Raw genomic sequence first — 113431 nt, forward strand, 5'->3', positions numbered from 1 at the left:
TCAGGGTCTTGGGATAGAAGTGAAATACAATTCCTTACTGTGGTTTTCTCCCTTGCTTCTCCCATCAACCTTGCAGTTCCTTGAAGAAACCATGCTCCCCTCCTGCCACAGGGCCTTTGCACATGCTGTTCCCTCTAGCTGGAATGTTCTTCCTCTACCTTCTTGTCTGATTAAGTTCTTATTCTTCAGTGATTATATTAATAATACAGTGTCACTTCCTCAGAGAAGCCTTTCCTGACATTCATTTATTCCATTAACAGCAGTGCTAGCAGCCCAGGATGCAGGGGAGTTCCAGCCTTTGGTGGGGGTGGGGGGAGAAAACACTAAGCGTGTCCAGAGAATCCTGGTGATTCCTGGTGATAGATGCCAGCCAGGAAGCATCAAAGAGGACTGGAGTCAAAGGGGTGGAGGGAGGGCAGGGGGGAATGGGAGGGGCCAGACTGTGGAGGACCAGACCCTGGTGTTTGCATTTTACTCTCAAGTCCCTGAGAGGAGACCAGGTGAGAGTTCTAACAGAGATCTTGTTCTGATCTGTGTTGTTAAAAACATGGCTCTGAACTGCAACTCAATAATAAGAAAACAACCCAATTTTTAAAATGGCTAAAGATTGGAACAGACAACTCACCAGGGGAGATATATGAATGTTTGCTAAGCACATGGAAAGATGCCCAACATCATTAGACATCTAGGAATGCAAATTAAAACCACAATGAGGTATTACTACACACCTATTGAAACACCATTAAAAAAGGACATTGCCAGGTGCTGGTGAGGATATAGAGCAACTGGAACTTGCATATAAGGGGATTTCAAAAAATTTGTGGAAAAATGGTATTAAAAGATAAAAATTAAAAATAGAAACCTTATTTCTCAACATACGCTCCATCAAGGTCAAGACACTTTCGTGTAAGCAATGATACCGGCTGTTTAGTCCATCTCTAAAGAACTAAGGGTCCTGGGAATTTAACTGTATCAATGAGGTCTTTTATAGGGTATTAACTGAAGAAAAATGGGTGTCCTGTACAGATTTTTTAAGATTAGGAAAATAAAATTTAAAAAACTCAGAAAGAGCCAAATCAGGACTGTAAGGTGGATGCTTAATGATTTCCCACTGAAACTGTCACAAAATTGCCCTTGTTTGATGAGAGGGACGAGCAGGAGCATGTCCCAGCAGAGAGGGACTCTCCGGTGAAGCTTTCTGGGTGTTTTCTGCTAAAGCCTTGGCTAACTTTCTCAAAACACTCTCATAATAAGCAGATGTTATCATTTTTTGGCCCGTGAGAAAGTCAACAAGGGAAATACCTTCAGCATGCCATGTACCTTTTGCCAGAGGACCTTCCTTCTTGGTGGGTCGGCTTTTTGCTTCACCTGGGCCACTTCCACCTCTTGCTGGCAGCGGCTTTGATGGCGCTTTGTCTTAGGATCCTTCTGATATAGCCGCGTTCCATCTTCCATTACAGTTCTTCCACGAAATGCTTCAGGATCTTGATCTCACTTTTTAAAAATTTCCATTGAAAGCTCTGCTCGTCTGTCTGCAGCTGATCTGGGTGTAATAGTTTTGGCACCTGGGTGGAAAGTTCGCGCAACTTTAATTTTCAGTCAGAACTGTATCAGCTGAACCAATGGAGATGTCTGTGGTGTTGGCTATGGTTCGTGCTGTTAATCATCTGTTCTCTTCAATTAGGGCGTGACAGAGATCCCTTGCAAATCAACGTGGATGGTCTGCCACTGTGGGCTTTTTCTTCAATAGCATCTCATCCCTTCTTAAAGCGAGTTATCCATTGGTAAACCGCTGATTTCTTTGGGGAATTGTCCCCATAAACTTTTCATAAAGCATCAGTGATTTCATCATTCTCCCATCCATGCTTCTCCATAACATTTGATGTTTATTCTTGCTTTAATTTTAGCAGAATTCACGTTATTCTGATAAGGGTTCTTTTCAAAGTGATGTCTTATCCTTCTTAATTTCTCAAATTAGATCTTGTTCAGACATGTTGTAACTAGTTAGTACAAGTTTATTTTGGTGCAAAAAAAGTTTTGAAATCCATGCATAGTTTTTTCGTAATATGCATTTTCCATGAACTTTTTAAAAATCTCTCAGACAGTCCTGATTTGGCTCCTTCTGACTTCTTTTTGTTTCCTAATCTTAAAAAATCTGTAAAGGGCACCCATAGGTAATACCCTAGAAAAGACTGCATTGATACGATTAAATTCCCAGGACACTAGGTCATCTTTAATTTAAAAAAAAAAAGGAAAACAGTAAGTATTGGAGAGGATACGGAGAAATTGGAACCCTCATACATTGACAGTGGGAATGTAAAATGGTGCAGCCACTGTGAAAAATAGTTTGGCAGTTCCTCAGAAAACTAAACATAGAGTTACCATATTGACCCAGCAATTTTACTCCTGGGTAAATACCCAAAAGAACTGAAAACAGATGTTCAAACAAAAACTCATACACTACATTTCATAGCACCATTATCCATACTAGCCAAAAGATGGAAACAACCTAAATGCCATCAGCAGATGAATGGATAAACAAAATGTGGTGTAGGTATACAACAGAATATCATTCAGCCGTGGGAACAAAAGAAACTATGGAAATGTTTTGAAACCAGATAGAAGTGGTTGTTACACAACACTGTGGATGTACAAGATGCCACTGAATTGTTTACTTTAAAATGATTGATTTTATATTAATCAAAGGGGTAGTTGTGTGTGATTAATGATTAATTTCACTTCAATGAAAAGCTTTTAAATTGTTCTTATTAAAAGCAAAAGCAGTGAAGTGATGGCTTCATTGATACGTACTACAACATGGGTGAAACATGAAAACATGGCGAGTGAAAGAAGCTAGAAACAGAAGGCCACTCATGGTGACTCTATAGAGACAAAAAGCAGGTTAGTGGTTGCCAGGAGCTCGGGAAGGAAGAAATGAGGAATGATTCCTTCCTGGGCACAGAGTTCCTTTTTGGGCTCATGAAAATGTTCTGGAATTAGATAGTGGTGTTGGTTGCACAACACTGAATGTACTAAATGTCACTAATGGAAAACTTTATGTTTGTTTTACCATAATTTGTAAAAAGTTTATGTTGGAGCTAAGGTATTTTTTATTTTCTTCTCTTTGCCTTTTTTATAGCCAAATAAAGGATTTAACAACAAAAGCCATTCTGAAAGGATGGCACTGCTAATAAGCTATCTAATGGACAAAAACTATCTACCAAAAAAAAAAAAAAAGAGAGAGAAAGAGAGAGAGAAAAAGACACAGCTATCCATTTGTTTGATTAACTACCTGTGGCTTAAATTGTTTTATTTGAGAATCTATTTTCAGAGCACTTGAAAGGGACTGACAAGATAAAAGGAACATGACTCTCCCCCAGCTCTGGCTCTCACCAGACCACTTTCCAAGGACCCTGATAAACCAGGCTCACAGAAAAGAGAGAGTAAAAAAGGAAAAACAGACTCAGTCACTTCACAGCTGCCTTTTGCTATCAGCTGGCAACAATCACTTTTTTTCTTTTTCTTTATCCCCATGAAAACTTTATCCTCGGCACTCTTTCATGCTTACACTGTCATGCCAAGCTCTTTCCACTCTCTTTTGAGGAAAGTAAAATAAACTTTTTACTTCTTTCTATCCTAATCTTTGTGTTGAGAATTTTTTCTCATCCCATGCTATGAGTTCCGACCCAAACGTTTGGTGCTCTGTATGGGGACCTTACTTTTCTACCTCTGTCTTGGGGACATCACTTACCTGCCTCTGCTTCAAGACTGCTCCTTTGTCTGCTGCACAACTCCCAGAACATCCTTCTTGCCCTCAGTACCATTCAGAATTCGTCGAGTCTCTTAGGCTCTGAAAGTGGTCATGTGCTCGAGGTTAAGAGTGGTAGCTTTTGTCTAGGTTTGATCTAGACGGGCAATCCACTTACCTTATGCCCCTTTGTAATCAATCCCCAACCTCCACCTTCTAGGACAACCACTGTTTTAATTTCTTTTGCTATATTTTTGCCTGTTCTTCAACGTCTTAGAAATGCAATCATACGGTATGCCCTCCTTTGGTGTCTGGCTCCTTTCCCTCAACATGATGGGCAATTCGTCTGTGCGCGTGTATTGTTATCCCTGAGTAGGAGATTCCATTTTGTGAGCGTAGCATGGTTTTTCTCCTTTGGAACATTTGGCTCTTTCTAGTGTTTTTGGTTATTATGAACATTCTAGTATATCACTTCTCTGGGCTAAATGCCTAGGGGAGGAACTGTGGGTCATATGACAGGAGAATGTGCATCCTTAAGTTTATTCTCTACTGTTTAACTCCCTCTAGTTGCTCTCACACCTTGCGGTAGGTTTGCCTCCCACTGCCCAGCCTGCAGGGGGTGGTGTGGGGACCACAGAGCAGTGGACTTGAGGGGTACAAGAGCTGGGCTGGGGCCACCCCCAGTTCCAGGTCTGCACCACTAGACGCTGCCTATCCCCCCACCTGAAGGACAGGCAGCAGCCTCCTCCAACTGCACACTGCTTGCAGCAGCCCCCATGTGTGTGATCTTCTCCCCAGGGAAGGTGGAGCCTGCCACTTCCTCACCTTTGGTGATCCCCGTGGCGCGTAGCACAAAGGCTCAAGTCATTATCACGGCCCCCAAGGCTCAGCCACACTCCCAGCCTGTCTCCCCCCTGCAGACCTCCTCTCAGCTCCTCACGTTTCGGTCCAGGGCCTTGCTGTCCCCTTGTGAGGATGGCCCTTCTCCTGCTGGGATGGCTGGACTGTCTGGTGACAGTGGGGCTCTCCCCGGGGGAGGAGCCTGCGAGGCCTGCGTGTGGGGATGCCAGGGACAGGGCCCAGCTGGAACCTGGCTCAGGCTGATGCTCAGGTCCCAGAGGGCTGGCTGGCCAACTCTGAGGGAAACGTGGCCTCGGCTCCCCGCTGCCTGCCCTGCTCAGGCCCTGGGAGGCTCTGAGCTCTGAGGGGATGACACTCCAGCCTTGCCCTCCTCCTCAGTGAACTTCATGAACATCAATACTAAACTGCAAAGTAAGAGCAGGGAAGGCCAGCAAACTTATTTTCCTCATACCAATTGCTTCGATTTTTTTTTTTAAGTAATATGAAAATACTGATGTGAACAGAATGCATCGTTCTGCCCACGTTCCCTGGGCCCCTCTGGCTGGTCAGTGTTGGCGGCCGGTGTGACCCACACCTGTGTTCTCCCAGACCTCCAGACGGCCCTGCTCCCAGGCCCTGCTGCCCTCCGCACCCTGACTTTCAGTAACTTTTGTTGAATGAACAAAATAATGTTTACAGCAACTTTCACCTTTAAAATTGATTTAAAGAGACATTTCTTTTCCAAGCACAGATGGTTACTAAAATGGAAAAGAAAACCATTCTGGAAAGGAGACAGGGCAGGTAGCGGTTTGCTGGAAAATACGCTGCCATTTCTGATGATGGGAGCCTCCTCCAATCACGTCCCCTTTCCTTTGGCTGGGGCTGCTGGGGCTGGTGCTCCTGCGGGTGGCTTGGCTGCTTCTGGTGCCTTAGCTGCCTCAGGGGCCTTTTCCTTTGCTGAAGGAGGAAGGAACATATTCTTTTGGACCCTCTTGCCTCTGAAGTGGTTTCTTTGCAAGCATATATCAATTAAAGCAAAAAATCCAGCCACACTCATAAGGACCTGGAAAACAAAAAGGACCCTCATTAATTTTGCTGTTGATTGCAAAGGACTAGTGCTTCCTTCTGCCTTCCCACTGCACGGGCAGATGCTGCTTAAGACATCCCCTGGGACTACCAGCCCTGAGAGGCCCTGAGTTGGCCCCTCCCTCTGCCTGGGCTTTCTCCATTGCCACTGTCCCATTATCTCCTCTTTTTTTCTTTTCTCTCTTTAAGCCCAGCTGGAGTGGGGCCCTTTGCCCCGGAATCACCAGCTACAAGCAGGAAGCCGTTAACTTGGGCTGGCTCCCTGGACACCATCTGTACTTAAATGGCAGCTCCACTGGAAACATTAACCAACTTTACTTTTAAACTTTGCTTTGATCCCAAGATCTTTGTGGAAAGACGCCTTTTCCTTAAGCAGGGGAAACCACCCAGGTTCCAAAAGAGGTGAATTCAGAGCAAATGCACAGCCCGACAGGGAAAAGGCTCACCAGACCAATTAAATAGGGCATGGGCAGGGACGACTGGATTCTCACGGCAAACACCACGGCTCCCATGAGGAAGCAAAAGGAGAACACGTCGTTGAGGAGGTCCTGCAGGTGGGAGAGAGCTGTCAGCCTCAGGCAGGGCCAAGGCCCCCATCAACACCTGCCTCAGTGTGGCTTTCTCCGAAGGAATGATGTTCAAACTTCTGCCTAATTTTTAAATATGAGGATAAATACACACCAGGCTGGGTGAACGTACCTGTGCCCCCCAACCTGGGCTTTCTGAGTTGAGACCCAAAGTTGAGGATGCTTAACTGCCTTCAGGCTCGGGCACCCTCCCCTACCGTCTTGTCTGTGAAATCGCACATTTGGTGTCTAGTTATGTCTCCTACCGATACGTAAATAAATGTACAACTGTACAGCTTACTCATGTCCCTTTTGAGGAATCCCCCACCTCATCTTCCTGCTCCCAGGGCTAATCTAGGTGGGCTGCACTGCTGACAGGAGGCTCTGTTGGCCTCGGAGGCCTCTCTGGGAGGCTGGCAGTGGCCTCTCTTCACCCCTGCCCCCGGCCTTACTTCCTGGAGCCCCTACTCGTCTTGCAAGGCTGTACCACCTCTTCCTTCATCTCCCCTTTTCCCCATGCCTTGTGGCTTCGCTCTCGCCCTTACCACATACTTGTTTCCCGCACTCCCCTGGCAAGGCCATGGCCACAGCAGGCTGGCTTTCCCCCTCATCACTCCTGCGGGGAGGGGCTGGGGTGAGAGGCAGCGGATCCTGCAGCCTTTGAGCACACCCATCATTCCCCTTGGTTTCCATGATGGCATTTTCTGCTGGCTGTCCTACCCTGGCCACTTTGTCTCAGGCCCTTTCTTTTCCTTTTTAATGTGAATTTGGGTACATTTCAAACATACAGAAAATAATAGACCATCACACCTCCACCAGGCCACTGAGCCACTGAAATTCAACAGATGTTAATGTCTTGCAATATTAGCTTCAGGTCACTTAAAATAGAGGGAGCTTCAGTCCCACCCTTCCATCCATCTTCCTGTCCCCCATTTTTGTCCTCCCAGAGGCAGCCACACATTGGAAGTTGATGTGCAGTTTTCCTAATCTGTATTTGTATTTTCCTGCATATTATATATTTATAAACAATATATACTATTTTGTAGGTTTCAAAAATTTATATTGAAGGTATCATACCTTCTAATATGTCTTGCTTTCTAAACTGAATGTTTTTGAGATTCATCCACATTGAGAAATATAGATTTAATTTATTAATTTTAACTGATACAGTCTATTGTATGAATAAACTAAACTAGAGAAAAGTGGTCTCTACCTTTTAAAAAATTATTATTCTTACAAACTCTGCTGCAGTGAATGCCCTTGTCCGTGATTCCTGGACACATATTCTCCTTGGCTACATATTGCTAAGTTTCTCTCTAAAGTGCTCGTGCCAACTGACTCACACCGGCGATGAATAAGGTCCCATTTCCCTTGTCCTTGCCAACACCCAGGATTATCAGGTTTATTGATTTCTGCCAATGATCAGTTGAAATGGCACCTCACTGTTGTTTTAATTTTCATGTCACTGGTTACTAATGAAGATGAATATTTTCAAAAACATGCTTTAGGCATGTGGGCTATTCATACCCCTTGCCCATTTTTCTATTGGTTTGTTTTTAAAATTTTATGATGTTTCCTGTTGTAAAGTTTTGAGACAGAGTCTCACTCTGTTGCCCAGGGTAGAGTGCCCTGGCTTCAGCCTAGCTCACAGCAACCACAAACTCCTGGGCTTAAGTGATCCTCCTGCCTCAGCCTCCCAAGTACCTGGGACTACAGGTGCATGGCACCATGCCCAGCTAATTACTCTGTTTTTAGGAGAGACAGGGTCTTGCTCTTGCTTAGGCTGGTCTCAAACTCCTAAGCTCCAGTGTTTCTCCCACCTCAGCCTCCCAGAGTGCTTCTTGACAACTCCCAATGGATGTTCTTACTCCATATTCTATTCTCTCTCTTTCTTATTTTCTCTCTTATCTCTTAGTGCTATGTTCTGGGGAACTTCTCCATAAAGTTCATAAATTCTCTTAAGCGGTTTCTGATCTACTTTTGAATTCATCTATTGACATTTTCATTTCAATAACTATATTTTCTATTCTAGACATTATACTTTGTACTTTTAAAAAAAATCAGTCTATTCTGTCCTCATAGGTTCTTTTTTTCTTATGGATCTTATTTATGTTTATAATCATTTCAAATATATTTATTATTATTTTCAGACAGCTCTTCTATTATATTCTCAGGGTTCTAATCCTCCCATTAGTTACGTTAGCTGATTATTGATTCTTAGTCATGGGGATTTTTTTTTCTTTTTTAAAATCAAGTGTTTCATAATTTTGAGTTGTTAGTCTATTTTGATTTCGCATTTATTTTGGTTAGGAGTCCCAAGGATATCATCAGAATGCTATCAGATTGAGATCAATTTTTATGCTAATTCCCAGGCATGAAGGTTTCTAGGCTACAGCAAAAATTCAAACTCCCAATCTTTACAAAGGGAAGTCTCAAGGTTTCTATTTCTTAAGCAAGACCTCCCCTCTTGCTCCCACTCGAAGCTCAGGCAGAGATGAACATGCTTTCTTGTTCCGATGTGTTGGGGAAGGGTATATCTTTTCCCTAGCAGAGCAGTCTTTCCAGGGTGCCAGCTTTTTGTAGGGTTCTCAGTTCTAGACCCCCACTTTGCTTGGGATCAAGGCCTCATCTCGACGTGAGAGTACATGAAAACCCATACTGAGTTTCCTGAGACAATACCTCATAGGCCATTCCCACCCCATAATTTGCAGCTTATGTGATCACTACCTGTTTTCCATTTCTGGTACCTGTGTGCTTCCCTTTTTTTTTTTGCCAGCTCAGCCATTCTGTTAAAGGAATACTGCTTATATTTCCCTTCATATTTTTAGGTAAGTACAGCAGGAAGATTTCCAGGGTTCATTGGTTTTTCATCTTGCTGGAGCTACAAGTATCTTTTCAGGCTCCTTGACTGGGAACTTGTCCTTTACCTGTCATTTTACTTTGTCCTCTACTTGTTTCTTTTCCAAGAGTCCTTATTTGACCTTCTTCTCCTTTCTCTCTGTCCTGGAAGTTCTCACCCACCCCACCGAGACCTATGGATCCCTGGACCCTAATAAAGGAGGCAGGACAGAATGTACTGACAAAGCTGGGTTTGAGTCTTTTTTTCTGCCACTTACTAGCTCAGTGACCTGGGGGCAAGTTACGTGACCATTCTGAGCTCACTTCCTCACGTGTAACGTGAGTGAAACAGTGAGCAGAGAGCTTTAGAGGCAGGCTATAAATGTGCAGTGAACAAGGGGACTTGAGACTTGGGGTGCTCATAGACTGGCTGAGGGTTTGGTGGGTGTGCCTTGTTATTTCACAGACGATGAGCAGGATTCAAGCCCATGAATCCTCAGGCACAGCATCATGCAATTTACATTTAATCCTCAGGATTAAATGTTAATCTCACAAGAGATGATTACTGTCCCCATGTTACAGATGAGGAAACAGAAGCTGGGAGTGTTTCGGTAGCTGACCTAGCTCTGTCTCCTTCCACTGGACAATTGCTTTGAGCCGAACATTCTTTGGAACTAACCATCCTTTATAGGGATATTCACTGGAGACCTAAGGCTGCTGTAGAAGTGATTTAAAAAAAAAAAACAAAAAACCTCATTTTGTCTTATTGATTTTGGGGAGACTGATTTCCTTCTTTGAATTTGGGGGTTGAGGTGTCTCCTGGGATGATTGCCCCAATCAGGTGTGAGCCGGCACAGGGGTTAGGAGGCATAATTGGTTGCTACACCTCCCCTTCCCTCCCTCCAAGGAGAGCAAAGTCTCAGGCCCACCAGATAGGTAAGAGTTCCCTATTATCATCCCAACAGACAGGTAGACTTTTTTGGAGCATTTTCTGCCTAGCTACCCCTCCCCTGAGCAGCTGCCCCTGCTTGGGCCCCATTGGAAGTTGCTGAGCAAAACTATGGGAGGTGAGGTGTGTCTCTCTCTGTTCAGTCACTTCCAGGTGTCAAAATACTCACCTGAACAGCACAGGGGCTGAGGATACTCCCCACCACCCCTCACTTACAGAAATGGGCCACAGGATGAAGGGCATGTATCTATTGATGGCAAAGGTGTAGATGATAATGAAGAAGCTGAAGAGGCATATTTCCATGGTGATGATGAGCGGCAAGAAGGGGTGCACCGGCATTGAAGAGAACGATACCAGGGACGCTATCAGGCAGCCCTGCAGCGAGACAGACGCCTGAGCCAGCGGCAAAAAGGCTCTCACGGACTCTGGAGCCTCTCGGAGAACCCCTGGAGCCCGCTCCTCCTCTCCCCTACCCTTGTTCGTGGACCCCCCCACCCGGGGATACCAGTCTAGCTCACCAAACTCAGGATCTTGACCTCGGCGTGCCCCATGGTCCAGAACTCTTTATTACTGTCCTTGAACTGCCACCGGTAGCGACGACATCCCTTCCTTGTGCCTACTTCATCCTTGGGCTGCACTGACTTCGTTTTTTGTTTGGTGCCTTCATCACCCTCACCCGGCTGCTTTTCCGGGGGGTTGGCTCCGGCGGCTGGAGGTGGAGGCGGTGGAGCCGGAGCCGCAGCTGCAGGCGCAGGTGCAGCCTTGCCCTTGGGTTTTTCCACCATTGCTTCGTGGGAGTCCTGGGCGTCTCACAGCCTGGCCGACCTCTCTGGCTGTCTCTGAACAGCGCCGGCCAACAAGAGAGCTCCGTGTCCACCGGCCTGCTCGGAGGCTGCGCCCAGCCAACTGCCAGGACCAGCGAATGCCAACGCCGGCGCGTTCTTTGCGCGCGTCCGCCTCACCTCAAGGCCCAGCGCTGGTCTCGCCTACCCAGCTGGGAGCCAGATCCACCCACGCTCCGTGCAGAGGCCCCCGCCAGTTCCCAGCTACGTGCAGACCTCCCCTCCCGTCCTAGCGAGGCCTCGCGAGGGGGCCTCAGTTCTGTAGCCGCCGCTCCCGCCTTCAGGCCCCCTTGGCTGGAACCCGGGTTGTGGCCCTAACCACTCTGAGTTCCCGGGAGCAGCGTCGTGCACATGAAAACATAACGCGACGTTTACACAAGGCAACGCGGAACGTGCTTCCGATTTAGCAGCCCTGATTTTATGGTCACATGTAGGTTGGAATGGGTGACAGTGTGTGAGCTCAGGGTGGGCGCGGAGGGAGTGATTTCACACAGGCACGCACATCCGCAAGGGCGCAGGGGCTGGCTTCAGCGCGGATCAGCTGGGCACCTGGTCAGGGGAGCTCTTGGTTTCCATTCCCAGGACTCTTTTCATGTTATTCCTCATCCACTTGGTGACCACAAACGCATCGATGACACACGCGATTGCCGCTGTGAGACACAGGGACTGCCAGACACAAGACCACATGCGGGAAGGAAAGGTGGGGTTATTTTACAGCGCACCAGCAATATCTGGAACCTATCCCCATCCAAGGCGGGAGCTGCCGGCGGCCTCCTGCTCCCCTCTGACCCTCCACTACTCTCTTGATGTCTGCCCAGCTGGCTGCTGGGGGCCCATTCTGCCTCCCCAGAAAAAGGGATTTTGGAAAGGGTGGGTTTTGTTGCCAGTAGTGGCTTTGCCTGTGAGGCACCAGGGAAGGACCGGGGACGTGCACTGGCCCTAGAAGGCTCCAGGCAGGGGTGGGATCCCCAGAAGGCCTCTCAGAGGAAAGGACTCTTGGGCTATGTTTCAAAGGGCAGGAAGGAATTCCCAAGGGGACCGAATGGGAGGAGGAGAACTCTAGGCACTGGACTGGGGTCTCTAAGGAATCTCAGGTGGCCAATACCTCTGGAGCCACCAAGAGAGGGGGCAGAGTTGAAGCTGGGGCGGTGCAGGATCTGGGACTCTTATCACTTGAAGAGGTCAGGGATGAGACTCAGAAGGCCAGCTTGCTGTGGCCATGAGGGGAATGGAAAGAGAAGCAGGCTGGAAGCAGGGGGTGGGGCTGGGGCTGCTGCCATCCAGATAAGAATTGATAGAGATCTAGTGGTGGGAACCTCTGGCAGTAGAAGGCTGGGTTGCTGAATTAGCAGAGGGGGACCAGGGGCCCATGGCACCCAATATTCCCTGGTGCTCCGGGACTCTTGCCAGCCTTGGATGTTTCTCTTTGTGGTTAATTGATTTCTGGCTGTTTAATGAACTTTTCCTGGGCTGGTCTTGTCCCACCTGATCTGGGAGCTTAACTCTATCCTCAGCACTGAGCTCAGGCCTGGCACAATCCAATAGGATTGAGAGTTATTTACTGATTATGGAATGGATTAAAAGAACTTAAACTCTTTTGTTTTTCTGGATTAATTTCTGTCCCTATTGTTTAACTTCTTGAACCAAAGTCCTACCTCCCCACTCCCCCCATCTTCCAAGCATCTGATCTGCCATTTCTTGTGTTCTTCCATATGATGAGGGTTTGAGTCCCAGTTTGTCCCAGCCTTGTGACCCAGAGCAAGGGTTTTAACCTCAGTTCCTATATCTGTAAAAATGAGAATTTTGTAAAGATTAAGTTAAAATGTGCCTAACTTGGTACAGGGCATGTACTAGGCACTTCAACATGTGGTAGGTTTCTTTCTTCCTTCCTGGATAGGCTGGGTTACTCACTTTTGACAATGCACCTTTTTTTCCCCCTACAATCCCTCTTTTCATCTGTATTTTTTGGGGTTGGGGGACAGGGTCTTGCTGTGTTACCCAGGTTGGAGTGCAATGGCATGATCATAGCTCACTGCATCCTCAAACTTCTGGGCTCAAGCGATCCTCCTGCCTTAACCTCCCCGAGTAGCTGAGACTACGGGCACGCTTCACCACACCCGGCTAATTTTATTATTTTTTGTAGAGATGGGGTGTCTCTATGTTGCTCAGGTTGGTCTCAAACTCCTGGCCTCAAGCAATCCTCCTGCCTTGGCCTCCCGAAGTGCTGGGATTATAGGCATGAACCAGCGTGCCTGGCCTCATGTCTTTAAAATAGAATTCTCTAGTCTAGAAAAAAATCAATCTTATTTATAGGCAAAAATATCTTGTTTAACATTTCAAAATAGTACGGACAGTTCTCAAAAGGGGTTCAGCAGACTCTTGTTTTCATACCTATTTGGAAAGTACACATAAGAGTTAAGATTTTCATGTGCTTAGAGTTTGTGCAACTTCACATCATCTGAAGAAATCAGTGCATGGAGGAAAAGGGGTGGCAGTAGGTATTTTGTTTGGTTAATGACAAAATGATAGTGTGCCAGTTTCCTTTTTCAGAGACTTGGAATGTTGATCTTAAATGGAGTCATGAAGGCCTCTACTTACCCCTCCAACATAGAATAAATGCCTTCTTTCCTTTTCTTTCATAGTCAAGATGGCAACTACTAAAAGGAACACAGCTGAAATGATACTGTTGATAAGATCCTGTAATACAGAATTGAAAATTATCAATTTTACATGAAAATATAATTGCATAAAATATTTAAATTGGTCAGTTACCTATCTAAGGAGGGATGCCTTTTTAAAACTTCCCTTTGATTAAGAGGAACCCTCAGAGGCATAATTCTTACATCTTCCAGAGATATGAGTTGATGTGATTTTAAGGTCCTGGATAGGACTTGTCTGCAGAAAATGGGTTTATTTTCATTAAAGAACACCATAAGGCCTCGCGAGGTGGCTCATGCCTGTAATCCTAGCACTCTGGGAGGCTGAGGTGGGAGGATCGCTCAAGGTCAGGAGTTTGAGACCAGCCTGAGCAAGAGTGAGACCCCTGTCTCTACTAAAAATAGAAAGAAATGATTTGGATAGCTAAAAATATATATAGAAAAAAAATTATCCGGGCATGGTGGCACATGCCTGTAGTCTCAGCTACTCAGGAGGCTGAGGCAGAAGGATTGCTTAAGCCCAGGAGTTTGAGATTGCTGTGAGCTAGGCTGATGCCAGGGCACTCTAGCCAGGGCAAAAGAGCGAGACTCTGTCTCAAAAAAAAAAAAAAAGAACACTGTAAGGAAAAAAAAAGGTGGCAACTTTTCATCAGATTTTTCTTAAAGGGCATAGGAAAGTGAGTATGAAAAAACCTAGTGGTCTAGGGTCCTAGCCCAAATGGCCCCCTATAAATATGATTTTTTGGGAGAGTCTTATATTTTAATGTAAATTCTGCATTCTATTCTTTACCATATTTGTTTTAATATAACAATAAAATTTTAGATTATCACTTTACTGATTTAATTCTACTCCCAAATCTGCTGGTAAAACCAATGCTTTGAAAATTGGGTCACATTTATTCTGTGAGTTCATGTGTCCTAAGAACACACAAATCCATCTGAAGAGTAGGCCTGATATTCTGGAGTGAATGGCTGTGCTGTTGACTTTTGCTCTTTCCTGAGACATGGCCATGGAGTCTGGCCTGATGTCTGCAGGGTCCTTATGTCCTTCCTTCTGCATTTCAATTGGATTTAACTACTGGGTTCTTTAACTGCTAGCCTAACCTGCTTCTTTGTGTGCTGAAATAAAGGGTGAGGATGAGTGAGTGGGTGTGCCCCTCTAAGTAAGCAGAGGCTGAACTTCAGTGGCAGAGCAGTAATGGAAGAGAGAGTACTTAACATTTCACTGACACCAGTGTCTGCGGAGGGGCAAAAGCCCAGGGCGATGAAACCATAATATAGCCCAGATACCTAATTTGAACATTTAAGTCTTTAAGTCTTGATGGCCTGACTTGGAAGTGGTAAGCCTGTCTGGTGCACAGCAAGGAGCACTGCCATCCAGTGTACGGGACCATAATGCCTCTACTGGAGCTCCCCAACGTGTCAAGGATTTCCCAGTTATTATCTCATTTAACCCTCAAAAAGTAATCCTCTAAGTCAGTATTTTTATGATCCCCATTTTGCAGAGGATGTAATGGAAGCTTAGAGTGTTTTTTAAAGTCGCCTAATAGTGAATAGCTGGGAAGGAGTGGAATCAGAACTCCCTATTGCTTCCCATCAGGGACACCAAAATGAAGAAGTGAACTATCCCCCTATGCTGGAAGTGCAGCATCTAATCCATGTTTGGCATTTTCCAAGAAATGAGTCTGGAGGGTCAAAACAGTAGGGCACATATAATTTGAGAGTGATTTTTGTTGATGAACTCTTTTGGCCTGCCAATTCCTAGATGTGTGACCTGGGGCATGTTTTATCACCCCTCTGCCAGCTTGCTAATTTTTATTATGGGCATAATAACTGGGATGCATTGGGCTGATCCCAGGCATAGTGAATCTGAAAGCATCTGATAATGAGCCTAGCATCTAGTAGATAGTGGGAGTGCATCAAGGCACAGATTCATGATATCTGCCCTCAAAATGTGTATAAATAGTAAACTTCTGCAAACCCCAGGTGTTCCTCCTATTGAGGTTAGCCAACAGGGAGCCCTTTTATGGAATGTGACTTGACTCTTGGAAGGGCACAAATGCTGACTGTTTTTTGGCACCTGATGGGTTACACTGGTACAGGGGCATGGAGCAGGGCTGGTGAGGATAGGAAGTCAGTCCCAGCTGGGTTCTGCAGGCTGAGAGGTCTGCCCACAGTAGGCAGGCCTGACTGAGGCAGGTACAATGGTTTGCAGCTTTGCAGAAAGCTTAGCACCTGAGGATTGTGTAAACCAAGCTATTCAAAGATGTGAAAGAGGATTCTTACAACTAAGAAGCGGAGTGTACACTTTCAAAAATCAAAATTAACAAGCTGTGGTCCTAGATCATTGAGAATTTAAGTGAAGCAAATTAATAATTTAGTAATAATAGGCCAGCTACAGACTAGGCCCAGCCAATCTTTGACTCCTTGTCATAATTTTGTCTCTTCATTAGGCTACTGGATGTTATAGTTTTACTCTGGTTCTTACTTACAAAGAAGTGCTCTCTTGAACTGTCCCTGGGAGCTCAGGTTTGCCCCGTACCTAACATTTCTATTATAGCTCACATTTATTGAGCACTTACTATGTGTCATGCACTGTGCCAAGATGTTAACATGTGAACTCATTTGATTCTCACAACAAGCTCGCATTGTTTCTAATTTACAGATGGGTAAGCAACTTGCCGAGGGTTGCTCAGCCAGTAAGTAGCTATGACTCTTGCCAGTTTGACTTGAATGCCCAAGGGACTTCTTCCTGACTAACCCTCCTCTCTTTCGCCTTAGACACAGACCCTCTTATTGGCTTTACCTGGACAGGGAGACAGATATCCCTGATGGCTGGGTTAAAATTGCAGCTGAGCCTGGCCATGTGCAGGACTTCTGCTTTCCCCATAAATGCCATCCTTACTCATTATCTTTTTCTTTCTGCCTAGACTAAATACGCTATTGACTCAAGTAGCCTCCTCTGACTAAAATAAGAAATGTTTGTCACTTGACTATAATTTTTCCATAAAGCTCCCAAATTGTTCTTTGAGATGTACAAAATTGTGTAGAATTATAACTGGGAAAGAAAAAGATGCCTTAATGGTGAATGCTTATTATTTTTAAAAAACTCTGAATATTAGAAAGTTAAGCACTTATAATTTGTTTTACAAAATGTAGTATTTATAATAGGAATTTACAGACAATGAACATTATCTAGTACTCAACTAACTGCAACTTTCATTGGTTTCATTTGTCCCTGGAGTTCTTTTTACTTTATTTTATTTTATTTGTTTATTTATTTATTTTGAGATAGAGTCTTGCTCTGTCGCCCCTCCTAGAGTGCAGTGGCATCATCATAGCTCACCACAACTTTGAACTCCTGGGCTCAAGTAATCCTCCTGCCTCAGCCTCCTGAGTAGCTGGGACTACAGCTGTGTGCCACCAGGCCCAGCTAATTTTTCCCATTTTTAGTAGAGATGGGGTCTTGCTCTTGCTTAGGCTGGTCTCAAACTCCTGACCTAAAGTGATCCTCCCACCTCTGCCTCCCAGAGTGCTAGGATTACAGGTATAAGCCACCACACTCAGCCCTGGAGTTCTTTAAATGCATGGCAGAGTCTGCTTAGAAATCGCCAGGATTTCTGTTTTTCATTAATCTTATTTGAAGGGGACATTACTTGTTACTTATAAATGTAAAAACATTGCTGGTAGTTTTGGAATCATCACTTCTATAGAGTTTTACTTTACAATAAGTTTATTATATTCTTTTTAAAAAATTGCTTTCTATTGGCAAAAACATCTGCTTGACCAGAACTCAGGTTCTCTGACCATGCTGGATTATATTGTTTTACAATGTGGAAGTGTTAAAATATGGGCTATTCGGAATACAATAATTATAATTCATACTTTCTTGGGTATATTGGCAGATGACACTAGATTAGGGTAGATAAAGTTGATAACTCTAAATAGAAAGACAGTGTGGTGGGGTGAGCAAAGTTGTACTGTTGCTAGCTTTGATGTAGAGTCATGCTGATAAAAAAACGGCTTAAATTTTAAAATGTTAGATTAGCACTTTATTTGCTGATTTAATTCCAATCCCAAATTTGCAGGTAAAACCAATGCCCTGGAAGTTGGGTGACATTTATTCTGTGAGTTCACATGTTCCAAGAATGCATAAACCCATCCAAGGAGCAGGACTCACAGGCCCTAACATAGGTTAGCGGCTGAGAGCTGGACCTGCGCCCCCCCCAGAGTGTCAGGGTCCCTGGCACAGGGCAGCTGTAACTCAGAAACTTAGTGTGGGTCCCCAAGCCCTTGCTCCATCATCTGTTCAGAGAAGGCGGCCTTGACAAAATACGGTCCCAGGGCCCACAGATCTCAGCAGGTCACCTGTATCTGAGGCCAATACTCTTCTTGAGGCTTCCCTGCTGAAAGTCCAAAGCCTTGATGTATCAGACTTTCTATTTACCTCCCTGGTGGGGAACTGTACCCTTACCCCTTTGTCAAATAAGAATTGGAATGGGGAAATAAGGAAGTCTATCCTTGTAGGAGACTTTAAGTTAGAAATCACCACTTACCCTAATCCTAGACCTTTCCCTAATCAGTACTCCTTACCCTAATCCTATACGTCCCGGGAACCAAACCGTCTTGCACGAAGAAAAAGGCTGAAAGGAAATGGCAGCTGTGCATCTTGGACACATCTTGTCTGGGGGCAAGCCGTTGAGCCTATGCAGAGCTTGAAAAGAGTTCCAGTATGAAACAGGCTGTGTGTTCTGTGGCTTCCCACAATGACCTTGCGATAAGGTCCCAAGTGGTTCCTGTAGCTTGAGGCTAACAACATCTCCAAGTTCATCTACCCTCTGAAGTGCCAAGTCATCACCTTCTAGCACCAATACCCTCATTAAAGTAGCACATCTCCTGCTGTGCCAAGACCTCTCTATTAACACCCAGTGGTAGCTACTTGTCCCTCTGAGAAATCATTTACGTACATGTCTTTCATCTCATGGGATCTGAAAGGGCAGATTAGAAAGGAAGAGACTGGATGGGAGAAGAGAACACAATTTGGGTCTTGTTTTAATGGATTTTTCTCAAAAACTTCCAAATCAGTTAGATCACTCACCATCTGACCTACTGTGTGGTTGCTCAATATGTGTGCTGTTAGTTTATTGAACATCAGAATAACTGGGCAAAAGATGTAGCCTCACTGAGTTCCTTACCTTAAGGGAGAATGGACATAAAGAAGCCATCACAAGACAATAGTTTCGAAAGAGCTTGGACTTTAGAGTCAGATCTGGGCTCAAATTTGAGTTTCAATGCACCTACATATGACCATGGGCAATTTAATCTCTCCAATCCAACTTTCTCATCTGTTAAATGGGGGGTGAGGGATGCCTACAACCTCATTGGGTTGTTGTGAGGATTAAATAAGGTAATATATGAAGAAGTATCTGGCACATGGTATGTGCTCAAAAACCGTTACTTTACCTTCCCTTCTTGAAAATTTCCATGGACAGAGATTTTAGTTTCCCCTCAGAAACCTCTCCGTGGGTATAGCTGTCCATAACTAACAGGGTCTTCCATATGTCCAATTACAGTTGCTGGTATTTTGCTTTGTCTGCTTCCTGTCGCTTGGCACTCTGTGGGACAGAGAGAGCTCAGCAGCCTTTTCAGAAAATCCCTCACACATTTGAAGAAAGTATTTGAGTTTTAGCTCAAAAGCAACCAATACTACTTTAAGGTTAGAAAAACATGCTCTGAGGAAGGGGATGTGGAAGAGGCCTAAACTCTGAGTTGGGATTGTTCATATCGCACGACAGAATGGCAAAAGCCACCCAACTACCTTATGGGGTCTGACGGGTTGTTTTTCTTTTTGCACATTTTGTATTGAGTGTTCACTTTGTGCCAAGGACACACACATTTAAATGTTTCAGGAACCCTGAGGTAGTTATCATCACCACACTTTTCCTTCTCTGCATTTCTTAGGTGGGGAAACTGAGGCTAAAGTTTGCATAGCTAGTAAGGTGGCAGGGTCAGGAACTGGGCCCATGTCTGCCTCTGGACAAAACTGTACTGCCTCTCTAGTCTAAGACCTGAGAGATTAGCTTCAGGACTTTTTTCAGTTGGTAAACAGTGTACAAGGATGGAAAAAGCTATTGAAGGAGGCTGTGCAATGTCTTTCTGGATTGTCTGCCATATGGCACCCCTTTGAGTGTATGGACCCTTAACACACACCAAAAGGTTGACTCCGCAATCTTTCAGGGGATGCACAGTAATTTTCTACAACTCTGTCATGTCAACTCTTGCTTTGAGGGGGATGTTTGTAATCTGTTAGAGTGCTGTAGGAAAAGTGGAAGCATACACTGTTTTAGAAGCAATGGGTAAGATATGTGTTTAACTACTGAATGTATTAATTAAAATTTTCTTTAGGACAAGCTGAAAGTATTATGTTTTTAGGACCACATGAGGGATTTTACACTCAGAGCTGGAAGTGGGAATGTGTGTTGGCCCTCCTCTTGGGTGTCCCAGGAATCTTTCTGGGTATTGAGTTAGGTTTTCTCCCAGGACTAGGGCAACACCCTAACTGTCACAGTTCAGCTATGTCCTTGTCTAGAGAGATAGCTCTGTTGTTTTCACTTGAGGAGAGCCCTTACTCTGGGATTGAGGGCAAAGCTTATAGGCAAATCATGAAAATGAACACTTACAAGTAAGGGCCAATGTAAATAAGTCAGCAAGTGGTGAAGGGTTAGCATATATATTAGAATAAAAAAAAGGACAATGATGGTTTCCAGAACTGTGATTGCGATATATGACTCATTGGCTTGAATGATGATGAAACAGGCTAATGCTCCTATGGTAAACCCCTGCAATAAAAGAAATAGGATTTTGTTTAATGTACATGGCTATTAAAAAAATTAATTGTCAGAATGTAAATCTGATTATATTGCAGTTGCTTGTATTGTGTTGCACATACACTGTTAAAATTTCTTTCTTTTTTTTTTTTTGAGACAGAGTCTCACTCTGTTGCCCAGGGCTAGAGTGCCATGGTGTCAGTCTAGCTCATAGCAACCTCAAACTCTTGGGCTCCAGTGATCCTCCTGCCTCAGCCTCCCGAGTAGCTGACACTACAGGCATGTGCCACCATGCCCGGCTAATTTTTTCTATATATTTTTAGTTGTCTGGTTAATTTCTTTCTATTTTTTAGTAGAGACGGGGGGGGGGGGGGAGGGGGGGTGTCTCGCTCTTGCTCAGGCTGGTCTCGAACTCCTGACCACGAGCGATCCTCCTGCCTCAGCCTCCCAGAGTGCTAGGATTACAGGCGTGAGCCACAGCGCCCGGCCTAAAATTTCTTATATTTTTAAGAAATGAAACAATACATGCAAATAATAAAAATGCACACAGAAGGGTAAAAACATATCCATTTCTTTCTCTTACTCCAACCCAACCCTAGTCTCTGTTCTTAAAAGTAACCACTATTAACAGTTTATATTTCATACTGGAAAGAAGTATGTATACATACTGGTAAAGTAAAGTAAATAGATATCGATTTTTTTTTTTTTTTTGAGACAGAGTCTCTGTTGCCCAGGCTAGAGTGAGTGCCGTGGCATCAGCCTAGCTCACAGCAACCTCAAACTCCTGGGCTCAAGCGATCCTCCTGCCTCAGCCCCCCGAGTAGCTGGGACTACAGGCATGCGCCACCATGCCCGGCTAATTTTTTCTATATATATTTTTAGCTGTCCACATAATTTCTTTCTATTTTTAGTAGAGACGGGGTCTCGCTCTTGCTCAGGCTGGTCTCGAACTCCTGAGCTCCAACGATCCGCCCGCCTCGGCCTCCCAGAGTGCTAGGATTACAGGCGTGAGCCACCGCGCCCGGCCTAGATATCGATTTTGATAGAAAGAGTAAAGTAGAGCCTCAGTTTTCTTTCCAAACAGCTACTGATTATCTCAACATCATTTACTAGGAAATGCCGGTATTACCCCCATTGATCTGAAATCCAACCTTTATTGTATACTAAATCCTCAGATGTATTTAGGTCTCTTTTGAGAATATTCTTTCCCATTGAGTTGCCAATTTCTTCTCTAGTACTTTTAAAATTATAGACAATTCATTTTATATTGTGTTATTGTTTGACCTAGTTCTCCCTTTATTACTTATTCTCAGACTAGTGTTTTTTTAAAATATCTCTCGAGAGTTTTAAAGTTTTCTTCATACATGTGTTTCATACTTTATTTCATTTACTCTTAGATATTTGATCATTTTGATTGTTGCAAAAAGAAATATTTTCTTATATTTTAAGTGGTTGTCTTTTAGTTTTACTTCATTTAAAGCTTTTATTTATTAACTCAATAATGAGTCACCTAACCAAATTATCTTGCTCTAAATTGTTTACAGTTGATATGAGATTTTTTAGATATAATCATATCAGCTTAAAGAAATTATATATTTTGCCTCTTATTTTCAAATATTCTTACTTCTTTTTCCTAATTGGAATGACTAGTGTTTCCACAAAACCACTGAATAACAGTGTTGCTAGTAGGCATCCTTTTTTTCCTTCATTTTAGTGGGAATACTGCTGATGTTTTATTAAATATGAGGCTTTTAGTTTACAATGTTTATTTTTATAATGCCAATGAAATTTCTATGTATTTCCATTTTACTGGTCTCCCTTTTTTCTTCTTCTTGGAAATCAGGGATGAATGTTGAATTTTGTCACGTGTGTTTTGCCCTCTATTGGATATAATCTCATACTTTTTTCCTTTCACTTACAATATGGTAAATTATTTTAATAGAGTCCTAATATCGAATCATTTTTGTTTATTCCTTGTGGTATATTTTTCAGAAAGTACCGATGAATATTTTCTGCTAATATAATAATATTTTGCTTTGATACAAGTGAGATCTCTATTTCATTTTCTTTTTCTCAGCTTGGTCAGATTTTGCTATCAGTGTTATACTGTCTTTCTTCTTTCTCTATTCTTTGATAAAGTTTGAGTTGTGTCAGAATTACATCCAGTGAAAGTTTAACTTGTGAAGAAGTCTGGGCCTGATGCATTTTTGAAAGATCCTCATTTGATAAAGTTATTTTCTTCTGTGTTTATATTGGTCTGTTTAGATTTTTCTCTATTCTGGGATCAGTTTCGGTAATTTATATTTTCCCAGAAAAATCAACCAATTATTCACATCTATTTGTTTTGCAAAGTACTCCTGCAGATCCTTTCAGTTTTATCAGCGTTTGTGATTATTTTCCCATTCTGGTTTTTAACTTTAAATATATGTCCTCTCTTCTTCCTTTTTTCCTTGATTATATTGGTTAGGGGTTTATCAATTTAATAGGCCTTTCAAATGACTACTATTGTATTGATCGCATCTATTATTTTTGTTTGCTAATTTACTAATTTCTGCTGTTATCTTTATTGCTTCCCTAAATCCCTTTATTGGGGGAAACCTGAGAAATATAAAAGACATGGGGGGAAAAAAGCCAAATTTAGTAGTAAGAGTTGAGTGTGTGTGTGAGGGAAAGGGGGATGGGGAGGAAAGGTGTCCCAAAACAAAGGTGAATGGCAAAGCAAATTAAGGAAGTTTCTGGAGGTGACACCCCCTCGGCCTCACTCCAGGAGGCCACAGCCAGCCTACATCTGCCCAGCTAGGTCACCAGCTCTCTGCTCACCATTCTCAGGATCTTCAGCATTCCAGTGGGTGAGAAGAAAAAACGTTTGAGGCTGTCCCTGAACTTCTCAGGGACTTTGGCCCGGCCCTCAGCTCGCTTTTTGACCGCCTCCTCCTCAGCATACTTTTTGATCTCCTCAGCAAGCTTTTTGGTCAACTCCTCGTCGGCAGGCTTTTTGATCGTCCCCTCTTTAGTACGCTTTTTGACCATGCCCTCCTTTGAGCCCTTGGACAAACCCTGTGCAGAGGGCTTTGATTGTGCGCTTTGGACAGACTGCTTTGGCAGTGCGATGCGCACTGCACGAACCGAGCCTTTGGCTTGCGGCTTGGCTTGCGGCGGAGGTGCATTGGGACGCGCCAGGGGTGTGGGAGGCTCCGGTTGCAAGTTCGCTGAAGGTGCCTTGGCAAACTCACGTCTGGTGGCTTCAGGATCCATGGTGGGTCCCCAGGGCCTGGCCGTGTCAGGCTTGCCCTGCAGGTCGGAACCAGTGCCACGGCGGCGGCTGGTTCTCCCCTGGGAAACAGCTTCGCGCCACAACGGCTGCTGGCCACCTACCCGTCGCGCGCACACCCTTGCCGCCCCGCGGACAAGGTGTGCCTTCCAGCTCCTCTTGTCATCACCCCGGATGCAACGCCATTGCCTAACCCTGGGAACTGAAAGTCTCTGCAACTCCATCCCTCTGAGCTGCCAGCCAGCCAGGCAGGAAGGGAATTTGAAGAACATTTAAGGGCGGTCCCAGTGCATTCTTCCCTGCCACCCAGGCCCTCAGTGCTCTCAGTGCTGCCCTTGGAGGTTATAGTAAGGCTGAATGCCGGGCATAGAATTTGGAAATTCCTTCCTCCAGCTTCCTTATTGAGATTAAAATAAGAACAACTGCAGAAAATACATGGAAGAATAAAGAAATGTGCTTAATACTTAGTATCAAACTAAAAAGCAATATACAATTACAAAACAACTTTTTATTTACGAACAGTCTTTTTCTGATAAGGACCACTTGGATTGAACAGAAGCTTTCGGTAAATAAGGGCCCCATCGGCAAGACAGGCCACTGCTGCCAAGAATCCAAACGCCTGGGAAGAAAAGACACCTTTGTTACTGCCCCAGCCATGGTCCCAACTTCTGTTATTCACACAAGTTTCAAATGGTCCCCCCACCAGATTCCTCTTCTGCTAGGGTACTGGGATTGCTCCCTGTGCTGTACCTAATAATAAAATGGGAAGGACTTTAGAGATCATCTTAGTCTCCTCATTGCTAAGTTTCCCAGATACCTGTCTACAGAAAGGGAAAAGATAATTTAAATGAGCACAAATACTTTAGTGGTGTGGGCTCTGAAATAAAACCTGTCTGTGTTTACCTCTTGACTTGTTCCTGCATGTATTCTTTTAAGCCTTACTGATGATATTTAGTTATCAATCAACATACCTATCCCTCAGCATTCAACTATTTGATTTCCCTATTGCCAAACTCTGCTGAAAAAAGGGTCAAAGTTAACACTAGCTCAAGATTAAATCATGGGGATCATAGCTATGATAAAAGCTTCAGAGAACTGGAGTGTAAGATGATCCTAAGTGAATCCTCAAAGGGTGGGCTACATCTGCTTAAGGGGTGGGATTCTAAACAGGCCTTTGGAAAATAAGATTGAGGTAACGGCAATAAGCTAGCATATGAATGGGCCTTGAGATACTCTGATGGCTATTTGAGAGCTGGTGCCTGGGATGGAAAAGGAGGATGTCACTCTTTGCATGCCATTTAGTTAGCTTCATCTAGTGGCCAGGAAGTCTTGCTTGAGCCTGTAGTCCTAGATACTCTGAAAGTTGAGGTGGGAGGATTGCTAACTGAGTGTATGGAGGGCAAACGGAGGTGGGGAGGAAACGTGTGGCAAAACAAAGGTGAGTAGCAAAGTGAATTAAGGAAGCTTTCCGGAGGTGGCACCCCCTGGGCATCATTCTCAAGGCCACAGCCAGGCTGTATCCACCCAGCTAGGTCACCAGCTTTCCACTCACCATTTCCAGGATGCCACACACAGCTCTCACAGCTCCTTTCCCAGCTGGAGTCTTAAGCCACTGCCTCCTAGGTTCTAACCACACTGAATATCTCCCGTCATTCTTTTCATGACTCTGGCATTCTGCATATTCCTGGTTCCTACACCTGGAACCTTTTCCCTATTATTCCCTTTGTTCTTGGCAAACTGCAATTCCACTGCCAGAGAGAGATAGTTGTTCCCTCTTTTCTGTGACCTGTAGCACTCTGTCAACAGCTTATATACAGCTGTTTGCACTTCTGTGTTAGACTCTAACCAACTTGAGGATACGGCTCTCATTCTAGTTCAGTGCTATCCAAAAGAAACATAATGTGAGTCACCAATGTAAGCCACATAATTAAGATTTTCTTTTTTTTTTGAGACAGAGTCTCACTCTGTTGCCCAGGCTAGGGTGAGTGCCGTGGCATCAGCCCAGCTCATAGCAACCTCAAACTCCTGGGCTTAAGTGATCCTACTGCCTCAGCCTCCCGAGTAGCTGGGACTACAGACATGCGCCACCATGCCCAGCTAATTTTTTGTATGTATATTATTAATTGGCCATATAATTTATTTCTATTTTTAGTAGAGACGGGGGTCTCACTCTTGCTCAGGCTGGTGTCGGACTCCTGACCTCGAGCGATCCACCCGCCTCGGCCTCCCAGAGTGCTAGGATTACAGGTGTGAGCCACTGCACCCGGCCATAATTAAGATTTTCTAATAGCCACATTAAAAATGTAAGAAAAAAACAAGTGAAATGGATTTTAATAAATTTTATTTGGCCCAATATATCCAAAATATTATCATTTAACATGTCACCAGTATAATAAAGTTATTAATGAAATATTCTACATTCTTTTTTCAGGTAATAAGTCTTTGAAATTTAACGTATGTTTTATACTTCCAGCTCATCTCAGTTCAGACTAGCCACATTTCCAGTGCTCAGTAGCCACATGTGTCTAGTGGCCACCGTACTGAACAGCACTGCTCTATACTTTGTCAGCACCTGCCAAAGTGTACTTAAGGGAATGAATAAATGACTGAGCAAATAAGTGAATGAAAGTAAATCCTATGCCTGGTATCTTTGTCTTCATAGTAGAGGGATAAGATTATCTTTAAAAACTGGGAGAAACTGCTGATGTAGCACTGTCTCATTTCTAGAATAATTCTGATCCCTCATGAAGTCACTTAGAGCCCAAGGGAGATGAAAACCATGGGTTCTGACATATGTGGCTGTCCGAGAGTGGTAAGTTCTCCTAAGCAGCCCATACTACGAAAAAACAAGGAACTAGGAGGAAGATTTATTTAAGAAGAATTTCTAAGTCAATTCTCTAGATCAGAATCTATAGAAAAGCCCAATGATTTTGAATCTCCTATAAGAAATCTCAGAAGAATATCATATAGAACTGTAACTAAATCACATGACACATATTTTGGCTTGCCTTCTATGGTAAAAATCCAATGGAACTGAATTGCTTCTCTTCAAGCACTATTCAAAATCATCTTTTAGTTGCAAGGTTTCCTGCTAACATTCCCTTACCATAAAGATATGCTCCATTATAGTCTGTCTATAAGTCCATCCTAAGAAGGATCTGAACAGCTCAAAACAGTCTTTCTCATCTTAATGAGTGCTACGTATCCTTTTCTTTAAAAGGAAGAGATATGAAACTCATCCATCATGTTTTCCTTTTGCTTGACAACTGGTTTCTCAGAGCTAACTGTTATAACTGATTCTAGCAGATTTTCTCAGTCTAATCTAGTCTTATATACTGAAAAGAAGTATGTAGGAACCTCTTTCTTTGGTTAACTCCAGTTCTAGAACAAAATTCTATTCCTTCATGTTAATCATGGAAAGCATTTATACACTCAGAATATTAAGCCAGTCTGCATGGTTCCTAAGCCTAGGAACCCCAAGATTTCCATTCTTACATCTGTTTGTCAAAAATTTGCATTATGATCAAACCCAAAGAAACAAAACTCCACTTACCCCTCCAATGACTATCAATGTTGTCGTTTCTGGTATCAGTGCCAACACAGATACAATGACCAGGAATACTGTTGTTACCAGTGAGTTGATAATATCCTAAAAACACAGAATAGGGAGGTCAGCTTTACTAGACCATCAAGCAATGCTAAAAACACCCAAATGGGTCAGCTCCCGAAAGATTTTGAAAGTTTCCTTTTAATAAACAAATTTATTGAGTGTATGCCTTTCAGGAAACCAAAATGCCACAGTAAAATGACAACTATACAGTATTTGGTCTATAATGACATCTAGTGGTTCTCTTTTACCTTTAGTACACCAATCATTTACTTAACAAGCTTTTATTTCTTTTTTACTTAACATAAATGTAGTTGCAGAGAGAACTGATCTGGTTTGGAAAGAAAGCGGCTGATGTATTATGTAGAAGGTTTAAGGCAGAATGGGTACTCTGAGAAGTAAAAATGCTCATTTTTAATAATATAAGAAAATGTGGAATAGTTTACACTATATATCAAACTTCACGTTACTAAAACGCAATTAATAAAACTTAAAACAGCGTATATTTAAGAGAAAGTGGCAATTTTCAGGAAAACTCCTATATACACCTATATGCAATGGCCAGCCAATTATGTTATTATTTCTGATGATGTAGAAATAATAATTCTCGTTCCTATAGCAATTTTCCAAAAGGAAGCATATTCTTTATGAACTGTGGCATTAAGAAGTGCAATTTATATTTTTGAATGAATGTATAATGTGGGAAAGGTAAATACATCTTTATTTTAGAAATGGTTTATGTATGTTTGCAGATAACTGTAGGCAGGAAGGAATTGTTAGCACAGAAATACCAAACTTCAAAACTCTGGTAACTCAGATAAGTCATTATTAAAAAGAAAAGTATGAAGAGGTTCAATGGGGCAGGGAAAGATTAGATACACTTAGGAAGAAAAAATTTCTCATATGTAGGCAATATTGAGACCAGCTATCCCAGGTTAACTCTGGTCTGTGCAGGATATTTTGTCTGCTTCAAGGCAACAGATCACACCTCTACCTCAAGCAGGCAGCTCTGCCTCCTGTGAGCAATTTGGGAAAGAATTTATAGATGGCTTTGGATAAAAGTGGTGTTCTAGGGAGCATAGAGAATAGGAAAAAAAAATGATATGCCTGTCCTGGAACATCAACGATCCTTAATAGTAATTTAAAACACTGCCATGGAGTAGAATGTAAATTTAATTACAAAAATGGATATTTCAAAGAGACTTTGAGTCTGTACTTAGATACCACCTCAAAGCCCTGCGTTGGCTCATTTTGTGTGTTTTCTGTCATTTGGACACTTGAGGGAAACAGTTAGAGAAGACTTGCTCTACAGATTGTATCATGGACTGCAACTTTGGGACAATCTGAGTGCAGATGACCAAGCACTCTCCTGTCAGCAAAGGTAATAGCTATCAGACGGCAGTACTTACGACTTACCTTCTCTCCACCTACAGATTAAGTGGAACCCTTCAGCCATCTTTGTGTCCTTCATTTTAAAGAGTCCCAGGCAACTTCTCCAGCTGTGTTCTGGCTCCCATTCCACTCTGCAGGGACCTTCCTCTATTCATCACCTTTCTTTGTCCTTGGCCATATTTCTTCAACTCAGTGCTGCCCCCTCTAGTTGTATCCTTCCTTCCTTCCCTGCTCAGTTCCACAACTTCCTGTCACCTGACACAGGCAAACTACTCTGGAAAAGGTCACCAGAAGCCTCTCTATTAATACAGCCAGCAAATATATATATTTTAGTACTTATCTTTCTCTCTTTACATGTGACATTATTCACCACTCCTTTCTTCTTGAAATGCTCTCCTCCCTTGGGCCCTTTCTTTTTTTTCTTTGGCTACTCCTACTTCTCATCCCATATGTTGGTGTTGGCCAGTTTTGCCTTCAGCTCTCTCCATACTCTCTCTGAGCCATTTTGGCCAATCTGAGCTCAGATTCCATCACCAGGTGATGACTCCCAAAGCCGCAGCTCTGGCTCCTGTAAACTTCAGACTTGTTCTCAACATTTCCACCTGAATATCCCATAAGCATCTAAAACCTAATATTTCTCAAACTGAACTCATTACATACTGCTCTCCCCTACCTTCCTTAAACCTTTTCTTCCTATCTCAGTATCCTCTCAAGGTATGTAAACTGATCACTCTCCTACTTAAAAACTTTCAAAAGCTCTTAATAGCCTTTGGGTTAAAGCCCAGAGCACACAAACCTTGCATGTCCTGATCCCCCTGCTGCCTCAAGCCTCCACTTCTTCCCCCTTTCTCGTTCATAACTCAATACCCCAGCTGTTCAGAGCTACCTGCAGGTCCTGGAGAGTCATGCTCTTTCTCTACCTGGAACCTCCTATGTGCTACTGCTTCTACTGGGAAAGCCCTTTCTCTTCCCTGTATGAGACTACTGCTAACTACTTTCATCCTTCAGCCTTTGGTTCAGGTAGCTTTTCTTTACAAGCCTACTGTGACTTAGTCTCCTTCCCTGGCTGGGTACATCCATCCCATCCTGGGTATATGTCTATTACACCAGTAACAAAATCTGGGATTAGCAGATACTTAACATTTGTTGAATAAATAATTTCATTAGATCAAGATCAGGGAGGAATCTGGGTTTCATAATGGAGCAAAAACTTAGTTACCCATGTAGCACCATTTCTAAGAGATTAAAATTCAGTAAAGTTTGGTCCTCAGAGATTTGGAGACTACTCCTTTCAGTATGTTACGCATAAGCCACTCTCTCTCAGCATATTCTATCATATTAAACTTGGGGCTCCAAGTTTATTATTGGGTCATGTAAGAAGCTCCAGAGAATTATTATAGTTTGGAGAAAAAGAAAAGCTAAAACATGTTAGTTTTATTAAACCCTGCAGAAGCAGAGTGTGAAGAAATATACAAAATTTTTTTTAATCATCCAGACTCTCCTGATATACACCTTTTTGAGTACAAGATCAAGATATGGATCAGTTTTGTCATCTCCTTCAGGAAATCCTTAGAATAATTTAGTTTAGCCCTTTCTGCCACTAAGTGAGGGCCAACTAAGGGAGGTCTGTAATCTCTTTTCCTAGGCCTTCCTCTAATCAGGTCCAGTTCTAAAGTATAGATCAAGTAGAAGTTTTGAGAGGTGCTATGAAGACTCTATTTCACAGCTTTTCCCTTTTGGGACTTTTAAAGCTTGTATTAGCCTGAAATGCTCACCACTGGCCTCCAAAGGTGGTTCCAGAAGGTACTACTTTAAGGCATGCTTATGGTTTCAGAACAGCTCTAAAGTTCTCTTTCCTTAATAGGAGTTATCAGCTTGGATATCAGAACTTTGGGATCCAAGATGATAAGTCAAGTGTAGCAGAGGATGACATGGCAGCTATCAGTCCAGCCAAAGAGGGGAAGGGCAGCAGGGGGACTTAAGAGGGAGACCTATGGAGACAGGTTGCTGGGGATGAGACCTAAAAAAGGAGAAGTGAATCACTCAGTTTTTCCTAGAACCAGGTTCTAGTCCAGGCTGAAGGGTTATACAAACTTTAATTAGTATCTTCAACCTGCCTATTTTGACAGTTTTCAGAACCATTTTGGCATTCTATTGGGCAGTTATTTCTAATGCTATGCATACAGTAGGTTGAAGTTTATATGCTACAAAATATGAGTTAACATTATTTAGCATTAATGATTACAGACATTTTCAAGTGAGATAACATTATGCTTTATTCAGCCTCCCCAATTAGTTTGATTTTCCCTTTAGTGATCAGGGATGTGTGAGGATAGATACTTGTGTACCTGCCTCCATCTCCATCCCCTGATTTTGAGGCCATATCAATATGCATTTAAAAGGGAGGTAAAGATAAGAATGTGCTATAATTTTATTAATGTGGTCCTAAATTTAAATTTCTTTAGAAGATCTACACTTAAGTGAATTCTAACACAAGGATCAGCTATATCTTCTAATAGATGGAACACACAGAATTTATGCTCTGTGGCTACTGTGGATCCCTGAGAACCTACCCCAAGGACAATACAGAATACATTAGCAGTAGGTAGAGTTCCTCCTTCCTAAGTCTATCAGAGTTTTAGAGAAAAGGTTTAAGAGAACTGAAGAATACAGTTTATTAAAATGTCTCACTATGGTAGCAAAAAGTAGTTAAATTTTGAGGATGAGACTGAATACTTACAAGTAAAGGCCAAAATAACCACTTCATTAATCGATCAAGTCTGAGTATATATAAAATTATGAAAAAGAAAATAATGGCGACTTCAAATCCAGTGATAACAACGTATGGTTCTGGAGCTTGTGCGACGATAAAAAAGACCATAGATGTCACAGTTAGTGCCTAGAAGAAAAAAATCATAATTTATTCAATGACTGTGAAATACAAATTTAAGCTGTAGAAACAATTTCTAAAGTAACTAAATAAATGAGTTCCTGCCACATACACACACACATAAAAGAGGCATACTAAAATGTATTGACTTCTTAGTGTTTAAGAGGACTCGGTGTTCCTCCCTGTTTTAATCCTGACTAATTACTCCACTTGTACTTCTGATATCATCACTTCACAAAATAGTGCCCTTGATCTTTTCCCACCAAATATCTCCTTTCCTTCTTGTACCTTCCATCTGTCCTCCTCTGCTAGCTTCTTTCCTTGTCATCCTATGAACTTAAAACGCACATACACAACCCCCCCTTCCTTTCATCCTGCTCCCCATAGAAACTCTTCTGTTTTCTACTTCTTGTTACACTTCTCAAAAAAGTCTGTCTCAAAAAATCGCTGTCTAAAATTTCTTACCCATTCATCACTCAACTCTTAGCAATCTGGAATCTACTGTCAAACTTAAACTTACCATGTTGCCATAAAAATACTGAGGAAGAAAGTTTAAAACAAATTATTGGAGAAAAACAACTCTATGTTTAATAGCTTTATTACCAAAAAGTACCACTTTTTACATAATTCCTTTTACCTAAATGAAATGCAATCAGAATTTAAGATATTTTAAGTGAAAAAAAAAAAAAAAAACCCTGAAGATACCCAATCTGACCCAATTTCTTCATTTCCAAATGAAGATACGGATCATGGCAATGTTAAGTCAGTTGTTAAGGGAAAAAAATGAGCTTATGGGTCCCAGTCTCTTTGTGTTTTTGGTAAATGGTTTGACCAAGAGTCTTCCCTTGGCTACACTTTTATGATACCCTATCAGCTGGTAACATCTACATACTCATTTTAAATTTAAATTTATACAGGCTACTTATTCATAATTCTTTCAATTACTTTATTAGTGTAAGAATACCTTACTTTTAAATTTCTAAATGAGTTGGTTTGACTACCAATAACTAGGTACTCAATAACTTCATTCTTTATAATTAATACAATTACTAATAGCAACATGTCATCTCAAACTACTCCATTTACTCTACTGAATCAAAATCTTGAGTTCATGGATTATGAAATAAAAGGTCACCTTTTCAGTCCCCATCCTCTCTAACCTTTTTGTACCATGGTAATTGGCATTGGTGATTACTCCACTTTCTTAAAATTTCCCATGATTTCTGTCACATTGGGTTCTTCCCTGATCCATATTTACAGTTATTACATCTTTCCTAAGCTCTTGGCCTTTGTTTCCAGTTATCTTTTAAATGGCCCACTAATATCTCAAACATTTCTCCATCATTCCATGGAAACTGCTTTTGCTAACATCATTGATGATTTCGGAAGCACTAAATTTAACAAATGTTTTTCAGTCCTTATCCAAGTGGACTCCTATGATTTATTTGCCATTAGCTGTCCTTCCTCCTACTACTCGACTCTTTTGGCTTCCATGTCATCTTTTCTAATTCTTAAACCTCAACTGTTCTCTCTTGGTTGGTTCCTCTCCTTTCATCCACCCCTTAAAATCTGGCATTCCTCTGAATTCTGTTCACATTCCACTCAATGAATCTGGGTCTCTGTCTCTGGTCTGTCCTCTACATTTCACACATAAACAGCCATTTAGAATCCTCATCTGGATAATCTACAGAAATCTCAAATTCACAATGTCTAACACTGAACTCATCTTGCCCATTCCTCTCGTATTCACAACTTCAATAGGCAGTACCACATCTACCTTATCACCCACGCTAGGAACCCAAGAACACTGTTATGACTCATTCCCCACAACTGATGAATCATCAAGTACTGCTGACTTAATGCCTAAACATTTTGGGAGCTCCTTCCTCTTCATCCTTAGAACTACTTCAGGATCTTTTCCTGAAGTATCTTTTCCTTGAACTACCATGACAAAGATACTACAGTAAAATTCCTAAAGTGTAAATTTGTTAATGCATTTCTTCATCTATTTAAAATCCTTCAATGGCTTTTCATGGTCTTTAGAACATAGCCTACCTCTCACCAAGTATTTAAGGTCTTCCATGATTCAGCTCCTATCTACTTCTCTAGCAAAGACTTGCTTCACAATTTACCCAGAGGATAATTCCAATGTTTAATTTTCAGTCCTAATCTTACTTGAACTATCATCAATATCTGACACATCAATATCTGACACCATACTCTTGGTTTTCTCTACCTCTCCAAATGTTCCTTTCATTATTCTTTGCTGGTTCCTCCTCTACTCCCCAATCTCTTAATGTTGAAGTGTTCCAGGGCTCTCCTCTGCTCTAACTACACTCCTCTCTTTTTGACCTCATCAGTATGATGATGTTAAATTACCTCTATTTCTGAAGCCTGGCCTCTCTACCAAAATCCAGTCTTGTCTATTCCAACTCTCCATTCAATATTGACTTGGATGTCTAACAGATAACTTTAATTTAATATTGAAATCCAAAACTGAATTTCTGATCACCTCTCACACTTGCTTTATCCATCAGCTCTCCCATCTCAGCAGATGACAACTCCATTCTTCCAGATGCTTAGGCCAAAAACCTTGGCGTGATCTTGGATTCCTCTCTTTCTTTCACCCCACATCTGTTTCATCTGCAAATCTTACTGGTGCCACTTTCAAAATACTATATCCCAAATGTGATCACTTCTTTCATTACCTACTCTGCTCCTACCAGCCACCAAGTGGCTGGTCTGAGCTACCATCATCTCTTGCCCAGATTACTGCAATTGGTCTCCTTGGTTCTACTGTTGCCCCTGCAGCAATCCCTTTTTGTCCCTCCATACCAATCTATTGTCAACATATCAGCAAGTGTATTTTTTTGAAAGAATGTGAGTTAGATCATATACTCCTTTACTCAAAACCTTCCTCATCCCCATTGTGTTCCTCTTGCTCACTCTACTCCAGTTATACTGGTTTCCTTGCTCTTTCTTGATCCCTTCAGGCACATTCCTGACATAAGGCCATTACACTGGATACTCTCTGCTTTAAATATTCCTCCTCCTATAGACATTCTCCTAGCTGACTCCCTCACCTCACTCAACTCTTTGATCACCTGTCAACAAGGCCTAACCTGATCATTCTATTTATTATTGTAACCTGTAACCTTCCTCTCCAACTCCCTCTCCCCTTACCTGGCTTTACTTTTCTCTTGTTCTACAGCACTTACCACCTTCTAGAATATCATGTAATTTATTTACTGTGTTTGTTTGTCTTCCCTGCACTCCCACCCTAATATGTAAACTCTATGAGGGCAGGGATCTTTGTTTTGTTCACTGATATTTCTCAAGAGCCTGAAACAGTGGCATTCCATAAATATTTGTTGAATGAATAATTGAGGTGACACTCAACTTTTTAGAGTTCACTGCATAAATCATGTTGTGTTTTTTTTTTTTTTTTTTTTTTTGCCTTTGTTCAGGTAGCTTTCCCTTAGAGCCAATCCTGAAGAATTTTCTGACATCTCTCTTTATTTCTTTGGTTAGATGTCTCAATTCTGTGCCCTATCTCCACCTTATCACACATTATAGCTATCTGCTCATATGTCTGTCTCCTTGACTAAAGTGAAGAACTCCATGAGTCAGGGACTTTTGTTCTGGTTCATCTTTGTTGTTCAGGTCCTAGCCCAGAGTTTGGACCACGTTAAATACTCAAATGGTTTGGTGAAGCAATCGATATGTCAAAAATTAAGTCTTGGCCAGGCGAGGTGGCTCACGCCTGTAATCGTAGCACTCTGGGAGACCGAGGCGGGAGGATTGCTCAAGGTCAGGAGTTTGAGACCAGCCTGAGCAAGAGTGAGACCCCGTCTCTACTAAAAATAGAAAGAAATGATCTGGACAGCTAAAAATATATACAGAAAAAAAGTTAGCCGGGCATGGTGGCGCATGCCTGTAGTCCCAGCTACTCGGGAGGCTGAGGCAGTAGGATTGCTTGAGCCCAGGAGTTTGAGGTTGCTGTGAGCTAGGCTGATGCCACGGCACTCTAGCCTGGGCAACAGAGTGAGACTCTGTCTCAAAAAAAAAAAAAAACAAAAAAACAAAAACAAAAACTAAGTCTTTCTCACAAAACCCTGTTTCTCCTCCAGTGTTCCAGAGCTTTCAGTATACCTGACATCAAATTACAGACCTTCGGGTCCCTTTTTCCCTGATAAAATACTCCTAACCAAAAGTAATTTCTCCTTCCTTTGACTCCAAAGTGGTTTTCTAAACCTCTTTTATGTATTCTAACTTTTATCATACTATAGCTATCTCTCACAATCGCAGACACTCAGGGTGGGAAGGATCTTACACGCACCGTAAATCTGAGTCTCCTCTACAACATCCTCACCAAACGCTCATCTACGCCCCTTACCTTTACTGTCTGGGAAGGTTTACTGCCTTCCCAAGTGGCCATCTAATTTTGGGCCCTTTCCCAATATAAAATTCTTCCTCATACTAAGTGGAAATGTTTTCCTGTAACTTTTAACTATTTTATTTCCACCCCTCTCCTACATACCAATCGACTCCTTAAAATTTAAAACAACGCATGTCTTTCTGCCCCTGAAGTTTTCACTGTTTGAATTTCTGTGACAGACTCTTCCAGCTATGAAAGTCTCCACTTTTCTAAGGAGCCAGGTCACTTTCCTCTGAATGATGCTTCCCTTTCTCCAAACCTTTGTTCAGAACTGACCGCAATGCTCCCGAGAAGCCTGAAGCCCTAGAGAGCGGCAGTTTCCCTCTTGTCCTAGCTCTGGACCGTGTCAGCCTTGAGGTCGGTCACATCAAACGGCTGACTGATTTTAACAGTAAGTACTCACAGCACCCACTGAAACACCAAGCACTTTTTTTTTTTTAAAAAAAAAGTCTTTTGGGCTCAGTGGTACAGCTGCAGCTGCCTCGCCTGCTAACCCGGGTCCCTGACTCGGGGGTCCAAGCACAGGCCATTCGGGTGGACCTCCTGAGTTTGATTTATGAGCGTGGCCCTGAACGGTGCGAGGGGGAGGACAGTGCCTTATCTCCCTCCTTCCCCCAGGGGGCAGAGCGAAACGCCTTGCCCTGCGGAGGCGCCGAGGAAAGCCGGGTTTCCGGTTCACGCTTCACAGCCACACCTCACCGCCCTGGAGCACCTCGCCTCCCGCCTCCCGCCCCGCGACCCGGCCCTCACCAGCCGCAGCATCTTCACGTGGCCTTTCACGCTCAAGCAGAAGGGGCGATGCTGTGCTTTCCGCTGCGCGGCATCCATCGCGCCTGCATACCCAGCAGTCGCGCTTCCCCTTCAGCCCTTCCCCTCAGCGCACCGCCCAACCAGTCCTCGCGCGCCGCCGACAACCGCCGCCCCGGCTGCGCGCCGCCCTTCTCGGCTTCCCGCCCTCGCGTGCGCATGCGCACGGCGCCGCGCCCTCCACCCTTTTGCTCATGCGCCACAGGAGAGCGGCCCGCTAGTTGCTCTAGCTCGGCCCTTTCTTCCGGCTTGGTCCTAGTACATCTGCGGGAACAACTGCTAGTTAACCGGCCCAGGGCTGCCTGGCACTAATGACCACAGGTCTCCAGCTCTCCTGAGGAGCTTTCCTCCCGGGAAGCGCTCCCAGGTTTGGGGGAGGGAGCAGGGACGGAGGCGAAGGAGAGAGGTCCAGGAATGGCTGTCCTGCTTCCCTAGACCTAGGGCATCTCAAATGCCACCCAGAGGATTTCCCTTGGTCACCCCGTCTAGAGTAGCCACCATCACTCCTCACCATATCATAAGAATATAAATTTCACAAAAGCAGGGACTCATCTGCCTGTCTCCTTGCAGGGTTCCCAGGGTCTGGCACACAGGTGTAGAGTGTGTGTAGCCGTAACTAATGGCCTGGGCCTGTCCCTGCTGCCCTCAGAGCTTCACAGTCTATTGTGTATACTCTTACTTTTGCCTCCCACTGGTGCTAGTTCTTTTCAGCTACTTGAATTTAATTTGTGTTTTTCACAATTGCTCCCATGAAGCCAGAGCTCTGAGTTCCATCTTGGAGCATTTCTCTTCAGGGATGTGAAGTGTATATCGCTCGTTTTATGTGGTTTAAATTCTGTCTTGGATAATTTGGCCATCACCCAGTCTGATTCAGATTTCTCTGGATCCTGCCCATCTCAGCCTTAGTTCATTTCATTCTGTTAAATCCGATCAGCAATTAACTTCCAACTAACTTCCAACAGCCGCACCCCAAATCACTCACAAAAATGTTGACCTTTATCCTGAAGTTTATTTCTGGAGAGCGCGCTTGCCCTTGCTAGGCCTGTGGCAGATATTCAGGAAGCAGGAGATGGGGTGGTGGCTTTCAGATAACAGATCTAGAGGCTAAGTGAACTCTCTGGCAAATGATTTCTCCCTGCCTAAGAGGCGACTGCCAGCGACTCAGAGAGGTGGGAAACCCTTCCACCCAAGCACTGGAGCTCTCACATACTGTCCAGCTCTGTCCGGTTACTGGGCCTGGGCCTGGGCCTGGGCCTGGGCCTGTTGAATTATACCTGACTCCCCCACACAAGGGCTGAATTAAAAAAAAAATTATTTTATTTTATTTAGAGACCAAGGTCTTGCTGTATTGCCCAGGCTGATCTGGAACTCTTGGGTTCAAAGCAATCCTGCCACTTCAGCCTCCCTAGTAGCTGAGACTACACCGCCTGGCTCCCAGGCTGAATTTTTGCTACCTGACTATAGATGGACCTTACAGGTATCACGTTGCCCCTTTTTTTGTCCAATTGGGATATTGGTTGTGCCTTCCTGAAGGATCTAGTTAGTTTAGAGTCCAGACCCTGGAAACGTCAAAGTTCAGAGGAAAGAGCCTGGACTGCCAAGTAAGACAGATGGGCTTGAATTCCAGTTTCACCCTTTAATGAATGCTTCTGATCATTTTGAACAAATTACCTAATTCTCTGAGGACAAGCTTGAAGAATGGGAGTGACAGTATCTACTGGCAGGGTTGGTGGGAGGAATAAATGATATGAGTGAGTGTGTGCCAGGTGTCTGAAGAGCAGGTGCCCAATTAAGTAATCTGCAATCATTAATTAACCAATCAGTCGCTGGTATTAATTGCCTTCCATCCTCCCGAGTCTTGTCAGGTTATGGGTGCATTCTGCTAGTCCTAGCAGCGGGAAGACTTTCTGGCTGCAAGCGGCGAACTCTTCACCTTGGATTATTTCCCCTCTCACTGAGAGGATGAAATGCGACCCGGTCTCTTTAAGGGCCCGGCACCAACGGGCGCCCCGGCGGGGCGGGCGCGGGGACCGAGACCGTGCGCCGGGGTGGACTTGCGGCCGCTCGCACCGACTCGCGCAGGAAGGAAACTCGGGCCTCCGCATCCGCCCGGCCAGCCATGCTGCTGAGGCCGCTGCGGGGCTGGGCCGCCCGGGCGCTGCGCAGCGCTGGGCCGGGGAGCCCCGGCATCCCCGCGATCCCCGCCTCGGGCCCCGGTCTCCGGGGCACTCAGCGCCTGGCCTGGCCTCGGGGTAACTCGGGTCTTTCTTCCTTACTGTCGGCGCCGCTATGCGGGCCCCCCTCCCTACCCCTCGGCTTGCGGGACCCGCCGGAGCCCGAAACTCCTCCGAGGCGCGGGGTTTTCTCCCCGAGCTGTGGCGAGGAGGGGCAGGGGCGGGCACTGGGGGGTATCCGGGCGCGAGCCGGCAGGTAGCAGTGTGACCCCGGGCCGGTTGTCCTGCTGGGCTGGGGAGAGGAGCTCTAAATAGCATGAAGGAGCCCCACCCCGTGGAGCGGGGGCTGCTCCGAGCTTCCGACCCAGGCCGGGGTCTCTCCGCCCACTTCCTGGTCTGGTTCCTTAGGCCTTGGTGGGGCACTGCAAGCTGCACGTAACCAGTTTTCAGCGGACCCTGGCGCCACTGGCGGTGGAAGTTGGGTTTAGGCTCCCCTCCCGCCCTCCCTGGGAATGGGGACCCACTCAGAAGTGGGTCACCGTTGTCGCCAGGTTCTGGCTTGGGCTGTTGAGAGCCGCCCCAGAACCACCTACCTAATGGGCCTGGTGGGCAGCAATGTCAGCCCTGGGCCCGGAGGAGAACCTGCGTCCAAGGCCCAAACCCATGCCCACCGCCCACTCTTGGCGCATGCCCTGTGAGTGAAGGCCGCTGCTCTGCGGTTTCACTTGCTGGACACCCATCTGTGAAGATCTAAATATAAAATGTGTGGACCGTGGAAAGTATAACATGCTAACTGAAAGGCCCTGAGCGCAGAGGGCCAATGCCCATTGGACCCAGGCAGCCGCTGCACGGTGTCGCACATAGGTAGACGGTGGTGAGTGTGCCGCTGTTCACCCACGGAGGGTCCCCAAACTGGAAAACTTTTAGGCTAGGGAGCAAGCATAGAAACTGTTGCTTTTGTGGTCACTTAGCAAATTAGGGCAAAGAAGAGTGAGTTGCTTAAAACTGAGTTTAAAAATTGATTTTCTTTCTTTTGTAGATAAAGATAGAGAACAGGAAAAAGAGAAAAAATCAGTGGTAAGTTCCTCTTTTGTGTGCACTCTACGGTGTAGGATAATTTTTATTTATTTATTTATTTATTTGAGGAGGAAAGAGAAGGAGTGTATGCACATAGTGAAAAACAGAAATACAAGAGGATCTCCAGGGAGAAGGAAGTTTGTTGCCATCTTTGGGCCTCTGGCCCTTACCTCAGAATCCACCTCTCTTATCAGTTTCTTGCATGTCCTTTTGCATGTCCTTCCCCACAGTCTACACAGCTAGGAGTATATATATATGTATATATATATATATTCATATCTTTCAGGTAGATTTGGACTGTGAAAGCTTGAGGAATGATTGTAAAATGATTTGAAAAATGTTCATCCTGTGTGGGGACAGTTGGTTTCACCTTGGTTGGGCAGCCCAGATGTGAGGAAGGTCTCCTGACCACCACCCCCTGCCCTCTAGTGCTGAGACTGGTGCGGGGGTAGGGGGTCAGAGAGAATCCATGAGGTCCACAGATGTGGGTTCAGTCATGGAGGTGACTTTGAAATGCTGGCTATGAGGTGGGGGACTGTGGCTGGTATAAGCTTGAAAGTCAAAGGAGGGTCCAGTTGGACATGTCTGTGAGGATGTTGGATGCTTTAGCTGGCTGGGGTGAGGGGCAATATTTCGGTCACCATCCAAGGCTCAGTTTCTTAAGGGAGGTGGAAGTCAGTATCTCCTATGGCTGGAAAGGGGATGGCTTGGCTTGGCTGATGGTGGCAGGAATACCTTGGCTGGGATCCTCGGAAGGCAGAAGATGTGGGCAGGTCCTCAGGGTACTCAAGGGGTATGGCAGTGGGTGCCATAGAAGGAGAAGGGGCATGCAAAGTTGAGCTGGATGGGAATTAATGCATTATTGTATTTTTATTTGTTTATTTATTTTTTGGGGGGGGTCACTGTGTTGCTAAGGCTGGCCTCGAACTTCTGGGCTCAAGCAATCCTCCCTTCTCAGCCTCCTGAGTACCTGGAACTATAGGCAGGCACTACTGCTTATGGTTATTGTATTATTAATTATTGAGCTAACACTGATGTGAGCCAAGGGGCCTGTTTTCAATGCTTTCTGGGTGTGGTCTGTTGTGCCCCCAGACCCACAACAGGAAGTGGTATGGAGCAGGGTGCAATGGCGCATGCCTCTCAGCAGCTACGTGGGAGGCTGAGGCTGAGGCTGAATGCAGCCCCTGCTGTTAGGGAGCACATAGTTGGTCTGATGGAGGAGACAGCAGTAAATATGGTGGATCTAGAGCAGCAATGAGTCTGGGGGCTGTGAGTAGGGGGGCCGGTGACTGGGGAAAGCCATGGGAAGCCTTGAGGCCTCCTGGGAGATGGAGGAGAAGGAACTGTAGACACAAGTCACAGAAGGAAGAGGAACTGCAGGCCTGGGCTGTGGCCAGTCCCTAGAGTGGTGGCTGGGGAGGTTTTGGGGACAGGTCCTAACACCCAGAGCCACTGAAGGGCTTTGCCCTCACCCAACATGATCTGATTTGCCTCTCAGGAGGAGATCATGGCGGACCATGGGTGAAGGGCCTTGCTGGGCCAGACTGGAGGGGGCGAGGCCTTAACTAAACCAGGTGCCAAGGAGACAGGCACAGAGCCTGCTGCTGAGTAGAAAGCAGGGTCCAGAGGTGTTGCTGGTTGACTGGTATTGCTGGGTGGGGCGAGATGTCCAGGGTGTTGAGGGTGTTTGAGTGGATGGTGCAGTCATCACATGACACTATATATAATAGCAAAAATTGGGCATCACAGTGCAATTTTATAATAAAGTAATTGGACAGAACTTAACATCCAATAGTAGGGATTTCCTTTTTTAAAATTAATTTTTAATTTTTAATTATGGGTACATAGTAGTTATATCTTTATGGGGTACACGTGATGTTTTGATACAGGCATAAAATATGAATTGATCAAATCAGGGTAATTGGGGTATCCATCACCTCAGGCATTTATCATTTCTTTGTGTTAGGAACATTCCAGTTCCACTTTTTTAGTTATTTTACAGTATAGCTTAACTTATTGTTGATTATAGTCACTTTGTTGTGGTATCAAATATTATTCACTCTAACTATATTTTTGTACCCATTAACCGCTCCCACTTTATCTCTCCCTCCCTGCTATCCTTCCCAGCCTTTGGTAACCATCATTCTATTCTGTCTCCATGAGATCAATTGTTTTTAATAGTTAGCTCCCACATATGAGTATGAACATGCAAGATTTGTCTTTCTGTGCTTGGCTTATTTCACTTCACGTAATGTTCTCCAGTTCCATCCATGTTGTTGCAAATGGCAGGATTTCATTCTTTTTGTGGCTAAATGATATTCCATTGTGTATATGTACCACAATTTCTTTATCCATTCATTTGTTGATGGACACTTAGGTTGATTCTAGATCTTGGCTGTTGTGAATAGTGCTGCAATAAACATAGTAATGCAGAAATCTTTTCAATATACTAACTTCCCCTCCTTTGGATATATACCCAGCAGTGGGATTGCTGGGTCATACGGTAGTTCAATTTTCAGTTTTTTGAGGAACCTCCATACTGTTCTCCATAGTAGTGGTTGTGCTAATTTATATTCCCACCCACAGTGTATGATGGTTCCCCTTTCTCCACGTCCTCGCCAGCATTCATTACTGCCTGTCTTTTTGATAAAAGTCATTTTAACTGGGGTGAAATGACATCTCATTGTAGTCTTCTTCCCTCACTCTCTGTGCTAGGCTGCTGTAGTTGGAGAGGAGTGACATGAGCCCTCCCTCTTGGCCACTGCAGCTAGGACTATGCCAGGTCACACCTGAAGCCAGCCCGGTCTCACCCAAAGCTAGTGGTGACTGTTGCCTGGCTACCTCTGATGTTTATTCAAAACCCAAGGGCTCTTTAGTCAGTAGGTGGTGAATCCTGTCAGGACTGGGTCCTTCCCAGGGCAGCATGTTTCTGGCCCAGGGTGGGTCCAGAAAGACCTTCTAGGAGCTAAGGCCTAGACTCGGGCTTCAGCAGTCTGCTTGGTAATGTATTTTACTGAGGCTGAGCTGGTACTCAAGTTGCAAAACAAAGTCCTTTGAGCTCTTCCGTTTCCTTCCCCCAAGTGGAAGAAGACGCCCTGAGCTGCGCTGCCTGTAGTTGGGGGCGGGGGTGACACAGGCACTGGCTTGGCCGCAGCTTCTGGTGTCTCACTGGGTCATGTGCAGCCCAAGTCCACTGGCTCCGAGGCAGCACAGCTGCAGAAATTGCCCCAGGATTGTAGTTTTTGTGGCCTGACTGCCTTATGCATTTAGTCCAGGCCCCAGGCTGCTTTTCATCAGCCGGTGCTGGGGCTGGCCGGAAGTCAGGTTTCCGGGTGGAGGATTTCCCTCCGGCCCGGCTGCTCTAAATGCTCCTTTCGTGGTCACTGGCAGATTCTGCCCTGCGATGTGTTCCCCTGTGCCGGGGTGGCCCTAAATTTCAATGTAAAGTCCCATAATCACGTCACCCTCCCTCCCCCAGGCACACAGATTCTCTCTCCAGTCAGCATGCTTGTGGCACTGCTGGGGAGGTGGGGGAGGGGTGGCATTGACAATGCAAGATTGTTTTTCCCACCCTCTTTAGTGCCTCTTTCCTTGACATCATGTTAAACCAGGTAGTATGATTGCTCTCCTGACTTTGGTTCTTCCGAAGGTGCTTGCTTGCATGGATAAAGTTTGCATTTGGTGTTCATGCAGAGGGACGATCTCTTAGGCCATCTTGCTCCACCCCTGTCCCTCCGACAGTAGGGATTTCAATAAATCATGGTGTATCTCATGTGATGGAATATATAAAACCATTCATGATCATGTTTTTGAAAAATATTTAATGATGGGGAATGAAAAAAACCTCAAACCAACAACAGTAAAAGTATATGAAATATGATCTAAATGAAAAAAACAACTGCCCTTAGGGAAAAAAACAGGAAAAAAATATTATAAACTGTTAATAATGTAGGAATTCTCAGTTTAGTTAAGAGAAAGTTGTGGAGTTAATAATGGCTGTGTACGAGAGAAAGTTTGGGTGTGGGATGGGGGTGAAAGTGGGGTGTCTTCCCTTCATTCTTTGAATATTAAGTGAAATTGAACTGAGTTCCTTTTTTTAAAATAATCAGCTATATCGAGGTACAATTTGTATACCACAAGCTCACCCATTTTAAGTGTACAATTCAATGATTTTTAGTAGATTTTGTAGCATCACTGCAATCTAATTTTAGAATATTTCCATCACTCCAAAAAGAAACCTTGTGCCCATTTGCAGTCACTTCCAGTCTTAGGCGACCACTAATCTACTTCCTGTCTCTATGGATTTGCCTTTTCTGGACATTTCCTAGAAAATGGAATCATATAGCATGTGATGTTTTGTATCTGGCTTATTTCACTTAGCATAATATTTTGAGGTGCATCTGCCTCATAGCATGTAACAGTACTTCATTCCTTTTTATTGCCAAGTAGTATTCCACTGTATGGTTATACCACTTTGTTTATCTATTCACCAGTTGTTAGGCATCTGGGCAAGTTTCCTTTTTTGCTGCAGATTTCTCAGAGTCCATCATAGGACCATATATATTTTGATTCCTTTGGGGGTTTTGGAGCCCAAACCTGTCTGCCTCTGAAACCCTTGGTTCTTATTAAACATCCAAATGGCAGTTCTCTCTGGGATTATGAGTGATTTTTATTTTCGTCTTTTAGTTCTCTGTATTTTTTACAGTGAGAATGTTTAACTTCCATTTTTAGGAACGATTAAATGTTATTTAAAATTAGGGTACATGGCTCATCATAGTGTCAGTTAAAATCGTGGGAAATTGCACTCAAGACCTCATGGCAGAGGCTAGTGGAGGTAAATTGTGGCACATCTGCAGAACGCTGGGCTGGCTGGCCGTGTGCTCCCACGGCATGACAGCATCTCTTTTTCTCGTAGTTTCCTGTTCCCTTCCTCCCCACCCTTATTCTCGTTGTGAGCTCTTTGGTGCTGTGACTGGGTCCTGAGTACATGGCTCCTGGCACATCGAAGGCCTTCAGTGAGCACTTGGAAGACTCAAAGATGAGAAATGTGTATAGAAAATAATACTTGGCATGAAATATGCTAAAATGTCATGGTGTTCATCTCTTAGAATGGGGATTATGGGTGATATTTTCTACTCTTTGATTCTTTTCTTCAATGGCATGTACTCTTAAAATATTTGTAGACATCACTTTAGAAAGAAAGTAAAGACTTCCTTGGCTCCTTCTTTTCCCTTCTGTGACAGGGGGACTTTGTGGGATTTTTCATGCCTGCTCTCAGCCAGAGGGCAGATTGGCTGGGCTTATTCAAGGCCTTATGTTTACCAACTCTTCAGGATTTCATTGTGGGAATGGCGACAAGTGTTTCTGGAAGAAGGTCTCACCCGAACAACATGTTAAAGTCCCGGCAATGAACAGGAAAGAAAGTCTATGTAGAATGATGTCTAGATTGAGCTCTTTTTAAATATCTAGGAGAGGCAAAGTAGTTTTCTTTAAAGAACAACAACAAAAAGTGAACTCGATTAGTGCTCTGCTGGGGTCTTTTCGTGCCCTTTTGCACACTCCCTTGGATTCATTTTGTAGTTTGAGGTTCTAAAGGAGTGAGCTGGCAGAGACCCTGGATTGGAGGGTGGCCCGGCACCTATTGGAAGGGGGATTTTGTCCTGCTCTTTTGGGTACATACCCATCAGGATCAAGGCAGGAGGAAACCTTCACAGCCAGCTGACAGAGTTCTTTCTAGGTGCCGGGGAGAGTTTAGTGGGTCGGGTGAGGTGAGCTGGCCCACTGTGACCCGGTGTTTTGTGTAGGGTGTGATGAGAAGGGGACTCCCAGGCCTCGGTGTGAATTCTTTTTCTTCTGCCAAGTCTAGCACCTTGGGCAAGTGATTTTCCTAAGTGGCCCAGGTTTCTCTGGGTACCTCCAGCCTTGGTGTAAAGGGACAGGCCACTGTGCAGCGGATGGGTCCTCCTCTGACCATGTGTGCCCCTAGAGGATGTCTGCTGTGTGTTCTCAAGGGCCTGCTTGTCCTCTCACATGTTTAGACCTGCCTGCTCCCTCTGGTGATCTGCTGGAGCCAAAGCCACTGGGCCCATGTCACCAGCAGTGCCTGGCTGAGCAGAGCCTTGTCAGAATCTCTGGGCTGCAGGTTCGAGGGCTTCCACCCTGAGTCTGATTCATAGGGTCTGGGTGCCACTTGGTGCCACCTCATGTTTAACAAGCTACTCTGTGCTGCCGAAGCAGGTGTCTGTGGGCTACCCCTTCAGGAACCCTGCCGCAGATGAGCGGTGCTCACCCTGGCCTGTATGTTGCAATCACATAGCTTTAAAAGTTACTGAGGCCTGAGCCTCACTCTCAGGAACTGCGGTATAATTGGTCTGGGTTGTGCCTTCTGTTGGGGGTTGTGTGTGGCGGGGGGTTGAAAGCTTCCAGGTGATTCTCATGCATAGCCAAGGCTGAGAACCGCTGCCTTGCAGCCTCGAATGCCTTCTTTCCCTTGATGAGTTACTTGTACAGGGCTCCTTGGTCTTTGGTGTACAAGAACCCCAGATGGCTGTCTGTGGCCCCTCCCACCAGTGCCATGACCCCCCCGCCCAGGTGCAGTCAGTGAGAGAGCAGAGTGTCAGGTTCAAGCTGTCCTTTATTCTCTTCTGCTAGCTTCGTTTTTTTTTTTTTTTGGCTTCTGTGAAAAATGTTAGGACCTACCACCTCTCAGGTTCTGGGTTCTGGCGAGGTTAAATGTGCTAATGGTGTGTGTTACTGTTTTAGGGCCTGGCCTTTGACAAGATGCTCAATACAGTCCCTGCTCTTCCCAACCCCCCACCCCCTGCCACCCTTTCCTGATACTTTCCAGCCAGTGACAGAGTGCTTTTTTCCTGTACAAAGCAGTGAATTAGATTTTGTGTTTCCTAACCTCAAAGCCATTAATTAGGCTCTGGTTAAGGTGGCAGACACTTATGCCTCAAATCTAATAGTCTGAGGGGTGCAGTAGGGAAGGGCAGAGCTAGGGTGGGTGAATACACTGTGCACGGTCTGTCAAGGAGGGTCTGGTCTGGAGGTTGAAGTCTTGGACTGAACAAGTTAAGCTGTTCCCCTGAGCCCATTCTTAGACGTCATTCCCTGATGTTCCCCTGGGTGCCTGGTTTCTGGCTCTAATGTGCCTTTGTCTTTTGCCAGATCTGTGTTGAGGGGAATATTGCCAGTGGGAAGACGACATGCCTGGAATTCTTCTCCAACAATACAGACGTCGAGGTATGACTTCTACACTGGGTTTGAATTTGATGGAACCTGAAAAAGCTTGATGGAATAATTTATAGAGGGTATAGACCAGCCCTATCCAATAGAAATATGAAAGGCTCTTGCAACCTGGGACTGTCCCAGATCTGAGTGTCTAGACCACAGATGCAGGCTCTAGACACGCCCAGCAGAGATCCTGATCTGTGTCTCAGAGCATGGAGGATGCTGGAGAAGTTGGCAGTCATCTGAAAGGCACAAACAGGACCAGAGGGAAAGAATGCCTCCAAACCCTTGAGATGGGGCGCATAGTAAAGAAACATGGACTCTTCACAGCAGTGCATCCAGTGCAGTGTTCAGAGGTAGGAAATGGAGGCAAGTGACCTGCCAAGGTCACGGGCAAGCTCCCAATTGGGTAAGCTGGGCTTCAAGCCCTGCCCTATCTAGCTTCCCTTTCTTTGGCTTCTCCCACCCCCCTGCCCAGCCTGATGTGGTGGGCAGGAAGGGCTGGGAGAGAACACACAGAGGAGGGATGGAGGGGACCAGCCTTTCCCTTGGGGGCTCCCAGGGCAGTCAGAGAGGTGGGATATGCCTATACTTGGATACAAGGATGGAGAGAGTTGTTCTCAGGTCATTTCAGGAAGTTACGTGAGGAAGCCTTATCTGGATGGAGCTCTGGCCTCACAGATGGGGTTACTGGGCTATTTTGGCCCAGCCTGGGCACCCAAATCGTGATAGTGTCTTTATCTCTCTCTTTCCTTTCCCACCATCTCTCTATGCACTTTCACAAAGCTCAGAACTGAGGAACAGCTGCTCTCTGATGGTTTCTTTCCTTACAGGTATTAAAGGAGCCTGTGCTCAAGTGGAGAAATGTCCGTGGCCATAATCCTCTGGTGAGTGGTTGTTTCTTGCATGAACCCCAGCGTCCCCCTAAGTGCCTGGCACTGAGGCCTGAGCCTGAGCCTGCCCAGCTGTCCCCTCACCCTCGGCTGAGTCAGAGGGGAATGGGGAGGGAGAAGCAGAAACCGGAGGCATGCTGGTGTTCTGAGACCAAGGATGTCTGAGGCCGGGTGTGCACAGAGCCCAGGGGCCTCCCGTCGGCTATCCCAAACGGGCAGCCTCAGCCACCGGTTGTGTCCATCTCCTGCTGCTCCTTTTATCCCTGCCCTCAGAAGAAACCCATCAGAACCCAGGTCTTTTCACGCCTAGCCCCTCAGGACCTATCTAAGTAACCAGGTTCCTTGGTGAACCCCTATTTGAGTTTGCACTTGGCAATGTCCAGTAACAGGGTCCATGTCTGGCCTCTGGCTCACCCTGAAGCCACCTGTCTGCTTCCCCAAGGTAGACCTAGCAAGCAGGGGCTATAGTGTTTTCCTGCCCTCTTTTCCTTCCCACTCAGAAGGTTATGCTCTGGCTGCTTGAAAGAGATGGGTAGAACCTCAGTCCCACAAGAAAGAGCGTAAGAAAGGGATGTTGGTCACATTTTTTTCCGGTGAGGAAACTGCAGCTTAAATAAATTGCCCGAGGTCACACGGCTGGTAAATGACAGATTCGGGTTTGAGCCTTGTACTTGGAAGCTGCCCCCTCATTTTTAGTGATACAGGTGGCATCTCTCATGTGGTTCATTAGACTCTGAATTCCCCCAGGAGCAGTGACTGTGCCAATTTTGTTCACCACCGTTTGCTAGAACATAGGTGTACTGCCTAGCACTTAGTAGGTGCTTGTTCATTCATTTATTCATCCAACCAGAATTTATTACATACCTACCATGTGGCAGACACTTCTGGTTGCTGTGACAAGTCAAACTCAAAGCCCCTGTTCTCCTGGGCCTAACATTCCAGTGTGCGGAAGTAGAAGACAATTAAATGTGCAATGTGGTGGGAGGTGACAGCAGCAGGGAAGAAAGCGAAAGCAGGTGAAATGATGTTACTTGAATAAGGCAAAACCTCTCAGCGTCTTTGAAGAGAGAATCCCACAGAGACATGGAAAGAATTTCTTCTCTGTGCATGTGGGGGAAGATGGAATGCCAATCATGCATATTCGTATAACAAAGAAACCTGAGAAACATTCGCATTCTCTAGAGGCCAGGGAGGAACCAGGGCTTGATTATTAAGTAAGACAACTAGAGTTTTAGATGTTAGGGATTATAGGTGACATGTCGCAGGAGGAATCACAGTCTCAGAAGTCCGAGTACAAATAGCTTTTCCAATGAGAGTTTTATAATAAAAAATACAATAGAATTAGCTATTTTTACATGAGTTTTCACTCTGGACAGAAGAGCAAGATGGATCTCAATTCATCACTTCATCTAGATTGGTTTTCTGATGCAGAAAAGTGTGTGTTTCTGCAGCCGTCAGGCAAGACGGAATGTATCTCCTAACCTTTCTAAGATTTCCTTTCATCTGCAGTTAGGAGAGTCTGTAAGTTTCAGTGCGCAGGGCACTGAAGTTTCATTAGTTTGCACCAAGAGAAAAATGAAAAGCAAAAATGTGGAAAAGAGCAGAATGAGATTATAGCGAGTGGACTACGGAACATGAAGTGTTTGCATCTATGGTGATGGAGAGAGATTGGTGGGTGGGTGGGCTTCTATGTTAGACAGGATGGCTGGGGAACGTGTCTCTGATAAGGTGCCATTTGAGCAGAGATTTAACGTGAAAGGGTGATCGCTGTAGATACCTGGAGGAAGGGTGTTCAGGCAGAAGGAACAGCAGATGCAAAGGCTCTGAGGTGGGCCCATGCTTGGTTTGTTTGGGGAACACCAAGGGAGCTTGTGTGTTTAGAAGTGGACTGGGCTGGAGGGAGAATGGTAGGAGGTGGGAGAAGAGAGCAGTGATTCCATAGGGTCTCGTGGGCCATGCTAAGTGTTTAGATTTCATTCTGAATGCAATGGGAAGCCACTGGAAGGTTCTGAACAGGGAGTGACAAGAACTGATTTCGATTTACCAGGCTTGCTTAGGCTGCCGGATAGAGAACAGACTACAGGGGCTCAAAGAACATTTGTTGAATGACTGAATGCAAGTTCCCCAGGGACTTTATATGGGCTCCCGTTACCACTGTTACTGGGCTGTCCTAGAATTGTGTTGGTGTCCGTCTTTGTCCACCCTGTTCTGAGGGCCCTGAGGCCATGCTCACTTCATCTCTGGCCCCAGCCCCGGCCTGTGTGGGTTTCTTGAGAGGGCTTTCAGTGCCTCATGGGACCAGGGTCCTGCAGGTGCCACTGTGATGTAAAGTGCTGCGTTCCCCCTTCTGCAGGGTCTGATGTACAGCGATGCCAGTCGATGGGGCCTCACGCTGCAGACGTATGTGCAGCTCACCATGCTGGACCAACATACCCGTCCTCAGGTACGTTTCCGACGCTCAGTTTACACCTTAAACAAAATTTTCTTGATATTAGGGGTATGTGATTACCAGGAAGGGAAACCTCACAAGGGAGCCCAGCTAGGTCGTCGGTGCTGTGCAGGCTTCTCTGTCTGGGCCCAAGGTCTCCTGCTGCTGCAGCAATCTGAGGACCAGCCTCAGCCAGGTGGTCTCCCCATTGCCATTCGAAGCCCACGTCTTTATGACCTGACTGTTGCTGGGCCCAACACCATTTAATTCAGTTCTTCTTAAAGTGCAGTCACCGGACCGGCAGCAGCAGCAGCACCTGGGCACTCATTAGAAATGCACATTTTCTGACCCCATCCCAGACCTGCTCAACCAGGAATTCTGGGGATGAGGCGCAGCAATCTGCTACAAATCTGTACGAATCTGTGTCTTTTAAAATGGGAAGATGTGAGCAGAACCTTTTTGGTGCATATGAATTTCTATCTCCCCAAGCGTCTGTCTAAGTGACACAGATAGGAGGGTCTGAAGTGAGCATGTTTCCCCTTCGGTGACCCCACTTTTCCTGAGCAGGCACTCAATTGCAAACCCAAATTGCGTCTAATTATCTGGATATAAGGGGACATAGTGTGCTCCTCTACTTAAGGAAATCTACCGACAAGGCAGCAGAGATGGAAAGAGGGATGGACGGGCTAGGAAAGAGGAGCAGAAGGAGAGAGAGGGCTGGGTGAAGGGCTGGGAGGAGATGGGCAGCGGAGTCGCCAGGAAAGGGAGGATGGGAGAATGGAAAGGAAGACGGACGGGCAGACAGACAGGCAGGGTGAGAGAGGAAGTGCCCAGGTTATAGGTTTGAATTTGCCTCTCATTTCTCGGCCCGGGTCCCATGGGTGCCGTGGGCCACAGCCAAGGGAGAGCAGTGTTTAGCGGTGTTTGTCCACTTGGCATCAAGGGCCAGGGCCCCTCCTGCTTCCCGGAGGAACACTGGACAGGAGGGTCATCTGTGGAGGGTGTGAGCATCCTGGCAGAGAAGGGCCATGTCAGGTCCTCCTCCATCCGGTTTCCACAGGCAAAGCCCCCAGATTGTCACCTCCACCCCAGCCTTCTTGGGGCTCTACCTCAGGCCTACGATCTCTGTGCTTAACCAAATTCACCCTATTTAGGTCTGTGATAATCACCACACTTTGCCTCAAGCGGACAGCCATTGGCAGTCTCCCCGGCACTCACCCATGCTCTAAGGGGCTTCTCCTCTCCCGGCAGGGTGTAGGGTGGCTCGGGGCAGAGGGAAGAACACAGCTGATGTCAGACCTGGCTTCTCCCCAGGTGAGGAGAAGCCTCACTCTCCCCTCTCCTGTATCAGCAGAGACCCGAGGCAGGTAGAGTAGCAGGCATTTTTCAAGGCTTCCTGACCCCGTCCTCTTCTCCTGAGTCAGTGGATCACTTTTTGTTTCCTTTTAGATGTCACCAGTACGGTTGATGGAGAGGTCGATTCACAGCGCAAGATACATTTTTGTAGAAAACCTGTATAGAAGGTACTGTAGTTTTCACAATTTATAACTTATTCAACCATTAATTTTTCAAAATGAAACCACTCTATTCGATTGACAGATGTGGGTTGTATCTGTTATCCATCATCATGGTAACACTGTGTAACAAACAACCATAAAACCTCAGTGGCCTCAGCAAGGGTGACGGGGGTGGCTCCTCTCTCTTCCCCTTGCTTGTCACCCTCCTCTTGGGACCAGCAAGCTAGATGATTGAGCCCCTTGTTATTCATAATGACTACTTTCTCTTGGTTTTCTTTGTAGTATTTAAGACAACCATATGAAATTGTTAATATTTGAGCAATTTTGACCTACAAAATTGGCAGTTCCACGTGGTTCAACTTAGTGTACATCTAATTGTTTTGCACACACCCTTGCCCTAACTGGACCGTAAGCTCCTAAGGGCAGGTGCCGAGTTTGGTCTCCTCGCCTAGTTTGGACCAGCACAGAGTGGGTGCCCAGTCGGTACTTGTTAGCTATTGTTAAGCGATGGGACCTATAGCTGTTCTTTGCTCTCCAGCCCAACTTGTTCCTTGTTTAGGTCTTAATGATCCTTTAGTGGGTCCATGCCCACCTTGGCCTTCCTGAAATTTGTCATTTACCCAACACACACCACCTGTGGGCTGCCCAGCACCAGCTGGATTTCAGGAGCTGTTTGTGCTTGTCCCAGGTCCCAGTTCCTGCTGACGTCCGTGGGCTTTGGTAGCTCACACCTGTAATCCTGTGTCACTACACTTCTGGTGTGTTGGTTCTCTATTTCCCAATCTCTGTGGCTGTGGCATTGGTCCAGATAACTTGGGCCTTGTCCTGGGCTTTCTTGTGGGCAGTGTAGGAAAAGAATATCGTTTTAAATTTGTTTAGCTCTTTTCCTGCCCTGGTGTCTCCCCATGGCCTTCCCAGAGTGCATGACCTCTGTGGTTAGGACTTGTGTGGGACAAGGAACCACAGAAGAAATTTGCAGTGTCCTGGTTTCTATTCTTGGGATCTGGTTGTTCAAGTTCATACAGCCTCCAAGAGGGCACAGACTCCTCGGAAGACCACGTTGGAGCCTCGAGACCCGTCACGGGTATCACGTGGTGAAGCCCCAGGCTGCCAGCTGGCGCGTGGCCTCGGGTAGTGCAGAGGCTGCTGGGAGCACCGTGGCACCCTGGGGGCCCAGGCCACCCCCACCCCCACAGTCTGCAGGGAGGTGGGAGAGGGTGATGCTCCCCAGACCCTGTCACTGGAGCCCTCCGAAGGCAGAGGAAAGCCCCCACAGGTGCTGCCTTCTCAGCCTGGCCTTCTAGCCCCTGTGCCCAAAGCAGCCGCCACCTGGACATTTCTCGAAGTCTCCTCTTTTATCCTAGAATTCATGTGCATTTTGCATTCTACTCCATAATATGCTCTTCTGTGTGTATCTAAAAATAATAGTTTACACGAGAGCATTGAGAAAAATGGGTGGGCCTGTAGTAAACACTGTGTTTGGCATGTGGCTTGGAGTACCCCCTCCCTCACCACATGCCCCAGAGTCCCCAAGTTGGGGAGGCAGAGAACCAAGGGGCAGGGGCGTTAAAAACACCTTCCCAGGGTGGTGGTCCATTTGTGCACTGGACCAGCTTACCTGTTCTCTGGAAATTGGGGCATTTCCTACTCCGTCGAGGGACAGGGCAGGGACCCCCAGACAGGACCTGCATTACTGTCTGCTTGTTGACCCTGTTTGGCAGATGAGGAGCTGAGCAGGGATTACAAAGCCAGGGCTCCTTCCTGACTGGGCAGGAAACCAACTGCGGGAGGGGAAGCTGTTCTGCACCCGCCTGAGCGCGGGGCAAGCACTGAATGTGGACGTGGCAGGAGACATCTTCGATTTCCGTCATTAAGGCCAAAGGCTTTGGGGCCTGTTGGAGCCCCCAGAAGCTGTGAGTCCTGAGGTGCAGGCTCCAGGGGAAACACCGCCCTTTCCACACAGGCCTCGCTGTAGAGTCTCCCACGACCACCTGTGCATCTCAGATTCTGCTTGAGTAAGGCTGGGGCGGGCCCAGCCGTCTGTGTCTCTAGCGAGCACCCCGGCGAGGCCACGGCCCTGCCGGCCGAGAACCACACTTTGGGGAATGTGGCCTAGAGAAGCCAGCAGCCAGGTGGTCCACAGAGAGCCCCCTGTCCTGTGCCTTGGGGTTCTGCCCCAGTGGCTTCTTTGGCGCCTGCCTGGACCTTTGGGGGTCGTGAGAACAAGAACTCAGTCCTAAGGGTTGTCTTCAGGGCCAGGGAAAGTTCTGCACAGCCAGGGATTTCCTGTTTCCTGCCCCTGGCCTGAGGTTTCTCCATTTCACATTTTATCGCTTCAGGTTTGGGTTGTTGGGGATTTGGTTCCTGCCTGTGGGGAGTTCAGCAAGGTACTGGGAACTACACGATGGCATGTGGGGCACCAGCTCCCCACCTGGGAGCTTGTGTTTCCCGGGATGCTCAAGGATAAAGCTCCCTGACACGCCATGATGGGGAGACCTTTCACAAGGCGGAGGGCGCGTTGCTGCTGCCCCTTCAGGGCTGGGGTTGATCTTTTTCTCAGAAGCCCTTGCAGCCTTGCTTTGGGGTCTGCGGGGCCCTGGACAAAAGGGAGTATGGCAGTCACGGCCCTGCTGTTTAAGTTGCAGGCTCAGGTTCCAGAAAAGCCCACATACTCGAATTCTGCATCTCCCCAAAGCAAAATTTCTCAAAGGGCGTTCTTGCCTTTTGGGCCTTGAACAAGCAAAGAGCTCACCCGTGGAGAGACCCGCCTCTTCCAGCACCCCCGAACCCCAGCGAGGTTGGGGTGGGCAGAGTGTAAGTTGCCACCAAGGGTTAGAGAGGTTGTGTTGATTGCTGAAGAGGAAGATTCTGGTTACACAGTGTCCTTAAGGACAGGAACTTCTGAGGGGTGGGCACCCGGCTAACGTGGAAAGCTGCAGGTGGCGAGCAAGAATTGTGTAAAGAGGCCACGCAAGCGATTGTGTGGCCCAAGCCCCGTGGGCTGAGCAATTGAACGCAAAGGTTGTACAAGATTGCCTGGTCGCTCTCTCTAAGAACAGAATAAAGGAATTGAGTGGGGCCGGCTGGGGAGGTGGCATGCGGACTCACCTGCAGCTGGTGGTCGGGGACATTGATTGTGACCTAGTGTTTGGAACAACAGGCTGGTCCTCCTACCTCCCTGACTGGCCCTGGAACTGAGGCCCTCCCTGGCTCTGGTGTAGATGAGGACTCACAGCCTGTATCCTCGGCCTGAGGGCTGTGGCTTTCCTTGAGCTCAGGCCAAAGGCACCTGGAGTTGGTCCAGGACAGCCCCTGCCGTGGACAGACCAGAGAGGGCGGGTGCTGCGATGGCAAGCACATGCGTTTGAGGGCCACAGAGAGCCAGGCAGGAATCCATGTCCAGACAGACTTGGGCTTAACTTCTCCGAGCCTCAGTTTTCCTCATCTGTAAATTGGAACTAAAACCCACCTCACAAGGTCTTGTGAAAACAAAAGGAAATAAGATATACAAGGTAGCAGGTATTGAGCGTGAGACTTCTGTTCTAATCCATCCAGTGCAAACTGGGGGCTCTCTGGGCCTCAGGGGGAATGTTGTAGCAAATTGTGCCAAACAAAGCAGTCGGCAGGACTCATGTGGCCTCAAGACTTTAGTTTAGCCACCCCTGGGTCAGGGAGGGGACTGTGAAGCCCCCGCTGTCCACGGTTGGTGAGTCACGTGGTTGGATTTGCTATAGAGAGGCGCAGCCCTCTGTTCTGTGGAAACAAAGGCAGCGCTCGTTGGGGGTGTAGGGAGCCCCGTGCCTGAGGCCGACATGGGGGGAGCCAGGCAGAGTTCCTGTGCCAGCATCTCTCAGAATCTGGGAGACCCGGCTTCTGTTTCCGGGAGCGAGGTTGTCATTGGCTCTCTCAGGGGTTGGTTTAATTTGGTGGCTGTGGCCTTGTTTCTCTGTTTTCTCCTACTCTGTGTCTTTTTTGTGTCCTCAACATGATTCCCTCGGGGTGACAAAGCAGTTGTGGCAGTGTCAGGCTTCTCCCTTCCTGGTCAGAGTAAGGGCAGGTGCCTTGCCCCTGGCGTTTCCCTAAGTGCGAGGAAGTGTCTTCTCCACGGGCCCCTGCAAACCTCCCTCTCGCCTCTCTGGTCCAGATTGGGCCCCTGGCGGGGAACGCTCGGTGTGGCTTCCTGAACCCACCACTGGGACCAGGGGAGACACTTCCCTTAGACCGATGGGGCCCACCCTAAAGCTCGCGTGGGTTCAGGTTTCCCAGAAGCACTCGGGCCTGTGGGGTGGACCCTGAATGGGCCACTGTTAGGAAGGAGGTGAGAGGACAGGACAGCCGTCCTCACGCCATCCCGGCTTGTGGGCACAAAGTCGTTACTTTAACTTTAGTACCTGAACTTCGTTGGCCAGGATTCCCCGTGCGGTGCTGTAGGACTTCCTCCCGTGCGCGCCCTCGTCCCTCCCCCACAAAGCTTCCCCCAGTTTTTCTGGGAGTCATCCTTGGGTGGTCTGCTCTGGTCTGTGCCGAGGTCCCTCCCCCTGTGCTCTCTCCTGCTCTCTGTCAAGCTCTGCTGAGGGAATCGTGAGACTTGGGGATGAGGGCAGAATGTCCCTCTCCAGCTGGGGCCATGCCCCGCCATTTGGGTCCCAAGGCAGCACTACTCGTGCCCTTAGTCTCCCCCCAGAGCACCTCCCGCAGACACTTTCCAACCTCTTCCTTCCTTCCATCCTCATGCCCCCGCCCTGCGGGGCTGGTCAGTGTCGCTGTCCCCTGCCTGGGCCTGTGAGGGTCACCCGCCTCCTGACGGATTTGTGTCCTCCAGCTGCAGCCGTTCCCTCTGTCTCTTCCCTGTTCCTGTCATCTCAGCGCAAAGGAAACCCACAGGGATGCCAGCAAGACGCCTGGTTTCTCCTTCACTCTCTGGCTTGTTCTTCCTTTTCCTTTCCCTGCTTTCCTTTCTTCCTTTCAAAGTTAACATTTAAACTATGTAGGAATGCTCCCCACCCCCCACTCCTGATCTGAGAACTAATATGTTGTTAAAACTTGGAAAATACATAAAAGTATAAAGAAAAAAAAATAAAAGCCTCCCACAGTTCTGCAGCCCAGAGAAAAGCACTGTTAGCATTTTGATGTTTTCTTTCCAGTCTTTTCAAGACACGTAGATGAATACTTTTGGAAATGTGGTTGGGGTGATACTGTATACGCAGTTTTATATCCTGCTGTTTTCACTGAACATTAGATTATGAGCGTTTTCCATGCCATTACATATTATTTTACAATATCATTCAGTTACTGCATGATTTTCTGTTGTATGGACGTACAAAGATTTAGTTTTTCATTATTTTAAACAGCGCTGCAGTAAACACCCATGATTATTTTCACAAAATAAATTTCTAGAAGTGAAATTGGTTTGCTTGTCCGTTTCCCAACCTGAATGCTGTCTCCATTCTCAGGGGACAGGCTTTAAAGTCCCTTTCTCTGCTTGGACTTCAAATTCCAAATGGACTCCCCCCACCATTCAGTGCTGTGGCTCTCGCCGATCGTGTCACACCATAAACCGTCCCCGGGCAGCGGGAGGTCTGGAATGCCCAGGGCCCTTGTCGCCACTCTCTGTCCAATACTGCGTGGATTGCACTGTGCCACGTCCTCTCGGTGACTCCTTTCCGTGAAAGCCATCTCCAGGTCCTTTCTGGGGAACGGCGCGGCCCAGAAACGTTCTCTTGCGTGAGTAAAACCCGTCCTGCCCTCATCGCAGTGGGAAGATGCCTGAAGTGGACTATGTGGTTCTGTCCGAGTGGTTTGACTGGATCGTGCGGAACACCGATGTGTCTGTTGATCTGATAGGTAAGACGGCCCCTGCCCCACCTCCCTCCCTGGGCACCCCCACCCCCACCCCGGGCCCAGCCAGGATGTGCTTGGCTGGGCCCCCACCTCGCAGGGACAGACGGCATTTGGGGCTTCTGATTCCTCATGGAGAGGAACCCTGGCCTTTGTTCCTTAGGCTGCCCTCCCCTGGGTCAGCTACCCCCTGACCCAAATCCACTGTGACCTGATTGTTTTTCTAGTCTGTAAGTGAGGGGGACGGACAGAACCTGGACATTCACTGAGACCCACCTGGCATGAGGCCCAGTGCTAAGCTCTGTCTCCATATGGAATCTCATTTGGGCCCACAGGACCCCATGGGGCTGGCGACGTGAAGGATGAGGGTCAAGGTGCCTGTTTGGCCACGCAGCTGGCCAGCGGTCAAGCCGAGAGCTGGCCCGGTCTGTCTCTCCAGCTCAGCACGGTGTGGCAGATGGTGGCCCTGCCCTGTGCCCACGCGCCTGCCTTCCTTGCTGCTTGGCCTTGGCTTCCAAGCCTTGAGCAGAGTAACGAGAACCACTTGTTATTTTAACCTCAGTTTATCTCCGGACGACTCCTGAGACTTGTCACCAGAGGCTAAAGATGAGATGCAGGGACGAGGAGAAGGCCATTCCACTGGTAAGAGGCCTCTTTGACTTGGTTAAAGATGAAGCTGGAAACCACCCCCGCCCCAGCCTGGCTTCCTCTCCCGGGCCCCACCTGGTCTGAGATCACTGCTGGTTTCTGCAGAGAGAAGCAGGAACTGAGCGCATGGGAGGGTGAGCTCTGACTTCCTCTGTGGCTAGAGACCCCACGTGGATGTCCAGATCTGCCTAACCTCTTATGGCCCCTGACTCAGGTTCAGCAGCCCTCGTGCTCAGAAATGTCCCCTCCCTGCCTTGACAACAAGGCCTGTCCATCCCACCTCCTGCAGGTTGCTTGGCTCTGTGCATGCTCTGGATATGCACTAGCACGGGAGTTCCGGGAGGGCAGGATGGAGCCCTCTCGATCACTGTTGCACCCCCAGTGCTGAGCACAGGGCCCGGCATGGAGGTGGTGCTCGTGCTCAGTCGTGTTTGCCCAGTGCAAGGAGACCTGCCCTTCTGGGTGTGGCTCAGGCCACAGTGACTCTGAGGGGAACTGCTGCAACAGGCCTGGACTGTTCTCCTTGCCCTTGTCCTTCACCCCGCGTATCTCCCTTCAAAGTCCAGCCTCCAGGCTGCTGCATGGCCGATACTGCCAATACAGGACAGCACTCGCGCAGTTTCACAGCCTGGAGCCCTTTAGTGCCTCACTGCTATCTGGGATGAAGTCCCTGCTTTGTAGCATGGCATATAAGATCCCATGTGACCCAGGCCCAACTGCCTCTCTAGCGTTCTCCTTCCACTCCCTGCCTTCCCTGCTCTGGCCATAAAGGACTAGTTGTGGCGACACATGCACCCATACACATCATGGAGTTACACAAATGTTCCTCTGCACGGTGGTTTCCTTTGCCTTTAAAGTTTAGCTTAGATGTCACTTCCTCCAGGAAGCCTTCCCTGACCTTCCCTCCATTGTTGACACTATTTGTTTAAGCCTTTGTTCCCCATCCCTCACTAATGTGAGCTTTTAAAAATTCGATCTTATTCCCTCTGTGTCCTCAGCAAGTGCCCTGGGGCTGGGCACCTAATAGTTGCTCAGTTAACATTGAACTGAATGCCCCATGTGAGAAGCTGCCACTGGAGGTACACAAAGGTTGGGCAAGCATTTAGTGAGGCATCATGGGCCTCTGAACTGAGGACGGGCTGGACTGGGGGCTTTGGAAGGCCTGTCCAACTCCTGAGGCCCTGCCCAGCCTTGTTTGCCCTCAAACCAGCAGGGTACATTCTAGCCATGGAGGTCTGGGCCTCGCACTCTGGGCAGCTCCTTTGAAATCCTGGATACAGAAGTGATTGGAGGATGGGGTACAATGACGCGGGGCCAGGCTGGACCATGCTGTGATGGGGCACAGCAGCTCTGTGCAGTGATCCAGATGTTCCAAAGAAATACCAAGCCTGGAGTCCCTCCAAGCCATCGTCCAAGCCGTTGTCTTAATGGTTTTGACAAGGTCCATGGGACAAACCTGGCTCCTGTTGCCGAGGGAGAGCTTGGTGGCGGGTGAAAATGCAGCCGCGTGGTTTACACCAGAGGCTCTGGGCTGGCGAGTGGAATGCTGCGCGAGGAGGTGTTTGCAGGTGGCCGGGACCACGCTGGCCACATCGGGGGGAGCCTGAGCACCCAGTGCCAGCCAGCGTGCAGGCGCCGTGGCTTAGGGGAGAGGCTGTGCCCCTCTTCCCCGGGCTCCACCCCGGCAGGCTTCCGGCAGTTGGTGGTCTTCATGGTCTTGAGGATCCACAGGTTACGGGTTGTCTGAGTGGGTAGGAGCAGCAGGGGGTGAGGGTCACAGTCCTCTTGGTGGCAAGACAGAGGGAAGGTTTAGAGGCTGCCCTGGGCTGGGACACCTGGTCACGGAGTCACCATGGACCCCCACATGGAGGAACTGGGGCCCAGCTGCTGGAGAACTGGCAGGAAATGACAGAATCCAGGAGGGGGTCCTGCCTTTGACTTGGCTTTGACTCAGGTGCCAGGGGAAGGCCCGGTGTTCGTGCTCACGAATCCCCAGAGGAGCAGAGCAGGGTGGCTGGGGACACTCTGTTGTGATGTCTGGGTGGGCTGGCAGAGTGTGTGGCTGCGTCCACCGCGGCCCACCTGAGCCAGGTTGGCTGTTGCAGGGTTCCTTTGTCCGAGTCACCACCCCATGGCCATTGACAACTTTGCTCCACCTGCCCGAGACCCTTGGTGGGAGGCATCTGCCCTCCTTCTGCTCCCAACAGCCTGTGTCCCTCGCAGGAATACCTGAGCGCTATTCACCACCTGTACGAGGAGTGGCTCGTCAAAGGAAGCCTGTTCCCCATGACTGCCCCTGTTCTGGTAAGTTAGTCTCCCTCACAGGGAAGGAGACTTTTCTAGAAGGAGGAGTGACCCGGGGAGTGTCAGCCACCCTGTACACGAGGAGGGCCTAGTCCTTCAGAGCTCGGCACTTGGAAGGAGGGAGGTGGGGAGGCTGACAAGGGGTCTCTCTCTCAGTCCCCATTTGTGGACCGAGTCTCAGAGCGAGTTGGACAGACCCAAGAGAAGTTAATCTGTCCCAGTGCTGTCATACCTGGTGGTCGCAGTAACATGTCACTTGTCCAGCTTCATTAGCAAAGGAGTGTTGCAGATGTCTGAAGCCTCTAGACCAGGGTTTCGGTTTTAACCACTGGGATGGTGGCCCCTCTGATGTGACCCTCCTGCTCCAGTGGATGACACAGAGCCTCCTTTCACCTTTGCTTGGTGACTCGGGTCATCAGAGAAGCATCTTGGCTGGTCCGGGCTGTCACACAGTGATGCCTTAGGCGGTGCTGAGCTGTGTGGGACTGTTTGCCCAGATGACTAATATCTTTGAGTTCCTGTGTTTGCTCTTGTATTAACCCTCTCTTCTCTCGCTGACACGTGTCATTTCTGATACCGATGTGTCTGCCCCTGTCAGTGTCTCTTCACTTCTCATCCTCTTGTTTTCTTGTTTGCTGTTCCCGGGTTTCTTTAGGCAGACAGATGGGTGCCCAGGAATGTTCCATATACAACCTGGGGCCTGCGGGAGGATCAGGCTCAAGCTCTTATGCATGGCCTTAAGGACATCTCTTTGGGCTGCTCAAATACTTCTACTCATGGCTCTTGCAGGCAGTGAGATATTGCCGGAAAGTGAGATATTACCGTAGTGGATGTCTTTTTTTTTTTTGAGACAGGGTCTCACTCTGTCACCCAGACTAGAGTGCAGTGGTGTGATCATAGCTCACTGCAGCTTCAAACTCCTAGACTCAAGGGATCCTTCTGCCTCAGTCTCCTGAGTAGTTGGGACTACAGACATGCGCTGTTGTGCCCAGCTAATTTTTTTTTTTTTTTTTTTTTTGTAGAGACGCTCAGGTTGGTCTCGAACTCCTGGGCTCAAGCAATCCTCTCACCTCAGCCTCCCAGAGTGCTAGGATTACAGGCGTGAGCCACCGCGCCTGGCCTATGGTGGATTTTTAAAGAAGTCAAATTTATTTTCCCGCATTTTATAAAAAAATTAGTATAAAGTGACGAGATAGAACACCATTCGTGAGCTCACCACAGGAACAACCGTAGTGGGTTCTTAAGTGAAAATCTCGCTGGGAATGTAGACTCCTTAGAGGAAGGAGCTGTTCGGCTCTAAGCTTCCTCTTGACCCGCCTGCAGCCCTCTCTGCCCATCCCTGTCTCGTCCTCTCTCTTCATCTGCGAAGGGATGGAGATTCGAGGTTTGTGCAGCCCTGTGACCTGCTGTGTGTTTGATTTCCAGGTGCTTGAGGCCGACCACCACATGGAGAAAATGTTGGAACTCTTCGAACAAAACCGGGACCGAATATTAACTCCAGAGTATCGGAAGCATGGCCCATAGGACGGGAAAGGTCTGTCGGGTCATGCCAGAAAAGTGCCTGCAGCTGCCAAGTTAGCTATTAGGAGCAATTTGGGGAAATCCACTCTGAGGAGAGCCTCTTCTCTGGCCAGATTTACTTTCCTAATTGTCTTTTCTCCTTTGCCAGCATCTTCATCATGGGTCTCTGGCCCTCAGGGGTAAATGACAAATGGGACCAACGGGTTTGTCATGCCCTTTGGTGTTTGCAGCCTCATGTTCCCCCTGGTGCCTCTCCTGGTGGCTTCTCACTGCTGGGTCCCTCTGGGGAAGCCGTTAGGAAAGAGCTCCTCTCGGTGCCTGATGTCACACAGGGCTCCATATACGAGTCGCCTCACCCTTCAGAGCAGTCAGGAGTGCGAGGTGGCAGTCTTACATCCCAGGGGAGGAATCTGAAGCTCAGCAACGCTAAGGGACTCCCAGGGTCACTCAGCCAGTGTGCAGTTTAGCTTGCATCATTCAGAATTTTGGCCAATTCCAGAACTTTCTCTTGCCCCATGCTACCTGGCCCTGAGTGCTGTCCCCTGCAGCCCTGACTTTTCCTGCCGGAGGCCATCCCATCTCTGTGGGGAGAGCTGGCAGTGTGCAGAGCCGGTATCATTTTCTCGTTACTGAGCAGTTCTCAAGGACAATCAGCATTTCTAGACTTCAACAAAATTGTGCTGTTTGGCTGGAGCCCTTTATTCAGTGGTTTCCCAGCATGAGGCCACTACAGCATCTACCACTTTGTCATCTGGCCTTTGCCAGCCTTAGGAGACTCACACATTGGCTGCTGAGTGGTGCTGGCTCTCCTTGGTGATGGAGGTCCTGCTTGAACTGCCGCCAGTCCCGTGTCAGGGGAGTAGCTGTTGGCGCCTGGCTGGTCTGCCCAGCACCAAGCTGGGGCAAGGGGCAGCCAGCCCTGGCCTCTGAGGCTCCCTTATTCCCTTGTGTCCTTGTGTGAGGAGCTTCACTCTTGGAATTACTGAAAGTTTGTGGCCCAGAGGGGGAGAGACAAATGGCCTTAAGTCTTTTTGAAATGTTTTTCCATCTAAGGGGACATCTTGTGCCATAGAGCATGAAACCATCTTTATTGGTTCAGAAAATATGTTTGCTTTGCTCAGCTGTAACAATACATTGAAGGCACAGCTGTCTCCTGAATCAAGTAGGAAGCAAGAGAAAGGAAGAACATTCCCTTTGGGGACAGTCTGGGCAGGAAAGTCAGGGTTTGCAAACAAAGGCTCTTTGCTGGTCCCCACATTTTGGAGGTGGGCAGGGAGAGTTTCAGGAAGACTGGCTGCAAACCCAGGGAGGGATTAATGGTGAACGCTGGGGGAACGGGCTGAGAACTGTCGCCAAAGTGAAGTGGTTGGCTGTAAATGAGGGTACCAAGGCCACTCGCCAGGCTCTGAGTGTGCATGCAACTCTCTGACGCTGTGATTTTTCTCTTGCTCTATGGTACCCAGTAAACCCTTCACCTAAACCCTGTTGCGGATTTTGGAGTGCTTTCTATGCTCATAGTTTTAGCTCCTTGCAGCGTCCTTTTGCTAGCAGGATAATGTGTTTTTATTTTTTAAACACCCTGTTTCCTGACGTGGAATGTATGAGTCCAAAAAGACCCTGCTGTCCTCCCACCCTGGCACCTTGGAGAGGAGGCTGTGTGCTTTAGCAGTGGCCGGGGCTCGTCTCAGAAACTCCCAACCCAGAGATCACACCTGAGATGGCTGGAGCCAGCTTGCCCAAGGGCTGCTGTCCCCACACGGCAGGCAGGGCTGGTGGAGGCAGGGTTCATGATGCAGTTATAAACACCACTATGAACCAGGTCAGGAAACAGGCTGATGGCACCCGGTAGGCACAACGGGACCTAGTCCTTAGAGCACAGGGAGGACCTGTCCAGAGACTCGCAGGACTGGCTGGGAGGAACAGGGCAAGGGCTGGCGTCCCTGAAGAGCTGGAGGGGGCAAGCCAGGGCTGCGATGTTCCAGGTGCGTTGGCATTGCCCTGTTCTTACTCTGAGGCTGGGGTTCCGTAGGGCCTGAAGTCAGCACACCCCAGAGCCACCTCAGCTGCTCTGATTCTTGCTAATGTTTTTTAAAAAAATGTTGAACAGCATATATGAATACATTTTCTTTCGCTCAACATTTTTGGTGAAGTAATTCCAATTTACATTTAAGCTTTTTGATTTTACATGTAAAATATACGATTAGAACCTTTAAAAAATATTTCATGTACCTGGTGATTTTTCAAAAAACAAGATAGAAATATATTCCTCTTTCATATAAAAGAAGTGTGTAGGTGGGTGGTCCAGGGCTGGTGTGGTGGCTCGGTGGCCTTCAGCGAACCAGACTCTTCCTTTCTGACCGGCTTGACTTCCTGGTTCCTGGCTTCTTCCCTCCAGGGTCCGAACTGTCCAGGGTGGCACTGGAGCCCTCTGGCCGCTGCTGGCGTGAGCTACTACTGTTCTCCATTCACACTTGCATTCAGATTCAGACAACGACCCCTTCCAGGGCACAAGTAAGATGAGCTTGGAGGGTCTGAGGGGACTTTGCTGGAGGCTTTGGGAGGTGGGGGAAGGTAAGAGGGCAGTTGACACCCACAGCCTGGACCACATGCTCTGGCATCACCCTCTGGGCCCCACCTCCCTCTGCCCTCTGCCCCCGAGTCACATCACCCTCACCACCCTGCACTGCAACATCCTGGGCTCAGCCCGCCTTCCACGCAAGTTCTAGCCCCGTGAGGACCAAGACGACCTTGTCCTCGTTCCCATGACATGAGCGACTGAATTCACCGAATGAGTGAGTGTGGACCTTCAGGAATGATGTTACCCAGCTTGTTTTGACCTCTCAGTTTCTCTTCCCGTCCCCTTTCATTCCCATCTGAACCCTTCACCTGGATAACAAGTGTCTCCCCAACCCACGAACCTGGGGAAAACATGAGCCAGAAAAATCTTCCTGTGGACCCCCGCAGAGTCCCACCGTTAGATCTGGGGAAGGGTGGTGATATTTAAAACACAGGGTAGGTAAAAGATGTTTCTAAGATCTGATGACTGTGGGCCAGCTCTGCTTCCCTAAAGTCCTGGGGTGGGGTCGGGGAGCACACTTCAGATGTTTACCTGTTTGTGGAATGCAGACCACCCATCCCCTTGGCCTCTCCACCTTGAACAGTTAGTAAAATAATTGACAAACTTGGAAATGTCAGTTCTCCATTGTTCAGAATATAATAACAGTGATACATGGCCTGGCTCCCGTGGGCTTGGGACAGGATTGCTCACCGAAGGCCCCAGGGTCACTGGCACTGCCTTCATTTTCCTAATAACCCCAACCCCGCAGCTCTCCTAAGGCTGGAGTGAGTTTTATATTCCTCTGGTTTACATAACAGGGTGAACTTGGCAAAAGCTGTCATTAAACAGAAGCCAAGAGAAAGTCTATCTCGTGGAATCCAGAGTTGATACTGACATTTACTGCTCTCCACAGGAGCTATCTTCTTGAATTTCTGTATTTCTTGGCTTTTTCTTCTTCAAGAGTAGTGCGTACCAGACTGGGCTCCGTCGGGTGTCCTGGGAGATAGTTAATAGGTATTCTGAGAAAAGAGGGATCCTTGGTCTAGGAAGTTTGGGAAACTCCCTGTGAACTCTCCCTGAGATGCCCAAGGTACAACAGCCTAGCTAAAACTCAAGAAGTCCTGAGATAAGAATGCCTTTTAAACTTTGTTTAAGCCAGGGGCTCTCACACGGACTTGCCGATGGAACTCCGTATCTGGGCGCTACCACTGATACTCGCAGCAGCTCTGTTATTTCTGGAACTCAAGCTGGGAATCACTGTTTTCAGCTGATGTGCAGCTGCTCGTGCCTCCAGCTTCTGTGCCCTTTGGGATTCTCCAGCTCAGTGGTTCTCGGACTTTAGAGCGTCCGGATCGCAGGGAGGGCTTGTTGAAACCGAGATTGCTGGGGCCCATTCTCACAGTTTCTAACTCAGCAGGGCGGCCGAGGGCCTGGGCATTTGTTTTCTAACAACTTTCCAGCGATGCTGGAGAGGCTGGTCCAGGGACCACCTTTTGAGAACCACCTCTCGAGATTTGTGCTTTCTAGAATCGGACATCCAGGAGTTCAAAGAGGCTTGGCATATGATTCAACCTCTAGTGAGTGCTGGTTATCTTATCTGTCACAACCTCCCAGGGTGGCTGTGAGGAAGACTGACCTGGCATAGGGAAGGAGCCCGGATCAGGGTCTGGGATACAGCAAATGCCCGACACATGTTAAGTTCAGCCGACGTGCCTAGGAAAAATAGGCCGTGGTGCAGCTAGTGAGTGGGCTTGGTAACCGCAGGAACTGGCACCTTCCATCGGAGTGGCACAGATGCCAGCTTGAACAGCTTAATCAGGGACCATCTTGACTGACCTGTTAAAGATTTGCATGATAAAAACCACCATAAACAAAGTTAAAAGGTAATCAACAAACTGGGAGAAAATATTCCCAACATATATTATTAGACAAAAGGCTAATGTCCCTAAATACCCATAAGGAATTCTTAAAAATGAAAGACAAAGGGTCAAAAATCCAGTAGAAAAGTGAGAAAAAGACAGACAAGGCTCTGCTTTCCAGCCTGTTGGAATGGCCGCCCCACAGGCTGCGACCCTTTATGAGAAATAAAGCTCTCCTTTCTCTAAAGCATAAACCTCGTTAATTTTTTTAGTTAACACCCACGGGGGGCTCTAGTTGTCCTTTCTCCTCAACCCCAGGGCCTGAGAAGCTTCCAGGATGGCCTGCTGGAGTTAGGGGGCCAAGGAGTAGGGGTGCTCACGGAGCTCAGAGGAGGTGCTTGGAGGAGAGGCGTCTGCGCCAGGGCCGGCGGGTCCAGCCGTGCTCCCGGCTTCCGGTCTGAGGACTCCCTGGAGATTGGGCGCCTGGTGTCGGGCAGAGCTGGCTGAAGATGGGGACCCCTCTGCTCTCAGGAGCTGCATGGGGGACCAGGGACCACTCACTGCTGCTGCCTGAGGGGGTGACAGCCTCACCTGGGGAAGGGCCAGGGAGTTGGTTTCCCTTCAGGCTGCTCAGGAAAATGTCCTTGGGGAACCAGGGTGTCCAGCATGTCCCCCCTCCTCCCGTGATTCTTCTATTGCTTTTGGTTACTTGTTAACTACTTGATTCATTCGGGACATCTTAGTCCTCAGCATACCTGTGAACTTCCTGCCACCCCCACCTCTCCCAGGTGGCCGAGCCTGTGGCCGTGAGAACCATGGGGCTGGGCGTGGTGCCTAGGACCCTGCCCCCCAATCTCTGCTGGAGTCAGCCCTGCTCTGTCTCCCCTTTGGCCCCCGCAGCCTCCTGAAACATTGCACTTGGTGTTAATTGCATTATTCACACTTCCTGGGCCCTCCAGGGAGTGATGGGCTTAGTGAGAACCGGACTATGTGGGTGGGACAGGGAGGTGGGGCACTGGGGATCTGCAGGGGCAGCTGTGGCCTGGGGAGGCTGATGGGGCATCGGCGTCCTGAGTGTCTGAGAAGGAGTCTGGCTCAAGGTCACTGGTGAGCTGATGACGAAGCAGAGGAGCTAGAACTCTGGTTCCCAGCGACCAGCCTTCACTCACAGCGGCTCCCGGATTCCAGCCAGGGACTTGAGGCTTAGCTCAGAGGTCATAGGGAGAGCAGCGGTGGGGGTGCTACCTGGACAGGGGGTCCCAGGTCTGGAACTCAGGACTTACTGTCGTCAGGTCTGTGCGTGACAGACAGGGAGGAACAAACCTGTTTCCCTCAGAATTGAGCTGGACGTCTTGCCAGTTGTCCACTCCATCAACCCCACCCCCACCCCCACGGGCTCCGTGCTGGGGAGCAACCAGCTTGGGCATGACCCTGAGTCCTCAGTCTGGGAGGGATGACTCAGACCCCTGGGGACAGCCCAGGAAGGGCAGGGCTGGGAGGAGGAGGAGGAGGGGGAGGGGGAGGAGGAGGAAGAGGAGGAGAAGGAGGAGGAGGACGACGACAACCCACTGTGCTTTGCACACCCCTAAGTCACAGAGGGTGGAGCTGGGCTGTCTCCCTGCAGCTGGCCACAGGCAGGGCTCCTCCGCCCCCACCCCCACCCCCACCCCAGGCCACCTTTGCAAAGAGCCAGCTCAGATTCAAGGTGGCGTCCAGGGAGTCACCAACCCGCCAGCCCAGCTGAAGGCTGTTTCTGACTCCTCCTCTCTGCTGCCCCCGCCCCACCCCGTGCAACACCAGGTGTGCATGTGAGTTCTAAGTGAAGGGGCACTAGTGTGTGCGTCAACGCTGTCTGAGCAACTGTGCACAAACCCACAGGAGATGGGACACACACAGATGAGTGTGTGTCCAGGGGTGTCTGGAGGAACTTCGCGTGAGGGACCCCTGTGTGTGCGTGGGCTTGGCCGGTGTGACAGCGGATGTTCCGTCCTTTGTAGCAACCCTCCTTCCTCCCCCTTTGGGTTGACGCCTGCTGCTCCCGTGTGGCAGATGCTGTTGGTGCCCTGTCTGGAGACCCTGGACCTCGCCACACCCGTGCATGCTGACCCAGCGGCAGCCATGCTGGCCATTGCGGTGGCTTCATCTTCCAGCGTCTGCAACTCCCCTGCCTGAAGATTTTCTTTGCCCAGAGGAGCCCACTTGGCCTGCACAAGGGGCAGGAATGAACATTCTCCAAAGGGCAGCGTCCCAGCAGAGACTGCTGAGAGCGGGTGTAGACACGGTCCATCTCCCTCACCCCGCAGGTGCGCCGACTTCCAGGCTCGTTCTGCGCTGCCCCTGCCTGAGTTCAGTGGCCCACAGTGGTGATCTGCTGGATGACACCCTCACTGGCTCCCTGCCCTTCCTTCTTTCCCTGCCGCATTCCCTCTGGGGCTCCTGGGTCACCTCCCTATCCAATCCCTTGTCCCCGGTCCCCAATATCCCAGTGATGCGGTGATGTGGCTTCACTCCTGAGCCCAGGTACCCGGGGCGTTCTCAGCTCCTACCCCTCAGGCCCCGGCACAGAGAGGAGGCCAGTCTCCTTGTGGGCATGTGCAAAGGACCTTGCATGTGGCACCGTGTGTGCACATACCACAGCACAGGGCACGTCATGGATGGCGGAGACAGGAAGAGCCAAGAGCCCGACAGTTCCACGGGCCTGTGGGATTCTGAGTCTTTGCTGTCGGAGCAGGTGTGAGTGGCGGGTGGTTCAGGTCAGGGGTCAGCAACGGGCTTGACACCATCACTGAGAAGGTTTCTATATTCCTTCCTGGGAGGAGGGGGGGGGGCTCAGGGCACGGAGGTGGCACCCGAGCCATGCCTGGTGGTGTTTATGAGAACAAAGGAGTGATTATTTTGCATACAGAGAGGGGGGCACAGGCATCAGGAAGTGTCCAGAGGGAGATGTTGGAGGACAGGAGCTCATCCTAAAAATGGGATGCTCGAATGGGTTTAACCTCAGGGAACATCCCAAGGGTGGAAGGCAAGCCCAGGATCAACATGACAAGTTTTATCTACAACTGTGAGTGTCCGTGGGCAGTGGGTTTCAAAGTGGGAGAAGTGGGGGTTCCTCATTGGAACTGACTCATTGGCTTTGAACAGTGGCACCAGCGAGCCGGCAGGTGGCAGTGTGGGCTCGGAGTGGGGGTGGGGACCCCGCTGGGACATGGAAGGAGGAGCCGGTGCTTCCCTGCCTCACAGTCACCTTCCCCTCGGCTTGCACCCTCCTTCAGCGTCACACGTCACTTTCAGAGCACTTGGGGGTCTAGGGCTGTGCCAGTGGACTCTGTGTGGGTTCTAGCGGGAGGGTGAGACAGAGACAGGGAACCAGGCTCTGCCAAGACACGGACAGCCAAAGCCACGGTCTCACGGAGGACGCAGAAAGGAAGAAGAGAATTTGTGCAGAGCGGGAGAAAACCACTCATGTCAGTTTCAGGACAGTTTCCTCTCTTTCCTGGTAGTACAAACCCTCAGGGTGCTGGAAGCCAACTGCTGTTCAAGTAAAACGTGTAGTCCCTGATGTTCCTAGAGTCGGCTCCTGAGGTTGATGGCTCATCCTAGTGACATTTACACCAGCCAAGTCTCAGAAATGATGCCATGTTTCAGTGAGATTAAAAAAAACCAAAAAACCCTCCTGTAAGTCACTGACTACCCAAATATCCACATCAACAGGAAAATGACAAAATGACAAGGCTTCAGCGATGCCTGATCTTGAGCAGTACAGGGCAGGGCTTGTTAGCTGTAGGCTTATTTTCCCTTTGTCGCATTTTGGTGTTTCCTTTCCTTACAAGTCACAGAAGGTGCGAACCCCCATGCACTTCTTAAAAGTGCTACTTCTTGCTACATTTTTATTGATATGACATTTATTTTGAACACAGAAAAGATACATTGTTGCTTATTCAGTGCCTCGTCCAGGAACAAGAAAAGCTGTTCAGCTCCATCCCTCAAACACTGATGAGCAGGTAGGGGAATTTTATCTTTTTATTCCCCTCCTCCACCCCAGCACGCTCTAGAAATTGCAGAAGCAGGATGCAGTTTTTTAAAAGAGTCTCATCCCTGGAGTGCATTTAAAAGGCTATACAGTACAATGGACAGATATTTTTTGCCTAGAAAACAGTACACCACAAAGGTGTAACTGTGCAGAACTGCTTGTAAACACGGTCCCTCCCCCAGGTGTCTGGGGCTCCAGGACACGGCACACAGGATGCTACAGAACCTCCGGGTGGCTTCCCTCCAGCTCCGTACCAGAAGAAATGCTATTCCTACAGAAAATAAAATTCATCCTTGCCACCCCTCTGTTTAAGAAAGGGATTACTGAATCGTCTTAGCCCTTTGTTGGAGGAATTGAGATGGGGGGAAGAGGGTGGATGGGGTGCTATCGTTTAAGGACAGGGTGATGGCTGCTGGCGATGCTGGCAGGGACACTCACTGATCCGTGGCTGCCACCCTGGGCAGGCTGGGTCTTCAGGAATCACCTCCGTTACCTGCGTGGTCTTTGCTGGAAATTGTTGGGGTTCCTGGGCCAAGATCTGAGCCTTTCCACAACCAGGCTGACCCCCCCACGCCTCTTCTGGGGTGGGACGCTGGCAGTGAGACCGAGACACAACCACTGGTCCTCTCGTGGTGGCGTGGTGGTATCTATGGGGCTCACATCCCCTTTATTTTGTCTCTGCAGACACCCTGGAGGGGCAAGGCCAGAACACGTCCACTCACCATTCCCAGCTAAGAGCTGCCACCCAGGAGGACAGCACCAGCTCTGGGGTCTGGCTCCGTGCATTCGAGCTCAGGCCACAGTGGGTGGCTGGGCGGATGCTGAGCGAGGGGCCACTTCTCTGCCTTGGTGTGGTGTCCAGGCAGCACTGCGGTGAGGCCACCTGGAGAAGGGCAATGGCCTCATCTTCCTTGCGGACCCTCCGTCCAGGGCAGTGGTTAGACTGACAAGGGAACAGCTGGAACCCATGACCACAGCCACCCACCTGCCAGGGCCCTGTTCCTCCCCTGCAGCTTCTGAGATAACCCCACTAGCACCACCAGACTGAGGGTGCTGGGTTAGGGAGGGGGCCTGGTGGGCTGTGAGGGCCTCAGGTTATACCTGAGCCCCCAGACCTGTGTCCCCAACCCTGTAAGTGGCAGGGTGGTGATGTTGTGGCTCTTCTGCCCTTGAATTGAGAGATAGGCACAGCACACAGTGGCCTGTCACTGGGGCCTGTCCCACCTCCCAGGAGGACAAGCCGGCCCTGGGGTCGGGCTTGGGGCAGGCAGCTGACCTGGATGGTCAAGTAGTTTCCGGAGGCAGAACGAGAATTTGGGCACAGACCGCCGGGCGAGGGCAGGGGCAAGCAGGCCCGGGGAGAGGGCAGAGACAGCCCCGTTCTTGCTTCGCTCGTCTTCCCCCAGCGCTGTCCACAGAGGCACAACCAACAGGCTGGGAGGAAGAGGTGGGAAGTCGCAGGTGGGTCTTGTGTGGGTGCGGTGGGCCTGTGCGTGCACACGTCTACACGCGTGAGGCATGTCTATCTCTGTGTGTGCACATGGGGTATGTCAGTGTATATGTCTCTGTGTATACAAGTCGTGTGTGTGTGTGTGTGTGTGTGTTTGTGCCTGTAGGATGTGCCTCAGCCTGGAGGGACCCGCAGGCCCCGGCCGGCCGGGCCACTCACATGATCCTCTCTGGGCCAGAGGCGGGGGCCCGGGTTGGGGTGGGTGAGTCCTGGGAGCCCCTCGGCCCTGGTCCCGGTCCCGGCAGTGGCAGCAGGCCCGATGGGGGCCCCGCCCCACACACGGCCTCGTAAGGGGGCAGGGTGTCCATGGAGATGGTGCGGACGCCACTGTGGCCCGGGGTCCTCTGCTCCTGCTGGTGTTGGCTGGGGCCGTGGCCGTTGCCTGAGTCCCGGGTGCCACCCAGCGTGGAGCAGGCGTCCGTCAGAGCGTAGGGCGGGGGCGCGTCCGTGGGGACGTACAGCTGAGTGGCCCCTGGCCCCGTGCACTCCTCGTAGCTGCGGGATAAGAGGCTCTCTCAGGGCCCTGCGGAGCCTGGGCCTTAGGGCTGGGTGTGGGGGTCTCTCCCTAAGGGCCGGGGGCCTGTCTGCAGGGACAAGCTGCCTTGGCTGTGGATCCTGTCCCCTGCTGGGCCCTGTGCGTGGGTGGGGCAGGGCAGGAGTGACCTCCGGCTGCCAGACACCCATTGGCCTCAAGTCACTCCAAAGCTGCCCCTCTAGGTTTAGGAAAGAGTCCTTGGGTCCCTCTGAACCATGATGCAGAGCAAAGATGCCCCCACTGCCCTTCCCAGGCCCTAGGGGGCCCAGCCGGCCCCTCCACACACAGGCAGGAGCCACCGAGTGCCCTCAACAAAGGCAGGTTTCCCGTGTCAGCCTGTCCTCCCGCGTCGTGTCCTCTCATCCTCTCGGCACTGGTACCTTGCCACCCATGACCTTGGGGCAGTGATAATGACGGTGGTAGGCAGAGCCAGCATGTGTCGAGTGCTGCGTGCCGGGTGCACTGCCGAGCATTTCTCCTGCACGATTCCACGTCATTTGCATAACTGTCCTCTGGGGCAGGTGTTATTACTATGGCCATTTTAGCAATGGAGAAGCAGGCACAGAGAGATTAAATAAGTCACTTAAGATCATACAAGAAAGGATTTCCAGAGCGAGTTGACCCAGGGCCATGAGAGGCCAGCATGTGTGTTTGTATCCTCTTTGCCACCCTGGTCCTTGGTGTTACTTGTAGAAGCAAAACGAATTTTTTCCTTAGTGGGGAGTTGATCCCATGGGCACTGAAATAACCTAACGCCACATTGGCCCAACCTCCCAGGGAGACACCCGGAGGAACAGACCCCCAGGGGGCTCAGGACAGCTGCCGTGGAACCCCTGAGACTGCAGGGGCATTCCTCGCAGGCCCGCTCATGGCCTGAAGGAGCTGAGCTTGTCTCTTCCTTTTCTAGCACTCCCTGGTGACATCTGCTGAGTCACAGACAGCCTCAGGGGACCTGCTTGGTCAGGAGGGGTGAGGAGATGGCCAAGGGCACCATGTAGATCTTTCCTGCATTTATCCCATGGGGAGAGGTACCACCGTTTTCCATGGTAGGGGTGTCCTCGTGTCCAGGGCCCCACCCTCTCATGCCACTTTGCCCATGTGGCCTCCTTACCCTGGAGGAGAATCTGGGTACAGCTCCCGGAGCACCGTGGCATCCATGTCCCCATCAGAGCTGACGTCCAAGGGTGGGGGCCAGTCCTCCGCGGTGCTGCAGGCATAGCGCATCCTGCGGCTCGAGCGGCTGTATGTGTGTCCGTCAGACACTGCAGGGGACAGACCATCAGCCTGGGCCTCAGGCCAGTACCCAGGCATGGCCCTTATGAGTCTGCCTGAGACCACTGAGGCTCCTATCTCCACTTACCAGGCATAGCTGCCTTTGTCCCTCAGAGGCAGCCCCAGAATGTGAGTGCCATTGCAAGGTTGGGCATGAGGTCACAGAGAGGAAGCAGAGCTGGCTCTGTCTGGGTGGGATTCCCAGGGCGGTGGCAGCCTGTCCTGGGAACAGCCTGGTACTGGGTAGTGTGTTGTTAGCTTTGACAGAGGTAGCTCTGGGGCTGGGGGAGCAGTTTGATTAGCCTGGAGGTCAGTGAGGGCTTCCTGGAGGAGGCGCTGCTGGAGCTGAGTCTTGTCTAGGAATTAGCCAGGGGAAGAGGGAAGGCCAGGAGGAGGGAACTGATCAGCTTGAGCCAAGGAGGGAGATGAGAAGAGTGTGGTATGAACAGAGAGCTTTGAGCTGTGGGGTCGGGCTGGGGCATGAAAAATGGGCAGGGGAGTAGAAAGAATGAGGGCTGCGGAGAACCCTGGGATCAGCCCCCTACCCCAACCACACACTATTCCCTTTAATTCCACATACTGCATTCTCCTCCGGGGTTTTTAACCACATATTAGCACATCAAAGGCTCTGAAAAGTCCTGCATCTAAGAAACACATTTCACTGTGCTTGTCCAGCATTTGGCCACAGAATCTTACTTTCTTAGACCTAGTAACACTGCTTAGGACATGCCACTGGAGTACAATCTACTCATTCTACAGCTGAGGTCCGGGGAGGCCTGGTGACCTGCTGGAGGACACACAGTGAGTAGTAGGGCCAGAGGGCAGTGGATGTCTTTACTCCTCACTGTCTAAGCTCTCCACCTCCCAGTTTCTGATAGGTCTAGTGGCAGGTGGGAACAGCGGGACCTGCAAAGATGGCTTGGGCACGAGGTCTCCCCAGCCCCAGGGCTCCCAAGTGACTCCTCCCCTCCAGGGGTGGGGCTTGGCATCAGGGGCGGGGCTCTGACCTCTCCTTGCTGTGGGTGGCCACCCCCATTCTACAGACTGGGAAGCTGAGGCTTGGGGTTACAGGCCTGGTAAAACGTGGAGCTGGAATTCACGCAGTTTGTATAACCTCAAAGGCTGCTTTCCCACTTCTCTAATCTCTTTTTCCCACTCCTGATACAGAGTGGAAAACTCTAGATATGAAACTGCAGGGGTAATATGGACACTGAGAAAGCTCTCAGATGAAAATATTATAAACACGTTAACGGTGGCTCTGTCCAGATGACAGGCTCATGACCTTTATTTTCTTCATATCGCCTGGATTTTTCAGGTTTTCTACACTGAGCTCATATTACTTTTCCACTAGGAAAAAATGAACGCAATAACATATGCTATAAAAAGGGCAGCTGAGGTAATACTCGTTTCCCTTCAGGACTTCAGCGGAAAGATAGAATTTTTGGAGGGACTTCTGGAAGGAACTAAGGAAAGATGAAAGCACAAGGACAATATGACGAGGCCAGAAGTTGAACCAGGGCCGCTGGGCTCTGGGACAGGGTCCTGTCCTGGCCACCATCGCCAGGGAAGGGTCTCTGGGCTCAGGAGAGTTCCACCTGCAGGGCAGGAGGCTGTGGCCATCACATAGGGGTTCCTGGGGAAAGCGAGGGCTGTTTCCTGGCCCTGAGCGGGGTGGCTGCGGTGGCATCCCTGAGAGCCAAGGGCTGAACCAAACTGCGTTTACTGTCCCCTCTTGGGCTGCTTTTTCTTGGGCCTCCCAGAGGCTGAGAGTCTTGGGGAAACTGAAGCTACCCTGAGGTGTTGCTCGGCCCCCAGGTCTGAGACGAATGACCAAGTTCAGCCCCAGACATCGGCTGGGCAGGGCCCCTGTGGGACAGCTACAAAGAAAGCAGCCCCCAGATTCCTTCCTTTCCCTTCTCTCCTGATTGCCATGTCGGCACAGACCCACACGGCCGAGGACTCTGGAAGCCCTGCTTCCTCCCTCATGGAAGGTGAAATCTCCCTAGCCTCCTCCTTACCAAAATTAAGAAATATCTTGGTTCATTATTCAGCCCCAATCCAAGGTAGTCCTTCGAGAGGCTCTGGGAGATGGCAGAAGGGGAACTTGCACCCAGAGCACCTACTGTGCTCTGCACCCATGAGCTCCGCTTCTCCCAGATGGGGAAACTGAGGGGCGAAGTCACCTGGCTTGTCTGCCTGCAGAGTCCTCGGCTTCCAGGGGAGACAGGGGCACTGGGCTGGCTGAGTTTCCACGTCAGTTTTATTACTGCCGACCTTTCTCTTCAGTCCTCATTGTTGGGCAGAGCACTAACCTGCTGTGTTTCTTCCACAGTGGCCACTTGCCCCCTGACTTGTCCCCATGATCTCCCTCTGTGTCTTGTCCAGACTCCTGCTCTCCTGGATCTCCTACCTGCCTTCCCAGAGGGCCGGCACCCGGGTCAGAGCAGCGTCCACGCTGGCCATGGGTGTGTATGCTGGACGCTGCCCTGAGCCCCTGGGGTGGCTCCAAAGATGTCTCCCTCACCCCTCCGACCCCGGGGCTGTGCAGGGGACAGCCTGTGGGCACCCAGCTCAGGCTGCCTGGGCTCACGTCTGGCACCCGCCACTTGCTGGCTAAGTGGCCCCAGGCCTGTCACTTAACCACTCCAACCTCAGCTTCTGACCTGCAAGTGGGAGCGGTGATAAAAAGTAGCCACTCCCTAGGACCACGGGGAGGACTTTGCAGGAAGAGATGATGCACAGAAAGTGCCCCTCACGCATTGGCCATCACCACCGGGCCTCTGTTCGCTGCTTCAGGTACCCCTCAATTCCTTTCTTACCCAGTTCACTCTGTGAAACCCGAGAGGAAATGCCCCAAACTGGCTGGTTAATCAGGATGTGTTGGGGGAGGGGAGGAGGGCTGATGGCATCCAGTTGGATCTATTTTTAACATGTTTCCTTTCTTTCTTTTTCCCAAACTCTTCCTGCCCTGGAGGGGGACAGCCCTCAGATCCTGTCATGACTCTGGATCCCAGGAGTCACGGCCCTCCCTGCCTGGTGGGTGGCCGCGGATGAGCAGGGATGGGGGTGGGGTGGGGGGTTGAGGGAGGTGGGGGGCCTGGCTTTTTCCTGCCATTGAAAATTGTCTGAAAATTGAATGCGAGTGAGTTCCTTCCTGCTGCTTTTAGACCACCGGCCCTTCCAGGAATCAGACAGAATCAGGTGGCTGCATTCTGTAAAAAGTTCAGGCGTTCTGGCCAGAGAGACACTTCTGGGACTGGTCACCCAAGAATTAGCCATCAAGTCTGTTTAAGGGTAGTTCTAATAATTGGGAGACCCTCAGATCACTGCTATTTGCACTCTGCAGGCTCTCTGGGGACAGCTTTAATTCACTCATCATTCATTCCATCCATTCGTCTGTCCACGTATTCATATACCCACCCCTCATCCGCCTGCCCTCCTCTCTCTCCATCTTCCCACCCTTCCACCCCCCCATGCCTCTATCCATCCACTCAATCCACCCATCTATCCGTCCCTCTGTTCCCCTATTCCTCTACCTCTCCATTCATCCCTCCTTCCGTCTACCCATTTGTCCACTCGTCCCCTCCACCCATCCATCTCCCCAACCTCCCACTGATTCTTCCACTCAATCCCCCATCATCCACCCCTGCATCCCTGCATCCCTCCCCCCTTCCCTCCACCCAGGCGCCTGCTGGAGCAGCAAGGCAGGGGCTGGGGAGTAGTGACACACTCTCCCTGACCTGCAGCTTCACTCCGAGTTCCTCTCCTGGCAGGCAACAGGGCTTCTCACGCCACAGGGAGCATTACAGTGGGCCCCCGTGGGCCCTTCCTGATCACCCACGCCTTCTAGGATGCCTTCCCTGACCGCCCGGCCCCACCCGTGGCAGAGCTGCCAGCTCCTTGATGCCTCCTAGGTTGCAATCACAACCGGACGGGAGTCCCAGGGTCCCAGGGTCCCAGGCCCGGCGCGGGCGGCAGCTCACCGTAGCCGTGCTCGTCCTCTCGGTGTCGGTGCCGCCGGCGGCGGCGGCGGTGGTGGCGGTGATTGTGGCGGCGGTGGCGGTGGTGCCGCCGCTGGAGCCGGGCCTGCCTGTCCCTGCGGATGCTGCCCACGATGATGGTGATGCAGGAGAGGATGATGACCACCCCTATGACGGCGCTTGCCACCAGCACGGGAGACACGAGCAGATGGCTGTGCTCTGAGCTCTCGGAGAATGTCGGGTAGAAGTAGCTGGTGCGGTTGTATCGCGCTACTGTGGACAGAGAGAGAGGACCCTGAGTGGGGCCCAGGCCCGCCACACACCTTCCGCCTCCACCCCGGCTGCCCCGTGAGTTCTCTACCCCTGAATAAGTGGAGGACAGTCTGGGGTCAGGCCCACGGGTTCTCTCCTGGCCACGCCCGGCAGGGATGAAGGGAGCAGCGCCTCACCCTGCTGCCTGCAGGAGCCTCTGGGAGTGGGGCCGGGCCGCCCGTCCACGTCTGTGACGCCCCAGGAGCTCTGTCACTAACCCTCAGGGAGGAAAAGGGAAACTCAGAGAGGGCAGCGGACTTGTCCGAGGTCACACAGCATTTTAGCGGCAGAGGCTTGAATCCAAGACTCTCAGTGCTAGACGAGGAGTCTGCGCCACCAAGATGTGAGTTTGAAACGTCAACGTGACTTTACCAATGTCTTGGGAAGGGGCACGGGGAAGGGGCACAGAGCATGAGGAACGACTGTGCTGGCCTCAGGCAGGCCTGGGGGGTTGGATCAGATCAGGGCAGGTTTCCCAGAGGAGGTGAAGCAGAGGTGATCGTGGAGGGTGAGAGCACTTAGGGAAGGCAGGGGAGGCATCCAGGCAGGACAGAGGCACAGAGAGGTGGGAGGGACTTCCGGGAAGTGGTGTGGTGTGTGAGACAAGGGGAGGGGCAAGAACCTCCTCCAGGGCTAACAGCTGGGTCCGAGAGCTCTACGGAAGGAAGCTCCTGGGAACCGGTGACTTTGTCCTCCCAGGGCCCGAGGTGATGGGGTCCCGGGGAGGGGTCAGAGTCAGCCAGGGGCAGCCACAGACACCCACTGCCTCACTCAGGGACAGAAGGCACCTCGTTAGGGAGTGCCACTTAATTCCCTCCATCTCACCCCCACGGGGCTGCAGTTCTCTCCTTTTACAGATGTGTGAACTGAGGCTCAGCACTGGTGTGTGACTGGCCCGTGGTCACCCAGATACTCTGTGGCAAAGCCATGCTAGAACCTAGGTCTGGCTTCAAAGTCCAGGGCTCACCTTCCAGCGTCCCCTGCCCTAGGTTTGGGTCCTCCCTGAGGTCACCAGCCTGACCTCTGGACAGCAGCAGGGAGCCAGTTTCAGCCGCTCCACGGACCACAGGGGCAGGAGCAAGCATGGGGAGATGCCAGATCATCCCTAGGCCCTGTTCTGAGAGGGTCCCCTTGCTGTTCTCCCAGAGCCCGTGCCCAGGCCCCCGCGTTGCACTGGCTGCACATGACCATGTGTGGTTTCCATGACTTCTGTTTGATCACTCTGTGCTCTCAAACGCTGCAATGGGCCTGGGCACACCAAGGTGCCCAATGCATGTACTGAATGAGTGGCGCCAGACGCAAGACCAGATGGGAAATGGGCAGGGAGGCCTTGAGCTGTCTCAGGGGACTGAGGCCTCTGTCAAGCAGGGTTTGGGTGGCTGCCTGCAGAGCAGGTGTAGGAGGGCTACCAGCTGTAGGAGGGCTTTTTTTTTTTTTCCCCAGGTGAGGGCCTGGACATCTACCATCAGAGGTTGGACGCTCAGCTGTGGTTGCTTCCTCCACCCCATCCCTTCCTAGCACTGGCTCCAAAAGCCTCAGTCACATTAAGCCTGTGGCAGGGACAGGTGTTAATGCACAAATGCAGGCCCTTAGCTGGGGCTAGAAACATGCCCTGGGGGTATTTCTGTCTCACGCTGACGGTTCTTGCAGCCTACTGACCTTCATCAGAAGAGACTGGCTCAGAGGATGGGCCAGTTTGTCATCCCAGCCTGAGATCCAAGCCTTTGCTGAAGTTCACTGTAAGATGCTCCCCTGCAGAGGGAAATGCTAGGGAGAAGGAGTCTCCCATGGCTTTGGCTGGGCATGTGTGCTTCTGGACTCTGACGTAAGCAAGCTTGGGTAAGTGGATTCCTGGGATTCTTTGAGGGCTGAACACAGGCCACTGTTTTCAGGGCCCCTACTATATGTAGGATCAGTGCTAAGAGCTCACTTTATCCTTGGAGCTATGTTCATCCAATTCTCCCCATTTTACAGATGAGGACACTGAGGCTCAAAGATGTTAAATGACTTACCCTCAGTCATATAGCTAGTATAAGAACAAACCAGACCCTCTCTGGGCTTTGGTCTCCCACCTAAACCATAAGGAGTCACATAAGAAGCTCTCTAATGTATAACAATAACAGCACAAAAAGGGGAACGAGGGAATAGAGTTGTTTAGGAGTAACTGGAGAAACTTAATTATCTTAGAATAAATACAAAGTAGGTTCTGATAAGTTAAGATGTATATGGTAAGTCCTATAGCAATCACTAAGGACATAACTCAAATATAGTGAAAAAGTCACTAAAGGAATTAAAATATTACACTACAAAATATTCACTTAAAGCAAAAAGGAGAAATAGACGAACAAAAAATACACAAGACATATATAAGACAAAAAGCAAAATAGCGGATGTAAATTGGATAACTTGTATGAAATGTACAAATTCCTAGAAGGACATAAAACTAAGGAAACAGACTCAAGAAGAAACAGATACTTTGAATAGACCTATAACAAGTAAAGAGATTGAATTAGTAATATTAAAAAAAAAACCCAAAACTTTCTACAAGAAAAGCCCAGGACCAGGTAGCTTCACTGGTGAATTCCACCAAACATTTAAAGAATAAACAATAACTTTAATGGGTGCAGGTTTTTAGTTTGGGAAGGTGAGAAAAGTTCTGGAGATGGATGGTGGTGATGGTCTCACAACAATGTCACGGAACCATACACTTAAAAATGGTTAAAATGGTGCATTCTATGTTATATATATTTTACCACAATAAAAAAAGCTAAAAAGAAGAAATAATACCAATGTCACAATTTGTTCTAAAAAATCGAAGAGGAGAGAACACTTATCAACTCATTCTGTCACCTTCAGAGCCACAGGCAGGACCTGGGAGTGTCAGGGACGCCAGCTGTCCCTGGGGAGGGCGGGAGCGTGTGGGGCTCACTCTGCAGTGGACTAGTGGGCTGGCTCCAAGAATCTTGCCCCCAGCAGGGATCTGGAATGTTCTGTTCTGACCCCAGCTGCTGCAGGGGTTTGGGACACACTGGTCACTCCACGAGCCAAGGCAGACATGCTGCTAGAGAGCTGGCCGTGGCAGGGTTGCAGGTGCCCAGACCACAAACCTAGGATTGGATCTGTGTGTGTGTGTGTGTGTGTGTGTGTGCAGCATGCAGAACCTGCCACCGACGGGCCAGCCCTACAGGGTCGCCTTGGAGACGCCCCTCCCTTCACCTGCCTGAGCAGCAGCTGAGAGCCTCGCCCTAGCCCTGCAGCCCCAGGCTCTCCACCAGCTGGGCAGGAGATGGCATCGGCCTTCCCTGCGGATGGGGCCAGTTGGCGCAGGCGCCTGCCTGCGTGGCCGGCTGGGACATTAATCTCCGTCACTGCAACCGGCAGAGGTAGGCGCTGCTTTAAATTATGAGGGAAACTCTTCCAATTTCCAAACCCAGGGCCCATTTTATCAACAAGATAAATATGACTGCAGAGAAATAACATGATGACAGCCCCCTCTTTCCACCCCCTGACCTCCCTGTCCCTCTGCACCAGCTGCAGCAAGGACAGAGGACGAAACGAGCTTTGCCTCCATCCTGGACTTTCTTCCCAAGCAGCTTCTCCAAAGGTGCCATGATCAAGCGGAAACTATACCTCACAATATAGGCTTTTCTCTGCGAGGCCACCTCCCCCCAACACCACCTCCTGAGCACCTACTGTGTGCACCACACGATGCTCAGTACTTTCCATGCCCTATATTATCTCATTTAATCCTCATGATGGCCTGTGATGGGATCCCCAGTTAACAGGTAAGGAAACAGCCTCAGAGAGGTTAAGTAATTTCCCTACGGTCACACAGCACCACACGGAGGGACCTGGGTCAGTGGAAAGCTGAAGCCCTGCGCTCTCAGCCACGATGGTATTCAGTGGCTACCAGGCACAGTGCACTGGGAGTTCATGTTTTCTGAATCTTGTGAAAGTAAAATGCCCTTTGCCCTCTCTGGACCTGCTGACTACCTGTCCGAAGTGGCACTTATTCTCCCTCCAGGGTGGGTAAATAGGTTTGAGGGCGGTGAGGAGGGGGCCAGGAACTATGAGGGGAGGCAATGAGAGATCCAGGCCAGTGTCAGGGGGCTGAGGTCAGGGCTAGCTCAAGTATTGGGAAGCTGGGAAACATGCAGGGCAGGGCAACTGAGGCAGAACATTGCTCCTAACTCCTTGCTGAGTGTAGTGTGCAGGCAGCTCCACGGCCCTCTCTCTGGGCATAGGGAGGTGCTCTTTGCAGCCCAAAGCTACCTGAGCCACGGTGACAAAGGGAAGGCACAAAGACACGGGGGTGCTGAGTCAACGTCTTTAGACTGCCAATCCTGCCCAACCCCCTCAGAGATGCTGTTTCCAGGGAGAAGGGGGACCAAGGACTCAGATCTGACTGATGGCTCCTGTCACAAAAATTCTGAAGACATTTGTCACAGGTCCACATCCCTGACAAGTCTGGCCTCGACAGTACACTCTTCCTCTGCTGCTGAAACTGCCAGGGGAGGCCGTGGAGTCACTGGAGCGGGTGCAGGGGACACGATCAGGCACTGTCTTCCCTCTGCTCACCAGTGGTGGCTCCCAGCCTCCCAGCAGGGACCTGGAGAGGGGCCCCGGCAGGGGATATGGCAGGGCTTGTTGGCTTGGGCACTTCTGAGTCTCCTCCCCTACTTTTCTGGGTGACTTCTTGGCTCTCTTGCTGGTGTCCATCCTCTGGTCACCAGGAGACTGGCAGACAGATATTAGAGGGCTGGGGGTAGACCAGGGACATCTCAGAGAGGACACAGAAGGGGGGCCTTGAAGGATGAACTAGCAGAACAAGATGAGGGGAGGGAGGAGCACAGACAGGAACACAGAGGGGGGCAGTCCTGGCAGAGCTCGGGAAAGGGGCTGCTCCTGGGGTGAGGCTGTGGGGTGTCACCTTGATGGCAGCTGAATGTCAGGATCTTGGGGTGCGTAAAAGGGTATTTGGCGTTCAGGATTCTTCTTACATTGGGGATGCCTCCCTGCAAGAAGTCAACTAATGTCATGTCACGGCCCTGACACCTTTACATGGCCATGTGTGGCATTGGGAGTGGGGAAGATTATGGTGGAAAGGAGAAATGGGATGTGAAGTCATCTGCCTGTTCATCAATCCTCCCTCAATTCATTCAACCAACAAATCCTCTATCCTTCCAGACATTTATCTACCTAGGCGTCTATTCAGCATCCACTCAATCATCCACCTACCAGTCTATGCTTCCTTCCATCTATACATCTACCCATCCATTCCCCTATTCATCAGCCCATCCATCCACCCATGAATCCACCCATGCATCTGCTCATCCATCCACCCATCCACCCACCCATGCATCAGCCCATGCATCAGCTTATCCGTCCACCCAAAAATCTGCCCATCCATCCACTCCATCCACCCATGCATCTGCTCATCCATCCACCCATCCATCACCCATGCATCTGCCCATCCACCCACCCATGCATCCACCCATCCATCTACCCATGCATCCACTCATCTATCCCTCCCTCCATCAGCCTATCTATCCACCCATGAATCTGCCCATCCATCTGCCCACCCAACCGTCTGCCCATCCACCCATCCATCCACATATCCATCCATCCATCCATCTACTCATCAATACTCACCAAGTGCTTACTCCATGCCTTGGATATATGCTAGACACTGGCAACACGAATATGGATCACACTAAGATGAACCCCTGAAACTGTGGAAAGCAAGGGGACCTGCACAGGTGCATCATGGAGCTCCCTGCTCCCAGATCGGCAGAGCAACTCTGCTTCCACCTGTTTCACATGTCAGAAGTAATAGGAGAGGGGTCCCCTGCCAAGTAGAAAGTTTTCAACCACTGTGTTAAAATATAACTGGAAAAACATAAGTGACCACCCACAAGCCCTTAATGATTCTATAAATATAAGATGAAAGTGATTTATTCCACTATTAAGATACATTCTGCCTCTTAAATAAACCCACTCAAATTAACTCACATGTTCCTCTGCATATCCAAATTCCACAAGTTTACCACCTTGTCATCATTCACCAAGATTTTATCTCTTGGCTTGAAGAACAATTTATTTATTGGCTGGAAAACTCACTGAAACAGTTTCACAAACCATTTTTTCTTCTTTCTGCAATGGAAACGGCGAACTGGCTGACATCACAGAACCGAGCCACGGCAGAATTAGACAAATCACACCAAACTCATTTTCTCGCTAGACTCATCACTGGCCTCCACCTCCGCACTTTCTCTTCTCTTCCATCACCAACTCAAGTTGGCTCTTGGGCCATCTCCCACAAAGAACACGGGTTTTTATAATGCCATTGGAGCCACTGCACATGCCTGATAAGTAGGACACAGTACGGTTGGGTTGAGAAGCAGACACTGCGGGGCTGGCGTGGCTGTCCCCCCAGTGAGGGGATCAGCTCCCACACCCCAGCTTGCATTATGAGACTCAAAATCATGGCTCAGAAAAATGACCATTGACCAGAATATGGACTTTCCAGGAAGCTCATGAATAATGGACAACTAAAATGTTAAATTCATGAATGCCGTGAATTTTTATCAGCTATCCCACCTAAGGGAGAGATGATAAATTATGGAGGATTATGCGAAGGCCACGTCCTCCACACGCTTCTCTGCACAGTAAAAGTTTTGGTCCCTGGAACTAGCTGGACCAGCCAGTGCCTGAGACTCCTTCCCAAAAACTATATTCCTAGAGGTTTGCTTTGACCTTATGTCTCAGAGCTCGTATTGAGAGCATTAGCTTAAGAAGCAGCTTTATCACAAGCGTGTTGCTGAAGGCGTTGTCTGCTATGCCTCTCGGTACCCCCTAGGTGGGGACTCCATGTAAGAAATTTCTCCAAGATATGAGGGCTGTGAAAAGCTTTGTTTTCTTCAAAGAGCTACTTTCTCCTCATAGACCAGAAGAATCATGTAATTTAATCTTTTTGCCTTTTTGCTTTGGGCCCCAGGTGCAAACCACCACGCCTGGCTAATTTTTCTATTTTTTGTAAAGATGGAGTCTCTCTCTTGCTCAGGCTGGTCTTGAACTCCTGGCCTCAAGCAATCCTCCACCTCGGCCTCTCAATGCACTAGGATTACAGGCTTGAGCCACCATGCCCAGCCCTTTATTCAATTGCTATATGATTTTTGTATTCTATTGTAACTAAATCAAAGCCAATCAAAGCCAAGTTCAAGGCAAAGGGAAAATGCCGTGTGCACCTTTGTTTTTCTGAGTGTTTCCTTGGCTTGCCATCCGCAGGGCTCTTGCAGTAAGACAGTCATATAGAGCTGGGCCTTTCATTCTTGTGTGCTAAAAACCAAATCCCACTGCAGAAGAAATACTGGATGCGCTAAGATTGCTATCGAAATGATAGGTAAACATTTGTTAAACTAGATCTTGAACTTCTGCCACTCTTGTGGTTATACTATTTGGCTTAGTGTTTTTATTTAATGCTCAGGTTAATTTATAGTTTAAAAGAACTTAAAGAATACTCTGCAGGTTTCTGAATATATAAATTCGGTTATAAATTACATACTATTGAGGAATTCAATAGTGGTGTTGTTTTAGATAATTGGATTTTATGCTTGGTAGACATGCCAGCACACTGGTATTGCAGGTATAATTGATCATCCTACTTCCTCGCAAGAATGATATGGGAGCGATGCCACAATGCTACTATTCTCACTGGAGAGTATATTGGTGACATACTGTGAGTATAATAGCCACATGTACCGTAATAGTCCTTAAACTATTAGGATCACTGTTGGTATTTTAAAGTATTGAAGGTACCTTTTTATCTTGGAAAAAAATAAATTTTTTGAAAAAGTTTAAATTATTTCACGAGCAATGTTTTAAATTTATTTAACCTAAAACCTGAAATTTCAATAGACAAAAACTCTTTCACAAGGCTGCTATCCCAATTAAAATGTGCCCAAGATAACTTTCACATTTATAAAATTTTGTTTCTTTGTACTGCAGCAATAAAGCCCCTTGTTTCTAAGGTGTGCAAGAGGGTTTTCTTATGTTCTGTATATTTTGAAATTATAATAAATATGCATAAAGTGAATAATCATATACAAAATTAATAAATACTTTATATATAAAAAATGAAGAATGCTCATTAATCCTAAGACACCATTATGGAAATCAAAAGGCAATCCACAGAGAGGGAGATTTTTGCAATGATATATCCAACACAGGATTCATATTCCTAATATATAAAGAACTCCTAGAAATCAATAATGAAAAGATCCCATAGAAAAGTGCACAAAAGACTTGAACAATCACTTCATAAACGAGATTATTCAAGGTGCTAAATTATATTTAGTCACCAAAGAAATTCAAATTAAAACCACTGTGTGATTATCTCTGCTATGTACTAGAATGGCTAAAATGAAAAAATCCAGACAATACTAAGTGTTGGTGAGGATGTAGGGCAACTAGAACTCTCATATATTGCTGTTGGGAATATGAATTAGTATAGCCACTTTGGAAAATTGGTTAGTTCTGTCTATTCAAGCCAAACATATGTATACCCTATAACTCAGAAATTCCACTCCTAGGTGGAATGCATTCTCCAACAGGAAAGCACTCATATGTTCACCACCTAATAGAACTGCACTGTCCAACATGATAGCCACAGCCACAAGTAGTTATTTAAATTCAAATTAATTCAAATTAAATCAAATTAAAATTTTAGTTCCTCAGTTGCACTAGCCACATTTCAAATGCTTGATAGCTAAATGTGGCTAGTAGCTATTATACTGGACAGTGAAGATACAGAACATTTTCATTATTGTAGAAAGTTCTATTGGACAGCACTCAACTAGAATGCTCACAGCAGCACTATGCGTTCATCACCCAAAACTGAAGACAACTCAAATGCCCGTTAAAGTAGAATGGATAAGTTATTTGCGGTATATTCACACAATGGGATGCTATATATAGTGATGACAATACATGATCTACAATTATGCTCAATAACATGGGTGAATGTCACCACATAATGATGAACAAAAGAAGACAGATACAAAAGAGAACATACTGTATGACTCTGTATATATAAATTTCAAAAACAGGTAAAATTAATTTATGGTGACAGAGATCAAGATAATGGTTGGCCTGGGGCAGTGACCGGGAGAGGACACAGGGAGAGTTCTGGGGTGCATGTGTTTCTTGATATGACTGTGTTCATTTTGTGAAAATTCACAGAGCTGCACACTGATTAGTGCACCTTTCTGTATGTATATTTAGTGGTGTGCTGGTAAACCAGCTTTGAAAAGAAAAAAAAAAAGCAGAAAAAAGAAAAAGAAAAAGAAAGGAAGGAAGGAAGGTCCTGATTTGCACTGTTGCCAATTCCCACGGTGTAAACATTCCCATCATGGTGGATTTTAAGCTACCGGTGGTTCAATAACCGGCCCATGAAATTCCTGATTATTTAACTATTGGCTGTTGTGAACAGATATCAGGTATTTCTACTAAAACAAAAAAAATCTCTAGAGAATCTCCCCAGAAAAAATTCCTGTTCTGACTCCAGCTGTTCAGAGATTTGTCTGGTGTCTTGGGGCCCAGAGGGGAGGAACTGCAATGGGCAGGAGGGGAAGGTTTGCCGGTCTGTCTGTCCACTGCCTTGTAAGTGGCAGGCGAGGACCTGGTTGTGACAACCTTTGTCCTTTGAAAGACGTAGCTTGGGTCACAGTTTTACTTTCAAGAGAGGGCTGCTCTTTCTCTGCGTCCTCACTGAGAACGGAGCGGCAGGCTCCCTTCTGGGGCATTTTCCCACTTTTATGTGTTAAGAGTGCTTTATGTGAGGTCAGGACAGGATATTGAAGTTTCAGCCACTAGCATGCTTTGTGACCTGGTCCAGTCACTTCTCTGGACTCAGTTTCCACCTCTGTGGTATAAGACAGTTGGGGCAGAGCCCCAGGGTGAGACCCGTAGGCTCAGCAGATGTCACCTTACACCCAACCTACAAGGTAAAGGGAACCTGTTTGCTTGAGTTATGCCATCAGGTGCTCATGCCAGGGGCTGGCACAGGGCTGGCCCCTGATGGGAGGTTGGCAAATGGAGGTGGGCCGGTGTGCCAAGCTGCCTTGCGACACCAACCCGGGGCTGCCTGGGAAGGGAGAGAGAAGATGTGTTCTCCCCCAGAGCAGCCAGGGGAGGACCCCGCAGAGAAGACTGTGTGTCGTTCTGCGACTGTCACTGAGGGATTAAAACACCAGAGAAGAAAGAAAAGGACAAACCCTCACTGAGCACTGATGTGTTCACCAAACCCTCACAGTCACAAAGGAAACTGGGTCTAATGATCTCATTTTACAGGTGAATAAACAGAGGCTCAGAGGATGGAAACATTCGCTCCAGTGGGTTTAGAACCCGGTCTCTCAGCTCTCGCTGTTCTCACTGCATTAGGCCCCACCCACCCCCAGTCCTCACCCTCAGCCCCACGCCTAGGGGAGGCAAGTGCCACCCAGGGGCTGAAGGCCCTGGGGTATAGACAGAGGAAAGCTCTGGAATGACTCTCTTCAGCAAGGCCTGGGCAGCAGGGGGACATGGAGTCCAGGTGGGCTCCGGTGGGCAGAGGGAACAGTCCCTAGAAGCTGATGGTTTGGGGACTGAGGGGGACGTGCTGCTTTGAATGCAAAGAGAAGCAAATAGAACTCAAGGAAGCAAAAGTGTAGTCAAGCTTCCAGAGGGTCCAGTGTGGGGAGTGCCCTGGGCTTGGATCCAGAAGGCCTCCTTTGAATCCTGTCTGCTCTTGGCGGTGGGTCCCTGGGCATGTGACTTCTCTCTCCAGGTCCCTCTCTCTCGTCTCTGAAGCATGCAGGCTGCACACTTCTGCAGTGACATTGGAGAGCACAACCAGTCTTTCCCAATCACCCGGGGACAGTTCTGGGTGCAGGCAGGGCTGAGCCTCAGGGTAGCTAATCTAGGGTAGCCCTATGGTGATCTAGGGCCGAGAAACAGAAGGGTCCCTACTCGTTCCTGTTTGCACTTGGCTTTGGGATGCCGTGGGTGACAACCCCAGGGATCTTGCTTTCCCTGGCAAGACTTCCAGATGCAGAAATCATTTTGCCTCTGCCAGCCTCAGGCTCGGTCTTCCGACCCTTCCCTTTCCCTCATTCCCGCGCTCGCTCCCGGGCGATGTCATCCAGCTTCACCGCACCGGGCAGCAGCCACACACTGACAGCCCCAGATTCACATCTCCAGCCCCAGACTCTTCCCCAAACTCCAGATTCATGTGTCCAGCTGCCGGCCCTGTGTCTCCACTCCAGCGTCTACAAAGCTTCTCAGACGTAACATGTCAAAACCCTAAATACCGACTCAGAGGCCCCCACCAAACCTGCCACAGTCTTTCCCATCCCAGCACGTGGCAGCTCCGCCCTTCACGTCCCAGGCCCCACATGTTGTCCTTTTTGACTCCTTTTCTTCGCATCCACCCCAAATCCAATGATTCTGCAAATCCTAACAGTTTCACCTTCAGATCTATCCTGTCTTTCCACCTCCACCGCCAGCCTCCGGGTCCGAGGCCCCGTTGTCATCACCCGGACCGCTGTCCTAACCTCCTAACTGGCCCCCTCGCTCCCACCTGGGTCCCCCTCCTGCCTCTTCTGCCGCAACCAGGGTGATCGGGTCCCTTCTCAGTTCAAAACCCTCCCGTGACCACCCTTCCATGTGAGCAGAAGCCACCGCCCTCCCACGGTAGGTGGCCCCGGATCACACAGCTGCTCACCAGAACTTAAGCACCATCTGTCATCACACTGACTGAGGCGGACCCAGGCCCACCAGAGGCCCCGCCAGGCTGCAGTGCCTGCCAGCCTGTGGGCAGCCACCCTGAGCTTGGGAGAGGGGAAGTGACGGCTGAGGTCGGGCGTCCCTGATTTCACAGACTCACAGTCCTGACTCATCAAGCAGAAGGGATGGGGCTGTTATGCACATCCCCCCAAATTTTAGCAAGTGGCAGTGGTTTGGGGAGCTCAGGGGACATCCAGGGAGAAAGCAGGTGGCTGCCACAGGGGAAGTGAAAAGGACCCCGGGGTCAGGGTGGTGGCATGAGTTGGTGAAGACAGAGCTGGGAGACTTGGGGAGAAGGCTGAGGGGGGCTGCAGCCTTGGGTCCCAGGGTGCACCCTGCTGAGCCCATGCCCTGGACTCACAGGCATGAGGAAGCCACGAGAAGACTGGGATGGGCAAGATCATCCAATAGCCTCAGTAAATGAGGAACTTCCTGGCAGGGATGCTCAGGACAGATTTCCTCAGGACAGCAAACCCCCCCAGGGAGTGTGTCCTGTGGAACATCAATCCTGTGAGACACTCTTTGTGGTCAGTTAAGTGTGAGAAGGGCAGCAGGCTTTCTCTCTTCCATGGGAACCTCACAATACTCTTCACCATATTAAAGGCTCTGAAAAGTCCTGCAGCAGCAAAACTTTTAAACGTGTTTCACCCAGCATTTCCCACACACATTAATATTTGGCCATGGAGTCTGTGTGTGTGTGTGTGTGTGTGTGTGTGTAAACTCCCATTAATATCCCTCAGAGGAACTCTGATCCACACTACTTTGGGAAGGGCTGATACAGGGGAATTGTCCAAAGTGGGATTTTTAATTTTCCGGGAGCACCTTGCAGACATCAGGGGTGGTCTTTGTTGCCCTCTTCCCACCCAGCACACCACATCAGCTTCTGGTTGGATCCTGGAGGTCTCTGGCAGAACATCCTAGAGCCATTCTTTGCAACCCTGACTTCAAGCTCTGCCCTCACCTGGCCCCGAGCAGCGGTAGGATGCAGGGAGACTTACAGGGGCAGGGACGTTTGAAGGACATGTAATCCTTGGAGCAGAACAGCGGAGCCAGCCTGCCCACGGGCACAGCTCTGACTTCTCGCAGGGAAGGCCCCTCCACTCACCTGCAGAGACACAAACAGGCAGGTGTTGGAGGTGCCCACACCACACCCGCTGCCCCTGCGGGCTGGGTGCTCACATCTCCTGAGCTCTCGACCTCTTGGGGAGGGGTTGGTGACCTTGAGAGTGCACATCCAGTCTGGGCAAAGGTCGAAGGGACCGCTGGGCTGTAGAGTGTGGGCGTGTGGGTGCAGGGGTGGGGCAGGGCCGGCTGGGGTCCCGGTGGAGAGTGGCAGGTGGGGAGGGGGATATCTCTCTTGCATGAGCCCTTGCTGGGAATTAGAGATCTCCCGTCTCATGAACCTGTGAGGTCCCACTGCCTTAGACAACTTCAACAGACCACGGCACACTGAGCACCTTGTAACTGTCAGTTCTGGGACATCTGAGACCTGCAGAGGGTGAGGGGCTAGTTCAAGGTCTCACAGCTGGCTTTGGAAACGTTTTCATTGACACCAAGCCTGAACCATGTTATTATTATTATTACCCCGACAACTCCAAGAGGAGTTTTCATTCTCATTTTATAAATAAGGAAATCGCGGTTCAGAGAGGTTATGTAGTCTTCCCAAGGTCACACAGCTTCTAACTACAGGCTGAGTGTATAATCCAGGTCTTCTGGACTCCCAAGCCCACACTGTCAGCCAGCACACTCTTTTAGACGGCATCTACACATTAAATTACTGATTCAGAAATAAATGCCTACGGAATGAAAATGCTTCTGCCCCAACTCCCCCACCCCCACATGAACTTGGTGTGATGCCTCGATGTCTAGGGCAGTGAGGGAGTGCCAGGCCCCTTGGACGCCCATTTGCAATGGAGGAAACATTTCCAAAAAGTCACCCATCCTCCCACGATGCTAAAGATCGGAACTGGTTCAGTCTCTCTTGGTGTGTCCTCAAGTGACATGAGGCTTTGGGACCTGGAGGGAGAGAGGGTTCCTGTTTTCTAGGGGGTGTGGTCACTTGGCTTGCAGAAACCAAACTGCACCTTTGGGGGGTGCTGAGAGGGACCCATGGGTGCCAAGCCCAGTGGGCTCTTGTAGGGAAGCCAACAGGAAAAGAGTCTGGCCCCTCCAGGTGTCATGCGGGGGACATGCCCCTTGTCCCCAAAGCAAGCTAAGACCTCTAATCACTGCTTTACCTGTGAGAACACTGAGGCTCAGAGAGGCAAAACGCTTTGCCCAAAGTCACACTTGCCAGGAAGCAGCAGAACTGCTATGGGCACTTGAGGATCAGACTTCTGAGCAAAAACCCTCCAAAAATGGGTCTCTGATTCATTCGTTAAATAGAAAAACCAATCATTAGTCAACGCAGTTTGGCTGCCTTTCCACATGTGGATGCTTTCTGGACACTGGGGGCTACAGGTATGTCTCCCACTCCCCAAACAACTGCGTGTGCCAGGTAATGTCACCAACGTGATTGCAACAAGCCCTTTGAGGTAGGGAACACCATCCCCATTTTGCAGATGAGAAAACTGAGGCTCAGGGGGAAACCCATCAAGTCCACAGACGAGAGATGGAGGAGGAGCTGTGTGGGGAGGGACCCTGTCATGCCCAGTGCCCCTCAGTTACTGCCAGGAACACCCCCAGAGACCTGCGCTCTGGGGCTCTAGCTGGCCTGCTTCATGGTCACACTGAGCCTGCCATTCCTGCAGGCTGTTCCCTCTCCCTGGCATGCCATCCCCCACACATGGCAAACTCCTATGTGTCCGTCAACACCCAGCTCAAGAGCCCTCTTCAAGGAGGTCTTCCTTGACTGCTAGAACAGTCACGCTGGCTGTGCTTCTGAGGCACCTGGACGTCCTTCCAGGACAACTCTGGTCCTAAATTATTCTAGACTGGTAGCTCCTCGAGGACATGGAGGACCAGTGTGGCCTCTGCAAACTAGCTCCAGGCTGGGCACTGAGGGATCATTCAAAAGCACACGGAAGCACTAGGATAAGCCAGCTTCGGTCTGATGTGAACGTACAACTGATGCATCGAGGCTGCCTTTAAGTGAGGCTCACCTTGCCGAGAAGGATGGCTGAGTAAGAGCTGAGATGCTTCCCAGGCATCTTGTCGCCCTTGGTGACAATGACGCTGACATCAGCCAGGGCTACCATTCCCTGCCTCGTGCAGCACAATCGGCACTCTACACACACCGCCGCAGCCCCCAGCACCCGGGCTTGCACTCATTCATTCATTTACCAAGCACCTACGATGTCCCACGAAACCCTGGGAAAGCGCAAGGAGGGGCTTTGTGGGTGTCAGTTTCCTTCTCCCCTCCCCCCAACTTGAGGATTGTAAGCGTGAGGCCCCGCAGGAAAACCATTTCCTGGTGGCATCAGCCCCTGGGCTGGGGTGGAGCTTTGTGGGGGGCCATCAAAACAAAGGACTGGATATGGGGGGGCATGTGAGCCAGTGCCCACCCTGGTTTCCCTGCATGTGACCAGCGCCGCAGTGAGGGTACGGCGATGACGGCACAGCAGGCTGACACTGGGGGTGGGGGCAGGGCCCCCAGCTGCCGGGCAAGTGTGGGCCCATGTCCCAGGTTGCTTCTCCCGGTGCCCGCCTCGCTCCGAGCCCAGCATCCAAGGCTTGTTCCCGCTGGTGACTCATCTCCGACTGGATTGTCTGACTGGGAACTCGAGGGCGTGCGGGTGGCACTCCAGGCTTTGAAGTGGCTGAATGGTGTGTGGTGAGTCCGCATCACTCCCCTTCGTGTCCCCACTCCTGGAATGTCTCCGCTCTGGGCTCCGCTGTGACACTCAGAGCTGGGCGGATGAGAGTGGGGTTCAGGGGACAGTGCCCGGGTCTCCAGTGGCAGGGGAGCCTGGCACCCAGACTCACAGCCGCAGGCCCGGGGGCAGCACACAGGAAAGGGTGCAGGAGCCGGCCGGCCTCATGAGAGAGGACATATGATGTCCTCCTGTTTACATGGCACCTGCTCAACCACTGTCACATGCTGTCAGCTCACCGGAGCCTCAAAACAAATCCCCATTTCACAGATGACAACACTGAGACTCAGAAGCATGAAGGGGCGTGGTGAGGTCATGAGCTCTCTGCCTCAAGAGTGCCCCGAGGAGGATTTTGATCAGAGGATCCACTTGGTCGACTTTTCTCTCTTTAGGAAGGTGGAGGGGGACGGGGGTAGGAAGGCAGGTGGCAGGAGCGTGGGAGGTGGTGGCAGAAAGCAATGGGGCCTCAGTGGAGGCAACACTGACTGCAGAGGAGATGGAGAGGCCTCTGTCACCTGGTGTCCCAGGCTTTGGGTGCTGGGGATAGAGTGGTGAGCCACACTTTGACAGCCCCTGTCCTCTGGGAGCTTGCCTGCTAGGGGTGGGGCTACAACAGTAATGGCGGAGTTTGTTAGCAGTATGGGAAGACGCAGAGGCAGTGTGTGCGGGTGGGGACTGCGCATTTAGATCCAGCAGCTGCAGAAGGCCTTGGTGACAGGGTGACATACATCTGCCAGTGGGGAAGATACCCCGGGGAGGAGATCCCAGGTAGAGGGAGCAGAGAGTGCAAAGGGGCCCCCGGGCAGGAACATGCTGGCTGGGTTGTAGGGACAGATGGATCTGACACGGAGGGTGAGGAACAGGGAGCAGTGGAGGATGATTTTTTGCATCTGCCTGGGTGACTGGTGGACGGTGGTGATGGGAAAGGTAGTGACTCCAGGTCTAGGGAGTCTGGACAACCACGGTGTCCCTGGCACCTAGCACAGTGCCTGGCACATAGGAAGTGCTCAGTGACTGTTTACTGAATGAATGCATGATGTTGTCTCGCAGGGGTTCCATGGATCTGTGGGTGTGTGTGTGATTGCTCAGGTCTGGGAGGAAGTCAGGAATTCCAGGGACGTGCTAATCTTGAAAGGGCTGCACCTGCCTCAGCAAGGCAGGGGCTAACTCCTGGGGCTGCAGGTGGGGGTCCTCGGGCAGCAGAAAACCTTTCTCTTGTCATGGGAGGTCTTTATGTGAGGCTGGGACCCGGCTGGTAACTTCCTCAATGGAGAAGAACATACTTTGGTAAGTGCGGATAAATGTCATGTTTGTTATACGGTGGAAAGAAGGGATGAATGAATTGAGGAGTGGGCAGGGGGAGTAAGAGCAAGAGGACAGTGGCAAAAAGGTGGGCAGGAGGCACTGAGGTTTGCAAACAGGTAACTTGGTCCTGATATTAGAAAACGGATCCAGGTGTGTGACAGCCCCTGCAGGAAGGAGGCTTTCTGGCTACAAGCAACACCTGGCCACGTGTGTGCACACTGGGCAGTGGTCAGGGTATGCCTGGAGGTTACTGGGTCTCTATGTTGCCTTAATCTGCCTGGAGTAGCCCTCTATGGGATCAGCTGCCAGTCCCTTCCCCACTCTCCTGGCCTGATTTTAGAAGGCTTGAGTTACTGTCTAGCTGCATAAACCAGTCCATCTGCAAGCTGCAAATAGGTCCTGACCAAGTGTCTAGAAAAACCAGATTCAGAAAATACCAGTAGAGACACAGACAAGCATTATTTATAGCAGTGAAACATGGAAGGCAAACCCAATGTCCAATAAGGGAGGCCAGGCTAAGCAAATTATGGCACACACTTACAGTGAAATATTATATAGCTGTGAAATCATGTTTTCAAAGAAATTTTAATAACAGAAAGACTTTCAGTATAATGTTAAGAGGAAAAGAACTTTAGGTTATTAAAAAAACCAGGTTAGAGGACTGTGCATACACCATGATCCTTATTTTATAAAAGAAAAAAAATCCCTAGAGAATGTATTCATACACAGCCAAAAAGATTAGAAAGGAAATAGACTAAAAAGAGTAAAAAAAAATTGTACTCTTTGGTTGATAGCGGGATTAAGGAGGATTTTTATGTTCTTTATATATTTTTATGATTTTCCAAATTTTCTACAATGGAACATGTGTGACTTTTATAATCTGAAAACTCATTAAAGTGAAGATTTGAAAAAACCTTTTGTGATAACAAACTAAAAAGGTAATTAAGTGAATGAGTCAGGGATAGTTAACTCATTGAAAGTTTTTAAAGCTAATTTAATCGCCTTTGACAATGTCATGTGCTATTGAAAAGATTTTTAAAACGTGCACTTGTCTTTGAACCTAACTGATAAGAAGCTTTGTTAAAATATTAGGAACATAATCTCCATTGTTTTTAGCCTTCATCAAATTATCCCTGGCACTTAAGTAAGTCTTATTTGCCAAATATTTGAAGGAATGGTTTCTGCTATGAACCTTAATGTTTTATTTTCAATGAATCTATATACTTAGCAAAAATAATAACAATAATAGACCTTAGGTTTGTAAAACACTTCATAATTTTGCAAAGCACACTAAGAGTGGGTACTATTCTAGGCTCTTGGGATGTCCCAGTGAACAAAATGGTCAAAAGTTCCTGCCTTTGAGGAGCTCACATTATATTATCACACAATAAACAGATGAATAAGATATACAGATGTTAGGGCTGATAAGTGCTATGGAGAAAAACAGAGAAAAAAGGGATAGGTAATGTATGGGAGGCTCCTCTTTTAAATCAGCTTGATTCCTGTTTGAACAGAAAAAAATGAAGGTGTCTCTAAAAATTCTTTATAGGCTGTGGACAATTAACATATTCTTTTTCAGTTTCTCAGACATAAAATGTTTGAAGATATACATGGAGGAATCATTCTAATAACTAATTACATGCCGTCTAAGTTACAAAGTGCTAATTATCAAGTTTACAAATGCATATAAAATTATGATGAGTCATAGTGAGGTTTTAAGTATTCTACACCTAGCAGAGCAAGATGGCCCTTAACCTTTCTAAGCCTCAGTGTTCCCATCGATAAAATGGGAACAATTATAGTATCTAAGTCAGAGGGCTGTTATCAGAAGTCAAAGAGAGAATGCTTATGCTTAGGAAACAGTGTGTGTGCCGTGCATGTTCATAATGCAGACAGAGCAGGGTCACTGGCCAAGGTCCGCTGGACATTGCTACTTGCTTTCTGTATATTATTTCTTCAGTTCTCACACTAACCCAGGAGGCATGTAATATTTATTCCCATTTTCAAGAGAGAACTGAGGCTTTGAAAGATGTCACCTGCCCAGAATCACATGCTACAAACCCAGGCAGTCCAGCTGCAAGAAGCTGTGTTCTCGGCCACAACTATTGTTTGTACTCACTTGCTGACGGACTCCAGAAGCCCTTCTGGCCTCAGTTTCTCCCTTTAGGAGGCTGAGAGCAGATTTATGCCTTCCTGCCGCTCACCCTGTGCTCTGAGCACCTCCAGGGCAAGGACTTCAGGTAATGGTCCTCCGAGGCTGCGCAGTGGATTAGTCCCAAATACTGACGATGATGCCGTATGCCCACCATGTTCCCTATTGGCTGTGTTCCAAATACCATATGAACCAGAAGACACACCCCTAATTAGCTTCTGATTAACTCTGGGAAGATGAGGAGTGAGGATTATGGAAGATGCAGGAATGTGATGCCCTAGCCGTGAGTGGGGGAAGGGAGGGAAGGTGACAGAGGAAGGAGACAGGGGGTTTCTGTGTAGCAGGAGCCCCGGGGAGGTAGCTCATTCTGCCTGTCTCACCACGTGCCCACCTGGCAACATGTGGACATGTTTCCTCATCTGAAATCCCTCCCCCATCCCCTGTTCTGGGTAGCTGGGCCACAGGTGGCCAGAGACCGACATGGTTGTCCCCAAGATGGACCGTGCTTTCTTCCCACCAATGTTCCTGACACCTATACCCTCCACGCCAGCTCCAGGACCCCAGCATTCTCCCCTAGGCTTTGGTGTGCCCTGCTCCGGGCCTCAGGCCCCAGCTACACAGACTGGGGCAGATTCCGTCCTGGGGACTGCCTAGCTCTGCAGTTCTAACCTCTCAGTCAGTCACCAGCTCCATTTGCTCCCTGAGGTTCATTGTTTCTGGTGCCTCCTGCCCCCGTCGCCTGGATGAACACATCACAGTCAGCAAGGAATCAAGGCTGGGACGCCCCAGACCTCCCGGCTGCCTGAACCATCACCATTGGCATGTCCAAGTGGCCTGACAGCCTGGTCACTCCTCAGGGAAAGCAACCCTCCCCTCGCCTCCAAACCCCAGACCGGAGGAAGGTGTGCAAATTCCCTTGGTCAGAGCATGAGCGACAAGTGGGGCTCCCCAGCCTGGGGTGGCAGACATCAGCCAGGAGTGAAGAGGAAGGAGCACCCCTACAATCACATACAGCCCTGTCCAGCCTGGAGGGAGATGGCGGGGCAGGGAGTGGGGACCCGGGCTGGGTGGCAGAGAGCCTCAGAGGAGGGAGTGTCTGAGAAGGGCCCAGCCTTAAGGAGGAAGTTATGCTCTGCAGTTAGATGTCAGTAGGCCACGCGGGATTCAAAGGCCTCCTTGGAGGAGAGGAGAGGGGCGTTATGTCCCCACCACTGCAGGGGAACTCACTTCACCTCGGCATCTCCAGGTGCTGGACATCTCATAAAATGACACCTGTAGCCAACAGCAGTTGAGCACTGGCTGTGTGCACAGGGCTCCAGGCTAGGCCTCCCATGAGCATCGTCTCATTTAATCCTCCCAATTAACCTTCCCCATGCTGCAGATGGGGAAACTGAGGCTCTGAGAAGTTAAGTGTCTTGCCTAAGGTCATACCAACAGGAAGTCATCCAAGCCCACCCTCTGGTTCCAAAGCCCGTACACATTCTGTTTACAAAGGAATCCTGCTTACTTTTCAGATGAGCAAACTGAGGCACAGGGTGGTGAAGCCACTTGTTCCAGTAAAGCAGTCATGACGTTTGCGGAGAAAGTCCAGACGGGCATCCTCTCGGCTGATGCCCGTGGGACTGCGTGGATCAAGAGCCAGGACCAGGCCTCGGAAACCCACGCCTCTCACACCGGTCGCTTGAGTCCTCCCCTTCCCAGCCTGCGCCCGGCCACCAACGCTGGCACCGGCCCGGGTCCTCCCCGCTCGCCAGCCTTCAGACCGCGGAGCCCGATGGGGAGAGGAGAAGGGCCGCGCGAGTCAGCCGCGGGGCGGGGGGCACTGCCCGGCTTCCGAGGGCGCCTGGGGAGAGGCAGCTACGCCGCTCGGCGCTGCGCAGCCCGCCGGAGCCCCCGCCTCGGACTCAGCCTCGGGTCACTCTTACAGCGCAAGGGAAAGTCTGCCCCAAATGGGGAGAAGGTGCGGCGGGGCCGCTCGCTCTCCCCCGCTGGGTGCTGAAATAGGCCAGCGCGGCAGGCACGGAAACAGGGGCATGGCCTGGGTGACCCGCCTGTCGGAGGGTCAAACTTCCCGGCTCAAAGGAGTAAGGGGTGGTTCAAGTTCCAAACTCTGCAAAGCCCCAGTCCCTTTCCTCTCCTACCGCGGCCCAGAGTGCGCCCCAGTTTCCTCTTCTTGGGTGGTTTGTTCAGGGGTCCCCCAAACCGAGGGCGCGAAGATGGGGAGACTGCCTTTGGCCCCCACATGGGGTGGGTGCTCGTCCGGGACTCGAGTCAGGCAGGAGCCCCAGAGACCTCCCCTTTCCCCAGGCCCGTGTCCAGGTGGCCCGCCCGGGGCGCGGGTGGGCAGGAGACCTGCGATCCCGCTCCGTTCCGAGCGCGCTGCGGTTCCGCTCCAGACCGCGCATCCGCCCGCCCGGCGCGGCGAGGCTCGGCGCGCCCCCGGGTGTGTGCGTTCGCCGGGGCCGCCGCCGAGCGCGGGGACAGGGGGCCGGGACCCCCACCCCGACCCCTCCCCCGCGTCGCCCCCTGCCCCACGCCCCTTACTCGGCTTGGCTGCCGCGCTCCGCTCCGTGCGCCGCAGTGCCGGCTCCAGCTTCGGCTCCAGCTCCGGTTCCCGCTCCGGCCCCGGCTCCCGCTCCCGCTCCCGCTCCGGTTCCCGCTCGGATGCCACCGCGCTCGGGCTGGGGCTCGGGCGTCGCGGGGGGCGCGCCGTTCCGCCCCGGCCTGCGGGGCGCACAGGGGCGGGGCGGGGCGGGGCCGGGCGAGCCGAGCCCAGCAGACCCGCCGCCCGCGATCCCCGGCCGAGGAGGCGGCGGCGGCGGCTTCCCAGGCCCCGGCCCCGGCCCCGGCCCCGGCCCTGCCCTGCCGCAGCCCCGCCCGGCAGCCTGTCGTCCCCGCGCCGCCACCCACGCCACCGTCACTGGCTCGGGCCCCCCTCGGCGGCGGCGCGGCTCGGGGCCTCAGCACCGCTGCGCCGCGGCCCGGGTCATTCCTGAGCCCGGGGACGCGGGTTGAGGGGGGAGGGCCGAGCCGCGCCCCTCTGCGCACAGCCAGCCCGACACCCACACAGCGGAGGCAGGCGGGGCAGGGAGGCCGGGGGACGCAGGGCGGCCGGCGCACCGGCCGGACGTGTGGAGAGGAGGACAGACCACAGACGTGTGTAGAGAATGACATGCAGATGCCAGCGGAGGACTGACACGTGCAGAGAAGGGTAGACAAACGACATGGCAGGGAAGAACAGCCAGACAGGTTGGACGGAGGCGAGGCTGGGCACTTGAGCAGGGGAACCGTGTCACAGGCAGAGAGCGAAGGACAGCATGGAGAGGGGGACACAGCCTGGCAGGGCCTCCCACTCCCAGTTGCTAGCAGGTGAGTTCTGGGGCGCGCCAGGGTGGCAGCTAGGCCTGGATGAAGCCTTCCCTCTGAGCCACCAGCAGGCCTGTTTCCTTCACCCCTCACTCCACCCTGTGCTCCCCGCTTCCGCCTGCAACCTCAGGGCGTGGAGCTCAGCCCTGGAAGGTGTCAGCTTGTCCCAAGAGGATGCCTGGCTCAGGGCAGGGTTCCTGGCTTCCAGGACCTGATCTGTCCTCACCTACTTCGGGGCCTTGGACAAATCCCTGCCCATCCCCCAGAGCCCTCTTTCTTCATTATGCTATTGCAGCCATTCATTGCACCCCTACTATGTTGTGCTCTACTCCCTTGTGGAATCATTTATCTAATCTCCTCTATTTGCCTGGGAGCCCCATTGAGGGCAGCTTCTGGGTGGGGGACCGGAGTCTGCACAGACTGTGCACTCAGTAAGTCTGATGAAGGAATCAGTGAAATACATTGTTGCCAGCCGTCTCCAAGCCCCCATTTTGCTGATGAGGAAACTGGGGTTTAAAGACGCCCGGGGATTCAAAGCTGGGTTTGTCTGAAAAGCCAAAGGCTTGCCACCCCGCCTGGAAAAGCTCTCAAAAATAAAACATGGTGGCAACGAGCTGAACATGCTCATGATCAGCCTTGGGAGAGTCGTGGGGATGGATGGAAGGGAAGGGTGGGGGCAGAGCAGGCTCTGGTGGGGGAGACAACCCTGCTCCACCCAGCCGTGGCCCTACCTATCATCTCGCCTTGGGCTTCCCCGGGGGAAAGTGGGGGAGCCTTGTGGGCCAGGGCCTGGGTGGGCGAGGACACCTCCCAGCCTCCCTTGGTCGCTGTTCCTTCTGTGCTCTGCCTACCCCATCCCTCCTGCAGACTGTGGGGGTCGGGACCCAGACTGCGGCATTACTGCTCCATCTGGGGCTGTCATGGTGGCATCTGCACTGTGTGGGGGATGGGGCCAGGATAAAGAGAAACAACACTGCTAAGGTGACCTTGATCTCCCTGAGCAAACACCTGCTGACCCTCACAGGATGGCTATTCTAGTTGTTGAGCGGTTTTACCTATAAGCCGTCCCCTTTGGCAAGACTGTGTGTGTATGTGTGTGTGTGCTGTGATGGTGCCCACTTTGAGTCCTTGTGGAAGGTTCTATCCCTAAAGAGTTCATCCCCCTCCCTTCCCCATTTGAGCATCATTGGTCCAGCAAATCTGGCGGATTCCTCAAACTGAAACCTAGAATTGTTTTCCAGCGGTGTTGGATCTAGCTAGTTTCAGGGACTTGGCTTATGGCTGTTTGCCTACCTGTCTCTGTCTAACTGTCCACAAATACACATTAGTGTACTGCACTTGGCAAATACCAGGAGAAAGAAGAAAATAAAAACCAGTCACTGTTAATATTGAGGTTTCTTTTTCCCTTTCTTTTTAGTTGTATAACTCTACAAGTGTCCTTAAATAGATTTGAATCCCCTTGCTTCTTTAAACCCCAGTTTCCTGTACTGTATTCTATTTAACCAATCCCCTGCTGCTGGGTATTTGGTTTGTTTCAGGTTTTCACACTTGTATGAACACTGCAATGGACATCTTCATGGATAAGTTTGTCCATGTCTATGGTAATTCTTAATGTCAATAGGCATGTTGTGTCTTTGGGGCTTTCTTCTGTATGGGGTGGCATCTCCTGGACACCAGGGAAGCACAGTGGTGTTAGAGTTTGCTTGGCCAAGGGTCAGGTAGGGAGGCTGGAGGCAGGACCCTGTGGGAATCATGCAGTGACATCTCAGGACAGTGAGATTCCCAGAGAGCCCCCAAGTGCCGGGGCTGTGAGGACTCGGCCTGGAGCGTGCTTCATGTCACCCCAGTCACTCACAGGGAATCCCAGGGACCATGCTTTCAGTTTGTAAAGAACAAGGTCCATGATGTCATTCATTCCAAAAGAGCCCTTGGGTTAGAGATGTCAGAGGGGCCTTCTGGGCCTGTTCAGCTTCTGCCTCCCCACCGTCCTTCCTTCCTCTGAATCTCTTTGTCTCGCTGCCGCCCCTCCCCCGAGTGATGGTTAATTTGTCAATTTTATTGTCAGGGGCATCTTCTGATATTAAGGGTAGAAGAGGGGACGGGGAAAGACCTTCAGGATGGTCTGGCCTCTGGGAGGGAGGTCTGTCTAAAAAACCCATCAGACCTTTCTGGAAGGTTACCTCTTGCTAGTATATCCCTTTTACAGGAGTACTGTATATCAACAGTGTCTTCCCAGCCTTGAATTACAAAGCCAGCTCTCTGCATTGTCTTGACCTTGGGGGTGGGGAGCACACCATGCATTAAAAAGGGACGTGGGAAAACCTCTCCCACCAGCTTTGTGAAAATGTTTCCTCTTTCCGTGTGATGTTTAAAGGTCCCCTTGAACATGCCTTGGTAGTGCTATGGGGAGGTGTAGGACGAGACATTGGTTCATACTTGGTGGGGGTGATGTGGAGGGGACAAGGAACAGGGCCCTCCCAAAGCCACAAGCTCAGAGGTAGCAGCTGACATAGAAGGAGGAAACTTGGGGCAGAGAATGTCTGTAACCCCGGAAACACTTTTTCTGGAGCTCCTCTATGCTGAGAGCTTGGAGGGTTTTGTGCTTTCACTCCCACCTTACAGATGAGGAAACTGAGACCCTCGGAAGTTAACTGACTTTCCAGAGATGCACAGCTGGTTAAGTAGTGCCAGGTAAGATTATGAAACACTTTAAAATAGACAAAGAAGATTAGCAGGTGTCCTTTTAATTGAATATTAGGTGTTAACCTGTTTCTGTCGGGGTTTGTGAGCTATTTTATTATTCTGTAAATTATAGAAAACTGGTAATAATGCAGACTCTTCTTGTTCATTGAGTTGCAAATGAATTTTGTCAGGTGAGGTCAACTGATATCTTTGGATTCTCCTTTGAATTGTTTATAAACATCTTACTGGTTTCCTCATTAATGAGTTAAATAAAATCTTTGACATGTGTTCATTTTATAGTTGTCTGACATTCACGATTTTATCCTTTTAAAAAAATGTGTCCTTCAACAGTAGTAAGCTTGGAATTTCATCCAGATGGTCTGTCTTACACCAGAGCTTTGTCTTTTGTTGGAGACATTAGACCTCAGAAAAGAGGGAAATTAGTGTGGGCTGGGTCAGTCCTAGAGGGCTTTCTGGAAGAGGGGGACTTGAAGGGTGGAGAAGGGTTTATAGAGTGAGATCTGAGGGGAGACGGCTTTCTAGGCCAAAGGGATGGGTCTGGGGTCAGGAAGGAGCATAGAGGCGGGAGAAGAGGCCTGTCTGAATGGAGGGTGGGCACCAAGATGCCGGAGACCAGATGGGAGCTGGGAATGAGACTCCAGGTAAAGGGTGCTGCACTTGGTGCTGTAGGCAGTAGGGAGCCACTGCATGCTCTTGGGGGAGGAAGGGGCGTAATGAAATGGACATGTTAAGAAGGCTTGTTCTTGGGGTCAAGAACAAGCCTTCTGGGGATTTAATAAATCCTGCCCACTCTTTCTTCTGGCTGGAGGGACTGGGTCAGGCTACCCCTTTCTTCCATCCACTCATCTGTCCTCCCATGGGCCCACCTATCCTTTCTCCATCCTCCTGTCAGCTACCCATTTATCCACATGTTCACCCATCTATCTTCCCACTTATCCACCTGTCCCTCCTCCCGTCTTCCAGTTCATCCATCCATTCATCCATCTTTCCTTCCTCTCCTCTGTCCACCTCCCCATCTTCCTACACATGTATTTATTCTTCCTTCCCACTCTAGCCACCCTCTATTCACCTATCCATGCAAACTCCCACATCTCCATCCATCTACCCATCCATTTACCCCATCTGCACCCATCTACCCAGACATCCCATAATACTCACTGATGCCCACTACAGGCTCAGCACTCTGCTATGAACTGGTGAAAACAATGATATAGAAAACCAGGTCCCTGCTCTCTAGGAGCCCACAAGCTGTTAGGAGAGGCAGATGTATAAACAAATGGTCACAGAACAATACATTTTCTGTGCCAGACATAAAGAAAGAACACTTAACCGGATCTGTGGAGGTCAGAAAAGACTTCTTTGAGGGTGTACTTCTTGCGTTGAGCTTAAAGTTCAATTAAGATTTCACCAGATGGATGGGATAGGGTGAGATGTTTCAGGAGAGGGGATAACTTGTATGTACAATGGTGGTATAGGTGTCAAGAGACCAAGGGGATTCAGGGACACAGGCAACTTGCAGTATTGGGAGCAAAGTTGAGTGTAAATGAGTGGTATGTTATGAGGGAAGATGGGAAAAGCAGGTCATAAAGCCTTGAATGATAGCTGAAGGCCATGGGGGCCATGTAAAGCCTTCAAAGAGCAGGTGACATGGTCAGGTTTGTGTTTTAGAAAGATCTCTCTGGCTGCCATGTGGGAGATGGGGCAGGGTATATGTGTGCAGAGGGCATCAAATGGTCCAGCCTCTGTAGAATGAGGACTTAGGGTTCTCTGGGGCCAGTCTCTGGGGTCAGCCAAGCCCCTCCACATTTGGCCTGGACCCAAACCCAGTTCTCATTCCACTTACCCTGCCAAGGCTGAAATCAAGGCAGCCAGGCTGAGAGGTGTGGGCATGGGGAAGGTTTAGGGGTTCTCCATTTCCCAGGTGACATGCGGTGCCCCCACTAAAGGCTTTAGTCTTGTGGTGGTCCTTCTCCAGCTTTAGGGCTGCCATGGACTTTCATCAATTGCTCACTGGGTTGTCTGTCAAGGTCACCATGGAGTGTCTCAGTTCCATGTCCCACTTTTCTGTCTCTACAATTTGCATCCACAGTGCTCATTAGCTTCCCATCAGTCACACCATGACATTTCCTCTAACACCGTGAAATCTCCATCATGGTGGCTTGCAAGTGCCACCTGACAGTGTGCAGCTGAGGTGGAGCTGCTACAGTGAGTCAAAGAGGACCCCAGGCCTCAAAAAGCTTGCAGCGGGGGGGGGGGGGGGGGGGAGGGTGGGTGGTGCTGTTGTAAAACAGATGTCGCATTGGCCTGGACCAAGGAACACTAACTAGTGTGTGAAGGGGAAATGGCTCAGGCTGCAGAGTTGATGGACTTGGCTTCAAGTCTTTGCTCTGCCACTCACTGGATGTGTGGCCTTGGGTCAGTCACTTTACTTCTTCTGTGCCTCAGTTTCTTCATTTGTGGAATGGGAAAAATAATATTTACCTATCTTAGTTTAGATTTTTTTTTTTGGTAGTAACTAATGGGAACCAGCTTGAACTATTTTAAGCAAAAAAGGAGAATTTACTAGAATCCAAGTCTGGGCGTTTTGAGGTCCTGGAATGGGAAACAGAGAAGCAGACAGGAATCCAGGCAAGACTCTGCCTGTCTGCCCAGTTACTTAATTTTTTTCTTTCTGCAGAGCTTCTTTCTCCATTATTCCATTAAAAAAAAACCACACTGCACCTTAGGAATGACTGTATGGCACCTCAGTTCTAGCCACAAGCAGGGCTCACTGGCCATCTGTCAACCACTAGTCAAAATTCCTAAGAAAGAATCTGATTGGCTGAGCTGCAGTAGCTGCCCATCCCTGGTCCAATCAACTGTGACCAAAGGGGTGGGATCATATAGCATAGACATGGCTGCTAGTGGACATGAGCCTAGGTAGTTCTCAGAGAGAATGGGACTTGTGAGCTGGGCAAAATCCCTGTAGGTATCTCCTATGTCACCTCACAAGTTTGTTGGGAAGATTAAATAGGATAACGAATGTGAACATTTGGCACAATGCCTGGGATATACCAAGGGCTCAATAAATGGTAGCTGCTATTATTCATTCATTGCTATATTTAATAAGCACTTATTGAGTGCTTGGTTTGTACTGATTCTACACTAGGTACTGGGTGACACAAAGTTTAAAAAATGGGAGTAATAACAGTAAAACTCTTTCACAGTGTTGTTATGATTAAATGTAATAATACATGAAAAGTGTTTGGTACAGTTCTCAACACACAGTAAAGTCTTAACAAATGTTGCCTACAAATTTTGAATGTCTGTTCATAAGAAAAAACATTTCTTATGGCTTCTATTTGTTTTTTGATCCCCTGGCCACAGGACTGGGACATCTTTGGTTACAAAAATAGATTTCAGTGTTCAAAATAATGTCAGCTGCCAGACTGACAGTTTTCAGATGCTGCATTCGAGTCTAATTTAAAAGTTTAGAGAAATAACGTTGGCATCTCCTGAACTCAAGCACTTAAATGAACTATCAAGTGTTAACTTGTGTAAAAATACCTGTGTGCAACCTGTGATCATCTGTGTTTCCCTGACCGAGGATGGATGGATCTGCCCATCCACAGGAGAGGAAATTGTGGTTAGAGTCACAGGACGGCATACTCTACAGCAACGAGAAAGAGCGTCTTACAACTACAAGTGACAATATGACTCACAAACACAGCGTTGAGCGAACGAAGCCAGATGCTGTATGATTCCATTTATATAAAGTTCCAAGGCAGGAAAAACAGATCTATGGTGTTGGAAGTCTGCGCAGTGCTTACCCAGGGTGAGGCAATGACTTAGGAGGGGGCTTCAGGCTTGCTCGTGACACTGTTCCTTGAGCTGGGTGGTGGGTACACAGGTGCATTTTATTTGTGACAATTCACTGAATACTTATGTGCATTTTAATGCATATGTGCTATACTTTAATTTAAAAAAGAATGTCCCATCTTTATGCATTTGCCCAATCAAGGCAAGAGAGGCTCCCCAGCTTAAAGATAGAGGAGGAATTTGGGATTCCAAGCAATAGAGGCAAAAGGAAAAGGAGTAATATTTATTCAGTCTATGGGAGAACTTTCTTTCTGGTCTCAGAGACAAAAATAGTTTCATTTTTTTTTTTTATGAACAACAGTTTTTTTCTTTTTGTTTATTTTAAAATATCTCTTGAATATTGTGAATCTTGCGACAGAGAATGCTTCCCTGTGCAGTGACCAGTACTTAAAGACAATTTTTGGGGGGAGTCTGCTTCTGGAAAGTGCAGGAATTGTGCCTTTCAGTGTCACTCTGGTCTTTTTCTTTTATTTCCTATCCTGATTTTTCCTTTGTCCCAATTCACTCACTTTTTTTTTTTAAACTGTAATGTGTGTGTTTCTTTTGTCCTGATTCACTCCCTGACTTTAAAAATTTGAGATGTATGTGTATTTCATGTGCCCTTCTTTACTCATCTGTTGGAGAAAACATTGTATTGTGTATGTGTTTTCAAGTGACTTTGATTCTTTTTGGAACAGGATGGCTTAGGGATAAACAAAATGGTGCAGAAAACATTTATGGAAAATCCGTGTGTGTTGGAGGCATTTCTGCAGTTCATTTCAGAGGATAAAGGGGCAAGGGCCGTGGTTCAGCCACCCAGTGGGTGGCCTGGCACCTAGTAGGTGCTCTATACCCTTGTGAGACACTGGCCAGCAGGGGAATAGGGAGGGAACACAGGGGACCGTTCGAGGTCTCTGCTTTCTCTGAGTTCCAGAAAGCCCAGAGATGCTCACTCTGGATTGGCTCAGGAGCTCTGGGTTTGGAGCCAGAAGACCTGGGTTCAGATCACCCCTCTGCCATTTACCTGCCGTGTGTCCAGGAACAAATCACATGTTTTGGAGGCCTAGTCCCGCTGCAGGGGTCTCCCCCAGGCACTGCGCGGGACCTGGGTGCTCTGCAGCGTCTTCAGCCTGGGGCTTCCTCTGCTGTGATGGGGACCTTGAACCCGCCTCTCCTTTCTGTCCTGGCCCCTCTCTCAGAGTTTCTGGTGACTCTTGGGGACTCAAGAATGTCTCCATATCACCCCCCACACATTCACTACACGCAGAAGAACAGGGACAGGGAATCCCAGAACCCAATGCGACGGCCGTGGGGGGCTTCCCTGCCCCTGCTCCCCTAAAGCAGGCGCTGGGAGAGGCGTCCGAGTCTTCCCACTGTTGGTTCTGAGCTGACCATGGACTTGAAATGCTGCTGGGGAAGTTGTTCCCGAGCAGAACGTTCATCGTGTCATCGGAATTCAGCACAGCACATGAACAGTTGACAGCCCTGGCCCGGAGCAGCCGAGCTTTTGCACGTTGGGGAAAGGCAGGGCTGCCTGGTGGGCAGCGGAGGCTTGTGCGGGAATTCGGCCCTGTGGGGAAGAAGCTATTTTCTCAGCATCTCTGTTTGGATTGTCACTTTGGTCATTGTCACTGTCACGCAGTGTGCTGCGGGCATCCCACCCTCTAAAGCAGGGCACAGACTGGCCTCACTATAACCTCTCCTGACTCAGATCTTGAAGGAAGGGCGCCTCTCCATTGGAGCCTCGGGAGCTTCCTTCAATCCAGCCACACCCTTGCTTAAGCCCTGCAGGAGTTTCCCAGCGCTGCGGGGTCACGTCCACATGGCCCCTGGATGTAGCACAACTGTCAAGGTCCTTCCCGATCTGGTCCCTGCCCACCTCCCCGGGTTCTATTCCAACCACTCTCCACCTCTAACACCCAAATACCCGCTTTCTTTGGAGGCTTCTCTGACCTCATCCTCCTGCAGGTTGAATGAGTAGCATCTTCCTCTGTGACCCCACAATACACCTCACATTTCAAAATGATTGCAATCACATAAGATCTTCTTTTGTGTTTGTGCATACTTGCCTCTCTCTTTGTGAGCCTTTGGAGGGTAGAAACTGAGTCCTGCTCTCCAAAGGACTGTGGACTTGAATACTGTGTCCCCCGCTCCGGGTCTGGCTTAGGGCTCCACAAACATCTGCTGCACAAATGGAGTTGGATCATAAAGACCCCAGCGGCTGTGCTGGAACAGGGGCTGCGTCTGGGGGCTCTTCGGGTGTGCAGGCCTATCTGCCTTTGCACTACATGGCTCCAGCCTGCCTATACTAGCCCTTTCTCTCTTCCTGTCACTTCTCAGCGTGGCACTTCTAGCTCTCTTCCTCCTTCCGTTCGAGATGCCTAATCTTCACGGAAGAACTGGATGTTTCTGGAGAGAACAATATCCATGATTGCTAAATAAATAAGCTACATTCATGGACAATTCAGCAAAACCAGGTTTGGTGGGAATGACTTCATTCTTACCAGGATGTTGCTGGCTGGGTAGAAGTCTTTTAAAAGAGGAATGTTGGTTATTTCTATGCACTGCAGAATCCTATGGAGGTCACCTGGCTGGAAAACCAGGTTTTCCTCATTCTGTAGACTACAGTTACTCTGATATAGAAAGTTCCTGGAAATCTGGCGTTAAAAAACTCCAAAGGCGAAGAAGTTTAGGCCCCACAGGCCAAGCTCAAAGAAATGCTTTCAGAAGTAAATAAACAATAAAGTTAATCAACCCTCCAACAACAGATTTTTTTGCTTTTAAGAGTAATGACTTACAGCAATGTAGTTAATTTTTAAAAGTCTGTTGCATTAACAGTGAACTCAAAACATTTTTTTAAACAAAAACTTTCAGTATTTAAAAAAATCATATTTGGGGACAAATTTTGCTTATCAATTCACTGTTTGGCAATTAATTACAAGAATGTGTTTACAAATTAACATTAAAATAACATTTTTTTCTGATTATAAAAATAATACATGCTGATAACAGAAAACTTGGAACACAGAATAAAGAAGAAAAGAAACCTTATTCATAATCTCATAACCTGGCGATGGATATCTACTAGAAAAAAATTAGGATCTGTCTAAATAATGCACTGGGTTCTGCTTTTTTGCTTGACCTCGAATTGAGCTCAAGATCACCACGTCACAACACGGCTTTTAATGACTGTCTGGTAGTGTTTTACGGATCTGCCATAATTTCCTAACTAATCTCTTATTGGACATTTATGTTATTTTTCAATTTTTTACTTGTAAATAATTCGGATTTTTTTTTTTTTTTTTTTTTTTTTTTTTTTTTTTTTTTGTGGCAGGTAAACCCTGTGCACGTCTCTTAGGTTAATCTTTATAAGGGGTAGTACGGGGTGGTCGTGGTCTTGGTTTTGGTTGTGAGGATCAGAGACTCCACTTGTCATCCCGAGGACAGTAGGATTTAAGTTAAGGGGAGGCCGTGGAACCAGGGCACCCTGTAGGGGACTGCGGTTCTGTTTTTGGCTGGGAGAAGGCAGGGCGGGGCAGAGCAGGAGGGCTGGGCGTGGACATTGAGGCAGGGGCCCCCTGGTGTAGGGAGAGATCTTGGGGTGCACCAGGACCTCACAAGCCCAAGGACCGGCTGCCAGAGCCAGCTGCAACTCGTGAGTTGAGATTCCCGATGTCAGCTGGGCTGCTGGAGCCGCAGGTACCCCATCCCGTCGGGAGTGGGGCAAGGTCCCTGCCTCTCTCTTCCTTATCAGAGCCTGGCGCGAAGGAGGAGCGGAGCGGGAGCCCCGGTAGGTTGTGGGGCCCGATCGGCGGCCACCTCTGTCGTCCAGGTTGTCGGTCAAATTCCAGGCCCCCCGGAGCGTGCGGTCTGCCCCGGAGGCCGGGGCGCGCAGCTAGGGCTGCCGGCCAGGGCTGAGCATTTGTTGGCACAGCGCGCCCCCTCGTGGTCATTTCTCGACTAGCGCAATCGGCGCGGATGGTGCTTCCTGGAGGTGCTGGAGTTCCAGCCTCCAGCCCCCGGGTCTCAGGAAGTCTCCTGCAGACCCGCATTCTCCTGGGACTTAGGAGGCGGGGTCTCACCTGGGTCATCTGTGAAATGAAGAAAGTCATGCCCCACCTCATAGGTTTGGCCTAGGGGAGGGGAAGGGCTCTGAGCCTCTGCTTCTCTTGCCCACTGTGGCTAGGCGTGGGACCCAGGCTTGGGTGGAGTGGGCGTGTGCGCTGTGGTCAGCAGACTCCGGGGGGCACAGGGTTTGTGCCCTACCTTGGTGTCTGCTAATATCTGCAAACTCAGAGGCAGGCCACTCCTCCCACCTTAGGGTAAAACAGGAGGCAAACAGAGGAGGTGGCCAGGGTGGCCGGGAGCTCAGAGCCAGGCCCCACCTGAGGCTGGAGGGACAGGGAATGTCTTATCTGGAGGTGACTTGGGCCCTGGGAGTCATCCTGGAGAAGGAAGGAGTGGACAGATCTCTTGGGCTCCAGGGACGGGACAGTTGTGAGTTCAGGGAGCAGGCACTTCAGACAGATGGAAAAACTGAGCTCAAAAACCAGCCTGAAGGGGTGACATCGGCAAGGACGGCAGAGTAAGGAGCTCCTCTCTCCCATAAAAGCAATGAGAATACTGGCAAAAATGGTCAAAAGTCAACTTTTTTCAGAACTCAGGAAATTAATTAAAAACTTGCAACAATCCAGGGAATGTCTGTTCAAGAATAACAGCTAAATTTTGGTAAAAACAACAAGCTTTGTGGTGTTTTAACTTCTCCCCTTTTCTCCAGCCCTGCGGCACCTTGAAACCTAATGGCTCTATGACCACGGTGAAAACCACCAGTCTAGCAACCACTGGAAGGGACAGCAGAGTTGGGGCTCCTCCAAAGCCCAGTTCCCAGATAACTGTCATTATTTGACTGGTTTGCTGGTCCCCTGGAAGATTCTACTTCCAAAGCTGTATTTGTTTGACCTGACTTGGAGCTTGCACGCAGACTTTTCCCTGGGGGCATTTGCTGAAAACAATCAGTGGCAATTGCTTAACATTGCAGCTGCCTGAGGCAGTGACAGCAGCTGGGGCCAACTTGAAGCTGACCAAAAATTTTAAAAGGAATCAGCTGTCCACAGAGGGCTTTGAAAAGCTTTGGTTAGGAAAACTTTTTTCCTAGGTATCCACAAATGTCCCCTTGCCCTCTAGGATCCTCTGATGACAGTGGTGGCGTGTGTGTGTGACATGAGTGTTCTCAGTTCTAGAAATGAAAGCATTTCAAGATTTTTCTTTATTTAGGTATAAAAAAATACAGTATGTCTCATGCACCAGTGTAACCAATATATAGTCATTATCTGTAGACCAATTACTACAGTGATAGGAAATAGAAGATTACAGGAAGTGTTTATCCAACTAAAAAACCTGAATTAAAATTATTAACCTAAATAGCAACCTGCTTATTATGCAAAACCCCTAATTCTATATGTGTGTGAGATCTAGAAACTTAAGTATTGTTAGTAAAAAAGAAAATTGTTACAAAAAACTAGTTATTGGTTAAAAAAAAAGTCAGTGTTATTTACAATCTCCTGCAGTGGGAGGGGCCTTTCCCAGAGTGGGAACCTTGGTCTATAATGAGGGGTGGGCAGGTGACTTTGCCTCCTTCCCTGCCCCTCTCTGCTGGTGGATGCCACTTCCCCAAAGCATGTTGCAGTGGGACATTTTCATTTGTGGCTGAAAGTGGGAGACGCTCGGATGACCACAGAGCTTGGGCAGGACAGGGGCCTTGCCTTTTCCCAAAGGTGTGCCTGAGGGTCAGTTCCCTGAGATGCGGCAACAAGGTGTGACCGCGAGGTAAGGCTCTGTCATGCAGTCATGTTTGGGTGTGGATAGTGGCCAGACCTGCTGAGGGCCACACCATGGGCGCCTCTAAGTGAACGGATGAGGGGTAGGCAGAGAAAAGAAAGAGCTCGAATGAGTGACCAGGTGAGGTGGAGGTGGGGAGGGGTCTTCTG

At 49.1% G+C, this 113431-nt stretch overlaps 4 protein-coding genes across 10 annotated transcripts; 1 reads left to right on the forward strand and 3 right to left on the reverse strand.

Moving 5' to 3' along the window:
• Nucleotides 1–5291: 5291 nt before the first annotated feature.
• On the reverse strand, nucleotides 5292–10828 carry CMTM2 (CKLF like MARVEL transmembrane domain containing 2). The gene is made up of 4 exons (XM_045533143.1): nucleotides 10546–10828; nucleotides 10244–10402; nucleotides 6121–6222; nucleotides 5292–5651 (listed from the first exon to the last, which is right to left on the reverse strand). The coding sequence occupies exons 1-4, from the start codon at nucleotides 10810–10812 to the stop codon at nucleotides 5445–5447; spliced, it is 735 nt and encodes a 244-aa protein (XP_045389099.1). The 5' UTR covers nucleotides 10813–10828; the 3' UTR covers nucleotides 5292–5444.
• A 472-nt stretch (nucleotides 10829–11300) lies between these two features.
• On the reverse strand, nucleotides 11301–36899 carry LOC123624980 (chemokine-like factor). Of its 7 annotated transcripts, XM_045533141.1 has the most exons (5): nucleotides 36702–36899; nucleotides 31364–31522; nucleotides 27178–27273; nucleotides 13468–13566; nucleotides 11301–11535 (listed from the first exon to the last, which is right to left on the reverse strand). In XM_045533141.1, the coding sequence occupies exons 1-5, from the start codon at nucleotides 36777–36779 to the stop codon at nucleotides 11407–11409; spliced, it is 561 nt and encodes a 186-aa protein (XP_045389097.1). In that variant the 5' UTR covers nucleotides 36780–36899; the 3' UTR covers nucleotides 11301–11406. The 7 variants fall into 7 exon arrangements, 6 of the variants coding, with proteins under 6 accessions (XP_045389097.1, XP_045389096.1, XP_045389092.1 ...); XM_045533140.1 differs by lacking the exons at nucleotides 27178–27273; nucleotides 31364–31522; nucleotides 36702–36899 and adding exons at nucleotides 20207–20365; nucleotides 23174–24129 and having other exon boundaries at nucleotides 11407–11535; XR_006730329.1 differs by lacking the exons at nucleotides 11301–11535; nucleotides 27178–27273; nucleotides 31364–31522; nucleotides 36702–36899 and adding exons at nucleotides 18990–19141; nucleotides 20207–20365; nucleotides 23174–24129 and having other exon boundaries at nucleotides 13483–13566.
• Nucleotides 36900–38817: 1918 nt separating this feature from the next.
• On the forward strand, nucleotides 38818–67054 carry TK2 (thymidine kinase 2). Its single transcript, XM_045533228.1, has 11 exons — nucleotides 38818–39010; nucleotides 39972–40009; nucleotides 47180–47254; nucleotides 48076–48129; nucleotides 50489–50578; nucleotides 52013–52086; nucleotides 57836–57924; nucleotides 58481–58560; nucleotides 60790–60870; nucleotides 62296–62404; nucleotides 64787–67054. Exons 1-10 carry the CDS (start codon nucleotides 38878–38880, stop codon nucleotides 62392–62394), a joined length of 813 nt encoding a protein of 270 aa, XP_045389184.1. The 5' UTR covers nucleotides 38818–38877; the 3' UTR covers nucleotides 62395–62404; nucleotides 64787–67054.
• A 5372-nt stretch (nucleotides 67055–72426) lies between these two features.
• On the reverse strand, nucleotides 72427–100235 carry BEAN1 (brain expressed associated with NEDD4 1). Its single transcript, XM_045533229.1, has 5 exons — nucleotides 100083–100235; nucleotides 91268–91374; nucleotides 78138–78407; nucleotides 73994–74144; nucleotides 72427–72842 (listed from the first exon to the last, which is right to left on the reverse strand). Exons 2-5 carry the CDS (start codon nucleotides 91290–91292, stop codon nucleotides 72503–72505), a joined length of 786 nt encoding a protein of 261 aa, XP_045389185.1. The 5' UTR covers nucleotides 91293–91374; nucleotides 100083–100235; the 3' UTR covers nucleotides 72427–72502.
• Nucleotides 100236–113431: the final 13196 nt, after the last annotated feature.

Source organism: Lemur catta, chromosome 20 (assembly GCF_020740605.2).
Source record: "Lemur catta isolate mLemCat1 chromosome 20, mLemCat1.pri, whole genome shotgun sequence".
Lineage (NCBI taxonomy): Eukaryota > Metazoa > Chordata > Mammalia > Primates > Lemuridae > Lemur > Lemur catta.

Coding starts and splice junctions, on each gene's coding strand:
- LOC123624980 (XM_045533140.1), bottom strand. CDS start 23,896: ATGTTCTTCAAATTCCCTTCCTGCCTGGCTGGCTGGCAGCTCAGAGGG. Junction 20,366..23,173: donor TGCTGAAGATCCTGAGAATG/GTGAGCAGAGAG, acceptor CTTTTATTGCAG/GGGTTTACCATAGGAGCATT. Junction 13,567..20,206: donor ATTTACATTGGCCCTTACTT/GTAAGTGTTCAT, acceptor TCTGTATTACAG/GATCTTATCAACAGTATCAT.
- BEAN1 (XM_045533229.1), bottom strand. CDS start 91,292: ATGTCCTTCAAACGTCCCTGCCCCT. Junction 74,145..78,137: donor AGAGGACGAGCACGGCTACG/GTGAGCTGCCGC, acceptor TGTCCCCTGCAG/TGTCTGACGGACACACATAC. Junction 72,843..73,993: donor TACCCAGATTCTCCTCCAGG/GTAAGGAGGCCA, acceptor CTTATCCCGCAG/CTACGAGGAGTGCACGGGGC.
- CMTM2 (XM_045533143.1), bottom strand. CDS start 10,812: ATGGTGGAAAAACCCAAGGGCAAGGCTGCACCTGCGCCTGCAGCTGCG. Junction 10,403..10,545: donor AGGTCAAGATCCTGAGTTTG/GTGAGCTAGACT, acceptor GTCTCGCTGCAG/GGCTGCCTGATAGCGTCCCT. Junction 5,652..6,120: donor TGCCCTATTTAATTGGTCTG/GTGAGCCTTTTC, acceptor TTTGTTTTCCAG/GTCCTTATGAGTGTGGCTGG.
- TK2 (XM_045533228.1), top strand. CDS start 38,878: ATGCTGCTGAGGCCGCTGCGGGGCTGGGCCGCCCGGGCGCTGCGCAGC. Junction 39,011..39,971: donor GCGCCTGGCCTGGCCTCGGG/GTAACTCGGGTC, acceptor TTTCTTTTGTAG/ATAAAGATAGAGAACAGGAA. Junction 40,010..47,179: donor AAAAAGAGAAAAAATCAGTG/GTAAGTTCCTCT, acceptor GTCTTTTGCCAG/ATCTGTGTTGAGGGGAATAT.